This window comes from Oryzias latipes, chromosome 13 (genome assembly GCF_002234675.1).
Source record: "Oryzias latipes chromosome 13, ASM223467v1".
NCBI classification, from domain to species: Eukaryota; Metazoa; Chordata; class Actinopteri; order Beloniformes; family Adrianichthyidae; genus Oryzias; species Oryzias latipes.
In genome coordinates, this window is record NC_019871.2 from 18,345,748 (window position 1) to 18,489,926 (window position 144,179).

The window sequence follows — 144,179 nt, forward strand, 5'->3', positions numbered from 1 at the left end:
GTATGTGTGCACATATGCACCAGCGTCTCTCATTCTCCCTCCAGGCTGAAATACAAAATATGTAATGTCTTTCTCGCCTTCCTCCCGCTTCTGCATTCCTACAAACAGCTGAGATCAACATGGAAAATTCCCACTTTCCTTTCTGTCATGCTCACAAGTTTGAAACGGATGACGCCCCGTCGCAGTAAAAACATCTGACATGCAACAGATCTCCTTAATTGGCAGCTGCCTCATGTCTGTCGTCTTGTTTCAGTTTGTTCAGCAGGGAACATATGGGCCTTACTGGACTGAAGTAACACATCATTATCACTCTGGAGTTACGCTGACAAACACTAGGTGGGAGTAGTTTTTACCTTGCTGTAGTCAGCTTTGACATTGGATGTAGTGTATTTAGCAATATTAAAACTAACATCTGCTGTGCATCTCTGCTACGTATTTGTCTCATGGCTTTCAGATAATTTACATTGACTCTGTTGTGTCTCCACTTCCCCCCGGCTCACAGAGGAGTGGTTTGTCCTGCCACCCTTATGTCGAGTAGTTTGTCCTGTTCTCTTTGCTCATCCAAAACGTAAGCGATCAGGCCCCTATCCCCTCTCTTTCCACATTTTTTAATGTAATAGATGTTGCGTTTTTGTACTTTCAAAAGTAAACGGTGGTTGTCCATGGGGAAAATGGATGTCGGTGTTATCTGCTGAATCCAGATAACCAGAAAACATGCATCATCGCGTGGGAACGTAATCTTAGATGTAAAATAAGTGTCATTTTGAAGCACAGCGAAATTGTTTATTTTGAAACCTGGACCTGTTTCCAGTTTACCGACTTTTCCTGAAAAAACTGACATGCCAACAAACTGAAAATAGAACTCCTGCGTAAAGCTTGCGTAAAGCTTGCGGTGCAGCGGGACGGACGTGGAACGCAGACATAATGGAGGCAAATTAAAAATTCGGATCGATTGATGAACGTTCTATTTTTTTGTGTCAACGCAACGGAGGCGCACCCCAAACGGACCTGTGTAAATTTGTCTTATCAATGTAGCTGCTGTCTGTTCAAGCCACAAATTGAGCTCAAACCTTTTGACTGCTGTAGCAGTGAAATGCAGGTTCTGCAGAGGAGTAAAGAAGAGTATTAGACCATATTTTTCAACTGAGCAGCACTACCGGAAACACAGAGGAGCAAAACACCTGCAGGAAAGCTTTACTTTTATTTTGAAACTCCTGTTAAGAGCTGGTGCAGTACACACTGTTCAGCTGAAGTCCTCATTTCATAGTTCAGGGTTGTTCAACCCTGGTCCCCAAGAGCCACAACCCATGTTCTCTAGTTCTTCCTGACCGGCTTGCTGCTGATTAGTTAATTCAAGTGATTCCACATCCTGATTGACTGAACACACCTGATCTAGGTAGTCAGGTGAGAGTCCAAGGAGAGCTGGAAAGCAGGGTGATGGCTCTTGAGGAGAGGATTGGCCAGCCCTGTTGTTTATCAGAAAACAGCTCATTTGTGTTTGAATCAACACAGTTCCACCTTTAAAAGCAAGTAAATGTTAGTATTAACTTTTGCTTCTCAAATGTCAAGCTATTGCTTTAAAAACCCACTCTGATCATCTTTTGATCTATTTTAAAAAGCGTTCCCAGTGGTCATTTAATTTTTATTGTGCCGTTTTTAACCAAAATTGAAAAACTTTCGTTGTTTTCTAGGACATAGTTTCTGAAAATTCACCTCTGAGTTGTTGGCGTGGAACAACCCTTCCCCCCTTCTTCTTTTTGTTGACCTCGGAGCAGGGCTTGTGGCCCGCCCAGCATATTCTGTAAGTACAATTTTTCTTAAACGACACTTTTTCATCTGCTCCTGATTCACAACAATTAAAAATAAAGAAATACTGAATTTATAATCTTAATTTTTTTTAATATATGTCCTTCATTATTAGAAACATTCTACAAAAACATGCCAAGTGTGGGTATTTTTTTTTTGTTTCTTTTTTTGAAAAGGGGGGGTTCTTTGTTGTTGCTATGTAACCACATCACACAGACACACTAACCCACACAGACACATGCCCTCATTGGTGTCTCCACACGGCACATGGTTTGAATTGGTTCTGCTGCTGTTTTTTTTAATCCAGCAAGTCCATTGACTTCATTAGGCAGCCTGAGTCTACTCTTCCTCCCCCCGTCTGAACGGGCGGCTCTGTGCCTCCGTTGACCTGCTTCATTGTGAGGCCGTCACAGGCATGGGCTCCTGTCATGCCTCTTTGGGAAAAAGCGGGACACAAGATTCTTGATCCCTTTAGGCCGGGACTTCTCTCAATTCACTGTTTTCCTCTTACGACTCATTTTTCACCAATGAAGAGTGTAGGATTCAATCAAGTTCTGATATATACAGGACTTAAAACTATAACATTGCATTTAGTTTTTCTCATTCTGCCTTCATCAAGTCAGGAATGTTTCCAGGAATTCTGCTGAAATCAGGCTTGAGACCAAGACCAAGGATTTTTCAAATTGTCCCTTTTCATCAAGGTGGAGTCAAAATGTGGTTATGAATTAATTACAGCCTAATTTATTTACCAGTAAACTATTCCTTGGAACAAATACAGAAGTTCAAATTATTAACATTTGCTAACCATCTTTCGTAACAATTGAAAAAACAGTTGACTTTGACTTTACTGTTACAAGATAATCACACCTTCAGAAATGGAACTAAAAATATCACACGACAAAAAAACAACACTTAAAAACAAAAAACAAGCTGAATAGATCAACCCCTGTAGTTCCAAAATATACAAAAAGAGCAAAACTATAATTTTATTGACATTTAAACATTGGAATTTAGCTGCTCCTACATTTTACAAATATAAAAATGGCTAAAATGTAACCTTTTTTTTTACAGTGCTTTGCATCTTCTTTTACACAATCTATATGATAACTGAAGTAGGAATGAACAATTCTAATTTGTACATTACTGCAGGAAAAAAATCCGAACTTAATCTATGAATATTGTTTTCTTGTTTTCCTGTACAGTCTGTCAGTTCTGTTTTGTTTTTCCTTATTCTTGTGTCTCTCTGTAAGGCTTGGGTGTGGCCCTCCTGGAGGGCTCTGCCCTCTCTTTGGTGGCTCTCCATGGATCGGCACACAGCTAGCTGCACTTTAGGTTAATTTGTTTGAGCTGGATTTAAGTGGCATTGTGAAGCATCATGAAACACCTTGAAGCTTCCCGAAGCATTTTGAAGCATCATGAAGCATCATTAAGCAACCATCATGCAAGTGTAAAAACAGAAGGTGCAAATAAAAGAACCTGAAGGTTTGAAAAAAAAGAAAGAAAAAAAAAAACAGGTATAATAACACATCTTGAGGACATTAAGACAAGAACCCCTTGTCTAAAATCACAGGAGGTAAGGTCAACAAAGAGGTAGTGTGTGGGGTGTTTTGATGTGCTCCCCCTGGGTCTCCTTTCCTTTAGAGATCAAGTTTCAGCCATCACTAAGGTTAGCTAATTACTGTCACAACCTGCTAACTGTGTCGGCACTAATTCACTGAACACACACTCTGTGTTTTTGTCAGACCTGGACGCAACCTCTGTGTCAGCGCTAGGGGGGGGGGGGGGGGGGGCACGGGGGGCACACCCACACAGAGCTGACTCCAAACTCCTGTTATCACCTCTCATTTGTCACAATTAATGTTTTGCTTCTGCCTCTGACTTGTAAATTTTACCTTCATTGCATCACTTCTGTCCACAGTTTACTTCCCTTCTTCCAACATCTCATGCTGCATGTTCTTCAACCTATTCATTCCACTACACTTCAATACTCCGCCTCTTCCTTTCCTCTCTGTGGTCCAGCTCTCATCTCCTGTCTTTTTACTTTAGTGTCACTTTGTCCCATTTTTGTATTCTTCATTTTTTTTGCTTTTTCTGGGCTTCGTTATAACCTTCTTCTCCAAAGTACTCTCATGGCTTTAGTTACCTTTGGAAGATGATCGTCTGGATGAAGGGTGAACCGTGCAACTTCACGAAAGTGAGGAAATGAATAAATGCAAATTCATTTATAAACAAAAAAAAAGTAAAGAGATTTGAAGCTGAAGTTAAATTAGTTTACTTTCCTCAGTTTTATTAATGGGAAGAAGTTTAAAATCTGCCGCAGATCTTCTTTCTGGCATCATTGGTGAAGTTCTTCTTCCTGCTGGACAGGAAGACGACACTGACCCCCTCAAAGGTTCTAGTAGGAACAGCAAGGACTTTTATCAGTAAGCTCAAACTTTGTTCAGTGAAATTTAGTACTATATTATGAGCAAATCATTGAATAAGTATCTTTGCATTATTTTACATTACTGTTTCATTGATTATCTGTCCTTACACGTTTAAAATGTTTGTGCCAAACTTCTGCAGAACCTTTTTTACTCTTCCTGTTCTGTATCAAACATGTGTTCACAAACATTTGTTGCATGTTACCGGTAACTGCAAGTTCCATATTCCTCCTTTATTTAATCATCAAATTCATTCTGCAGGTTTACATGTCAGAAAAAGATCAAAAGCTATTAACATTTACTTCTGCAAGGCAGGAAGAGTGAATATTTCTCTTGTGTCAGGACTTGAAGTTCTCCAGAAGTTCAAAATGTTTCACACTCTCCGTGACTTTTGTTTTCCATTCTTCAACGTTCAGGAGTGTGTCTTCACATGGATTTTATTGAGACATCTGAAGACAAGTTTAATTTTTAAAGGCTTTTCGTAAAACTGAAACACATGATAATCTTTATTTCTATTAATTCTTGCCTCCTTTTCTTTTGAATGTAAAATTATTATTTATTTTTGTAATTTCAGGAATGATTGTCATGTTTTGCGGAAGCTTGAGAGTTTTTACTTTCAATCAGTAAAACTGTCTGAAACGAAAAGGAAAATGTGTGACTGAAAAACATCTGTTTTCTTAAAGTTTCTCTCTTCTGTGAGTCAGATAAGCTATCCGTATATGACTTTACCAGCTGCTGTTATCACACTATGTGATGACAGAAATTTGATTTTTTTTTTTTATTACATCTTGCCATTTCCTTTTAAAACTGATAAAAAAAAGAGTTTACATTGTTTTGGTGTGGCTGCCTTCTACCTCCCTTCAGAAAAGCGTTGTGCTTTTAACCCTTGTGCTATCTTAGATGACCCCACCCTTATATGTGTTCTCCCTACCAGGACAAAGGTGGATAGAGGGGGAAAGATTTCATGTAATCCATGGACACCAGTGAAGATCACAAATCATTGAAGAAAAAAGGTTCAGCGCGCTGTCTAGTGGGTCTAGATGACCCAACTCCCAATGTTAAAGTGCCTAGGATGGCACAAGGGTTAACTTGTTTCATCAAATACAGAAGATCAGCATCACTAAAGTCTGTTCCTCCTTAAAGCTCTTCTTTTACTAGCTGGTTGTACAACATGAGTGAACCAGTGACTTATCCTGTGTTGTTCTGTCATCATGTCTATGTTAATGTGTGTGTGTGCTCTCCTCACCCCTGATGATTGACTGTGTCCTCCCGTTTCCACCTGGCCCCTCCTCCTGCCCTTCCTTCCCTTATTGACCCTCCTGTCAGCAGCTTGTCGACTGGACCTCCTCGTGTCGTCAACAACACTTTATCTAGATGTAGATGGACGGCCGCACTTTTCTCATTCATCTCATAGTTTATCTGATGCACTGAAGCAGGCAGGAAGGGAAATATGTTGCTGCTTGTTTTTTTTATTTGTGTGTTTGTTTCTATCTGTGGAAAAGGAAAACAGGGGGGAAAAGGATTCATGTGACCCACTATGATTTTGCTTGTTTTGACTCAAGTTGTCATACATTTCAGAATGTATATAAAGTAGAATAAAGCATAAATGAGGACAAAAGTAAGTAAAAAAATCTTTGCGTGATAAAGGTTTAAGTAAAAGCTCAAATGTTCATTTCCTGTTGCCCTTGGGACTGTTATCATTGGTCTTGTGGTTCCTGTTTAGTTTTTCTTATCACTGATTCTAGGAGGTTCAGAGTTTGATTTCCGACCAACTCTCGTCCAATTCTCTCGTTCTAAGGGCAGGGTCTCAGTTATCTGCTGCTTCGGTACTTTCTTTGCTGAAAACGGAGTGATGAGAGAGATAAAGGTAAAGAATAACATGGGATAAAAAAAGAGGAATATGAGAAAGGTTAAGATGTATTACAAGGACAGAAGAGCAGAGGAGGTGAAGATGGATGGAGAGATGGAGGGAGACAGATGGGGCTAAAGGAGAGAGGGCTGCTGGGTTCAGCTCTGCGGCAGAGCAGAACATATGACAGCGAGTTGTATGTGTGTGCACGTGTGTGTGTGCACGTGTGCATTTAGTGATCCTGTTCCAGTTTGTGCATTGAGCTGTGTGCTAGACTGCCTGCGTCCTGGCTGAGTGGGTCTGTGTGTGTGCTGGTGGGTGTGCGTGCCTCGGCATGCTGCCACTGTTTACCTTTGCTGTGTACAGAGTGGCTGCAAAGACAGTTTCACACCTGTTATCTTTCATTCTTTTCCTCTTCTCTGCCTTGCTGCTGAACTCAAAGTGTGCTGAGAATGCACCACCATGATCCCATACAACACTGGACACCTGATTGAGGAACTGATCATTTCTACTTTGTAGAGACCAACTCTGAAAGGAAGCTTAATGGAAACTAGAGCTTAGAGATACCTAAAACACAAGTTCAGTATCATCTGGAATACGACTCTGACATAACTCTTTAGTAAGACTCTGAAGGGTTATCCCACAACAAATCCTCTGCGACACTCTGGAGTAACACTGAAGCCTTAGTCCCAATTACCCTTACGGTAGGATACGGGCTGTCTGCAGGTGAAAGATGGTCAAACCTGTGTGGATCATGCAGACATAATATCAAGGTTGTAGACCGCTCAGTGAACCCGTATAAAGAAAATGTTTTTCCACATTTTTCCTATGGGCATGCTGAGGGCGACAGGTTGTAATGAAGACCTATAAAACATGTAGGGGTAAATAAGGGTGAAGTAGAGATTTTTTTTATTTTTTCAATCCCCCGTGAAAAAAAGAAAAAAATCCTGTGAACTGTACAAGGACAGTGTGTGTACAGTTCACAGATAGTGCTGTTTACATGATAAGTGTGCACTCCTTGTGTACAGCCTGACTGTTAGAAATGAGGAAATTAGACAGTCAGAGTGTAGTTTGTGTGAGTATCCTATGGGCGTCCTACAAGCCCTAACATATCACATGCACACCACTTGCGTGTAGCATTTGCGGGCAGTCAGTAAGAAGCCAGTACTCGCACCTTACTAACAACTAAAGTGTGGCATCAGGACACTATACGATAGCATCAGCCATACATCATATGTGCCTGCAACTTCCATTATTCTAACAAATACTTCACAATACACTTGTCACACGGATGACAATGGTATGTTCCATTTTTTATGATGTCCCCTGAGGTGTCTGTGCGAGCCTCAAGGGAACTGAAAGACACACCAGTGCTTCCCTTAAAATATAGCCGCTCCTCTCTGACCCTCCATAGACTTGGAAAACCCAAAAACCTGCAGCACTAAGGCTTCAGAAAACACTCTCACAGTCAACAAAAAAGGTTGCTTGGTCTACTCTTTATACAGTCTGATGAGTTTCATTTTCTCATGTCTTGATCATAAATAACTTGGAAAAATCAGTTTTTTGTCACACGAGATTAAAAAAACTGAACATGAAAAAATTGCCAGAAATAAGACATTGAAAGTTTCCCCAAAAGCAGTTATTGTCTGTATTTGATGTTACTAATGATTACCTGCTTTGCCAAAAGAAAGAAGGAGAAATTGATGTTTTTTTAATGCTGCTTCGGCATCTTCATATTCAGACTTTTATGTTCTAACCTTGTAACATTAAGTGTCTCTGGATTCATTGGTGATTGGTTTTATTGGCCTGTTAGAGCTTCATCTCTTTGCTTGAGGTTGGATGAGCAGGAGAGGTTGCAGAGGTTTTAACCCACTGAGACCTTAGAGCTTGTTAAATTAGCCTCGTAAAACTTGGAAATTTCATGGAACACTAAAAAAACATGGAAACCTAAAACCTGTCATTACTCTGCCTGGGAAAAACTGAAAACCATTTGAATTGTGATTCTTAGAGTAAATGTGTTTTGTTTTTTCCAAGGACCTTTGGTAAAAAAGAAACAACAGTGATGCAATATTTGTGCTTCCATAAGTTTGAAAGTCAAAACTACACATAGTGTCCTTGAGATCATAACAGGTTCAAAGTGGATGCAGGTGGCTGGTGTTGAAGACCATGTCATGCAGAGAGACTGACTTTTGGCTTTCCTTCTACCTGGATCCTTCATTGTTTTCCGCAACAATAACCTGATCTCCAAAGTTGAGAGTATGCCTTTACACTCTGAGATAGATCACAGTGAATGTCCACAGAGAAATTCTCTGTGAAGGCCACCAGCGCATCAACAGGAACATGCTGGAAACAAGAGACTCAATGGCAGGAGATGATTGAATGTGAGATCCCAAAGGTGACGTTCATCGGTCAGAGGTTGTATTGGGTTAAAAAAGGGTCAGAGACCACAGCAGCTATGGGTGACATCAACATAAAACAGGAGATTAATTAATAAGACATTTGGAAGTTCTAGTGCCATCACCTGGTTCACATGGTCTCATTCATAACTGCACTTTCTACACCTGCTCCATGCTGTTCAGGGTCACAGGGAACAAGGACCTACCCTTAAAACATAATGCACCAAGTGCAATGCATTGTGGGGGCCTGTAAGGTTTTTTGCACAGACACTGTATTCTCCTGAGTAATGTAAAAAGAAGGACAATCTTATGATAGACGCGCTATATTAAAACCAAGAGAGTTTAAAACAGCCCTTCAGAACAGCTGTTATTGTCTGCTTTGTGTCATCTCTTGATGGGATTGTCACAGATTATAGAACTGCAAAGAAAATGTAATGAACTACAAAATTGGGAGGATGAAGAACTGTCCTTGTTTTTTTTATTTTTTACCAAAATACTTGTTTTTATGTGTTTAAATCACTTTAAATCTTTTTTCAAAGCAAAACCGACCAACCGTTTAACAACAACAAAACTCTTAACCATTTTAAATAAAGCACTTCATTACAACTAAAAACATCAAATCAGTTTTTATTTTTATTTTGTACATTTAATTAGTAATTTCTTCAATTTGCAGGAAGGACTTTTTTCATTCCACATTTCAGTGGCTGCATCTTCAGAACAAGAAACAATGTTAAGCATGCAGAAAATGCAGAACGACAAATAACAACATTAAATAAGCTGCACATGCCGCTGTGGAGAACCCAGGCTGTGAAATCACCAATGCACAACTTCAGTCTGAGTGTTTATAGGCTCCAGGACAGGAACTATGCTCTGGTTAGACTCACAGAGTTAACAGAAACAGAGTTGAATCCAGTTTCACATGTTTTTATTCTCTGAGATGTAACAAAAACCTCACAGAAGAATTGAAAAGGAGAAAGGTTAATGGGTTAAAAACTCCTGAACCACGTCATCTCCTCACCTCTCAGAGCAACGCTGTGTCAGCACCTTCCTCTGCATCTTCAGCTCTCACTGCACGGTGCCTCTTCACCCCCCAATTATTCCAGGAAGTCCTGCTGAGATAAAGGATGTCACTCTCCTGACGAATCCACTCACCTGTTCAGCTAGATTGCAATCAGTGGGGTAGATTGAAAGGCAAGGACACAAAAGGACAAAGACAAAAACACTTAGGCAGGCTATTAGGACTGGAATGAAATGCCCATTCCCAGGAATACAGTAGGAACTGATAATCTGCTGCTGATAAGAAGGAGGGGTGTTGGCGGCCTCGGGGAGATTGCAGGTGTGTGTGCTGGACTGCAACCGTGTGGCGCTGATCCACACGCAATACCACTTTATTTGGACGAAAACAGTTAAGATTAAGAAAAAAATATAAGTTAAAACCAAAACCCGAGTTGACACTAAAAAGAATTATTCTTGGAGGTCTTGTGGGTTTTGACACTGAGCTGTATGCAGATGATCATGCTGCTTCCGCTATATTTATTTTTTGTCATACCTGAAAAACGGTGCAGAGTTCAAATTAAACGCATCACAATATGTTTGGTTTCCTTTTGTTTTTGTTGCTGTTTTGGGGTGACAGGAGGACGATGTGAGGATGAAGAAGGCATCCAAATATATAATGATGTCTGGCATTCGCCTCTGCTGGGATTGATTTGTGTTAGTGGATGTGCCTTTTGTGAGAGGTTAAATCCACTGCTGTCTAATGATGCTTTCATGTTGTCTGTGGCTTCATTTCCCTCTCTGCCTCTCCATTCATCTGTTTCTCCTCTAATAAAGAGAATAAGGGAATATGCATCAGACATCAAACCAGATCAAAGCCTCCGTGCAGTTGATGTCCGATGCTTTCTCCCCTTCAAGCTTCTGCTCTCCTTTTTAGTGTTCTTTGCACACACATTACCTGTCTGCAGACACTGTTTGATGTGGAGTGTCAGCAAACGCTCTGTGTGTGTGTGTGTCACTGCACCTCAGAGTGTGTCTTTGTAATATAATCATGGGAGTCCTGAAAGGGTCATCAAAAGAAGGATAAAAACATGCTCCATTCAGTCAGCTGCTCATCTTAGTATAGATTTCAGGAGTGGGGTGTGTATGTGTGTGTGTGTGTGTGTGTGAGGGGAGTGCTGCTGCTTTTATTATGACTTTGCTTCCAGTCTAGGGTGTCATTTTCACCACCAAACATCCCGCATCTCCCTGTGGGTGAAGGGATGTCTGCTGCTGTTTGATGCTTAGCCATCTCCAAACCTGCGACATGCAGGAACCAGTTCTGCTCCAGGACAAAGGATTTTGAATCCGACACAAGGGGAGGAACTCACTTTCTAGTTTGCTTTAACTGTGTAAGTCAGTCACACAATTAAATGTGGCCTGAGGGCAGCCTGTGGGGGGGTGTAAACGAAACACAGCATCTGGATGCAATTTGTGCTTTAAAGTATGAGTCATATTAAAGACCATCAAATAAATGCAATAAAGTAAAACTTATTGACAATAAAAAAAATTGGAAAATGATATTATGAGCAAAGCCACAGGATTTCTAAAGTTATTTTAGTCTTAAAAATATTTAAAATGATTTCTAGAAAAACACCTGATCATGTTAACAACAGGAAGCAACAAAGACCAGACGGTTTGTTAGCTGCATACCACCTTAAATAAACTAAGTGAAACTCTTGTTCTCATCTCGCTTCTATGCATATTTGTGTAAAATGCTGGTTTGATACACCAATGAAGGCATTGTAGTTACAAGAGTAGTTTTCCATTTTAGACCAGGTTTAATTTCCTGTTATGAACCTCAGCTGACCGTTAGGAGCCTGAGGTGCTTCCATATTATATTTGTGGTAATGAGGCCCAATTAAGAATTTTCTTTGCTTATTTTTTGTGGTGGGTGCAGAGCAGGGAGGTGGGATATCTGTAGTTTATTGATTATCTTTGTGTGAATCTCTTTGAATCCTTTGATCACACAGCACAGCAGGATGCAGCAACAGACAAGTCATTCTCTACTTGTTTGAAATTGTATTTAAAAGCTGGTCTTACTTTGACAATAATTCAACTGTAAAATAAAAGAGATATGTTTAAAAAAAATGAACAACTTTGTAAAAGGCTCATCTTTGTTTTATGTTTCTTCTTTTATAATCTTTAAGTCCAGCAGGTTATCTCACTTTAACTATAAAGTGATTCCTCGTCAGAAACGCTGCTGCCAGCAGGAAGAGTCCAACCTCCAGTGAAACCTGCAGTTACAGTTCTGGACAGGTGCACATTATTCTACAGCACAGAAGGTCAACTGCAGTCCGGCACACAGCTATAAATCCAGAAATCCTCCTGCAAGTCCAAGAAACTCGGTCTCAGTCACGGAGCTCTGACATGGATGAGGGGTGACTCCGGGGTCAGCGAGCCAACAGAGATGTCTAAGTCCTGGCCTGAACATCCAATGAGTGATTATAGAGCTGTGGTTGAGGAGCACCAAGGCAGGAGTTGACAGGAACATGTGTGTGGGGGTGACTGTGATGAAATGAAGTTTCCTGCCCCCTTCCAAAGACCCATAACCCTAAGTTTTCATCGGTCGTTCTCACCTCCTCTACTTTGTGCTGCCATCCTCCTACTCCACACCTCTCAGGCTGCCTGATGTGTTTTTTGCATTTTTTCTCTACATTACATTTTAACTACAACCATGAGTTGTTTGCATGTTTGTGTCTGTATTCCTCTTCCTCGAATCTGTATTTCTTTTATCCCTGTCTCATGGTGCTTCCATGAAAATGGTTTTCATCACCAATTAAGTGTTGGTGGTGTTTGGTCCAAAAGGGAAGCGATTTTTGATGTAGTTTGATCAATGAGGATTTTTATAGCAGGTATGTTTCCCAAACAAGCATGGAGAAATCCTTTGACCCGGGTCTAAATCACGTCATGGACCTCAGATACATTTCCACTGACTTCCTCTCACAAAGAAGGGTCAGAAAATTATCACGTCATAAAAAACTATTCCTCTGCAGTGTGCCACACGTCTTTGCATGTGAGCAGTGGGCTGATTCATGACCAGGAGTTTTTGTGTCCCTGTTGAAAGTTGTTTTTTGTTTAACAAAGCACTGATATGCCCTATCCATGTTATATGATATGTTTGTTTAACTCACAGACACGTGTCCATTTTCAAGTTTAGGCTACAGCGGAGTTTGTTTAGTGCTTCCTTATCAGTATTGAAACTTTGAATAATTAAATCTAGTTTAAAGTTTGTCCAACTCCAAACTGTTGTGAATTCCAACGTTTGCTTTTTGTCCTCGCTTGTCTTCAGTCTCTTGACCTTCACACAAGCGGACTCTTGTCTGTGATGCAAAGCAAAACACAGATTAGTTTGCCCTAACCCCCCCAGCATGAGGCAACTACCGGGAATTAATAGAAAAGTTTCCTGCTGTGTTTTTCCTGCTTGCCTGGAACAAAGCATCATCAGGGGAGGAAGGAGAACTCCACTATAATGTTGGAAACAATACTAGAGCAAGAACCTGGGTCTCATTTATGTCCTTCTGAGAAGAACATGGCAAACTTCAGGGCGGAAAGACTTCTGAGAATTAAGAGACACAATCTAGTACAACCAGTTCAGTAGCCTAGTGAAGGAGTGTCTGCCCTCTGATTGGGATATATTGAGGCTTTGAGCCCATGGGTGGGTCACAACAAAAAATGGCAGTTTGCATAAACTAATCCATTTGACATTATGTTTAGTTTTATGACATTGATAAATACATTCCATGTGGCATCAAGACTGTATTTATTTGACCCCTTGACGCCTGAATTTATTTCCAGCTATGAAAAGACAATTTCACTGATGTTTTTGGTTTCATGTAGATGCTAAATTAAGGTCATTTTGGAGCCTGAGCAGTTTGATGCATATCTGCATCAAAAGGCATCAAGGGGTTAAACCAGTGAAAGGGGTAAACAAGTGAAACATGCTACTCATGTGTTCACCCACTGTTGATTGAGGAGCTTCCTATAGTTCAGTGCAGATGGACAGAAAACACATTATTGGCTAAAACTAACAAATATTATCACATCTATCCTAAAAACTATGACTTTTTATGTTTTCATTCCATCCATCCATCCATCCATCCATCCATCCATCCATCCATCCATCCATCCATCCATCCATCCATCCATCCATCCATCCCACCATCCATCCATCCATCCATCCATCCATCCATCCATCCATCCATCCATCCATCCATCCATCCATCCATCCATCCACCCATCCATCCATCCATCTTCTTCTTCTACTCATATCATTATTTTTCCATTCTAAAAATGTTCAGGGTGATCAGTTTAGTGAGATGTAACACCACAAATCAAAGTAGAAACTCAAATGGACAAATGTAACTAAAATAAATCCTTTGTAACTCATTAAAGATCTAAAGTAAATAGCTTATATCAGAAGTCTGGTTGATGTTTAGCTATAAAAAGTGTAAGAATCTAAAGGAAGGGCTGATGGAGGTAGGTTTTGATTAAACGTCACTAAACTAAATATATTCCTCAAAACTTTGGACAAAGTACTGATGCTGACTTTTTCAAATTTACCTTTTTTCACTTTCTCAGCACTGAGAAGCTGAAGTTGATCGATTTCTTCAAAAATAAAGGTGTTGCTTCCAAAACAAGTGGCAGGTGTCATTCTTTCCATCTCATCAGCACTCAACAGCATTTGCGCTGTTAAAATAAGCCTTTCTCAGGTTGCATATTGGGATGAGCCACGAACTATGTTAAGTAATGAGGTTTTTAATTTGCGTGCCTGATTGACCACACTGACCTCATAGAGATGTAGGTTTTCTGGTGAAAGGATCCTGAAGGGCACATGTAACCAACAGCTGCTTCTTATGTAATGAAATCTCTCTGGATTTCTTTCATCTACTTATTTCTTCTAAGACAGCAGTTTTTGTGATAAATTGGTGTCAATTCATTCTAAAAAAATGTTTTGTCCCCTATACTTGGGGATGATGATGCACTGAACATAGGTGTGGCCTAAAAGCCCAACAGCCAAAAGTTTGATTTGTGTCATCACTAAACTCTCATTTGGAGCTGTCTCCAGGCTCTGAGTTTAGTTTAAAAATACATGGAACCATCCCATTCACAACTTGCTGGGAAACCCAGAGTAAAAGTCCAGCTTAAGCTTTAATCACACGTATCCATATGAGGGGCTTGACCTGTACAGGGGTTGATCTGCATTGGGTTGGGTTAAGGACCATAGAGAGGAGCAGATTCATTTTAAGGGGAGCGCAGGTGTGTCTTAACGCCATGAAAATGGAACACGCTGTTGTCATGGGTGAGTCAGGTGAGTGTATTGTGAAATAGGGCAGCAGGTCAGCCAGTGATTGAAGGGTCGGTGGTTTGTTCCCTGCTCCTCCGCCGCAAGCTGGCATTGTGTCCTTGGGTAAGACATTTCATTCACGCCTTGTACAGGTTTGACTATTTTTCTTTTGCAGACACCCTGTATCCACCTGTAAAGGAAGTTGGGACAAAGGCTTTGAACACAAACACAGCACTTTCATTCATCTGCAAACCATAAGCCTAAACCTTCACAGCAGGCACAACCACATATTTTCATAAAATAAATAAAAAAATCCTTAGCGACTAGTCTCATGTAAATATGCTGGAGGACCTTCATCCACCTTCAGCGTCTTTCAGAGACTGCAGTTAAGGCTGAACCAGACATTAGACCTGGAATTGAAAACGGTCAGAGTAAACTTCAGCAGAAAGCTAAAATATAGATAAAGTCTACAATATTCTGGAACGAGATGGAGATGTCTGGAAAAGTCTATAACCTTTTTATAAATGGGTGTAAGAAGGCAATAACCAGATCAGTGCTGAGGTCTGCAGAGAGGATGTGTGTGTATGTGCTTACATGCATGAGTAAACAGCATCGTGTGTTCTGACCTCTACTGTCTGCTTAGAACCTGGATGACCCACATCTTCCTCCAACATTCAATAATGACACCTGAGATGAGAAACACCACTCACTCACCCAGAGCTATCAGGTGAATAAAACCTCTCATCACCTGTCAATCACTCTGCCAAAGCCCCCCCTTCCCCTGTCTTCCCTTTCTGAAACAGCAGCCGCTTTGTTTCTGCTCTCCACGTTCCCTGATTTCTGTTGTTTTTCAATTTCACTGCCATTTCTTCCCCATAATCAATTTGCTCAACATGCCTCTGGATTCTTTTGGATTTTAATAATTTCTGTTCTTTTCTTGATAATCAGGTCAGTGGAGTGTGTGGACGTGCGTTTGGTTATAGTCCAGTCAGCTGTGTCAGATACTCTTGTTGTTCTCTGGGGTCGTGTGTGTTTGTGCGACTGAGGTGGTAAAACTGTGCACAGCTTGAGGGCTGGAGACCCAAAAAGAGTTCAAATGCCTTCAGAGTGAAGCACAAATAGCTGAGAAAGAAGCAAAAGGGGGTTTCTGGTCTTTGTATTAGGAGCCAAACCTGTCAGAATAACAGTACATGTTGATGCTGAAATCTTCACTCATAGAAATAAGACTTTTTGGTGTGTTAGATTCTGACATAATGTGAACAAGTTTATTGCTAACAGCCTTGCCTCCTTTTTTTAACCTTTCTTTTTGTTTCTTGTTGCATCCTTGTCTTCATCCATTCTCTTCCTTTTTTCTCACATTTACCAGCTTAACTGACCTTTTCAGCCTCTTCCTTTTTCTTTTGTTCTTTGTCTTTGTGGTTCACTTCTGTGTCCCCTAATTGGAAATAGAAGATAATTTATAGAGCAATCTAGGTTAATGACAGCGGAGACTTGCCGCAGCAGTTTGGTGTGTGAGAGAATCCACTATACTGGGAGATATGACATCCTTAAGGTCTCATACTGTATGTGCTGATGAGCTCCATCTGCAGTTATCCTGACTTCACTTAGATGTCCATGGAACAAATTAATTCCAGTGTCCTATTTCCTCCTGAAAGTGAAAATGTGTTGAGAAACTGGGAATCAGTTTGGATTATTTGAACTACTCTCACTAAATAGTAAAAAAAGAAAAAACAAACACATTTTTTCCCCCCAAAAAATCTCAGATCGGCTGTTCCATCTGTGGACAGCATACAGGCAGACATTAGTCATAAGACTTAAAAATCCTTTGTCTAATTGTCTCATTAAGATGCTTGGTGCAGTTAAATATGTCTGTGGTTATGATAGTACAGGCAGCAGTCATGGTGTCTCCTGCTGAGCTGTGAAAGAATACTGTTTACCAACTACCCTCATTTTTTTTCTTTCCTGTGATTTTGCCACACAGGGGGGTAGGGGTGTAGCCCTATGGCAAACACAGAGAACCACTGATGGCTAATGATCAACTTCCAATAGAGAAACAAAAACAGTGCGAAAAATTATGAGATGATGTAGATGTGACACTTAGGGAAATCTTAATCCAAAACAAAGGGGGGTGGAATTATTAATTCCATGGCACCAAGACTCCCAGCGATATTAACAGAGATTTTAGTCATCTAGGAGTTTAGATTAGACTTGAAGGGAGACTTAGAATTAACATTATTCCAGTCAGCCAGGCTAAATCTATCAGGGCTTCATTCAGACAACAAACTGGGTCTGAGAGTAGGACAGGTCTGTGTTGGCAGAAGCTCTGTGGCTTCTTGATTCAGTTGTTGTTTAATTTCTAAGACTAAAAATTGAGGAAAAGTTGAAAATGTAATATTAAATCAAAACTGGTTATGGATTGTCTTTATGTCAATTGATGCAAATACGCATCAAATATCTTCCACTTTAAACATACCTTAATTTAGCAAAGACTTTTTTTTTTTCCATAATTGGATATAAATTTGAAGGGTTAAAATGAGAACCTGATGCTCCTGGAAGGTAAATTATGATTCATAATTAATATGGGAAGTTGAAATTGTTTGAAATTAGCAGCATAGAGTAATAAAAATCCTCTGTAATTCACAAATTGTTTCAGCCCAGGGAGTTTTACTGCTTTACCGTTTTAAATTTGACTGGAAAGGGTTTTTTATTTGTTTTCCTTGAGTTTGATTTACAGTTGAAAACTTTTGTCTGCCTAATACAGATTTCCTCCGGCAGGCTTTTCTTCATATTTAACATCTGTTTACATGGATATCTAGTGCAAATCCGGAACAAGTTTAAATGGAGTGGTGCATTTAAATGTCAATTTGTTCAAAAGCCATCTTGCCAGTAAAACTGTGCTATTGACTGGCTTTCTTTAATTTTTGTTCTTATCCAGATGATTACAAATGAAGAACCCTGCAATTCAGTGCCAGTTAATGTAAAGATATATAGTAATGTTTGTAATCCCAGAACCAGAAGTCCAGATGAATGAGGAGAAAACCCGCCCTGCTGCAAGCTACATAAAAATGACCAACATCAGCTTTGTCACAAGTTTTACTCATGTTCATGTAAAATATATGCCAGGCGATCAGAAAGAGTCAATCTCAAACACCTGACTGTGATGAAAGGCTGATTGACATTTTTCCAGCAGTACAGTGTCTATTCCAGCATCTATTCAAGTTATTGCCTGAGGCAGATTTTGAATCTTATTATCTGTTAAACAATTAGCAGGCAATCTGCTCATTATCAAGTCAATTATCCAGCACTAATAACATGCTTAATCAATCTCAGTTGATCAATTATTAAAGTTTGAGGAGGTGAGTGGCAGATAATGACGCTGTAATTTGAAGTCAGGAGGAGTTGGTGATAAAGGCTCAGTTGTTGAGACTGCTGAAGACTGCGAGGGCTGTGTGACTGAGTGCACACGTGCAACAGATTTCCCTTTGCATTCAAGCGGAGGTTTGTGTGCTCTTGTTGCACGTCCCGGGGAATGTGCATGCACTTTTCTACGCTTTTAAATGTCTGTGTTTGTGTGCAAGCATGTCTGTGTGAAGTTAAGCGTGTGGGAATGCTGCAGGGCTGGTGTGTGTGTGTGTGTGTGCTGATATGTGTGTGTTGCTGCAGCAGCTGCTCTGAGTGCGACATTGTCCTCCGGAGATAAGAAGACTGGGGCCACGGCCTCAACTGTAGGAGTTATCAAAAGGGCCCGTGGATCATTACACAGCTATTCTGAGAGCGCTGAACCCCTCCATCACACAAAAGTACAGCATGTGGACACATGCATCAAAGCCATGCAAACAAACAAAGTTTATGTGCATTCCTGGCACATATGGATCCCATGAACAGACACAAAGCTTTGCTAAGAACCAGAGCTTAAGAATGCACCCTGCTCTGTTCCAAACCACAGCCGTTCTGATCTGATCTCTCTGCTTCAAACGCTAATCTACACACTGTTTCTCCTCCACTGCCCATGGGTGCCCGTCTGGGATGCCCTGGGGGGGCACAGACCATAAGCTATCATTTTCAGAGGAGACTCGGTGGCCCATGTCTCCCTATGTGACAGCGTTTGTGTGTGAATGCCTTCTGTATGCTTATCAGGAGGGTGGGGCTGGGGGGCATTATTACCTCTGTGACTCTCCTGCTGCGGGACCCACAAGGGTTGCCCCCACCCAAAGGCTAATTATTAGAAAAAGACTTTTGTAACTCACTGCTGTCTGCCCCCATTCCAGGGAGGAAGGGAACCGTGTCATTCAGCGCTGCCGCTTGTGTGTCAGAGTTGAGTTCAAGTAGCCCACCATGTGACCCCCCAACCTCAGAAGACATGGAGAAGTTAACTGCAGATTTATTGTTTCCCACAATGCCCAGTTCTGTCAACCACCTGAGGTGGAGAGGGGGTGGATTAAGTAACACAGTCTTGCTGTGAGATCAGGTAAGGTAATATTTGGGAGGAAAGAAGTCTTTAAAAAAACAAATAATGACTTTCTGTCAGACGACTCTCTGTGTGAACAAAAACACATTTTTAGGAATATAATCTTTTATAATTTCAAGATACTTCTGTTTTCCTATAAAAAACATTCTCAGGACAGCAACACTCACTTAACAGGAAACTATGACTTTTAGTCTCTGATAATGAAACAATTTCTTTGTTAGCTTAAGCATATCTTCCTTTAGAGGTTTATGGAGCCTGATGGGACTCAAACTTTTAAAAAAACTAGTTATTGAAATGATAAAATCCCTCATCAAGTTACAAATTAGATCAAAGGAAGTGTTTGAATAACAATGTATAATGAGAATGTTTTAAACTGTGACTTAAATCTGGAAACGTATATTTACTGTAGATCTAAGAAAAATCTGCATTCTAATTCAAGTAATTCATTTATTATTGTTTTATAACAATGAATTGTATAAGAGAACTGGACTGAGTGAATGCAACATCATCGAATGGTTTAGTTCCAGCTCCAATCAAATAAAATCAATTCAGTCGCCATTTTTTCACAATACAGGCATCGCCTTGTTGGAGGCAGACGTTGTCAGTAATCAGTGATTTGTTTGAGCCTGTCTCAGTTATCATTATTATGGAAACCATTCTCACCAGTCAAGGGTGAGCTTGTTGATAGCCCACAACCCCACCACTTGAAAGCAGGCAACTTCAAAAACATTTCAACATCCTTGGGAGTTTGGCTGAATTTTTATTTTATTTTTTTAAATTGTGTTTTACCTTCATTTTGAAGGCAACTCTACTGGGCTACATCTTCATGACCCTTTTTATTTTGTTTTTTAATTTAAAGTAAAAAACGCACCAATTTTTGGGCATGGTTTTTTGATTAACAATTTGGGGTCAGAGCTTAAAAGAGGTCTTGGATGTTTCAACAACCACCAGGGGGGTATTCCAGAAAGCAGGTTATGCTAGTTACCACGGTAAGTTTGAGGCTAAGGAAGTGGATAACCTCAGTTTTCGGCTCCAAAAATGGAGGTATGTTTCAGGGTATGTCAAGTGGCCATAGCAACTCATGCTCTGAACATAACCTGGTCAGGAGCAGGTTTAGTTGAAGGTTAGTTTGTTTTCAGAGAGGTAAAGAAGCATGGTATTTCCATTTGAAGATGATTTAGTGGATGACGAAGCTCTGATAATACTTTTTCCACCATGAGAGGGTGATAAGACCACATATGGATGTTGGAAAGATACATTTTTTACATTGATCTAACTTCATTTTTTGCTTCAGTTAAGATAAATAATTTTTTGGAGTTCAGTCAGCTTAAAAATAACATGTAGTTATCAGACAAATATTTTACTTTCATTCAAATTAATTCGATTAAGTAGGTGTAACTGTGGTGCTGTTGTTAGATCGGCAGCGCAAGGAATTGTGGGATACCATTCCCTTTGCCTGTCTGGACGGATTTGGGTTTAAGTGTAGGATTTTGTCCAAAATGTGTGTAGTCTTTTAGCTGTTTTTTGTCTAGTTATTTGTCCTGTCATGTTTAATTCTCTCTGCACCATAAGTGAGAGGATAAGTTTATTTAACACCACGACTGCTGTTTAATGTTGGAAGTGAAGTTAAAGTCAGAGTCATGTTAAGTGAATCAGTGCATCATGTTGCAAATCCACATTGAATAATTCATTTAACTGTTACAAAAATGAGAATATCTGTGGCCCCAAGCTTAGACATATGATGAGAGTCCAAGAAGTAGAATAAATTACGATGGCAAAACATTTAATGGAATTGGAGTAGTATGACACTTAGTTAGATAAATATGTAAATTTCAGTTGTAAAAACAATTACTGAGTTGGAAAAACGTAAGAAATTAGGTTGAATAAATTTAACTCAACTACTTGTTACCAGTTGAAGTAATTCATTTAAGTTGGAGAAGTTACATATATATGCGTCACAATGAAAATGGAAATGAGATAGAAACACATACGTTTACTTTATCTGTTCTTTTTCTCCAAGCTCTCCAAGTTCTTTTGATGATGCAGCCGTATTACTTTTTTGATGGGCGTATAATCTTCATACACCGTCATTAAAATCTCCGACTCCGTCTCCGTTTCTGGAGTATAGCCCTCTCTTTTTTCACCGCGCGTTTCCATGGTGACTCCAGAAATCAGCGATCCATTGAGAATGCCTTTATGTGCTTGCCGTGCATGGGCATTAGCCCAGGGTTACCAAGTCGAGCCTAATTACGTCAACTCATATCCGGTCTTTTGGAACCGACATACCCAGGGTAAGCAAGTTCAGGTGGACTTCAGCCAGAGTTCAGGGTTAAAGTCAGGGTAGTTTAAATGTGCTTTCTGGAATATCCCTCAGGCTTGTTTCTTCTCCCTTTTTGCGTTTGTCAGTCCACCAAAAAATCAATGGCGGATTTCCCCAAACCCCCCAATCTTAAATACATACGGTCATATATACAGGCTCTAATAAAAATTAAAAATACACTTTCATGGCATAAAAAGAAACAAAAATGAGATGAGATACTGTTGCGTGCACATTTCTAATTATTATTTTTTATTTAGTGTTGTAATATTATTTGATATTCATCCAACAATTCATCATTAGACATCCTTTAAAATGGAACCAGATGCATGAACATGCAATTAAGGCATTAAATTAAACAAAACAAAACCACTGGAACATCAGTTATGAGACAAAAAAACATCTCAGTGACTGTAACCCAAAAAGACCTATAAACATACTCAATATTGCATACCGGACACAAGTTAAAACAGAAGAGATGTATTTGTTAATAAAAGACCGGAGCCTAAGAGACAAACACAAAAACACTCAGACACCTGTGAGAAGACAACAAACAAACTTGTGACTGAAACGACAACAAATACATTCTATCATCCAACCATGTCCATGAACAGCAGAAAAAGTAGAGTTTGAAGGTCTTGGGGGTGCCTCTTTGGGTCATCTCACCTGCCAGACAAAAAAAAAGATCAGATTAGCATTGTTACTGTTATGTCAACTGAAAGAGACTAAAGACTGTGCTTCTTTTGAAAGTTGATCAGTTTTTCATTTCGGCCCAGCCTCTTAAATTCACTTAGCAAAGGATTGCTAAACTCTGCACAGCCTCAGTGGGTATGCTGGGTCAGTGGGTCTGTGTAAGTACATTAACAAACCAAACTTGTTGGTCTCTGTAGTGAAAGTAAAATTCACAAGAGGCAATATTCATCAAGTGTCAGATGTGAAATCCTTCCAGATCTTGAAGGAAATGCAGGATCTGTCCTTTTTTTCCATTCTAATGCTGTCCAGTTTCTGCAGACTCTCATTCACACTTAAATTCAGCTCACATTCCTTGTGACGCCGTCGCTCTCTCCATCCCACCCCACTTAAGCCAGAGGTTTAGCATGCGTCACCATGGTTGCACCTGCACAGAGGGAGGGAGGAGCCTGTAGATTTTTCAATCAGCACAGGCTCCATGGGCTGCTCTTCTGTTTGAGATATTCGCTCTCTCCCCTTCCCCGCCATGATCGCATCTGTCTTACCCACAGCCTAACATTTAATGCAACCTCTGCATTGAAAAACCTACAAAGGGAAATGGTTTTCTGACACACGAGATTCTCTTTATTTGAGCCACCGTAATCACTTCAGCTAATGCATCTAGCAGGCTCCTTTAGATTCTTTTCCCAGTACATGCCTTCAATGCCTTCTGTCTTTGCTGGTCTCTTGATGATATGATGTTCTAACCATGTAGTGCAGATGGTCGATACATAAAAGCCAAGATACTTTCTGCTATTTATCTAACATTGTTTTTCGAAAATATTGATTTAAAGAATGGCACAGAGCAGACAAGATAAGGAAAGATTGCAGAAGAAAATGATGACCTTTTTGCAAAATTTATGAGTCAAACGTGAAAACAGGGTGAGAATGACTAATTCCTGAATATCTGCATTTGTCTCCAGATAGACCAGGGAGTGTCCTGGTAATCAGAAAACAGTTACGACTAAAAAAAAAAACATTTTTAATTATTTAACAAAGACCCATCAAATTTTAAAACTTCTCCTTAAAATAGTTGACGAGTGTAAACAGAGGTATTGTGACCTCTGTACTTTTATTGACTGTGAATATTTTAGAAAATCCTTCAGAGTTGAACAGCAGAAACACATTTTAACTGGATGGAGACGGGTTTTCTTTTGAAATGAGGCCGGCTGGCTGTCCTCGGCCTTTGCAGCGAGACTAACCGGCTAAAGCTGTCAAGCTAAGAGGTCACAACTCGTACACTTCCTGCCCAATCTAAAGATGTGCCACTGTTGCCATAGGAACAACCTGCCAAATCCTGTGAGTAAGACATATTTAAATGGAAATCTATCTGCAGCCCCCCCTCACCCTAACATTTCAGCCAGTCTGTCCTCGCTCTCGTCTCAGAGCATTTGGCTATGGCTGGTCGTGAAGCAGAGACGACAGCACAGTCCAGAGGTTTTCAAGCAGATTATTGAACTCGCAGAAGACTGTGGGGGGGTTGGGGCGAGTGTGCAGAAACTCGTAGATGCAGAGAGGGGAGCAGCAAAGCCTTGTGAGATCAGGCTTAATTCAGGTCTTCAAAATGCTGAGATAAACCAACTGTTTTAGACTTAATTATCTAACAATATAAGAGGAGGATGCCCATGATATTATATTTATATATACATTTATATGGTAAAATACCTGCCAAAATGAAACAAAACATTTTATGACAATTGTAGTTGTTCTCTTTGTTTTTCCTCTAGCCAAAAGAGTTTGAACTAAAATTCTTTAAATCATGAAAAGAAGACACCAGAATCTACATTTATTTGTGTTTACCTTTGACATTTAATTCACAGTTGTTTATTCTTCACTGACAGGACATCGTTGTAGATGAGAAACGGTTCTCAACTGAGCCACCTGGTAAAATAAATCTTAAATAAAAGAAAAAATACTTCTGGACATTGGACTGAATGTGTCCACAAACTGACATGTAATTTAACTGTTCTATTTTTTTACCCTCATCTGGAAGGGAATCCAATCCTTAATTTTACCCTAAATCCTGACGAGTGAGTTTATTTTTTCCTGAACCTGGTCTGAAGATTTGAACCGGTGCGTTTTAGCCTCCTATTATGATTCAGAATGTTGCTCTGTCTTGAAAATTGTCCGTGCTCTGTATCTGTGAAGTGTGCTCTGTATCTGTGAGGTGCATGCAGCTACTAAATGTGCTTTTATGAGATTTTTCTTGTGGTTTGTAAGCTTTATAAGCTCAGCGGGCAGAGGGAGCCTGGAGTAGACAGTGATAACTTGTCCTATTAGCCTTGACTAGGTTCCTCAGGGAGAGCCCAACATGTAGAATGATAGTTCTCGTTCTACCATGCCCACCCCCCCCACCCCCACCCCCACCCCTGAGCCCCCCCAGCCATACTCCTTGGTGTTTACCTATAATTTTCAGTCTGAAGGAAATGAATCACCAACTGTTTTCTCCATGCAAAGTGGGTGCTTGGGATTAATGACAGTTGGAGGAGGTTTTGCACGCCTCCAAGTGCAACTGCATCAGGGTTTACCTGATGATCAGAACACACACACACACACACCTACACACTCACCCAAACACACACAAATATAAATGCCTGTGGTACTGATTGATGAATCACTTAGCAAATACATCCACCTTCATCCATAAAAAACCACAGCCTATCAAACTTTCTAGTACACACTGTATTTTTTTCTTGTGTATATCCTGCAAATAAAGCAGCATGTGAGAACAGTGATCAAGTATGAATGAGGAGTGAATGAATAATGGACATGCATTGTAAGCGATTTGAGCGTCTTGAAAAGCGCAGAAACATCCAATCCGTTGTTGTTGTTGTTGTTGTTGTTGTTGTTGTTGTTGTTGTTGTTGTTGTTGTTGTTGTTGTTGTTGTTGTTGTTGTTGTTGTTGTTGTTGTTGTTGTTGTTGTTGCTGTTGCTGTTGCTGTTGCTGTTGCTGTTGCTGTTGCTGTTGCTGTTGCTGTTGTTGTTGTTGTTGTTGTTGTTGTTGTTGTTGCTGCTGTTGCTGTTGCTGTTGCTGTTGCTGTTGCTGTTGCTGTTGCTGTTGCTGTTGCTGTTGCTGTTGCTGTTGCTGTTGTTGTTGCTGTTGCTGTTGCTGTTGCTGTTGTTGTTGTTGTTGTTGTTGTTGTTGTTGTTGCTGTTGTTGCTGTTGCTGTTGCTGCTGTTGCTGCTGTTGCTGCTGTTGCTGCTGCTGCTGCTGCTGCTGCTGCTGCTGTTTCATCCCATGGTTTTAATGGTACCAGACCATGTCGAGAAGTGTGGTTCTTCTGTCAGGTTGTGAAGGCTGCAATCTGAGTGGAAGTAATCTGAAGTTTGTGTGTAAAGAATTTCTACTTTTCTCCACAAACATTTTCACTTTGCCTATTTATGACAGTTCAAACCATTAAAACTTTATCAAACACAATGCTGACAGACAAGCCAGTTTGGTTTGGAAAGTGAAAGATATTTTGGTGAGTTTTACAACAATAACTTTTCAGGGGTTCTCATCCTGAGCTGAACCCCTCTGAATGCAGTCAGGGACTGGCAAATGTGACTCGACCTACACCAGAGGCTTGTCTTCCCCTCTGTGATCGCAGCAACCACTCGTGCCAACTTGCCTACATCATAGAGCTGATGATTCCCTGGGAGGACTCCTTTGATGAATCTTATGAGCTCAAGAAACTACGCTATTCCAACTTAGCAGCAGAGGACAGAGGCTGGAATATCGGGGTGCGCCCAGTCGAGGTGGGATACAGGTGCTTTGTTGCCAGTACGACTACTAAGCTCCTCAGAGAGGTTGGAGTCAGAGGACGGGCACACAGACAGGCTATCAAAGAACTGACCAACACAGCTGAGAGGACGAGCCTCTGGCTGTGGCTGAGGAGAAGTGACATCACATGGAAATAAATGACTAATTAACAGCGAGACACACACACACTTGATCATCCTGTGGTGGGCCTACCTCAGCGGAGGGTGTATTGTGATAAATGGCCAAAACACCTTAAGATGTTGAGGTACACAACTGACGGTGTGTTTCGCAGGCGAAACCTAATGGAAGTCCAAGAACCTCAAGATTTTCTGAGGTTTAAGTGGTAAATGTTAGGGATTGTAACACCTAGTCCTTTCTACAACATTCAGCTACTTGTTACTCGATCTCCTTCTTAATCCAAGCAGGACCACACAGACGGCACCACCTGCTGAAGATGAAGATGAAGATGAGCTCTCCTGTCATGACTAAACACTTCAAGGTGGAAGCATGGATTTTAGTTTTCTTTTCTTCTTGTCTTGCTCAGTGGCTTCTTCAATAATATGAACGTATTTCTACTCCATACGTCCTGATTGATTATCTGGATCAGCTGCACTGAATAATTATTCGTTGATCACTAGTGTTCAGAAAATTAACGTTACATTTTCATAGTGACTCATTTTTTAATCTTTTAACCACAGCTTTTGCTCTGGTCCTTCCATCTTACTTCTCTCTGGTTCAACTGGTTTTCCTTAACTTTTGAGTTCATTTGCAGCAACACATAAACCTGTTGTTTTTTAATGCCTCCTCTGCAATGGAGTTTCCTGTTTGCCTGTTTTAGATGTCCACAAAAAGGAAATACTGAACACAGGACAGTTTGAGCTGGCAGCTGGCATCCTCTCTTATCTTGCATAACACAACTTTAAAATAAAAAAAGAGAATGACAATCTTAGAGCCATGGAAGCTCAGGGCAATCACTAGAGTGTCCTCTGAGTATCAGGAAGAGACGGTCCAGTGACAGTAGCAGCCCTTTGAACTGTACTTCTGTCAAGCAATCAGCTGAACACCCACCAAAAGACATTTCCAAAGAGATGTTTGGGCATTTACCAGGAAAAATAACAGTTTGTAACTGGCTACACTTCTTCACTTTGCAACAAGTGCGATGTGAGCCATTGTCTGTCAAAAAACAAGACCTACTTTTGGGATTACCATCATGAAAATGCAGTTTCGATGTGTTTTTACTAAAAACATATATATATAAGTTTTGTTCTTTATTGTCAAATAATATTTGTATGTATTTGTTTAGGCTATGTAATGCAGATAGATTTGCAATAAATGTGTAATAGAGCTTTAAATTCATACCAAGTTGTGACATGGTTAAAGAATCAGTGAAATGCTGTTACCCCTAAACTCCAGCGTTGCCATATGGCAACATTTCTATAAAAAGTCTCAAAAAACTAAAGATCTAAAAACACACAAATATATGCATCACTGACCTCCTACAAAGATGTTTCAAATGACTTTTTCTATATGTGGGTCTTTGGGGATTAACAACTGTTGTAATTGGGTTTATTGGGGACTCTATGGGATTGAAGTATTTAATCCTGCAGAACCAACAGTAAATTCAGATGTTCATTGTATGAATGGTTTGAAGTATTCACAATGACAACAGGACCTGCTGATCAGATTAATATCCTATTGGTTTACAGCAGTTATGAGCTTTCTGGAACTTTACTGTCTTTATCATTTCTTCCTTTCCAGAGTTTATATTATTTATTGGAAAGTTGTTGTTTGTTTCAGAAGCCTCCTGGCTGCTTCACAAAGTTTCTAACACTGAGACATCACTTCCTAAAGGTAACACGCAGTTTACATAAACCTTTTATTTAAACTATGGAATTACTTTTATCTGAAATTACTTGTATTGATTTGAAGTGTAGTTAAGCATTGTGCAGAGTACATTTGTTCCTTCAGATGAGATCCTAAAGGGTACATAACACCTGCCTCAAATGGAAAAGAGTATTCTTTTTTAATCTTTAACTTCCTTTCATTTTTATGTTGCTGGGATTTTAAAGTTTGTTTAGGATTATTGTGACACAAAAACGTGTTACTGCACTGATGAGAAGCAAATGCAGGAGACTGGCATTTGGGGCAGCGTCAGACCACTGCCATGCAACATACACCTAAATTCAATAGGAATGTAGCTTTCTTTGGAAGTTCTTTTCATTCAGCAATTAAGGTTCAGTGAGGTCTCTTTGTGTCCACCCCCATTCACTGGTTTGTGCAGACTCCCAAGGGGAGGAAAAAAATCCCTCCTCATGTGCCAACACAGAGCGTTATTTAGCTGTAAAACTGAAAGTGTAACCGGTGATTTCCATTAGTGAATCCTAAGGTGGTGTATAAAACATGAGGAGGAAAAACCTCAAAACTTTTTCTGGAAATGATGAACAATTAGGTTGTGGTTCTGTTTGTGGTTCAGACCTGCTTAATCCTGCAGACACACAGAAGCAAGAGCATCGTCTGCACATTAATGCCCTGAAAAACGGCGAGCAGCAGCTGCAACGTTTTTTAAAGAAGGGAGTAAGGCTACAGGTGTGGCATAACACCGGGGTGGCGTAACACAAGTGTGCCATAACACAAGTGTGGCATAACACAAGCGTGGCATAACACAAGCGTGGCATGACACAAGCGTGTCGTAACACAAGCGTGGCGTAACACAAGCGTGGCGTAACACAAGCGTGGCGTAACACAAGCGTGGAGTAACGCAAGTGTGCCATAACACAAGTGTGGCAAAACACAAGTGTGGCATAATACAAGTGTGGCGTAACACAGGTGTGATGTAATGCAGGTGCATAAAACTGGAATGGCAGGACACAGGGGAGATCAAACGCTGGTGTAGTGTAACACACATGAAGATTAACACAGGTGTGGCATAACGCAGGTGAGGTGTAACACTGCTGTAGTGTGACTCAGGTGAGATGTAACATACGTGAGCTGTAACACAGGTGTGATATAACACAGGTGAGGTGTAACACTGGTGTAGTGTAACACAGGTGGGATGTAACACAGGTGAGGTGTAACACTGGTGTGATATAACACAGTTGAGGTGTAACACTGCTGTAGTGTGACTCAGGTGAGATGTAACATACGTGAGCTTTAACACAGGTGTGATATAACACAGGTGAGGTGTAACACTGCTGTAGTGTGACTCAGGTGAGATGTAACATACGTGAGCTGTAACACAGGTGTGATATAACACAGGTGAGGTGTAACACTGCTGTAGTGTGACTCAGGTGAGATGTAACATACGTGAGCTGTAACACAGGTGTGATATAACACAGGTGAGGTGTAACACTGGTGTAGTGTAACACAGGTGGGATGTAACACAGGTGAGGTGTAACACTGGTGTGATATAACACAGGTGAGGTGTAACACTGCTGTAGTGTGACTCAGGTGAGATGTAACATACGTGAGCTTTAACACAGGTGTGATATAACACAGGTGAGGTGTAACACTGCTGTAGTGTGACTCAGGTGAGATGTAACATACGTGAGCTGTAACACAGGTGTGATATAACACAGGTGAGGTGTAACACTGCTGTAGTGTGACTCAGGTGAGATGTAACATACGTGAGCTGTAACACAGGTGTGATATAACACAGGTGAGGTGTAACACTGCTGTAGTGTAACACAGGTGGGATGTAACACAGGTGAGGTGTAACACTGGTGTAGTGTAACACAGGTGAGGTGTTCCACTGGTGGAGTGTAATACAGGTGTGGAGTAACACAGCTGAGGTGTAACACAGATGTATTGTTCTTCTGTCTTTGCCTTTCAGCATTCATGCACACTCTGTGCTGGTTTAGTGATCGTCCCTGGGTGCAGAAGACTCTTAAAGAAGCATAAAGAAATGTTTGATGCAATACCTAAGGACCACTTTTCCTATGTGTGTTTCTCCCCAGCGTTTCCTCCACAGCCCAGTTTCAAACTTTTCCACAGTCAGGGTCCTCTCCCTTCTTTTTTTGAAGAAGGGAGAGGACCCTGATTTTACATGTTCACCTGTAAAATTGACAATTGGTTGATTTTACAGATGAACATCAGAATGTCCTGCCTCACAGCCTACCTCCCATAATGAAGATAGTCTATGTTTAGGGTGTGGTGATTATTTTCAGTCCAAACGTTAAAGTCCTGTCTCTGTGTTGTGGTTTACACTTATACCCACAAAGTTTTACTGGACGTCCAAAGTAATACCATCAAGACATAGAACAAGAGTACAGACCCCCTGTGGAGCTTCTCTGCTGGCGTTTCAGGTTTCTGCTGCATCTTTGTATAATATTTCTATTCACTTATCTGAATAAACTCCCAGTTTGAGCACAGAAGTTATGAAACATGTACTGAACTTGCTGAACTGTGAGGTAGTTTGTGCCAGGGTCAGTCCTCTAAATAACACTAACTGTGAGTTGTGAGTGCAAAGTATTCATCACCACAGCATTTGATCTCAAATGCAAGTGGGAGGGTGTTTAAAGTCTGTGGGCGGTACCTAAAAGTCACGCTGAGTGCATCTGTCGCACAGTTTAGGTGGATCAAAGGGAGCACAAAGAGCCTCTTAAATCTTAAGACATTACTTTCATGAAAAATGAAAATGACGTGTGAAAATGGGACTAAAAGGAGTTTAAAGTTAAAAGATAGTTAAACTGTTTTCTTTGTGTTTTTTTCTCCAAATCTGTCTTGGTGAGTGTCTTTGGACTTTTGGATGTGTGAATGTGGTTTTTCAGAAGGTCAAAAGAAGCTATGGTTTTTATTGCTTTGCTCGGACAGCTTGGTTAGAAGCTGTCCTCCCTCTCTTACAGTAACACTTCTTTCTCCCTTGATTACCATGTCATGTTTGTTTGTTTGTTTGCAGATGGTATTTGTGTGCCCTCAGCTGAAGAAAAACCAGTGTTTGGCAGGAGAGTCATGGTGGCTGCGACGTTGTTTTCACAGGTTTCTGGGAGGGTTTTGTGGAAGACGTGTTGTTTCTGCTGGAACCACAGACATGCCCCTCTGCACTTCTCAGTTTCACATAATTCACTGCAGGAAAATATGAGGGAAAAGGCAGACAACTTAAGGTAAAGGAATTAGAGATAATTAATCTAAAAAAAAAGAAACTTTTCACACAGTCATGAAGTGAGTCACTGCATTTTGAATGAACCTGAGCTGGTAATTTCGTCTGCTTCGTCACACTAAATAATCCAGGTTTATCCCTGTTTTTTTGTTTTAGGGATCAGACAGAATAATTTTTAAGATTTACGATGTCAAGTTTGACTTTCCTTCAATGATGAGGATTAGACAGATGTATGGCTGTCTTATATGATTAAATCTTTACAGCAACTAATATGAAGTATGTTTTGCAGTCTTGCAATAAGACAAAAACTGTAGACAAACCTGTTAAGTGTGCGTTGCTCACAGTTATAGTGGAATATGTCATCTGCAGTCACACACGCCCTTAAGATGTTTGATCACCAACATAAATGACTTTATGATGGGATGGTGCTTTGATATCAGTCAGTCACATGACGGCTTTAACATCATCGGCCTTTCCCATTAACTTAGCCTCAGCTGTGGAGAATTTCCCGTAGATGAAAGGTTTAGAGGATATTTATACTCAGGCTCAAATAAAATAAAAACTCTGGTGCAGTTGTCTCTTATGTCCTGCTGTATATTTTATCCATTGCGCTCCATCAGACCTGACAAGTGAAGCTTCAATGCGGTTCATATATTGAGCTTAAATACATTTCTCCTTTTGTTTCTGCACATTGTCCATGAAAGTTACGTTTCACTTTCACTTCTCCATCCAAATGCTTCATTTGATTTTTCTAGTAAATGATGATTAAAAAAAATTAATTGCATCAGAGTGGTATATTGTACAGACGTGATGCATCTTTGAGGTTTCCTCCAAAGTTCACATCACTCAAGTCTTTTCTTCTGATTTCAGTGTGGAAGCCATTTAAAGCTGATGCTTTTTTCAACATCTTTGCTGTCCAAAGCGACTTAGCAAAATGTAAACAAAATGCATGACTGGATTGCAGCGCTTTTAGCTTCTGTCAGATTTGTGAAGAGTTTGGAAAACAATGGAGCAGAAGAGCATGAAGATGAGGGGGAAAGAGCTCAGCCTTCAGTAGTTGATGTCATTATTTGTTGTGTTCTTTCCAATGTTGAAGAAATTCACAAATTCAAACTATTATCCAGAATCGCACCAAAACCTTTTGTCTCAAGCCAGTGGAGAAAAAATTAAAGATACTGTGTTTTTTTATGCATATTCTAAAAACAATATGGAGCCCAAATCCTGTAATTGTTCTCCTTTGATGAGATTTCATTGAAGTACTAAGTTTTTATGTGTCAGAAGGGCTGGCCAGGTGAACCAGAAAGGTGGAATGGTTATAGTCCAGCTTTTTCCGTCTTCCAGACTGACGAGACAGAGCCATTGCCCACGTTAAAAAACAAGTGTGAGTCAACCAAGACTTTTTTTTTTAAATCCAAACACTTTAAGTTTTTTAAATTAGTGACCAAAATCAAACTTATTATGCAGCCAAACTATCATTTAAAACATGTCTTCATTTGTTTTCGGATCAATAACAGGACCATACACATGAGGATACGACACTTCAATAAAAAGCTACAAGAAGGACCCTAAACCATCTGTGCTAAATGATGCATGTGGAATTGGTTAAACATAGGTGGAGTAATTCTGCATGACAGAAACCGAAGGTTTTTAATTTTCATCCTGCTAAATTAAATGTGGCAAATCCTAACTTTTCTGGTTATTGTTTTAGTTCTCATTTAAAAAATGAATGAATGTCCCACAAGCTCTCAGTGGTCATTAATTAAAACGCAGGAATGGACTGGGAAATAAGAGCCAAACACAGCCAATACATTAACATTAACCAGCTCTATCGGTGGCAACTCTGTTTCTGTAGGTAAAATATGTTATCAGTCTTGAAACATGTCTTCATACTGAGTTATAACTGAGTTATATTGTTCTGCAGCTCTGCAAACTTGCTTTCTCTGCCTAACAATTCATAGGAAGGAAGCATCCTGTCAATAATTACAGTCGCAATAATAGTTTATATAATCTTACAGATTAGGACAGCTGCTGCTGGTTGTAGAGAGCACACAGGAATTATATTTGTAGATCATGTCTGTAGCATTCCTGTGGTTTGAATTTGAAAACACAGCCTGCAGAACCAGCTGGTGCCCAACATCTAAAAACCAAGAGCTTCACTCGAAACCTGTTTCATTCATTCTTTTAGGAACAATACTTCCACAGATGAATATCTTTACCTTAAAAAACTTTTAACCTTTGATGCATAAGATTCATAAACATTCCCTTAACTCTGCTCACAAACAAAGAAGATTCTAAAGGACTAATCTGAGTTTACAAATGAAAGAGTCCTTCACTTTTAACAGGATGTCATCTCTGTTTTAGACCTTCTGTTTCTGAGACTCTAAATTGATAAGGAGGTGGTGTTTCTGATAGCTACTGGTTAACATTTTGTTTGGCAAAGAATATTCTTTAGTTTGCCTTTAGTCCACAAAAAGGGGAAAGCTAAAATAGCCGATGTTGATGTTCCACATCCACACTGTCTTATATAACAAATGTGTGCGTGTTGATTGGTGGCGGGGTATATATGTTATTTTCAGGAAATTAATTTAATTCTTCTTTTTTTTGGATGAAAGCAGGTTTTCCTCCCTAGCAATAGTGAAAGATTATAAAAAAAACTCCCATGATTTACAGGGACTGTCAATCAGAACACTTTTTCATTGAGACTAGGAGTTTGGTATTTAGAGAAATACCAAATCTGCCGGTACTCACAACCTCATAAGTTATTCTAATTTAGCTTTTAATATTTTTAAACGTCAAGAAAGAAATTCAGATATTATCCAGACTCTGTGGTCCATGTGTATAGTAAGCCCGACTATAATATATCCTAGAAAAGCATTTAAAAAATAGTTTTAGTAAAATTAAATGAGTTTGTTTGGGTGTTTTTTTGTGTGGAAAAATACCTTTTTTTGTGTTTTTCATATGAAAAACCTGAAGATTCTGCTCCCGTGGACGGATGAACGTCTCAGTTTCAGTGGTGTTCTGTCCGGGTTTTTAATAAGAAGAGTCTCTTCACAAAGGAAGGATTCCTCCCCGCAGAAGAGGATCTCCCTCGCAGCTCGGGCTACACACACACCTGTTTGTCATCCTCTCTGATTAGTAATGCTTTCCAGCTGCGCCGCCGGCCACGATCACCCTTCCAGCCAATGAGGAACAGAGGCTGTGCGAGTCATCCTATAAGGGACGGGGCCTGTAAAAGTCGATTAGACATGAAAGAGGAACTAACGCCGGCCCTTCTGGGGAGGATTTTCCTTGAGAGGTCTCCCAGATCAGCTTGGATTTGTTCCAGAGGAGAAAGGTAGATGGAACAGATATGCGTTTTGGCAGATAGATGTTACTCAAAACAGAAAACACAGCTGATCCAATTTTCATAGTTCATGGCAGTTTTTTTTCTGTGAGATAAATGCTTCATCTCATACAGGCTTTAAACTAAACATGCATGACCAAAGGAACCCCCCAAATCCTGACCAATATAAGGGGGGCCGTCACAGAGCTCCAACTGCTGACAGGTTCATGACAAGCCCCTCCGCTCCCCCATAGCAGAAATAATCGCAGCAGAAACTTCATCATCCAGCTTCATCTGAGCTTCACCCACAGAGAGCGATACAGCACGCATTTCTTCTTTGATACAACTGAAGTTATCTGACTTTTTCTCTTCTACCCCCTTCCTCCCTCATTCCTCATCATCCCCCCAGGACAGGTTCAGGGTGAGGGCATCAGAAGAAGGGAGAGAAGAGAGGATGGGAGGAGGTATAGCAGCCCATGTGCACTAATGAGGAGCCGAGGTCCCCCCATAAAGCAGTAAAGAGAGATGTAGCCAAGGGACACATGCGCTCTATGTGTGTGGACGAGTACGCTGGACAAAGAGGCGGAGCCTAAATTAGCATTAGATTTCGATGTTTTAGAATAAGCTTTAATATTTCATTGTTGAGTTTTCTTCCTTACAAACTGACGGTGGAAACTTTTTTTGCTTTGAGTAGATGAGTCTGATTCATTTTCTGACATCAAACCAGCAGAGAGGTTCATGTTTGTTTGTTTTTTTGTAGCTTTTATCACCTCTTCTGGGCTTATCTCATCAACCTTGGTTGGATTTAAGTCCGGCTTAGAATCTCACACCAGATAGAATGGAAAATGATTCATGTTTTGGGCTGGAGGGGTTCAGAGGTTTGGGTTTGGCTGAATGAGAGTTCTCATCAGGAACGCTGGATGTTTTTTACATAATCTTCATCCACAACCCCTCCTGCTGGCTTCTATTCGCTCTCATCACGTTCAAGGTACATCTCAGCACCTGCATCCTGTTAGATCTCCTTCTGTGTCTGTGTGCCCACAGCAAACTGAAACCACTGTACAGCCTGAGCTTATTAACAAGAACATCCAGTACTCCTGTGAAGGTCAGGAGGCTGGTGGATGGCAGAGACAGAACCTGTGAAGATTTCATTACATAGAACAACCTTCAAACAGCTTTTTTTGTTTGTTTTTATGGCCCATTTTTCATTTTCACATTTTATGAGGCATTAGGAATCATTAGAGGCTATTTAATTCCAAATTAAGTTTATCGTTAATTTGATGACTTGAAAGTTTGTCATTTTTTAAACAAAATTCCCTTTTTATAGAGAAAAAACAAGGGGTTTTCCCTTTAGTTGATGGTTTTTCATAAATTAATCCTTGTTTAAGATGGAATTAAATAAAGGGAAAATCCCAAGGAAATACCTTTCATCTATAAAGATATGACAAACATTAGAAGCTTCTTTGTTTAAAAGAAAACTTTAGTGTCCGGTTTGTTCAATGCTCTGTACGAAACTATTCTTAACTTCTACTTTTTAGATACAGACCAAAGTTCTGTTTTCTTGGGAAAAAAAACATAATTTCGGTAGAAAATTAAAAAAAATGTATAACCTACTTTTTATTGTTGTATCACTTCATTACACCAGTGTGTGAAAATGAAGTCATGTCTCAAAAGCAAAACAGGTACTGAGTCAAACTGTCAGGGTACTTTTGAGCAGGACCTGGTTTTAGGAAAAAACGTCAAAGTAAGGACATTCACTTACCTCAGGACTACTAGTGTTTTTTTTCAAAAATGTGTTCTGTACAAATCCTGTTTCTAGAACAACTTTCTTCCAATATGTTTGAATGTTACAGACAAAGACACAGTCTCAGAATGACGAAAATAATCTGCATTTGTAATTCTGGGATTTTAATTTATTTTAACCAAACAGACCCACAGTTTTTCTGACAAGCTTCAAGCTGATACAACAAGCTGCAGGCAGAGTTTTTGAGAACTGATGGAGACCCTATTCCCCCAGATTCAGTTCTTCTTCTTGCCTTTTGAAAAAAATAAACGTTATTTTCCTTACTTTTAAAGCTCTGATCTTTATTGATAATCTTACATATTATTCTTTCATATTTTCCCAACAGACTGCTTCACTCTTAGCTATCAAAATTGCAGGTTGATCCAAGAATTTCAAAGTAGAAATGGAGCCTTCAGCTGTCAGGCTCCACTCTCGTGAAATCACCTCCTCGCCTGAGTGTAGGAGAAAGACTCCATCCTTTTCTGAAGACTTACTTGTTGATATAGTGTCTGGTTAAAGTTGAGCTAGGTGATTACGTTTTATTTGGCAGATTTCTGAAGATTGTTTCATATGATGCATTTTTGTAACTGTAATTTTTCACTGAGCTCTGCTTAATCTGCATGCATAGTTGCTGCTCTCTTTGCTGCAGCAGATGTTTCTCCTGCTGAAGCAGAAAGTTCTTATAGTCTGGTTCACTGAAACTGAGTCATTCGTTTCCATTGTTGCTCCGTCTGTCCTGGATAAACTGGATTGTTGTAAATGGTATTTTGCCATCAGGTTTTTGTTTTAATTCAGGTGAAATAAAAAGGTAATTAAACTTTATTTAGTTTTGGATGTTTCTCATTTGTCCTGGTATAGTAATTTGTGATGACCTCAGCTGTGAAATAAGTCAGTCTAAATTAGATTGTTGTTAACTTGAATGAACTGAACCAATCCAAACCTGCCAATGGAAGCAGCTGAACGCTTAACCACTGATCTCAGTGACGGTGAACAGATGCAGAGCCGAAGGCTCAAACTTTGCTGCTGTTCCTTTACTTTCAAACCAGTGGAAAAAACGAAATCGACCCTGACTTGGAACAACCTTGGGTGTCAAGTGGCCTACAGGAGAGCTTCATCATTTGATGGATGCGATAAAGGTCTATCTCTTTATGTGGAGCTGAGCTGAACACATTTATTTTCCCAGACCTCATCAGTTCAGAGGATAAGACAATGTCTCTATGTATAAAATGTATTAAAACTGCAGCACTAAATTGGATTTATTACTGGATGGATGTCAGCACGCAAGAAGAAAAGGTCAGTTTTTCATTGCTTCAAAAAAAACTTTCAGACTGTTCCAAGAAGCGGATTAATAAAACATTTCCTTGTTAGTTTTTACAGATAAATAGAACGGAGGATTGAGCTGGATCCCCCCCTCAGAAGGAGGAGAAAAACAGGCAGAAGGGAGGTGATGCAGACAAGAGAAAGTCTGAAACCGGCAGCAGATTTACAGCATTCTTTCCTTTTCTGTGAGCTCACATATTAGCAATTACCACTATGTGTTAGCATAAGCCCCCACCCCACACACACAAGAGACAGAGAGTTGTGTTTTATGTCTATTAATTCGTGATCCACAGAGGTCTCTATGAGGCAAACACCCCCCCCCCCACACACACACACACAGTTTTATTGTCCGGTCTGTTGTCCTTGAACATCACAGAGAACCGACAGGACGATCTGGCAGAAGACCATGCTGATAAATGCACAAACAATAAAGATAAATGAGCAAAAGTGTATGTGATCACATGATCATCTCCAGCTTAAATGTTCCTCACTTTGACAAACATCTGAGTTCTGAATGAAATCAAGCAAAGGGTCATGCAGTGATGTGTTATTGTGTGTGTGTGAGTGTGTTAATGTATAGTGTGTGTTGTTTGTGTGGGTGTGCATAGGTGCATGTGGGTGTTGTTGCGCGTTTAAGAGTTCAATCACTCCTGATTGAACTTCAGTCTGCTTTATGTCAGAAATTAATTACGTCTAATGACACATTCAGGTTTCAGGGTCAGTTAAACCCACACATGTACGTTGTTTTTAATATTAATACTTTCGTAACTCCTGGGGAGGGGGGCATCCAGAGTCAAAATGAAATAGGCTGCTGTGCAGAAAATGCGCACAAAAGTCATATATCTAAAACTTTGAGTGAACGGAGGAATGAAAAGAACAAGAAGGAGGTTTAAAAAAGAAAAAAAAACTTTTCATATTTAGCTTTTCTCGTATTTCACAGGTTTAATTTCCTTAAATGTTCATTTTCTTGACATCACTGATGAACTGTTGTCATTGTTACAATAGCAATTGGACTGTGAATCAACAAAACTGTTGATTACTGTTGGAGTCATCTAAAAGTAATAACCCCGAATCTCTCAAAAATGTGGTGTAATTTAAATTTGAAATTTACCTTATTAGAGCTAAAATTTGACAGTAAATGTCTCAGATTTCATTTTCATTCACATATTTTTGCTTTGGGCACAAAAACGTTAAGTTTCATTCAATTGATTTGGCCAATCCTCTGTCTTGCGTAATTTGTTTTGCTATTAAATGACATGAATAAAAAAATGAAGAGATCCTAGTTTGATTTCAGTTCTGTCTTTGTAAAATCCCTTCACCAGGGCTGTAGTCCTGTCATTTTACCGTCAAGGACCGCCACCGTTCCTGTTCTGTCCTGATTTCCTTCATCCTGCTGCTGCAGATTGACGAGCGTCACAGCGGGAGGTCATCGCTTTGTGCTCAGCCTTGATTTGGAAGTTTGTCAGGAGCCTCTGGGCTCAGATCAGGTCTGGTTTTGAACAGAAAGTGATGCAGATTAAAAAAAGAAAAATGTCTAGTGGCTTCCCTTGGTTGCTGGTAGGAACTTGAGTTTATTGACTGAGTTAATTTAAATGAAAATCAGTTTAAGTCCCACTCCAACTATATATTTTTTCTATTTGCAAAGCATTCCCAGTGGTCTTTTTTAAATATGATCAAGCCGTTTTTAGTGTTAAAAACACCAAAAACATGATTTTCATCAGAGTGGGTCTTTAACCCTTGTGCTATCTTAGCAAGAGAACAGGAGATGCTGAGAACCTTGATTGATTCTACTCCCAGCATTCTAAGCGTTCTTGTCTGCTGCCACTCACACACTCGTTTCATGCGCAAAGGCAAAGATAAAGGGTATGATCCTCCTTCTATTCTCACTTCATCATTAAGGATTTGATGATGAAAGACGGTTTCCAAGGCTTTTGACTGTTTGTTTCTGAGAGTCTTTTTCAATCTGGGTTTGAAAATTTTTGGATTAAGGCTTTAGAGTTTGAGAAAAAATTAGGACATCAATACTTCTCTGCATTACATGTTTAACTGAATGTTGAAGCTCACAGTAGGCTCTTCTATAAACACAATTTAAGCCCTTAATCGCAACTGCCCCGACGGGTGGATACGGGCTGTCTGAGCTTGAAAAATTGTCTAACCTGTGTGTGGGACACACCAAATATCAAGGTTGTAGACTTCTCAGTGAACTCACTGAGAGAATCCTATGGGCGTCTTACAGGTGCTTGCGTATCACGTATACTTGTCTACAGGAAAACCCACGTGTGATCAATGAGGAGCCAGTACTCACACCTAACTAACTACTAGAGTGTGGCATAAGGACAGCATCACTCTTATGTCATAAGTGCGTGTAACTTTCAATAATCATACCAACACTTCACGATGTACTTACCATACGCACAACAATGTTGCATTCCATTTTTCTGGTCTCTTGAGGTGGCCGCACGAGCCTCAAGAGAACTGAAAGACACACCTGTGCTCCCCTTACGATGCAGCCGCTTCTCTCTATGACCCTCTACGGGCCTGGACAACCAAAAAACCTGTTTGGATCAACGCCTGTACGGGTGAATGTGACTAAGGCTTTATCGATTAAAGCTTCTTTCCTGTGTCTTCAGCAGAAAGTTTTCTCAGTTTCTCCTGCACACTTTGACAGCTCTCTTGGCCTAAAAAAAACTTTCTCCTCTCCTGTGAATGGGAAATCCCCTGGGTGAGAGTTCCTTTTAATCTACAGCAGATACCCTTGGCCCAGTTCATCTGCTGTTCCTCACATGCACGTTGCCATGTAACTTAAACATCAGGGGCTGCATTGTTCTGGTTATATCTAAAAAAAAAACAGCTCACAAATCAGAAAAAAATCAAGCTTCATATATTTATTTGATAAAGTTCACAGCTGATGTTTGAGGAAAATGGAAGAACATAAGGAGGGCTTGAGTTGCTGTGTGTTAGTGTGCAGTCAGTGCTCCAGTGCAGTCTGCGGTTTGCAGCTCCGGTGACGGATGTCCAGTCCTTTCTGTCCGCCGTGTGGATTGATGAGGCCGACTGTGCCGCATTCAAGGCCAGCTCTGACACGCTTGAGCCCCTCCCCTGCATTAACTCAACCTGCCCCTCCCCAGCCTCAACTCTCCTCATTCGAACCCAACCATCTTTGGCGTGGCCCAACCCAACTCGACCCTGTGGAGGGGGGGCTGGACCTTGTGGCCAGCAGATATATGAGTCTTAACAGCTTTTTGATGAAGATGGCTGTCATTATGAAGAAGGCCTTTCTTCTACTGTGCTTTCCGTCTCCCTAATACCTTTGTGTTCAAGGGCATGCCAGTCGTTTACAGTTTTATTGTGGTGGTGGTGGGGGGGGGGACTTGTTCATGTTCTGTGTGGGAAAAAGTGCAGCCTTGGTTTGGGGAGGTAAGGTGGGGGAGAACAGAGCTGGTGGAGATAGCTGATGAAAGAGGGTTGGTGGGAGGTTATAACCTCAGATTTACTGGAGAGAGGAATCACGCTTGTTTGAGAAATGGGAAGGTGGTGATTTAAAGAGATCGTTCTCATGTTCCAGTGCAGCAGCAGGGGGGGTTGGGTTTTAAACAGTGTTTGGGGTTAAGTCACTCGCCAGTTGCAGGAACTCTGTTCTGCACTAACATGATTTATTCATCTGCTCTATTGGGCATAATGGTGGTTTTATGAAAACCACATATGTGGAAGACCAGCTGCACACATACAAAGATGACCACCTTCGTCTCCTGTCTGCCCTTCTAAATTCACCTTGCCCAACCCCCCCTGATGTCTCTGGCACGCCGCACAGCTATGCATTTTTACCTTTTTCTGTACAAAGCTGTAACTCAGCGGCCCTTTACCCCCAGAGACTGAAAAGGCAAAGGAGGGAAAGGTGGTTTATGGAGGGGGGGGGGGGGGTAACAGCAGAAACAGCTGGAGTGAAGAAGGCCACAAATACCATGTTTCAAACTTCAAACAAGAAAATTTCGTTTTTTTTTTTTTTTTTTACATTATATTGAACACCAGATACTAATTCCAACCTCTCCTCCTCTCCATCCCTTCTTTTCCTCTCCTTGTGGCTAACTTGCACAGAGAGCAGAGTGTATTTATGGTTCTGTCACAGGTTCTGTATGAATTATACATGAGGTCTCATTGTGGCGCAGCGGCTCCGGATGTAAATCGATAGGTGTTCACTTGGGCTGACACGAACCATATCTCCCATGAGCAGCTCTGGGGCCCAACGTCATTCTCTTTCTGCATCGCTCTGCCATTTCCAGCTCGCCACGGTGATGCTAATGCAACAACACTCGCACTTACAGAAACACGTGTGAGCAAAAGGCAGGATTAGAGTCTGATGAATGCATTCATATATTCTCTCAAACGAACACACAAGCACACAAAGCTTTTCCAGAAAGGAAAGCCCAAACTTCAGCTTTTTCTCCCTGTCCTTCCTCTTAAAGAAGAAAACCTTAAGTAATGTATTGGAAAACCATCATTTCTGAGGAAAGGCTCGGCATTGTGGGAACCCATCACACACACTTTTGAATCTATACTTTTTATTGTAGTCTTTTGGATTTTGAAGGAAAATTATGCAGTTTTAAGAATAAAAATGTTACACATGTATTACTCCACCATTAAATACAATATTTTAATAATTCTCTCTGCTGCATCTAAATAACTTTAACTTTATTGTTGTGGAATTTTTTAAGGTCATTTTTATTCGAAGAGTTACTCTTGTCTCAAGTTGCCTAGCAACAGTGCTCATTTTTGGTATTTTCCTGTCAGAGCTGTTATTGTGAATAGGTTATAGTTTAAGGCAGACCATTCTATGTGTTGTTGATCCTGACAAACAGATTTCTATAAAAAAAAGTCTGTTAATTTATTTGCTAGATCTTATTTCTCTTTTTTCCTCAGACGTTTTTGTTTCCTCAGCAGACTAAACCAGGGGGATGTTTGTAAGTTGACGGTGTCAGAACTTTTCTCTGATATCTTGAAGACAGAGGACTTTAGAGGCGAGTGAATAAAACCCCAGAAATATGGATTCAATTCTGCTAAAGAAAACTGAACTACACTACTGACATTACAGCCTGATAAGATCACTTTATTGTTATATTTATTCCTGAGAGTTATAGATAGAAACTGAACTGATTTCTTTGCCCAGTTTTCCTTCTGTAATGGAAACTTCTTTTTCACTGGCTGACATCCTGTCTTTGCTCTAAACAGAAATACATTTGTTTAAGTGGAAACAGAAACTTTGTGAGAAAGACGCCATCTTTCCATAGTAATGTCATTATCACAACTGTCAGCTCAAAGATGGATGTGTACAGAGGCATTCCAGTTTATATGCTTTTTTAAATGCCCATCATCCTGGAAACACGCTAACGCCCGAGCCTGATTTCCACTCCCTGTTTGTGTCATCAAAGGCTGCAAACACACCCAGTCAGAGCAATTTGCAGTTTGTGTTTGCACAGCAGCTAAACAGACCCAACAATTACAGTTTCCCCACCAGTCAAATCTATGAGTGCAGAGAAAAAGTATTTTTGCTTTGATGAAAACAGAGAAAAAAAATCCTGAATGAAAAGAACTGATGTAAACTCATCAGACACAACACAGTGTTTAAAAAACAGACAAAAATGGGTTTTATTAGCTTCTTTTGGAAATAACTAATAGAATTCAAAGCCTTTTATGCTTTAGATCATATGTAATCAGTGCAGGGGTCTGTGCAGTAAAGGATGTTAGAGTTTGCATACTAAATCTGAACTGTAACACAGGGTGTGATAGTATATTCAAACAAATTCTAAAGGCGTTTTTTTAAACTTGTAAGCTTGAAATGCTGCCGAAGTTCAAGCTAAATGGTCTAAAAGATGCTGAAACATATTTTTTTCTGGAGTCACATATGAAAAACCAGACATCCTACAGAAAACACTAAAAATGTAACACATTTATTTCTTGTCATTATGTGATGATCTAATGTAGTTTATTGAGTCTTAAAAAACATATTTTATATTAAAATGATTAAAAACAGGAAGATGCAATGTGCTTCTTTCATGTGTTTTATATGTAGAGGTCAGAGGGCTGGTGCCAGCAAAGAAAAAAGCAATGAAAAGGTTTACCTTCATGGTTAGAAATGCAAGCATTCTATTTTAATTTATACATTGAAGCATGTTCAGTGTTCGGTTTCTGTTCAAGATTCTTTTAACTATTTATTTTAAAAGTCTGTTTATGTTTTTCTTACACACACAGACCCTCTGCTGCTCACTTCCAGCCGCTCTCACAGAGGCGACTTGTCCTAATCCACCTGGATTTGGATCTCAACTTCCAGAACGCAGCTCTGACTGCTGGTCATAACTAACCACTAGCACACACATGCACTCACATATGTGCATACACACAGAAAAAGTAAAGTTTAGAGTAGAAACGTATCACAACTTGATCATTTCATGATTAATTTAAAATCCATTTATGCCAACTTGGACTTCTGGTTGTTTTTCTGTCCTGGATTTCCTACTTAAAACTTTACTACTTAGCACATACTGGCTTCTCTATGAGACCTGTTTGTTTTCATTTGTCATTTTCAACGCACAAAATTGCATTTAAGTATTGAACAGCAACAGGGGTTTTGAAACCAGCCACCTTTTGAGCCTCTAAACTAAACCTGCAGGAAAAAGTCTGGTTCTATTTTTAAATGCGCTGAATTCCACACAGAGCAGACTTTCTGAGCTCACTGCTGTCCCCCACGGATACGTTCATCTCCTCTGATTCAGGGGTGGAGCTGCCCCAGCACAACCTTTATTTAGACTAGAGGGAAAATGAGGAAAAACAGAAGAACTGATGAGAGAATGTCATACAGGGACAAACATGGAAGGGAAACAAACTATTTCTAATTAATCAAGTTTGAATCAACCCGTTTGCTAGTAGAACCAAGGTTTCCAAAAATCTCCCTTTCATTTTATTTCATTTACTGTAGATAGTTTGTCCAATGATGATTTTCAAAGGTTAGAAGCTGAAAATCGTCTTGACCCATAAATGAAAGGTGTAAAGTTTCAGATGAAGTAAAGTCAGCAGAAGTGTGGTTGCTGTTTTTTTTTTAACTTCCTGCCCGACTGCTTTCCGGACATCCCCTCATACTGTAATTGAGTTGGGAAATTTAAACCTACCGGTACATATTTAACTATGTGGGTAACACTACAAAAGGCTATATGTTTCCTGACCCACCAGAAGCATAAGGGCTGGCAGCATGGCTGTTAAGATTACAACGTTTGTGTCAGAATCAAACCAACATACTTTCACACCTTCAGTGTCCTCATCGTGGCACGTAGACAGAATGTAAATCTTTAGTGTTATATAGATTATTAGCATTGAAACAACAAAGCAGTATGCTGTTAACTACAAATGTCCTTCTTTTCTTGAGTTCTGTTCATGTGTGTACCATATCTAGATTTCTTTGGGGTCCAGCAGAACTCATGACGGAGGTGACTTTCTCCAGGGATGTTGGTTGAGGCTGACCTGTAAAATGCTGTTGATTTTTTTTCCCTACAAAGTTGTTCTTGAGTTTCATAATTACTGGGATGTTTGTTTTTTAAATGGTGGAAATGAAAAAGCAGCTCTCATCAACCTTAATGATGTATTCTACTTCAGTGGGGGTTTAGATTTGACCAATTCTTCAAATACAGACTTGAATTTAAACTCTAGTGCAGAGCTCCAGCTGATGCTTTTCAGCATAGACTAATATCACCTAAACCCACGAGATCGGGCGTAGAAGGGTTTGGGTTGGTGGACATGAGTGATTTGCTAAGGAAGGTTTCTTGACCCAGTTTAATCACCAATTAATGAAAGAGGACTGGTTTCCATGGTGATAGTTTTGCTGAAGGTTCCCTGGATGGCTCTATTGACCCGCAGTAATGATAGTAAAGATATACTAGTTATCATTTAAATAGTTTTTTAAAAAATGGGTTGAAGATAAAAGTCTCAGAAACTGTCAGTCAGTGATGCTTTGAGTTACCGTATATTTAAAATGAGAAACGTGTTTCTCTCTTTTGTTCATGTTGTATCCATGTCTGTCACTGCCGGTCTTTATAGCTTTGGAATGGACTGTCCCATCAGTGTCATGGGTTCAAAAAAGCTCAGAGGCTAACTGGTGAAGCAAAACATCAACTGCTTTATTCAATTATCTCAGCTGTAATCTTATTAAAACAAAAGACTGTCTCCATGAGATTACAGTGTGCTCTCACTGCATCAAAGCCAAAAGGCTAGAGCTATAACGGGCAAATGAAAGAAATGCCCCCTTTAGGGGGCAAATAGAAAACCTTAAAAACGGCTTTGTGTTTATTCCTGCACAAACTTTACTATAAAACATGAAAAAGGTTTTTCTATTTTAAAGTTTTTCAAGCCACACACATATTTCCTCAAAAACAAATTCAACTAAATTCCACCTAGCCCATGTGGATTATCTCCTAGACTGGTTGAACATATAAAAACACACAAAAACAACAAAACTGCTGGACCAGCATCTCTTTTAGGAGTTTTGTTGGTAAAAAAAATGGGATCAATCATTGGTGGAGAGCCACTCAGTTACAGGAACCTGTAGGTGAAGAGGTCCCTTTCGTCCTAACACCCAGCAACACCACTCTGAGGGAGGCTGCATGAAGCGAGACATCCAGGCCTGGGACCAAACAGTAAATAGTACAGGCAGAAAAATATTTCATTTAAATATTTCAATATCTTTGAACTGAAATTATGTAATTTGGTAATTAAATGTTCTACTATTAATCTATTTTTTTCTGGTTTTTATCAATTTTAACACTTTTTAAAAATCTATCGTGGTTTTTTAATGACTCATGAGCAATTAATCTAGCAACAATTTCATAATAATTTCCTGTGTTGAGCAAATGATGTACGTTTTACATATTTTATGTGTTTTTTAAGTAAAAAACATAATTATACAAACAAATGTAAGTTAAAGAGTCTAAAATAAAACTTCTAAAAAACTCTCAGCAATGTTCATAAAAGCTATAACGTGACAAAACCAGTCCTAACCTGAACAGCCAAACATGGATGTTCCTAATCCTGCAGCCAATGTGGAACACAAAAAATGTTCCCTCATAGAAAAAGTCTTGCATAAATCTGCAGGCATTGCTGCTTGCAATTGAAGAAGAAAATGATGAAGAGGAGCTGGAAAAGGACATGCATGCAGAAAGCAGATAAATCCCATCCTAAATTCTTTCTGGAAAATAAAGCTTCTTGCAGCATTTTTTGTGACTCTAAAAGTATCAATACAAACTTAAAATCCTTTATAACGACAAAAAAGAAAGTTCAGTCAATATCATATTGTGATTCAGATTGTTTTTATTTTTTAATAACGTTTAAAAAATTAATGCATCAATAGAGTTTATTCTAATTTATTAATAAATCCCATTTTGAAGGGTAAGCTTGTTTCCAAAATCATGGCAGAAAAAAACACGACCAAACCTGAAAGTGTTTCGACTCTTTAGATTTAAATGTTTAATTAACATCGAAATAGTTTGACCTTATTAAGACGTAAAACATGAGAAAAGGAGGACAAGGCAGAAGTCAGTGTGGTTCCTGTGGTCACATCTACAGACTGATTGAAACCAAAACTCTTATGTTTTTCTGTTTAAGAGCATGAATGGAGAAACAGTGATCCACTTGTGATGTGAAAGACCATAACGTTATCTCTCATCACATAAACACACCCATCCCTGTTACCCAAACAGGGACATATGTGTGTGAAAGCTTTCTTTTGTGATCTTATCACAGAACGTTGTAGTAAAATCCTGTTTTTAATCCCAATGATGAAAACAAAGGATTATGCCTGAATAAATCCAGTGTGGGTGTCTCTCTGTGTTGCATATACTGTTGCCCAAATTTGACCAATGATGGGAATCTGTTTGCTGTCATCAGTCCACAGGCCAAAGCTGATGAACAGAAAGAATTCCTGACATTTCAGATTACTTTGTCTCAAACCAATGGATGATGGATGGCTTTCTGTCACAAGTCCCATCTAATATACTTGCTGTCTGAGTTTTACCTGACAATTTTCATGTTTGACTTTTTTCTTCAAACTTTTTACATCAAATAAGGTCATAGAAGTTGTGTTTGAATTGAATCACCCAACTGTCACCAAAGTTCGGCCTTCATCTACTGGTTTCTCTTTTTCAATTTTCTTTTTTTGTATTTCTATACACGGAGCTGTCTGTTCATGTCAGTCTATCAAATACTAATCAAGGTGAAGTCTAAACATTACTTTCTCTGAGATGACCAGTTTTCTGCTGAACCTTCAGAAGACACGGGTTGGGGGGTAGGGTGACACTGATGGAAGCAGGGGTTTGATTATCCTTTTTGATGTTAGGAGAGATGGAAAAGAAACCCTCATTCCACCTCATTCGCTCAGATTCTCAGCTTTAACACTGAAGATGAAGGAGTAAGTCATGATGGACGAAGGAAATACTTCTGCGCTGTCATGTTTGTGGTTGTGTTGAGTGTGTGAGCATATGTGTGTGTGTGTCAAAAAGGTGGTGGGTCATCATATCAGGTGAGGCCAGTTATTCTGGATAAGCAGTGATCAAAAAAGCAACCATGACCTCCCTCTGTCTTCATTTTGGAAGCAGGCCACCAGGCAGCCTTCAGACCAGAACATAAATCCCTGTGGTTGATCTGATGAAGCTTTGCATTCTCGCAACAATGTGCTGAGATGGTTTCCCACAAACAAGAAGGCCATAGCAGCAAAATCTATCGGTGACTGCAGCTTTGAGAGAACACACAGCTTTGAGGGTTTTCTGCAGTACTGATTTTATAAATCGGCTGTCATAGTTAAGTGTTCTCTTTTATAGTCCACCAATATTTCTAGTTCCCCCAACCTCACTGCAGATGTTCCACGATGTGCTGTACAAAGACCTCATTAGGGGTTTTATGTTTTTTCATCCAGTTCCCTTCAAAGTTCCCATGTTCTTAACATTGAAGTTCCAAGAATTTTAGGAACTTAACAGCAAAAGTGAAAGCAGGAGAAGATAATCCAAGTGAAGGTCCAACAAGACCAACCAGCAGAATAGCTGCTGGTCCCTCCGGCTGTATCCCACTGAGCTGTTTCTGCAGCATTGATTAAGCTGCATTCATAAAGGAGTTTCCCGTAACTCTCAAAGTGGGGGCTTGCCTTTTTGTGGCTGTTTCAAAGGGCTGCCATCATTGACTGTATATAGAGAACTGGACAGTGACCCCCCCCCCACCACCACCACCACCACCACCACCACCACCACCACCACCACCACGTTCCAAATAGGATGTACCCACTGGCTCCAAGAAGCCTTCTATAGAGAAATAAACTATTGTCACTCAGTCATTATATTTGTCAGCATATATAAATTTAAGATAACTTTTTCTTAAATTTCTTTAAAATTTTCTTAAATTCCCATTTTCTTGCTAATCCTATTTTTTTTCCATATTTTTTTCTTTATTGCAAGTTATTCAAGTTATAAACTGACCAATCAGTTGCCTTAGTAAAAGCACGGTGTGCCAGCTGGCCCCCACCTCAAAAGTTTGATTGACAGATTCTTGCAGTGGAAGGGTGTGGAATTCCAGCAAGCTTTCTCATGATTGATGACAGTGGTTGACTCAGACAGTGGTCGACTCAGACTGGCTCGCTGTTGACTGGCTCCAATTAGCAGTGTCCATATCTTTGAAAAATGGGGACTGAATTGGCTTAATTTCCCTGGAGCAAGAAGTAAGGCTTTTATTGTCTGACATCACACCCAGCTGTGTCCTTCTCTATTTACATTCAATGGCTGCAATAAACTGAATATTTGACAATGTTCATCAAATGTTGAAAGTATTTCTTGTCACAGGTTCTTGTGCTTTCAACTGCTCTCAGTGTTGTGAGACCAGTTCAACCAATTCCATTTGGTTCCATTGTTTGACCAGGATTTATCATTTAAGGCTCACTAATCTCAGCCTGCCTTTTTTCACCTGCGGAATATCACTAAGATGAGAAATATACTTTCTAAGAGTGATGCTGAAAAACTCATCCAAGCATTTGTTACGTCGAGGCTGGATTACTGTAACTCTTTGTTAGCAGCGTGTCCTAAGAGTTCCTTAAGAAGTCTCCAGCTTGTTCAGAACGCAGCAGCTAGATTGTTAGCTGGAACTAGCAGAAGGGATCACATCACTCCTGTGTTGGTTTCACTTCCCTGGTTACCAGTTGATTCTAGAATCCAGTTCAAGATCTTCCTGTTAACCTACAAGGCCTTACATGGTATTGCCCCATCCTTTATTAAAGACCTCATAGTCCCTTACCACCCAAATAGAACACTTCGCTCCCAAAATGCAGGACTGCTTGTGGTTCCTAGAATTAGTAAAAGTACGGTTGGAGGTAGAGCGTTTAGCCACCAAGCCCCTGTTTTATGGAATAAGCTCCCAGCTCATGTAAGAGAGGCCGACACAGTTTCTACATTCAAAGTTAGACTGAAAACATTCCTCTTTGGACAGGCTTATTGTCAGACTAGCTAGTATTCTGAGATTACTTAATTTAATGTTAATGTGTTTAAATTAAACTTAATAACAATAACAATAAATTTGTCACTATAGGCTGCTAGTAATTTTGAAGCTAGGGTAGCTATTGTGCACTGTGATTCTGTCCTCTTTTCTCATATACTTCTCCCCTCCTTCTCTTCTCTATTCTTGATTATTATTCATCATTTAGTTCTCCATGCCTCTGTTTGGTGCAGTGCAATTCATGTACTCTCCCTCTTTCCCACTCCCCTCCTGAGGGAGTGGGAAAGAGGGAGGAGCTTTGGATCCAGCCTCTGGCTCGTCTCTGCTCTGTACCTGGCCGTGAACCTCGTCTCTGCTCCTACTCCTACACCTGGCAGTGGATCTTGTCTCCGACTCGACTCGCGCCCCCAACTTCTCTATGAGTTCTGGTAAATCGCCTGTCCCACCTGGGAGAGGATCCCTCCTTCATGTGGGCACCCCTGAGGTTTTTTCTGGAATCCGTTTTTTTTAGGAGTTTTTCCTTACCGCAAAGGAGGGTCTAAGGGCAGGAATGCCAGTTTAGTTCAGTCAGTTTGTTAGTTCAATTTAGTATTTTCCAACTGAAATCTATGTATTCACCATCCTTTTGATTTTATGTTTTACTTTTTCAATTACCGATACGAAGCCCATCGAGACGGTTGTTGTTGTTAATTTTGACTATACAAATAAAATTGATTTGAATTAAATTGTGAGGTTTTTGTTTAAGTTTTCTCTAAGACCTGTCGCCCACAGCATGCCTATAGAAAAAATGTGCATAGAAATTTTGTCTCTTTGGATTCACTGATCAGTCTATGAGCTTGATACGCAGGTTTGCCTATTTTTGACCTGTAGACAGGATGTATCTAACTGCAAGGACAGAGTAGACTAAGGCTGGACACAGTGAAAACTGGTACCATTCAGCAAATATCTCAGAGTTTTTTCAAAGGCTTTTGCTTTCCAGAGGGATATAATTCCTAGGACCTGATAGCAACCTTCTGTGCTTTATCCTATTATGTACATTTTGTCATCTTCAAAAAAAAGGTCAATGAGTACAATACTTTAATTTACAATTGTAAAAAACTTGTCAAGCTGAGTGTTTTGACAAACTCAAATCACACACAGTAAATCTTGTTCTATGACACAGGGAAGTTGCTGTTAAGTCGTAGTTCAAGATCATGTATGTATCAAAGATAAAGGAATTGCTTAAATCTGATGGGGATTCTCTTACTGAACATGTTATGAATGAATTAAAAAACAAACTTGATGTTGCAGCACAGCTAAAGGTCAGAAATAAAGCTGTTCTATATTGAACTTCTAAAGAATGTTTAAAGGAATTAATAACAATTTTATAACAAGCAAAAATTTTAGATTTTTGTTTTTTATTTCATGTTTTCATAGCTAAAACTTGATTTATAGACAGCTGATGTATTCCAGCTGTCTTTGAAGGCTCTTACTTATATTTTTGTTTGTGTTTGCTCTGAGCAATTTTAAGAGATTGATTGTTGTTTGTTGGCAGTTGCTTGTTAAATTTCTATCTTCTTGTGGAACTTTGCATGGGAGCTGCTTCATCGGTCTCTTCCCATCTCCCTGCCTCCATTGCTTTCTAAACTTTGCTGGGCTGAGTCAGAGCTCTGCTTCCTCCTTTGTTTCTCTCTGGAACATCAGCACAGGTTGCCTTCAGGCAGGACTAAATTGAGAAAATGTGAGTCTTCTCTAGTTGGACATTTGCCTCTCAGTTGAACCAAGACCTCGTCTGACGCTGTGAACTAAGATGTTTTGAACCAGCTAAATTGAGACGCACTCTGTCATTCTGCCAGCGTTTCCTTCCAAACGGCTCTTTCTTCAGGCTCCTTGTCCATCAAAAAGCCCTCAGAGGTACCATGCAGTCTGTACACAAGGTCGTCTCTGTGTTAGAAGCTTTCAGATCGATGCGCTCAGACGTTTCAGAACCTCAGCTTAGATGTTTGTTCTTGTTTCCGACTACTAGTTTTGAAATGTTCACTCTTTGTTAGAGTCTTCTCTGGGTGCTGCACAAAATAAAAATGCTTTCTGATCTTTGAGGACATTGAAGAATCTCATCTGGAGATAAACACTGAAGAGTTTAAGATTACGGACTATAACTCAGGAGGCTCTCCATAATCACAACACAATAGACAGAATAAGGACTTATGGGAGGACTCGTGTCCAACTGTGAGGATCTTAAAGATTAAGAGAGGTATTATCTAAAAGCAGGAAATTGAATGATGAAGGTGAGCAAGCTGGAGAAAAGCTCTGCAGCAACAGTGAGGAGCAGCAGGAGTTAAGCCTGTTTTAAAGGCAAACGCTTCACCTTCAGGTTTCTTAATTAAATTGGTTTACTGCAGCACTGAAGCTCCTGGCATTGGGTCTGTGTGTGTGTCTGCGTGTGTCTGAAGTGGAAGGCTTGAGGATTGTTATCTCTTGACTCGGTGACCATTTAAACCGCCTTTGTAAAGCTATAGGCCTTCGTGTGTGGGGGGTACTTCTTTCAAGCAGGCTTGAGATACAACAGCTGTGGTTGGGTTTCAGATGATCCTGTTCAAATAAACCATGTTGTAAGCCTTGGATGTCAGTCTTTAATCATTCTGTTTTACATTCAAGTAACTCACGTGATGTGCTTGCCATGATATTAGTGCAAAATGACAAATGGTGTATACCTTTATCCTCCTGACAATCAGAGTTGCATGTGTTTCTTCTGTAGAGAGGATTTCTAAATATCTCGCAACCGGTGCATCCTACTGAATGAACTCAATTTGGTATCTACAGAGGACATTTAGGGATTTTCAGTGATACCAAATGTGAAGGGGTGGGGCTCTGGGAATTATAGTTTTTGGTGAATTAAAAAAATGTGGCTGGACAGCATATTTTTTCTGTGGTGGTTTACAGCAATTTACTGCCTTGCATTAAGGCCCAAGACGCTTTACATTCACAGTCCCATTCACACACACATTCACACACTGATGGCAGCTTTACTGCTTAAAACTGGCGCCAACCTAAAACCATCAGGAACAGCATGAAGTTCAATGTCTTGCCCAAGGACACTTCTTCGACACATGATTCGGTTCCAAGGCAGGAACCGAATCTGAGACCCGCAGTCAAAGGTTAATCGCTCAATCTCTGCACCATGACCGCCCCAGTTCATATTCTTCAAGAAAAAGAAAAGGTTTTGGCCAAAGTCTGGTCTTTAGTATAGCATAAATCAAAGGATACAGTGACATCTCTGTATCAGAAGCAAGGATTTATTCAGCATTAAACTGAACATCTGCTTTGCATTTCAGTTCATAAAAAGGATCTGATGTCAGAGTACCTGGAGACTTCTCTGAGTTCTGCTAAAAAAGTAAGATTAAAATGTTTTTTTCTGACAGAGGTTGTGTTGCAGAATTTGTAGAAGGGCATCTCTCCAGCTGAACTGAAGTCCCATGCTAAAATTTCAGCTGTTTTGTTTTTGCCAGATTGAGCAGAAGACCTTCTCTCTGCACTCTCAGGCTCTCCATGTCTGCTCCCGCTCTTCTCATGCTTCCAGTTTTTTTATCCATCTGGTTCATTAAGCAACACACCCTCTTGTTTTCACCTTGGCCACTGCATCATCCAAGACACAAAAAAAAGAAAAAATGATAAGCAGGATTTTATGAAGAAGAGGAGACTTCATAATAAGGACCTGTTGAGTTGGTTTTTGTGTTTAGGATAGTGTTGTTCTATGAAGTCTTTCTATTGACGTTAACCCAATAAATATTAGACATAATATGGACATGAAGATCCAGTCTACATTGCTTTTGTCTGTCAAAAAAAAAATTCTAGATGTATACCAAGTCCACTGTTTAAACGTCTAATGATGACCTTATTTTTACATCAATTCCAGTTCAACATTTGAACGTCAGATTGGCATTTTAATTAGACAGCATGGGAACATCAAATTATTTGAACTTTGCTTTTAGTTAACACTTTCCCTTTGCTGATTATTTTATTTTCTTATAACATTTCCATTTAGTTAGTAATGAGACAAATGAAACTATAGAAAATGAACTGGAGCATTAGGGAGCCTATAAAATGACCTGTGCAGCGCAGTATAAAAATGACATCTAAAATAAGTTCAAATTTTACGTAGAATAAATCTCTTCAAAGTCACATTTGGACAGCAAGAAGCCCTTATAAAAACGTCTTTTGGGACGTTCATACAAGACATTAGCCACACATTAAAAAATTACTTTGCTTAGTGTGTTACATTCTGCACCCTCAGGGGACTGACACTCCACGTAGAATACGACAGCCAAAATTGAATACTATATCAATCAAAATGAGCATTTTCCATATATGACATTTAAAGATGAATTAATCTGGAAGATTCATTATTTTGAATTAAAGATGAAAATTGTTTTTATCAAATTAAAAAAATGGTTTTAGAGTAAAATAAAAAATAAATAACTGATAGAAATTGAATCAACTATTAAATCTGGATTTGGCAGATATGCTAATGTTGGAGTTTTCTCTAGTTTCTAGACAGAACTAATACTGAGTAGTCATAATGAAAAGCCGGTAAGATGACAAATGCAGCGATGCTGATCTTTTAGCCTGTAAACAGTTGCTGACAGTCACCAAAGGGGGCGCACTTTCCAAGGCTTGAATGTAGAACATCATTTGGCTGCCAATGTTCCAAGAAAAATATAACGCCCCCCCCATCAGTCCTTCCCCAAGCCCTTATCAAAGGCCCGGGACAATCAGCGGGTTTATCGCAGCTGGAAGTGGTAGCAGGAAGCAAATGTTTTTCTGATTAAATACACACACACACACATTGTAAGTTGTGCTACCTGCTGCCTAAAGGCCTGAGAAGAGTCGTGGGCCAAGTCTTCAAAGCCAGAGTTGTGTTATCAGCTGAGCATGTACAGCGGAACCATCAGGTCATCACCACAAACTGATTTTTGTCAGGTCTGCTTAACTTTAACTTATGTAACCCTTGTGCTATCCTAGGCACTTTAACATTGGGAGTTGGGTCATATAGACCCACTAGACAGTGCGCTGAACCTTTCGGTCGAATCATTCGGTCAGGCAGCTCCTCTCTGCAGGAATAAAGAATGTGTGAGCATAAAGAAGATCCACAAAAGTCATCGTACTTTCTACTTTGATAAGAATGCACCTTTGGCACCCCTTTATTTTTTTCACTTTAGGCTATTATTTTACAAACTAGATATAAAAGGACATAAATAAATGACATAAGTTACATGTACCTAGAGCTCCTTGACCAAAACAAAAACAAGAAAACAAAAGCATGATCATGTCAAAAGGAAATACAAAACGAGAATGTTAGATCTACGTGGCTGGATCATATGGCATCAAAAGGCATACAAAGACAAATATTAACTCTTGCGTTTTGTTACTTTTTTTTTTCCATTTAATTTTTTTCAACTTATTGAACATTTATTTAAAGGAAAAAAGTATTTTACAGTACATTCTAGTTTCCTTCTCCTTCCCAACACATCTTGCATATATCCAAACAGGTCCTTTTTCAAAAAATAAATCCCCGGAAAACAAGGCATGGCCGACAACAGGAGCGAGCTGCGGAGTTGTATTAAGGACGGAGGTGTTTCTGTATCCAATGAGATCAAAAACATTCGCATGAGTAGAGCTTCAAGAGTGAAAGAAACAGAGAAAATAGTCCCATTGGGTAAACCCTGTAGCTGTATGATGTGCTGTGGAAGAACAAAATCAACACTGTCTCTTTTTCAATTCCGTTTTCCGCAGACTCTTCTGATCCTTTGCTGTGTGCTGGTCTGTCTTTTTCCAGGATCACTCCTCCTCCACCTGAACTGAGCTCGGAGGGTCCAAACTCTGCTTCTGTTCAGGAAACTTCAGCCACAGATAGCTGTTCATTTGCAAGCAACTATTTCTGCTGAAGCAGAAATGGGTTCCAATCCAGAAAGATGTTTGATAAAAGCTGTTGCTAAGTTTGCACAAAGTGAGCGTCAAGTCTTAAATTCTCCTTCTTTTTTAAGTTTGTTTTAAGACGACAGTAAAAGTCCCAGCTTCTTCTTCTTTTTCATATCAAAAACTATACATCTGTTATCGTCTCCTCCTGCACAGTGGCATGAAGACACACACAACAGGATTTCATCACTCAGCGCTACACACACAAACACCTCATTCACACAAGTCAAGTCAACATGCAAACAGAAGAATAAAGAAAAAATCCACAAAAAAATGAAACTTTTCTAAGTAAAAGACTTTCATTGATGTTACATTCTTCTTCTCTTCCTGAAACTCCTCCATCAGTCTAGTTTCGATGCTGGTTGGCAGGGCTGTCAGAGGCTGTGCTGTGACGCCGGACGTCCCAGGCGCTTTTTTTTGGGGGGGGGGGGGGGGGGGGGGTGTCATGTTGTTGTTGTAGGAGGCCCTCCAAGATGAGAACGGGGGGCAGGAGAAGAACAACATAGAGGAAGAAATTTGGAGAAGGCAAGCGAGGCTGAGATCCTGCGTATGATCGATGACAGCAGCTGTGGGGGCAAAAACAGGGAGAAGGCGGAGGGGGGGTCAGTAATGTTGTTTTTGGATGTAATTTCTTTCTGCGTGGTGTTCAGTTTAGGCCAAGAGTGTAGCTCTGTAGCCTGAGCTGAAAGAAACTTTCAGATCATCGACTGGACAAAACTGAAGCCAAAGAAACCAGAAACTACAGATTTGTAGAGGAAATGTGAATTTAGGGACAAAAGTGTTTTGTATAAACACTTGTGCACCATGTGACGACTGTAAGACATAAAACATGTTCTTGATCTATAGGTTTCCACCCAAGAGGGCATTTAATGTTTTCAATAAGCACCGTATGAACTAAACTAACTTGTTGATTCATTATAGGCTTCTCCCTACATAAAGCAGGTTAAAATTCAGCCATCAGGTTTGTCGTCACTCTGAAATGAATCGACATACAGGAATTTAATAATTTATATTTTTTTGTACTAAAATTTCAGCTCTTCCAGTTTAGGAACTGGAGACAAAATTTGCACCAGAGAGTCTGACTAGAATAATATTTATCTGTAGCTTCATTTGGTGGCATCACAAACTCAATATTCTGAAAGTGTAATAAAAATATTAAAGACCCACTCCAATGAAAATGATGTTTTTGGTGTTTTTAACATGTTTGTGTGGCATTTTTCTGAAAATGGAGGATGTAAATCGGAGTATTTCTCTATTCAAATTGTTGTGAATCAGCAGCAGACAAAAAAATATTGTTTGTAAAAGCTTCTAAGTGTGACGGAAAGGTTACTACAGCAGACCACAAGCTCTCTGCTCTGCTCCATTCTGATACATTCACTTGTAGATGACTAGATCCATGTACGTCTTTGTTTTCCTCGTCTGTGCTGAAATCTGGCTTAAAACTGTACGGCTGATTAGCTCCAATATCGCTCGCCATTTTTGTTGCACTGCTAATGTTAGGTGTGAAGGGCTGTAAGCTAGCAGGAGAGCACATTACCAGCATCCCTGCCCTCACTAGCTGAGCGCTTCCCCCTCAGCCTTTGCTACCCTGGTTAGAGCTGCACAAGACAAATTCCTAAAAAAAAACACTTTTTCCCACAATGTCCAAGATTCATATTTCAACGAGTACTAGTTGTGTATAAATTCTGGAAAATTCTGGTCTTTTAGTCCACGACTGTTGAATTAAAGGATTCATCAGAATTAATTCTGCTGTTCCATACCTGCATGTGCAGCTCAGCTAAGGTTCTATTTGTACATCTATGTTTTACTGTCCTGTCAGGCTGTGTTAATAATGTGCATAAATTACCATCTTTAACATGGTAAAGTGTAGCCAAGAGTTGTCCAGAAAAGGAGACGCTGTGAAGATGTAGATATTTGGCCAAAATGAATCAAGCAGCTACTTTTTATTCTGGTAGCTCCTCTGTTTGGCCGAGCGGGGTCACATACAAATTCATTCTGCTGGTTAATCTGCCTAAAGCTTCCAGAATGACCGACCAGCTGCAGCTGACGTGATCTGAACACGGAGATGCTGCAACCTGCTTATTCTACACAGCTCCTAATACACAGACACATTCTGTCCATATTAAATCCAGGAGCAGACTGCTGTCATGAATAAACTCCAGATTTTCTGTTGACTTTTACACATAGGACAAAAATCAAAGCAAATTTCAATGTTCAAATATTTAATTATCCCTTCTCTTTAAATTAATTTTGCAAACACTTTAACAAATGTATTTGTCTGTGTGTCTTTCAGTCTAAAGGTCTAGTTTTTTTTACTTAACCTGAAAAAACTCTTAATTTCCCAGGACTTTCTAAATGTGACAGATTTTCTCCCTCCTTCAGGTGAGTTATCAATTTTCTTTTTGAAACAGTTCAGATGAGAAGCTAATAACTTGCATTATTGTAAACATAATTAGAGTTAAATCTGCAGATTTTTAGACAAATTGGATTGGAAAAAAAACGCCTTTGCATTTTTATCATGGCCTCTCATCCTAATTCCAGGAAAACCAGGAGTTCAGATAAAACTATGTCGATCCTCACCTTGATGGAAAATTCTTCTGTTATTTTCTTGAAGGCTCATAGTTAAAATCCAAGTCCATGTTGAGCAAATTAATGTAGCAAAGACAAGAAAAGATCCTTCAGTTGCTCTTGACAGGTAACAGGTCCTGACAAATGAGTCCATCCGCCTGAGATGAAGTTTAAGTCCAGCAGGAGTAGTGAGAGTTTTGGTTACGATGGGAGATCAATGGAAGAATCCAGTTGTATTTTATTGAAGGTTCAGGAGGGCATTTTTTGGGAAGACAGGGGAGTGGGAAGGCTCCTCTGGAAGATCAAAGACATTCTCTGTAATGTCCTGAGGGCAACAAATCTGCTGTTTTTGGAGAACAACAAGCTGAAAACAGAGAATACGCGCTGAGTGAAAAACTGAAAAACAGCCTTCCGTGCACCAATTTCTTCCCCCAGAATGCAACTCTCCCCCTCTCTGGAGTTTCCCCCTGTTCGTGTGATGTTAGGACCCATCATCTGCATCTGAGAGGAGGTGTCACACAAATCCAGCGGAGCAGATAAACTATGTTTGCTGCAGAGAGTCCAGCAGAAACAGTTCATATACAGCAAAAAACCACAGTAAATAAAGTTAAAAAAAAAAATCTGCTTTTTGGGATATTCCAGAAGTAAAGTTCCAAAACATTTTGTTCAGAGGAGGGAAGAAAGGTGTGATCCTTCTCACTTTTCCTTCCGGACCATTAAAGGCACTCCAGATTGGCCTTTCGGAAGCACTTTTCCAGCCGTATCTCCGTCCATCCATAAATGCTGTAGACAGAAGTGTCCCATTGCCGAGGACAACACAAAGGGCAGGGGAAAGGTCAGATTTATTTAAAAAAAAGGTGCCGCTTCAGTTTTTTCTTCATCGGCATCTTCTATTTTTAAGATCCAAATTAAAGTGCATGGATGAGGTAAACTAATTTTTGTCTGTTTTTTTTTTTTAATTCTTTTTTGTTAATTATTCATTTTCTTAGAAGAAACAAGGTCCGTTCGCTTCTTTTGTCTTTTTTTGGTTCTCTCAGACAGGAACCATTCTGCCTTGCATTTGTTGCATTTGAGAGAGCATTCCTTGGACGCTGGTCAAGATCTTGTTCTGATGTGCTGCTGAAGAGATGCCTATGCGGGTCATGTCCCTGAAAGATAATAACAAAGAAAAAAAAAACTTGAATATAAACGTTCACAAGATCTACAAAATAAGGAATTTCAAAACTCACAAAACAAGCTCAACATAAACTTGAAAGGGAAAGCCAGAAAGTTACTTTGACTAAAACAGTGACTTATGGCTGCTAATGGCTCACAATCACAATCATGCCTTTGCCTTTGGAAAAATGGATGATTGTCTCCTGCATTTCTGACAGTTTACAGGGCATCCTCCACCCTGTTCTCCTCCTGCAGTGATGCTTTGGAATAGTCTGACCTCTAACCACCATCAGAGTATGGACTTTGGAGTTTATTCACCTATACTCTGAGTTCATCGCAAAGCATTGCCCCAGATCATAACTGCCATCGACTGGTTTCTTGCACGTTTTGCTGTAAAATAAATAAATCTCTACTCACATGCCTGAGACCACTCCTCATTGAAATAACAATAACGAATGCTTATGGGGGGTTTCTCCTGCAGACCTAAGTCTTACTGTTCACTGAATTTTGTGATGTCCAGTAAAATCTTACCTAAAAAGATTTGACTTTCTTTACGTTAGAGATAGAGATGCTCTACCTAAAACCTCTTCCTATAGAAAGGAACTTTTATTTTTATTTTATTTGTCAAAATAATTTTCCATGGAATTAAAAATGTTATTAAAGGTAATATTTATAGACTAAATGAATTCACCAAGCGTTTATTTATTTTTTTACCATTACTCCGCCCAACTAATAGTTTTGGATGATATTTTTAACATCTACTGCTGTATTCATTAACTTAATTCATTTAATGGTTTAATTTATATGCAATTAACAGAACCAACGATAGGTGGGATCCGTATAGTCTTGATTAAGCCTTCTATTTCCTTGGCAACACACATCATTTGCTTGGCTTTTATTCTCCTCCCTTTATCAGGCATTTCTACTCACTCTTGCGTCATGTGGACTACAGCTTCTGGACTTGTGTATCCTGCTGCAGTGAAGTTATCATTGTATCTCTCCATGCCGATGGCCTGCAGCCAGTCTTCCACCGTGTTCACAGCTGAGGACACTTCAGGGCTCCCTGGCTCCAACAGAGTTGTGGTGCTGGGCCTGATTCAAGAACAAAAGATTCATCCATGTTTACGTTGTGCTCTTTAAAAATAATCTCCACTTTTGTCTTTCATACTAAGGATCTGATGCTTCTTAGCTTGGCTCATGAACCAGACCAATGATGTGTGCAGAAACTTGCGAACTGACAGTTAAACTTCCCGTCTGTTAAAGGGTTTTTTCATCAGAGCAACATGATTCTATGTGGTCTGGAAAATGTCTAATCCTAGAGAAGAACTAAGTTAACAGCGGTGTGACAGGAATGTTCTTCTCAACTCAACTGCAGCATTTCAACAGCTCCAGAGCCAGCTTCCACCATGCTTCATTTCCCTCTAAAGTTTCCTCTTTGATGGAATCGGCATGTTTTTCAGGTTCATCCATGTTTCTGTTCCTGTTTTTACCAAACGAAACAGGTGTGTCTCACCGGTCAGGCTGTGGACCTGCTGAGAGACTCATTCATGCTGTAAAACTCACCACACAGTCACCAACAGCTCCTGTTCTCATAGAATCTGGGGATCCTGTGAACCATCAGTATCTCCATGTATTATCTATTACATTTTCTCGAATAAAATGTGAAAATTTGAGGACAGATTTCAGACTCCTCAGTCAGTCATCGCCATTAGTTACATGGAAAAGGTTACAAATGTATTTTTGCTCTTCAGCTGGAGAGTATTTTCCCTTCTGTAAAAGCAGCATTTACAGGAACCAGCTCTGCTAATTACTCCACAAGGACTCCTTTCTCTGTCTGGTGCGACATGCTCTCGTGCACACTTGTTAAACTGAAACAGGCTCCCACTGCTCCGCTTTGAGTGTGTAAAGTCTGCAGGTCATTCTTCACACGTTGAGCTGCTGGAGAGTAATGTGCTGGAGATGTAAGGTCGTGTTTGTTTTTAACTGGGCATTACATCGTAACTCTGCTCTGCTCCACGCCATAGCGGCCGTTTTCCTGAGTCTACTCCACCATTAAAGCTAGTTTGCAGAAATCCATTAGGGAGGGTATTAGAGTGGAAAAGAGCCGCATGCCGCTGGTGGATAATGTTTAATGGTGAATGTAAATAGGGAGAATAGAATGCAGTGTGTTGGTGTCGAATGCTAAGTACATAATACATCCTGGTGCACTTTGTGAGTGTGGATGTGATTAATTAACATATTTAAAGGTTGCTTCGGTGAACTTTAGCAAACAGCAATGTGGCCATTAAAGGGGTTTTTGTATTATTTTTGGCCAAGTATGCAATAAAGTCAAGTAAAAAAAATGTTTTTGCAATATTTAGCACGTTAGGTTTTTGAAAAAGTAATATGCCTATGTAATGTAAGCCTTCTCTAAATTGAAAAATTCTCCCCATTTGTGGTACAAATTAGTTGTAATCAAAATGAGACAATAGTTTGTCACATCCAGAGTGGTACTGTTCTTAAAGATCGGAACCATTTAATTATGGATTATGGATGAATGGATGGAGACAGACAGACAGACAGACAGACAGACAGACAGACAGACAGACAGACAGACAGACAGACAGACAGACAGACAGACAGACAGACAGACAGACAGATAAATAAATCTTCCTCCTTTGGACTGAACATCTCACCTGACAGTGGCCTCTCCCCCGGTCCTCTTCAGGGTGCTGGGGTTGCGGATCAGCTTGTCCAACATGTTGACAATCTGTCCAAACTTTGGCCGATCTGCCCTCTCTCGCTGCCAGCAGTCCAGCATGAGCTGGTGTAGGGCGACCGGGCAATCCATGGGCGGAGGCAGCCGATAGCCCTCATCAATGGCCTTAATCACCTGAGAGATCGAGGAACTCTATGAAACTCTGGTACAAACTGATTCACTTAAGATAAAGTTAATTAGGTTACATTAAATTAACCCCAAAATCTTTCAACACACATCTTTGATGATTTGTTTTTATGTAAATTTGAAGCACACAGGAGGGGTTTCTTCCCACTTGACTGAATTTAAATATGTAACTAAGTTAAAATGATGAAGCTTTTTTTTAAATAATCTGACAGTACACATATTTCCTTCTAATTCAAGCTGTCTGCTACTTTATTATTATCAGCTTCTTATTAGATTTCACCAGACTTACGTCTTGGTTGCTCATGTCCCAGTATGGGCGCTCGCCATATGACATCACCTCCCACATGACAATGCCGTAGCTCCACACATCACTTGCGGAGGTGAACTTCCTGTAAGCGATGGCCTCTGGGGCTGTCCATCGAATGGGGATCTTGCCTCCCTGTAATTGAAAGTTGAGCTGATTAATGAAAACTGACAGATAAGGTGACAGGCAGACTGTTGCTGCTTGGCACACATTATCGCAGCAGGCTGAGCACTCACTCTGGTGGTGTAAGCAGCCTCCGGGTCGTCTTCCAGCACTCGGGACATGCCAAAGTCAGAAACCTTGCACACAAGATTGCTGTTGACTAAAATATTGCGAGCAGCCAGGTCGCGGTGAACGTAGCTCATGTCTGACAGATACTTCATGCCTGAGGCAATGCCACGCAGGATGCCAACCAGCTGGATGACTGTGAAACGACCATCATTCTTCTGTGGAAAGAAGACCATTTTTACATACAAACTAAATAAAGGGTTGTGTGTGCCAGAAACATGCAAATATTAGTGGATTATGTTGCCTTTTTAGCACTGGAAGCCATGAGTTTATAAAGAAAGACAATTCATGTTTTAAAAACATGGTGCACATACATCACATTCCAATTATATTTGGCCAGCTGACAACTCAGTGTATTCAAGTAGATTAGAAGTCAAAATATTTGAGATTTTACAATCATATCTCTTCGTTTGGACCTGCCTAAATCTCTAAATACGTCAGTTAGCGCGGTGGTTAGATTTCCCGACCGCTATGATGTCACAGATGAAGCAAATCTAATCCCACCGAAGCCCAAGTATCCAGATCCCTGTTCTTTATTACTTACAATTTCACAACGTTTCTCTGTGTTTGTGAACGCACTAAACACACATGCAAATAAAGTCTCACTCTAACTACATTTTTATCTGTTGTGAAATCCTTCCCAGTGGTCTTATGCTGTTTTTGGACCAAACCAAAAAGCCTATGTTGTTTTATTGAGACTTAATTTCTGCAGCGCAGCACTTCCTCAGCACTTCATCAGTGAACTTCATCAGAAATTCCCCTCCCATCATCCCTTTGTTTACACTTTGTCTCACTAGTTTACAGCCCCTCACAATCCCAACCTAACATTAGCGATGCAACAAAAACGGCGAGTAATGTCAGTAATATTAGCTGTACATTTCTGAGCCAGATGCCAACTCATACGAGGAAAATGAAAATGTTAATGGATCTATTAGTCAGCAACTGAATGCATCAGATTGGAGCGGAACCGTGAGACTTTGGCACGCCGATTTCAGTTGTTGCTAAATCTTTGACTGTATATGGGAATTAGACTGGAATGGTCTTCCAAACAGGAAGTGCCCACAGAAGGTTTTGCCCAAGAAGCCAAAACTCCAGACTTCTGTAAGGAAATAATCAGCTATTACTCAGTCATTATATCTTTAGAATAACTATTCTTGCTCAGATACCTTTTTTAAACATCTTCACGTTTCTTTTTCATGATTTTGTTTGTTTGTTATTGTTTAAGTTTTTCAAGTTATGAATGGACCAAATCAGATGCCTCAATAAACGTAGGTGGAGCCTGCTGGCCTTCACATCCAACATTCAAAACGTTTGATTGATTTCGTGTAATCCGGTTTCAAGTGGTAGGGGTGTGGCCTCCTGATTGGTGAAAGTGGTTGCCATAGAAATGTTGACTGAGAGCGATCCAGACCAATCTCACAATACTACTGTCGTATGGTTTCAACATGGCAGTGTCCGTATTGCGAAAAAATGGTGATAGAATTTACTTTATTTGGTGTTGGAAGCAAACAATTTTCTAAGGGGGATTTCACATTCACTCAATCCAGTTCTCACATACAGTCAATGGGCTAAATTTACATTTTCACAAACACTAAGAGAAATAGCATCGTGTTGGTCCACACACTTGTTTGTTTTTTTATAGTTGTTTTAACCAATTTTATCGATTCTCTGTTTAGATGAGTTTCTGTAAACTCTGGATTCAGTGAATCTGTACTAAATCTAAGAAAAAGCAGTGACAAACTGCCTGTCAGTAAAACCAAGGAACTGATCAAGTTAGATCAAGATAAACTAACAACTGTGATATCTGTTGACATTGCAAAGATAAGATCTTAGTATGCCCAAACAGGCACGTGTACAGAGACAGAAACGCATGACTGACCCTCAAAAAAGCATCCAGTGATCCATTTTCCATGTACTCTGTGATAATCATCACAGGCTTACCTACAGAGAGAGAGGAGAGAAAACGAAAGGCAGATGATTATGAAGGTAAATGATGCACGTTACGCCCTGACACAGCAGGCGGGATCCTCAGGGAATATGTGCATGTTTGGAAGTGCGTGTGCGTGCACAGGAGAGTTCCCATCCATCTCTGTCCCATGATGATTTAATTAGATCTGTGCTACCCTGACGTTTCCTGTCTTTCCTGCACATTCAAAGGCATCTCTATAATGAGTGCAGAAACACACACAGACTTGTGTATATGCAAATATCAGTGACACTGGCCTCACATTAAAAAGCCTGACGATAGTCGCCCACCAAGACGCCCCACTCCCTGTCCCTTTGGCCCCTTCTCTGTTACATTTGACCACATCTGTCACTGCTTCTCTCTTCTCGAGCTTCTCTGTCTTTTTCCCATTTTCCCTTCCTGTCGCTGTCTGCCGCCCCACATCTGAACATTGTCCCTCCCCTCTGGCCTTTTTCACCCCAGCTCTCTGCCATCCCCTTTCAGTCTCTCCTGGGGAAGTGTCTGAGTCTTTATCTGAGCTTGGGCAGGCAGCAGGGAGGGTGGATGGTCCCTGGTGGGTCCCTGTTGGTCTTTGTCTCCAAGTACGAGGTGGACTAGTAGCCATGAGCCGAAGGACCAAAGAGAAAGACGGACAGACGGTTGTTTTTGTTTTTTTAAACAACTCCAAGCTGGTGTCTAACCAGCCATGCTCATAACATATGTGCTGAAACAAAAAGGAGCACCCATCATCTGTGTGTTAAAAAGGTTTTTGTAGAATTAGCAGAGTGGAGCTGCTATAGGACATGGCAAATAAGACCTGATTTTTGGTCAGAGCTGGAATCAAAAGTCTAGGAGTTGGGTGAAGTTCCTCCACTCCACAGGTCTCAGTTTACCCACTGTGTGAGTGGCACTCCATTAATTATAGGGGATGGGGGGATGCCCCGAAAAGAGGAAGTGAAGCTAAAGTTGGGGGAGAGCATGGGGTCCTCTTTGTCAGCCATCTTTGTTCCTTTTGTGGAGCACCTCTGTGCTGGGCAGCTTATGATTGACAGCTTTGCAATCAAGTCTGAGCAGAGTTTGACCTGCGACCTTAAACTCTCGCCTTCGCAGCTCCGCCCTCTTCCATGCAACCCATTTGCATGCTAATTCCTTGTTTACTGAATACGCCCTGCTGCCTTTGGCAATGAACTCTGGGCAATGGCTGCTTCAGCAAGCCCATTATCACCTGCCAACAAAACCATGGAGGGAGGCGAAAGTGCCACAGACGGGCTGCAACACCCAGAAAATCTCAGATTAAACTTATATTTCATGATTTTTAAAGTCTTCTGAAGTAAAAAAAAAAGATCTGAGTGTAAAAACTGTTATGCTGTCAATTTTTTTAACTGTTATATGGAAGCACTAAACATGGAAGTGCTCTGTGATGGAGCTACAAGCTGTCTTCAGTCTCTTAATGCAGTCAGTTTGGAGTTCCTTTGTTAATAATAAGTCTCCGGTTCTGTGAGACATGCCAGCAAAGTAAAGCCAAACTGAGCATTTCTTTTGACTTGACTGTAATGGAGAGCAGACTGTAATTCAAATAATGGATTTTTAATAGATTCTACTGACACTGAAGTGTGAAGGACTCATTTGCCCAGATCTCATATCAAACTCTCCAGAGGAGAAGTTGGGTTGTTGGGAGTTGGGATAGGATGCCCTTCGTGCTTTGGCTCAACGTCCTCTGTTGTCAGCTTCTGTCTCTGCTGTATAAGTCATTTTCTTCGGCTGAATGTCCCTCTGCCTTTAACTTCCACTTCCCGTATTCTCTCCCAACTGTCAGCTCCTAAATGCCTCTCCTACTCCTCCTCCTCTCATTGGGACCATACCCTGGATACAGCTTTGTCTCCTGTTTCTTTCCTTCTCCCTCCTGTCCATCTGTCTGCCATTTCTCCTTCTTTCTTGTATTATCTGTGTGAGGTGTAGGGGGTCACTCGGAGTGTTGGGAGGTGTGATAGCTTATAAGTAATTCTGCCTGCAGCTCTGCCAGGACTAAGAATGTGTGTCAGCCTATCAGTGAAGTCCGTGTGAACAACAGAGATAGAGACGGTGTAGCTCACACAAATAGGGACAAACTTTTGTGTCACGACACATACGGACTGTTCATTCATCTGCGCAATCTGCCATCAGAGGTGGTGACAGTGGTGGACTACAGCCTAACAAATAACAGCAGGGGAAGGTGTAAAGGGGGAAGAGAAACAGGGCCAGAGGCTAAGGTGGCGGTGGTGGGGGGCAGCCAGTGTTCTGTGACCATGCAGAAGCAGATAGAGGAGGGATAGGGTATCACTCCCTAACCCCAAACACATTTACAGCTGACACCATGATTAATGACTATGGAGTCATGCTACAAGGCCCGTTCCTCGACCCATTAGACCCCCCCTCAACCTCTAGCTTCACCTCCCCCTGTCCACCAAAGCTGGACCTTCTCCATCTGGACAAACCCCCACTTGGGGACGCCCTGAATAGAACGTAAAGAAGCATGCACAAATTAGACTTCAGTAAATGCATCCTTCATGTCAAATCTCCTTCAACCATACTGTTCTGGCCAGTAGCTAATTCCGTTTAAGGTGAAGATGGTTTTCGTCCCCCTGTTCGCCTTCACTACATTCACAATGTTTTTAATACATTATTTTTCTGAATTCATCTTTTAAGGAAATGGTGTGTGAATGACTAATGTGTGAGACAATTAGCTTAACCACCATCTAAATAACACACTCTTTGCTCAGTAGTAACTCCTCAATCGTTTACCCGATCAACATCAATCAGCTGAGTCTGACACGGACAAAAGCAGCCTTGGATATTGGGTTTGCACAAATATGCAATACAAAGTGTTTGCCTATCAACGCAAAGCTGTTTTTTTCCGCTTCAGAATCTGCTGGATTTTTTGAATGTAAACACTGGAAACAGAGCTCCGGTGTTTAATGGCTAAAAAAGTTTTTAAGCTGTTTGCTTAAAAGATCCAGACGTACATTTGGTGACCACGCCCTCCAGGTGAATGATGTTGGGGTGATCAAACTGGCCCATGATGCTGGCCTCAGACAGGAAATCCCTCCTTTGCTTGTCCGTATAGCCCGCCTTCAGCGTCTTGATGGCCACGCAGATCTCTCTCTTGCCCGGCATCTTCAGGCGGCCACTGCACACCTCGCCAAACTCCCCTAAGAAGAAATCCACTGCATTAAAAATGCAGAATCTCCCAGAAACCCAGAATCTCTAATCCCTACTGCCCTCCCTTTATCCACTGAAGCAGAAAAGTAGAGGAAATGGATATTGATTCTTTTGCTCTATTTTGTTGTCATTGGATGACTTTCTGTGGCCACAGGAACAGCAGGGACGCATTTGGACTCCAGATGTTTCATTCTTTAACGTCTTTGAGAGGAAAAACGATGGTGGAGCACACGTAAGGAAACGTAGTCAAAGTCATTGTGACCATCTCAAAGACGATAAAGATTCATTCACATTTAAACTGACAAAGACTGGCAGCTTATTTTTTACCAAACAGACAACACAAGCACTGATTTAATAGATATGTTTGTATTGTAGGTTAGCAGACACAATTTCACTACAATTACAAAATCTGATTAAAAATATCTGAAAATCGTTTCTACAAGTTGCCTGATCCCTTACCGATGCCAATGACTTTCTCTATCTTGATGCAGGACGCATCGATCTCCTTGGCAAACTCGCGGACAGCTTGATTTGGATCTTCGTAGGTGAAAGGATCAACGTAAATCCTCACTCCTGATGAAAGAAACAATGGATGTAGAATGGGAATACAAAAGAAGAGGAAGAAGTGTGTGTTTGATGTGCGAGCTGTGAAGACTGGGTCTTGTGTCTTATGTCTTGTGTCTCTGTGATTGGTGGATCTTTTTATCATTTCAGAGAGACAACAGTAAGCTCAGTGTCTAGCGTTGTGATTAACCCTAAATTGACTAAACTTTTCCAGTTTAGTTCCATTATTATTAATATTGTCTGATCCAGGCCTCTGTCTGCAAGGCAGTCACTTATAAAACGCTGAGATTGGACTGAATTGTTTGTCGCTGCAGCTTTTGAACAAGGTGTTTGTGACTTGAGCCCTCAGAAATGTTGAAACATTAAAACTCCAACGCTTTCCAGCAATAATCCTCCCTCTGTTCTTTTTTGCCGTCAGACCCTTCATCGTCTCTGACAGCCCTTTTCTTTCTTTCCATACCTCACTTTACTCTTTAACTCCATTGCTTTTAATATCACGGACTCCATGGAAGATGTAGCTCATTTGCTTGAAATCCTCGTGGCATGCAAATAACTGTGGTGATGACTTGATAATGAGGTGTTTGAAACATTTAGTTAAACATAGTTTGCTTTTGCTTCCCATTTTAAGGGCTAGGTTTGTGGTTTAGAGTGCTTGCACGGAGTAACTGACAGCACTAATGTTTTTCAATCACGGAGTGTGTAGGTGGAGTGTTAACCATGAATTACCTTGATGTAAGTGCTTCTCTTCATCAGAGTCCTGCTTGGCTTTGCTGTATTTACTCCTTCTGGGGGCAAAAACAGCAGGACGTTCACTTAAAAGCTCATATCAAGGTTTATACTTCAGGGCGTCAGAGCTCAAAAAATGATATTTAAATAATGAAAATTTCTTATATAAATAACTATTTTTTCATATGAAAATGTAAAAGACCTTAACTCAAAAATAGTTGTTGTAATAAATGTAGTTGAACTATATTAAATTAATAACATGTACAAAATACATCTCTTATAATATTATAATAATAAAAAACATTTTTTTCTTAACTGTTTTGGTGCATACAAATCGAGACATTTGACCACAATTATAGCAATTTTGATTTGCTCGAAATTTCTTTAAATTAAAAATAAAAAAATACTATAAACGCTGCAGTTTTTTAGTGTAACTTTCAACTTCTAACTTCAAAACATAAAATACAGCATTGCTGTGTTAAAAAAAGTGTTGGTTTTTTTGCCAGAAGCAGCCTGAAAGTTAAGACTTAAAAATGGTGAAAATTGGGTTTACTTATTTTTTTTCTTTCCTTAAATGTTGCTGTTTTTTGCATCTTTTTGCATCATTTTTTTGTGGGTAAATTAAATACCTACACAATGGTTTAAAAAGATGTGTCGACTTCAAAATCTAAATTGCAATGAAAGCTGTATTTCATTCCAACAAAACTTCTTCCCAGAACTGTTGGTTTTTGAAGTGTGAAAACATGGACAGGAGTGGTCAGTCAGGAAGGAAAGATTCCGTTCTCGCAGAAATGCTTCTAAATCCCTCTGACAGCCTGGCTCTTGTGCTTGTACACGGAGTTGCTCCGTGGTCTTAAAAACCAGATGTGTGGAACCCTTCCCTCCCCTATGGTTGAGCAGTGATGGTAAACGGCTATGTGATTGCGGCCCCTCCCTGTAATCCCAGCATGGCTGCAGCACCACAATGACAGCGGTCATCACATGCATATAAAAGAGGCTGAATGAAGCACCTGCTTGTCTGGAGGGAGAGGCGAGTGCACAAACAAGAAGAATACACAAACACACACATCCTCACACAGATGATTTCCACGTGAAGAGACCCACAAACAGCAGCAAACACTACCCTCCAAATACAGCGGAGCAGAGTGGTTAACACCCCGAGATGAGGCAGCCCCATCTGCATGTAATCCCATCTGTGTGACGGCGCTTTGTCCTGCTGGCTGGTTAACACCCTGAGATTGGGTCACTGCAAATCCACCTGATGCCTCTCCACCACCCACCCCCCGCGTGCCGTCTCCTCCTCCTCAATACTCGCTTATCTCATTGTACCTCCTGTTGCTCTTTTTTTTCACATCCTTTCCCTCTCTCATTCTTTTCACGATGAAGAGTGAGGGACAGCGGGAGAAAATAACCAGTAGCCAGGATTACCGCCATTAGCTCAGGAAATGGAGGGAAGAGTTCGGAGAGGAGCGGCTTCAGATGCGGAGGCTGCTGATTGCATCTCTTCAGCTGTCTGTCCTGTCAATCAAGTCTCTGGTGTGGCAAGTCATCACTCATCTGATGTATGTGTGTGTCCGTGAGCATGTGTGTGTTCATGTGGACTCTCTTGACTGCTCTCTGAGGAAGATGTCTCATCTGGGAGGCAAGGGGCTGAGACAACAAGCAAAAATTTTAAAAAGGGAGAGATGACGCTAACCTTCGGCTGATGACAAAAGCACTGATGAGGATGATGAGGAGCACCACGCTGCCAACCACCGATACCAGCAACACGGTGGAGTTGGCTCCATCTCCAATAATTGGAGCTGGCACTGCAGCAGAGGGGAGGGGGAGAAAAGAGGGAAGAAGAGGTGGAACATTGGTTAGAAACAAAGAGCAAAGTCAATCTTGTTCTGCTGGATGGAGTCAGTGAGCATGAAAGAGCCTCCTGCTTCCTCTATATTGGTGGTTTTCTCTCCATGCTACGGCCCCCGTCTCCCCTTTTTACAGGTCTCCTTCTTCACATACTTCATTTAGACAACGATGGCCCATTAGGATGTGTGTTTGACCGTGTTATTATCATGAGCCTGCATCCATCTACATTACAAAGGGGACACCTGGGCCTCCAGTGAACTTCTCATTAGCATTAGTTAGGCTTTTTACCACACTAATAGGAAATTTAACAAAATGCAGATGGTTGTTTGATCATACAATAGAACTTCAAAGCTGTGAAGACTTCCACATAAAAACAGAAATGTAGAAGGACATGGATCATGGAAAGATGACCTGTGATGTTTCAAGAACAGGAACACAAACTCCTCGATTTGTGGGGGGAAAAACAACAATATTGTTTTAACATTTCAGACCTAAAAGAAACTGAAACATGTTTGGTTACAGATCTTTTAAGACCTTTCACTCTATTTTGGATACATTAGCAGAACAACCAGTAGACCAGACTATTCCTGCACCTTCATACATTTCAATTTGAAAGGGGGCAGGATGTGGTTCTGCATGTTCCTGGTATAAAGAAATTAAAAGATAATTATACATATAATGACACATATGAAAAAATATTACACGAAGGATGAAGTTTTAAGCTATTTAATAAAATACCATTAAAAAGAAAAGATATATAAAAAAGGTTACTTAAAAATCACGTAACTTTTTAAACTTTTTAAAAGTATTAATCAAGTAAGACCTGATAAATACTTTTAAAACGTTCAGTTAAAAAGAAAAAAGAAGATTATAAAAATAAGAAAAGGGTGACACAAACAAAATGGTTCTTTAAGAGGCAAAGAAATGTTTTAAAATTAGGAGATATCACATGAAATATTCAAAATATAACCGATGAAATAGTTGAAAATATGTAAAAGATTTTCTTTATTTTTCTTTTGAGTTTAACTTTTTCATTTCTTTTTCAATTCTGTGGTAAATATATTTTAGAACAGTTTGAGTCTTGAAAAAGTGTAAATCTAACTCTTCAATATATTTTTTAGTTTCTGGCTGAACTAATAAAAACCCACTAGATCATTTAAAAAATCAAATCTCCACTGTGATATGGGTGTTAATTAACAGGATAACTGCACAATCCACTGAAACTGCTGACAGCTAAAACCAACAATAAAAAGGTTGTTCATATGCTGACAATGTCATTAAAGTTTATTCCTTAAAGAAGAGATGTCTAAATCACAAAACATGCTCTCTTTTCAGGGGTTTACACCAGGTGTGCTGGAAATGCTTCAATGTGTTAAGGTCAAATCTGAACAGAAACGGTGATGTTTAGACTCACCAGAGTTGGTCATGAACTCGAAGGGCCCGCTGAATTCCCCGTAGCCAGCTGCAGTTCTGGCTCGCACGTGGAAGACGTAGGAGGTAAGGGGGGTAAGACCTTTTATTTCTGTGTTTCTGGACGATGTTTTAATGATGCGGTAACTTCTTTCATTCTGGTCCTGAGGAGCATAGAGATGGTCAGAGTGTAGGAACACCCTATTTTAAGGCAATGCCTTAAAGTACACACAACACGACTCCCTCACCTTCTCATAGTATTTGACCTCATACTCGAGGATGACTCCATTTGCCCTCTCTGGAGGCTGCCAGGCCAGTGAAATGGTGTGTCTGGTGATATCCTTGGCCTGGATGGAGGACACTGGAGACGGAGCTGATCAAAAAAAAGAAAAGAGAGGAAAAATGCTTAAGCCTGTGACTTTGTCCCATTCCCCCATGTTGTTTCCCACCTTGGAGACATCCAGTCTGTTTTGGCCTGCTCTCCATAATCCCCCTCTCTTTGCTCCCACTGAGAAAGTCAAACAGCTGGGCCGGGCCACGAGGCAATCACTTCCATTTGTCTTTGAACTTGGCGACCGTTCAAGATCTGATGCGTTACAGAGCTGCACAGCCCAACTGCCGAAGCTAAGCGCACGACAATGATCTGTTTCTGATCTGATGGCTGGTAACAATGAAACTGATGCAAGCTGACACAAGCACTTACAGCAGTTTACCCGACTTCATTAGGTCACCCTCACTAAAAAGTGCACTCTCAAACTGAATGACACAGATCAACATCTTTGTTTATTCTTTTCTTTTAACGAGACAAATCAATCGTTTTTTTCTCATGGAAGCTTCAGTGTGTGATTTTATCTTGAGCTCTTTCTGCTGCAGCTGATAATGAGGCCATATTTTAAGTAGCTGTGCTGTCTGTGTTCAGACGCCTTCAACATGTGAAGGTTAAAGCACAGATAATGGCCGACATTTGTTGCCTCCCCACAGTGAGCCACCGCAGCACAAATCAAACCTTTATCTTTAGGGACTTTGACAACAGGAAAATTGGGTCATTCTCTCAAAGAAAAGTAGCTAACACACACACACACACACACACACACCAAACACACATAGTCTACCACATATATCTGCATTCACATATGCATCCACACACATGCACTTATGCAATTGCACACACACACATATGCACACACACACATAAGCACACTTAGACTCTTTGACCAAACCGCAGGTTTTTGATCATACTTGCTACTTATAGACATCAGAACAGGGAGGCTTGTTTATTAAATGTTATTTTTTCCTTCATTGTTTAAACTGATAGCTTCTCAATTAAATGTCAAAATTTCTCCCTTTTCTGAGAAATGCTTGAATGGTTCGGTATCTTAGTAGGATTATTGTAGTGATATAATTTCACTTTTTTTCTACTTAATAAAAAGTTATTTGTTGTCACAATTTGAGGTTTTGGCAAACAAGAAAAAAAAATCAACAAGTCAGTTTTTGCAACATCTGTCATTAAAGACAAACAGAACATATCCTGCATCATGGGGGTTCCTTGGATTGCTAACATGTCTGCTGAAGGTTGAAGCTGTCCTCACACTCATTTGTTCTTTGCTGTTCAAGAGCAAAAACATTTCCACAAACAGTCCGGTCATTTCTTTTGCTTCTTATCTTGGAAATGCAAAAACCCCGACTCTTTGACCTTTGCTCCTCCGTGATCACTGTAACCTTACTCGTTCCAGACCATCTGCCTTTTAAAAAATTACAGTGGGAAGATTAATGAGGGCTTCAGCAGGTCCACCACTTGTGATTGGATTATCCGTGACATTATATACATTCTCATCACTTTGACTGTGGGCTCCAGGGAGCTGAATTTCAAGCTATTGCTACAAACCCCTGCTTTTAGCCGGGGATTGAGTTCAAACAGGCCTGGAATTCAAGCAAAAGTCATGGATTGAGTTTCAGGGGCTGAAGAAGCAGCAGGAGGGAGGAGCTGGGGGGTGGGGGTCCTGGTGGAGAGTGAGATGGAGAGATGGGATTGCAGACATATCATGGTAAATGGATTAACCCGAGGTTGTGTCATCCTCTTGGCCTAATGTGTTGCGTCTCTGTTAAACAATTACATGGCGGCCATTTGTAACCCTCCGATCAATCTTCCCGGGCAGCAAGAGCCAATTTAAAGGCCCTCATGGGGCCGACTGAAGACGCTCAGATTCAGGAAGGAAACACCTGAGGGGTTGGGAGCCCTCATTCCCTAAAGATAATCCACGCATCAATCTTTCCTCTAAAGATGACAGATATGGCGATGTAATCGTGTTCGGCTCTGCTCTTGTGGCACTTTTTATTTTTCCCTGGACTGATGTGAGGATAAAGATGAGGGATTTTCTGAGTGGTTTTTCTCAGCTTCATTACACTACAAAGTATTTTACTCACAGCAAAAGCAATCGATCTGGGTAAACTTCTACAACACGCTAAGGTCAATTTAAAAGCTACATACCAATGTGATTCAAAGGCAGATTGAAGCTATTGTTTATTTTCACAAAGTTCAACTCAAATAGAGACTTCAAATGCAGTAGGATTTGGGCAGGCTTTACACAAATGCAAGTTTAGACAAGGTCTCCATTTTCCCTCTGCTTTATAGTAAAAAAAAAAAAAAAAGCTAAACACACTGGTGTCAAATTCAGAGAATATTCAGATGTCATTTCCAAATAATGGAAAACAAGGAACCAAACCATTAACAGCAGAGGAGCAAAACCGACAGGAAGAAAAATTCACAGTGAAAAATATATTTTGCTGGTGCCATTATCTCCCACAGACAGAAAAAGACTCAATTAGGGCACCCTGGCATGAATAATAATGAGGAGCTCAGCGTTCAGGTCTGCTTTGTAAATGCTGCTGCTGTTTTCCGCAGTAAAGTTTTATCTCTGTGGGCTTGTTGAGTGAGCAAGTTTGTCTTTGGGACTGTATTCATCACAAAGAATTTAGGCCGCGTGGAGCGTCTGTGGTTGGCGGGAGCATTTGCACGAATATGCAGTCGATTACAGTTCAACATTTAAAGACACAGGGGTCCGGGTGAACATGTGGTTGCCAGATTGGAGACTGTTCGCCAGATTTGAGTAACTTTGCTGCCGTCAAGGAAAAAATTTTTTCGAGAAGGGAGCCATTTTTCTGAGCTGAACTTCACCTCTGTGAGTCCAACGCCTGCTTCCCCCTCCCAGAACACATTTCCTCATGTACGCCTGTCCCATGTGCCAGAGATGAAAACCTGCCCACACACGCATACACACACAAGCACACACAGACCCAGTGTCCCCCATTCACTAATTCACTTTTATTCATCAAAGCTGGCCAAGTATTCTGTATCAAGACGTAAACATGTCTTTCTCTAAATCATTTCCTCCCCTCTTCTCACACATACACACATATGTAATGTGCTGGTTCCCACCAAGGGGCAGAAAACAACCGTTTACGGCCAGGGGTCACTTCTAAGCACGGACACACCACGCTCTCCTTCCACTCCCAGCTTAGCTGATTTACGACGACAGGTTTTTTTTTCAAAGCAACACATAGAATTTGAGCTGCTCATGCACACAAAAACAGGCTTAGTCATACGCTAACATTTTCAGATTCAGTTTGGGGGATCTCTGATCTCTGATGCATTTTCTTCAACTTTCTTTAAATTACACTTTCACACTGTCATGTCCAGGAAAGAAATCATGAATAGGAAATAATTCTACAGCTGTATACACACATACACAACAAGTAATGTACACATGCATGCATATGCACAAAAAAGGTACAGAGATACAGAAAAATACACACACAACGAAGGTACACTCAGAGATGCAGCTTCAAGAACATACTTAAGTACACACAAGGACATTTACACACTAAAAAGGGACATAAAAAGGTACTTTAACAGACACACTCACACAAGACTGTGCATGCAACAACACATATACACACAAGAAGTTACACAAAGAAAAGCATACAGACACAAGACGTTATGCAGGAAAACATTTACACACATGATTGTGGACAGATATACTCACATACACAAGGTACACAAGCACAAAGACATGTACCCACACAAGAGGCCACACAAACAGACATGTACAAACAAGAAAGTATACACACAGGTATATACTCATAAGGTACACACACATATGTATAACATAAAAAAAGATACCAAAACACACACACATACATATAAACACACAGGAAGATACACACTAACAAGAAGATATATACACACAAAGACTAATAAAAAGGTTAACACAGATACACACGCATACATCTGTGTTCAAGCACAGATATGCAAACACACACACACAGATGAAGCAACACAAAGGTACACACACAAACAAATAAACAGATAAAAATGTTTACACACACAAGAAGCTACACACATTGATACATTTACAAACAAAATAGGTACACACAAAAGACGACACATACACACAACAAGGCACCACATGGGTGAGAAAGTAAACACAAACAAGAAGGTATACACACGCAAGAAGATGCACAAATAACATTTACACATACACACCAAGGTTCGTGCACAAACATATACAGACTAGAAAGTGCACACAAAGACATATACACACATTAAGATGCAAACATACACACCCACAGACACACACAAGCGTCCAAGTCGTCTTCTCAGAACTGATCTAGAACAACAGTTGTGCAACATGCAGCAGTATTGTGCCAAAATCAACACAATTCCACAACTACAAGTCAGCAGATCAGCCAAAATCTATTAAACAGAGATGTTACTGAGTGAGTCTCTGGGTCTGTGTTGAAACCCGTGGATGATAGTCCTTACACTGGAGTCTTAACCACATAAACCAGGGTTGGATCTGAGAAACCATGATGGGATCTGGACCATACAGACATATACAGCAAATGTATTGGACTGCCTGTGGGACAGTGATCATCTTTAGACTTGAGACTGGGTTTACCATGAGCTTTTGGTTTTGGTCAGTCTCTAGAACAAAGCATTGGATGATACATTTATTTTCTTTTCTTAAAAAGCTGGAAATACTTCTATTAGGTAGATATCTAACATCTGTTGTGTCTAAAGACACAACAGTTTCTACCTTATTTTCATGTACAAAGAGGTTCAAATTAATTCAGAAAGTGGTGATAAGGATAACGCACGTGATATTTGGAATGAACAAAAACCTAATGGAGACTTGAGTTAGTTCAGACATGCACCGCAGGACAGACCAGCCTAACCCAGAATTTAAACAAGACCTTTCTTACTTTGAGACAACAATGAAAATTAGCACACCCCTGTATGTGTATTTTGTGTAAATCTTCAATGGTGCTGTTTACCAACCTTTTGTTTGAGTTTGTGAGAGTACTTAAAGATCAAATAGCAGTAAAATCATTAGGGAGACATTTCAGGCTGGTTATATGTATTTTTTTAACATTTATATGTACATCCTGTCCAGGGTTTACTCTTAACCGACTGGGTAGTTCCAGCATCCCTGGGACCCCAACTGGGACTAAAGCAGGTTTAGAAAAAGGATGGATGGATGAATAGCTCCATCTTTAATTTATGCTTTAAGTAAATAAGTTATTATGGACTTTTAACAGTTATTTTAAGTTATAGAATACACAGATTTTTTTCAAACATTTTTGTCATCAAAACATTTTTCCTTTTTTTATTTTAGAGCAAGTTTTTCTCCATTTTTATTAATTCTATTTTTCAATCAGTGTTTATGATGTTGATTAAATCACCATTTGGTTAATAATGAATTAGCAACAGTAATTTAAAAATGTATCATGTTTTGTATCGTAAATAGTAAAGAAAATCCAAACAGGATGGTTTTGCTGGACCTGGATGAAGCCCATGGGACCCATCTCTAGTGCTGACATGCAATAATGCATCCTTGGGTTGCACCCTCGGTCATGCTCCATTACAGCTCCCACACATGCCTGCTCAGCAAGACCTGCAGTTCTCCCACAGGCAGCACATCCATTCACCTCCATCGCTTCGCCCCTGGCTGATAAATCAAGTCACTGTGTCCTGAAGCACCAGTCCAAATTCAATTCAAGATAACTGCTTTCCCAGGGATGGAAATCAGTAATAAAAGAACACAAAGACACTGAGCTTACCACCCAAGAGCAAGGCACTAAAAGAGGCCGAAGGGACAGCTACAAGTGAACAAGGGAGCAGAGACAAAGAAAAGGGACCAGACTCATAAAATCCATTTGCACAACAACGGGTTACAAAATGGCTAAATGATAAAACAACAGGAGATTTTGATTGCATCCCTGGACACATTTTCAGTTTTGAAGCAGGAGCTGCATTCATGTGTGAGTTCCAGAGGACTGATTACACCCAAATACACAAATACAGACAATCCTGCTGCCTTCATGGTGAAGGGAAGATCAATATAATTCATCCAATTCATTAGCTTGGCAGCTAAATATAGCCTGCAGCCAGTGTCTTCAGCCCAGGCCTCTAATGGATAATTATGCAAAACTCCAGTGGAATATTGGAGAAAATCCTTTGTAACTGCTGAGAGTCTATCATCCATTAAAAACGATTCAGACCCTCCAGCCCCGTGCACACCTATCATAAATATATATATCAAACTACAGACTGTCAGCAATTAACATGACCTTTACTAAAAAACAAACAAAAAATTCTTTATAAATCGTTTAGCAGACTCTTTTTCAAAGCAATTTAAAAAATGAAAAGAAGAAAATTATAACTGACAGGCTTGGAACTTGAACCCCCAACAGACCGTTGTGCTCTGACAGTGTTCAAAACCAGGCCAAAAACCTGTAATATGTTGTCCCTCTGGTTTATTTTTGGAAGAGAAGATAATGACAGGAATATATGTTTTTTTCTTGTTTTTTTTGTATTGGGAGAAAATATTAATATATTGTAAAATCTAAACTAGATAATATGAATAACATGCAATTGTTAATTCAATCAAAAATTGTTTATTTAATAGAAAGTAACTTTCACACAAGCTCTTTTCTTATGTAAAATATCTGTCAATTTGATTTTCCAAAAACACCTTAAGTGAGTCTTAAACAGCTGTTTGTAAAATGCAGTCTCTGGGTTTGTTAGGAATACTAGAGAAACTGCACCTTTGCACAAATTCAAATCATTACATGTATTTAATGTTTTCTCAGTTTTTTTATGTTTGTTGGTCTGACTGTGAGGTCAGAAAATGGTAGTGCAGTAGGGTTGATATTCAAACATTACACATTCAAATCTGACAAGATTCTGTAATTTGTCTGTAATTCTATTTTAAAGGTCATTAGGAATGAAAAAAATAACCAAAAACATTTCCTCTGTTGCTACATGAGTAAAAATCGGATCAGATCAGAGTAGCATTAAACCGTCTTCAACTTTATCGATAAAACACTTGGTCCAGTTATTGCACTTTAATTAAAACGCCTTTAAAAGACAGTAAAACTTTCACATATTGAAATCCTTAGTCTGATTCACTCATCCACTCTCACGTCACAGGCGCTGGGTTACCTCCTTTGACTGTATGTGAGAACTGTACTGAGTGTGATGTCACCCATATAAGATAGTTTACTTCCAGCTCCAACCAAATGAAGTCAATGCTTTCTTTGGTCGCCATGTTAGAGCCAGACGTCATGACTAAGCAGTGACTGGTACAAGTCAATGTTTCTATGGCAACCTGTCTCACTAATCAGGAGTGAGATTGTTGGGAGGACACACCCCTATCACTTGAAAGCTGGCTACATCAAATCTGTCAATTAAATTAATTTGAACGTTGGATGTGGGGGCCGTCAGGCTCCACCTATTTCTATTGAGGCACCTGATTGCTCAGTTTATAACTTGAACCAGTTGAACTATAGAAAAACTATGGAAAAAAAAAGATTGATAACATATTTAAAAAGGTATCAGAGCAAGAATGGTTATTCTGACAGATAGAATGACTGAACAATAGCTTTTTATTTCTCTACAGTAATTTACTAAGTAATTTTGGCTTCTTGGAGCCAGCAGGTACTCCTGCCAGGAAGGAGGGGGGCACTCAGTCCAGTTCTCATATATACACTCAGTGGTTACCTCAAACACTCTCTGCTGCTCTTACCAGCCTGGTTGGTGGTGACGGTGACGGACACGGCCTGCTCCGGGCCTGGGCTCTGAGAGGACACGCCGTTCACTGCCCACACTTCAAAGGTGTAGTTGGTGTGGGCCTGCAGTTCGTTTATGGACACCCTGGTTCCCTTCAGGCTCAGCTGCTGTGGGCTGAAGTGGATGCCGTTACCGCAGGGCTGACAGCGGCGCCCATCAGGTCCACAGCGTTTACACACAACGTTGTACGTCAAATCCTGACGCCCGCCTGTGCTTCGTGGAGGACTCCACTCCAAGTTCACAGAGGTCTCATTCACATTGGAGATGAGGTGAACAGGTGCCGACGGAGGACCTGTGGAAAAGGGGTAAAGACCAAAGAATAGGTTAAAGGTCAAAAATCTAAGTGAATAAATTAAAATCACTGAAATATTTGTCTGTCCTAAAACAAAGCTGATAGAGCAACTGTAAAAGGTTTAGTTAAATGCTTTGAACACAAACTCCCTCATGATTTACAACTGACCCCTTTCTCAGTTTTTACAATTAGTAAAGATGTAAATGTCTAATTGGATGGGTCGTCCCTCTAATGGAGACTGAAGGCTTTCGGATTCCCTCTTAATATCCTCTGCTTTACTGCTTGGGAGGATCCAGTTTCAGCTCAATTAATTCAGACTGTTCACTGAAATCCAATATGGCAGCAGAGTTCTTTAGACCTAACAGTCTGAAGGTGGTGGAAAGGCAGAGCCTCACTGTATGAGTTTTGACTAAGTTTGCTTTGCACCGATATTGAGTTTCTGCTTTTATGTAGAACCAAAGGCGTCCGTGTTGGTGTGCGACACCAACTCCGTAGCACATCACTTCTCATTTGCATGTCATGTCAGATGTAAATAATGTTTTTTTGCAAAGCTATCAAACAGCGGTAATTGACTTAACTCTCCCTTACTCTATCTTTTACTCTGTGACTAATGAAGCGCACGCGAGCGCGCTGCGGGATCGATGCAGGGTGAAAAATGAAAGCTCGTCTGTCCACCAACGAGTCATTTCACAACGGAAATTAATTATGAGCGTTATTTTTAGCGGAGCGGTGTGGCAGTGAATGATTTCACAGATTTCACTGGGAGCAGCAGAAAGGAGGACTGTTTGGAGCCAAAGGGAGGAAGTGTACAGTGTCACACTCACACAATAAATGCAGGCAGACTGGGCCAATGTTTGGCTTCAGCCAATGAGCAACTGCAGAGGCAATTAGGTAGTGTTGGGTAAATTACTTCTAATATTACTTTACTAAGTAACTGGATCAAATTGTAATTAAATTACTTTACTCATAACCTTTTTGAAAAAGTAATCACTTCTCTTACTTTAGTTTACTTTTTTGCGCTCATAGACAAATTCTCAAGGGAAAAACAGCAAAAACAGATGGTCTTATTTTTCATTTAACTTTATTTTTAAAGCAATGACCTCGTGCAAAGTATGAATCTGGGTCAAGACATGGCCTGGCTTTATTAGAATTCAAAAAACTGTATGAAAAATTACACAAAATTAACTACCCACCACCCACCCCACCCCCTCTGCGGAGCGCATTGGGCGCTATCTCATTTTGACCAGAGGCGCAGTCACGTGCAGCTTAGACAGAAAAATAAAGTAAGATAGAGTGAAATATTATAAAAGACTCCTAGGAAAGAGCCAGCTCTTGTCTTTCACACCAAAGCGCAGACTTTAAAGTTGTTTCACTCACAACCAACACATCAATACACAGGTCGGGTCTCTGCTCTGCCGTTCGCCTGCTGCTCCTCGGTGATGAGAAGACTCCTTGCAGTATCTCTTTTCATCTCATCTTAGAGCCAGTTTGGAAAGCAATATGACTGAAGCAATGAAGGCATGCCTTTACCTTGACCAATCCCAAACTTCGCCACTATTTTGAGAAAAAAGTTTGTTTGTTTTTTGTCAGTTGTTATGGCTAGTTCTGACCAGGGTTGCATAGGCAGAGGATGAGAGTGAGGGATGTTAAACAGCTGCTCAGCTTATGAGGGCAGATTAAAAGTGGACGGCCAGGGCTGTAGGGCATACAACGCCGCTCGCAGCTTTATTTCCATTGAAAGCTGCAGTAGAGACCTGCTGCCATCCTGGCCTTCCTCTCTTCTATTTTTCTTTAATTTTTTCAAGCAAAAGTGTGTGACACTTTTGTATATCAAAGCATCAGTACCAACATTTACTGTTAAGTTTTTTAGACCTCTTAAGACATGTGTGCACGATGTGCAATGGCCTCACAAAGTCTGTTTCCTTTGTTGTAACGACAAACGCAGCACTACACAGCAGTCTAAATCTTAAATGCATTTCACTGTGCCTTGACTGAGTTTGGCATGCACACACATTGCACACAAACCACCTTGGCTGTACCTGTCGCTCTTCCCAGAATGCACCACTGGGAGCGTGGGAGAGCCGTCGGCCGTGACTGACACCCGGTAATTAATCCTGGGGGAATATGACGGCTGGAGACAGGAGCATAGTGCTCACACAACCTTCATACAACATTAGCTCAACACTGCCTAAAACTTCAGTCTCCTTAAGGGAAAATTGCAGCAGGAGACTTCTGGAAAGTTTCTCTGTTCTTGTTCATTTATGGCCCAAATGTTCGCTCATGTTCCCCTAATGATTCTTTCCTGTCCATTTACTTCCATCAGTGACTCGCTTTAATCTGCATTTGTCATTTATTTTTAACCTCCTCCCACTCCTACTTCCTCTTTTTCTTTCACCTCCCTGTTTATCAATAAATGTGAGCCATGTGATTAGCTGGGTTGTCTAAATTGGCTATAGCATCGACTCTGCTATTACCATCCGGCTGGGGTTCGTTCAATGCCCCCCTTGAGTCCTCACTCTGCCCCTCCCTCTTCCTCCACAAAACCGCTGCTAAGAAAACTGAGGAAAAATCTGAGAAACACATCAAGGTCCAAGAAAAAACCCAAAACGAAGAGAACCTCCTCCTAACCTGAATGCAGCAGTAAAAACTGCCCCCGCAGTAAATAGAAGCACAAACATCAGACATGCAAAAGAGAGATGAAGACAGCCTTAGGGCAGCAGGATGGTTAAGGCGGCAAAAATAGTATTACAAATACATAGTTAAATCCCTAAAGTTTGGAGAAAAACGGAAGGGAGAAACTGTTCAGAGAAGGTCTCTACATGAAATCTACATCCACTAAAACTGCAGGATGACTGATCCAAAAAGTGGGATGGACATTAAAGGAGAAGTGTTTTAATCACAGTCACACTCTGCCAATCAGAGGAGCAACTAGAGGGGGTATCAACAGGGAGCTGACAGGAACAGGACAGCAGGAGATGTGCTGAAAAGATGGAGGAGCAACATCAACTTTTAATCACGGCCCTCCCCAGACTGCCAGCTACGACCAGGGAAAAGAGTTTTCAATTACCTTCACTCATGCATGCACACACACGCAGCCATGTTCCCCAATTACCAGGAACGCTGGCTCATTCCCAGCCTGACCTTCAGCACAGCAAACGGGGAGATTTAGGGGGGATTTTCCCTCATCTGCTGGTGACTCTGAGCGCCATTTCAGAGAAACAGGAAGAGGATGGAAAAAATAGTACTGGATGTTGTATAAATCCAAGAGCAACTCTGATGTGTGAGTGAGAAGTAAAAGAAGCAGCGCTGGACAAACAGGGGGGAGGATTCAAAGATCAAGTGTTGACTGCTGATGGGCTTATAGCGCCGTTTCTAACCGCAGAGTCAGGAATGCCGCAGAGGTGAAGAAGCCGGGTCTGGTTAAAGCAGCTGGGACAGCTGTCGCTCGAAGAAGTTGTGAAATTCCAGACTCACTAACAAGACGATGAGGATAACCCCCCAGTTTGTGCATAGGAGAGGAGGAGGGACCTGATGATGAACTCTGACAGGAAGAGGCCTTTTAATTATGTGGAGTTTTTAAAATTTGGTAAGAAGACATCACATTTTTATTTTTATTTTACAGAACTTAATTTAAATTTTTAAAAAGCCAAACGTTTTTAAATTTAGTTTTTTAGTTTTGTATTTTTGAATTGTTCAGCAAAAAGATGACAAATGAAAACTTACACAAAGTCATATGGAAGCATAATGACAGATCTGGGAAATGAAAATATTTGACAAAACGATGAAGAGCTGCTGAAAAGTTTCTCTGTTCAATACTAAAAATAGTAAATGAGAAAACATCGACACTAGAACAGAATACCTACAAATTGAAGTGATTATTTATTTCACCTGTATTCATTCAATGTCTTCAGTCTTAAAGCAGCTGACTTGTAAACAACGAATGAGCTCCATAAAGGGTGTTCTGGAAACCTTTATAGTTATTTTTACAGAAACAAAATTTCCCATTTTCTGTTATTATTTCAATAGAATAGTCGGTTTGCAGGTGATTATTTAATCTCTTGTGAAATAATCTTCTCTTGATTGAAGCGTAAAGATTGTTCCTGACCTTTTATAGACATAAACTCCAGTGGAATATGAGTTTAGTGGTTCTACATTGTTTTGCTGAGTGATGAGTCCCCAGAAACCTGCCAGAACTGCAAGCCAACTATGACCTCAGCAGCCTGACAGGTTGCGGTTGTTAAAGTTGATTTCAGACGTTTAATCACCAACACTCAAGTGTCTGTCATATTTAAGGACACAGCTTTTTGTTTTCCTGGGTAACAACAAAAACATTCTTGGTTTTTATACTCCAATCAGTCCAGATGTTCTGAGAAAACTGTTTCACTGTTTCCAAAAAGGAATAACATCATTTATGGAAGGTCTTGCTTCCATAAATCCACTCAGTGGCCTAGTAGTAGAGTGTCCACCCACAAACTGGTAGGTTGTGAGTTCAAATCCCCGGTTACGTCATACCAAAAATGGGACCCGATGCCTCTATTCTTGACATGCAGCAATAAAGGATTAAATTGGGGGTTAAACCACCAAATGGTTCCTGAGTGTGGCTGTCTGCGGCTCATTGCTCCCCCAGATGATGGGAACTAACCTCACACATCCAGGTGTGTGACAACTAATGAGACTTACTTTAACATCAAAAGGTGAGAACTTCATGCAAATGCACTACACACCAAACTTCTAGAGAAAGCCTCCATCATCGAGAAATTTGAGTGATTTTATCATCTTTTGTTTCTTAGCCTTATTCCTGCTTTTCCAGGTTCTGCAACTTCCAAAAATGTTTCTGCTATTTAGTCTTCATGGAATCACTTGAAGTCATTTAAAGCTTTGGAAATTTGTTTACTGTCAACAGCTAGAGTTGAGCTGCTCCTCAAGACGGTTGTTTGGATGCACAAGCATTTCAAGAGTTTCTAAATGTTAGCAGTGATGCATTGTGGGAACCAAAAGAACAGCATAGACCGTGTTTACATTGGGCTAAGATGACACTTGCACAAAACTGGATGTGACAAGCCTTTCATTCAATGCTGAAAACATCATTGTTTGATCGTGGTTAAATGGTGTGTAGAGACTGGAGGAATGACCATTCCTGGAAATGTTTGTCACCACAAGTTTGACATAACTGCTGTATCTGTGTGTACACATGGCCAGAGGGACCAAAAGGTTCTCCTTTGAAGGAGTTTGTTGTGCCACTCTTGGCAGCTCAACTGCCAACACGCACATCCCAAAATAACCTTAGCTTTCATAAACAATTACATAAATACAGACAAGGTTCAGAAGATGCTCGTGTTGCTAGAGAGCTCATCAATTAGTGGATTGAGATGAAGAAATTTGGTGTGATTGGGGGAAAATGACGTTGACAGCCAGAAGATGAAGGGAAGATAGCTGAGGAACTCAACACCCAACTAAAATCCTGTAATAAATACACTTTACGCTCTTCTTGACAACCTAATCTCCTCTTTTACCAACTGCCGATCTTCTGAACACCTTTTTCTTTATATTTTTCTTTTCACCAATAAGAAATTATCAGCATTTAAATTTGGCAGTTTCAACACTGGTGTTTTCTTTTTAGAAAACTGTTGCTGGATGAATACTTTGCACGAGCATGCTAACTGAGCTGTCACAGCTTCCAGGGAATGTGTGTTAAAAGTAGAAGTACTCACGGCTGCAGGGCATGGATGCCGGATCTGTTTCAGAACGGAAATATCCCTTGTCGCAGGCGCAGGAGGTGGAGCCTTCCCTGACGGAGTAACTGTGCTGTGGGCACTTGGAACAGAGGCCATCGGTGGCGAGGGCGCGGTAGTAACCAATCTTACAAGCTGAAAAGTAAAAAAAAGGGAGGTGAATATTGTTGGAAACAATCAACAAGAAAAAACATCACAAAATCTTCTTTAACCAACAGTTTCAAGTTCTTTGGATGAAACCCAAGCAACAAATATAGAAACACAAAATAACTAAAGCTGCTGCAGCAACTTAACAAAAAACGTACGACTTTTTGATTCAACTCTAGGGTTAAAGCAGTGAATGAAATATAAGTTTAGTGATTAAAAAAGGCAGATATTTAAAGAGTCTATATCATGAGAAATCAACGTTTTGAGCTTTTAAGTGTATTCTAATATTCATTCCTCTAAAAACCTGTTCTCCGTGCACCAACCCCTCTCAATCCACAAAATCGTGAAGGAGATAACTGAGAACAGCCCCTTCCAGGTAAAGTTTGTGCACCGCCCCCAGGCTAACAAACACACACAGCTTCTCAGCGTAGCTTAACGGCAAAACGCTTTCCTTTTATATGCACACTATTCATATCTATCTTTGCAAAGGTTTGGATGTTGTTTGTCTTGTGGGTAAAACGCAGAGGAGTGAAAGGCGGTGCCTCTGAGATTGAGTTGTCTCACTGGGTTGCAAAATGAACTGTGCATATAATTGATATTTAATTCAAGAAAAATGTGTTCTTTAGTGTGCCAAAGGTAATATATTAATATATATGTGGATATAGTTTACTCTAAAAGGCGTAAGAAAAGAAAGATACAGACCCCTTTAATAACCGTAGTGAAAATATATGTTCTCAATATTTAGTATTATAGAAAGAACTGCCCAGACATGGAAGCAGCAAGTAAGAGACATTTACCAAATAAAATCCATCAAATACAACACACAGGAGAGCTATGTCAGGAGACTGATATCACTTTTATTGAACCAAATGCATACACACACCTCATTTTGAAAGTGTAACCAAGGTCACATTTTTACTTTTACTGGCTGTTCTTTGGATTGACTGTTATTTGATTGGAGCACTCGTCTTTCACTAAGTTTCTTCTCGGTTTATCGGTTTTTGTAATGCCTGAGGAAGCCCGACAGGCTAAGGTTTCAGCCCTGAGCACTGAACCAGAAGGCTGGGACAAAAGAAGAATTCTGTGGGAAGTGCAGGACAGACAGTCGCAGCGCTGATTAGGCCCAGTAAGCTGACAGCCATTTAGGCCGCTGTGCGCTCGGCGGTGGGGCGGTGAATGAAATAGAAGTCCAAGGATCTGCAGCTTGGGTTTTATTGGAGTACACATTCCTGTCTTTGTATTTTTTTTTATTCAAAAAGACTCAATAAATAGAATAGTGTGCAATTGTCTAACTCAGAATAAGTTAGACAGTTGTGCATGTGTAAACAAACACAAATGGCCTTCAAAGGCGTGGATGTTGGATTTTCATTTGGAGGGTACATGTGGTTTTCAGTGTAAAAGTCATAAACACTTCAAGGGATTCCCACATGTGTTGACCATACTTGCAGACAAATCACCAAGTTGAAAGTGACTCTTTGGTAAAAACTAAAAACTAAAAAAACACTTTCCACTAGCAGGGCTTGCGTACACACACACAACCTGTCAAGAAAATCTACAACCTCTTTAGAATAGTGGAAAATCCCTCTATTGGAGATGGAACGAAGTCAGGCTCTTTGCCCTGCAGATTTCAGAGCAGCCGGATTAGCGTAGCATGATATTAACCAAGCCAAACAGAAGCTACCTGCAGAGCTATTCTTCACTCGTTCCTTTCTTCGTAGTTTTGAAAACCAGAGGCAGATTATCTGGGAGGGGCGCTATCTCTTAATCTTTAAAGCAATCATTCAACACTCATTCTCATCACAGGAGACAGGAGGACACTGGGGTTTATCTACAATGTTTTGAGAGGTTGTGACCGGCTCGAATGACAAAATACAACGTTTCTGTCAGCGGGATTTTGTGAGTGCTGGCCAGCGGCATCAACCAGCTGTTTGCGATGCAACGGATACAGTAAGTGAGTAATTCCAGCTTTTAGGTCTCAACACAACAGCAAGACAACTCAAATGAGGCACTGCTGATGACATCCTTCACACTCATTCACCTGTCCTAAAATGGTCTTACAGTTTTCCCAGGCCATCACATAGTTCATTCTGTCTTCCCTTCACATGTTTAAAAATGCGAGAATGTATGAAGACTTGTTTACAGCAGCAACTGCCCTGCAGAAAAGACCAGCCATGGAAAAAAGGGGCTAATAACCAAGTAAAGCTGGGGAATTTGTTTCCTATTTAGAGCTAGAATGAGTGTGTGAGGAGGGAAGAGACCACAGTGGTGGGTGGTCCAAAAGACCTTGGCTTCAGAGAGGAATCTCCCTTAAGACTCACTGGATTTATCACTGTCCGGGCCAGCCGTGGCAAACCCTCACACAACCACAAATACTGACACACTTGAGCATGTGTGTTTAGTTTTTATGGGATCTGAGCTGAGAGGCTCTCATCGTATCCTTTTATACAGCATTCAAAGGTCTAACCCAATTTTTCCACTCCCTCTTTTTCACACTGTTTCCCCCTGTCACCCTCCAGCTCCGCTTTATTATTTTCTTTTGACTCTGCCCTCTGTCTCCCGGTCTCTCCTTGGCTTTCTCTCGGCAGGCCTCCTTTAAGACAGAGATGGTTTGTCAGGTGCCAAATCCCCGAGCTGAGAGATCAAAGGCAGACAAAAAGACTGGGGACTTACTGTTCTATTCTGGAGAAGCCAAAAAATGGAATCCCTCATAGATCGGGACATCACATTCTTCCCTTATTTCCCCTTATTTAATCCCCCAATATGGCTTTTATTTCCCCTCTTGTCTCATCCCTGTTGTCTCTAGGATGGACCACGTTTGAAAGAAATGCGGGGGGGAAGCAAAAGTTTTATTAGATTAAACTTCTGTCCAGCAAATACAGAAGGAAGCAGCAATCTGAAAAAATTAGAAAGCTAATGATGGAAACCCACATTCATGAATACGAAAAACAAAAAAAAAATTCCTCAGCAACCCACGCACCAGGCTTTCAAAGTGCTTGGACAGTCCTTGTTTGCATTATAAACTGCATCTGCCCACACAGCCACCCACTCCAGCCCACCTCGCGTGCCCCCCATGCAAAGCCTGATAGGTAAGCCATCCTGCAGCCTACACAACAAAGTATCCAATGCACTGGGGGCTGAGGGTATGAGAGCAGACTCGTACCACAAAAGCCTCCTGAAAAGCTTGGGAATGTAATACCAGGTTCCTGGCACACAATAGTAAGGCCTGCCCAGACAGGGGACCTGCTTCACTTGAAATCAGAAAAAGGAAAACTAAGTTCAAACTATGGTTTCCCCCCTCCCTCCCTTCTAACGTCCACTTTATCTTCTTTAAGTGATGAAAACTCTGCTCTTCTTTTTTTGTCAAAACAGATACTGAGTCCTTTTCAGAAAGAGAGTCCTCACAAAGCAGCACATTCAAAACAAAATAAGAGTTCAGCTTTCAACAAGCCCTGAGGGTAAGGAGGGGCCTCTCCTTCCTTCACAGTCTGTATTCACTCTGCTTCTGTAGGTCTTCATATTCTACTGAGGAAGATGCTCAGGTGAGGCTACCGCTGGAGAGGACAGCCACTGAATCCTTCCTTTGTTCACCCCACAGCACCAGTCACAGGCTGTAACCGTTTCTCCTTTAGAGTCATGAATACGGATAATAGGACGCATTATTACACCTGAGCTGCTGGCATGGAGGAGTGGCATAACTAGCTGCTGACCGTTAGCATCTGTCGCCGGGACAGCAGGAGAGTGGAGCAGGTTAACTCATTAATTCCATCAGTCTGAGTTATTAATTACCTCCGGCCCTGACAGCACGGTGGAGCCACACGGCCGGCGGAACACATCAGCATGATGGATGAGGGACACACGGCCACCGAAACCGATCACCGTGATTGATGACACTCACTCCATACACATCTTGACCTTGACCTGGCTGAGGGGAAAGGTCCTACAATAGTTGTAACATCTTTTAACATGCTAATTTGAAAGTCGGGTGGTCACATCTGGGCTGACATGATCGCTGGTGTTAATGACGGATTTAATGGAAAGTCAGCTAGGCCAGGGATCTTCAGGAAAACGCCATGGCAATCATCCCAGCTTTGCTCGTGGTGGAGGGAAAGAGCATGCAGCAGTTTGTCTGTCAAATGTCAGACAGATGATTAATAACTGTATAGAGGCACCAACATCATCATTCAGGAGCCACCCTAAGTGCTGCTGCCTTCATTACAATGTCTGCATGTCTGCATCTAATTCGTATCTTAAGATCCAGATGACTGAAACCAATTTTCAGTCTTAAAGCTGTAACAGTATAAAAATACTCACCAGGCTTAAAACCCCTTAAAAAGCAATAAAATGTTCTTTTGTATTTACCCCCATCACCATCCAGGGGTAACAAAATATTTCGTACGTGCTCTGTGGAACCACCTTTGTTGTTCCTGTTTGGACTTGAAAGAGTGAAAAAGTAGAAATATTGTTCTGAAGGCTTCCTGTGGACTTAGTAACACGGTGTTCTTAGTAACACGTAGGCCTCAACTTCCCCCTCGTTTCCTGCATCTTGAACTGAAAAAAGTAATATTAGTACAATGGCTATATCTTCAAAATCTTAAGCACTCCGCAAAGCCACGTCAGAATGCGCAGGACCACTCCTTAAAAATAAGAGGCAATGTTCTAAAGGTGAATGAAAGGAAACCAATAAAACGCTGAAGAAAGCTGCCCTAATAAATAATAAGAGTGAGCAGAACAGCTTTGTGCTTTCCTACAGAAGAGTTTGATTCCACTTTTACATCCAAACCATGGTGACTCCAGCCAACCCTGGGCTTCTCGCCAACCAACTGAGGACCTTTTGTGACCTGGGATCCATGCAGCAGGTGGGTAATTGACCATGATTTGAAGCAAACAAGGCATAAATATGCTCTATGCACAACCAAAGGCTTACGAACCACTGCACACCTGCACACACTCAGGTATGAATACAAAGTCCTTCAAAAGCCCTCAAAAGCTGGATGCAAATTCCCTCTCAGATGGACACAAACACACATCAGTTAAACAGGCGTTTAAAGGGTTTGGTGAGGAAGGGGACGGCAGCACAGCAGAGATGATGGGAGGTAAACAAACTCAGTCATGGTATTGTCTTGGGACAATTTCCTGACGGTCTCCAGGGACTGAAGCACCATCTTGGACGCGTGTCCCTCCATCTGTGTGTATTTAGCATGATTTCCTGACATTGTCTGCAGTAAAAAAAAAGGCCTTCGATTTGATTCCAGGAGAAATTTATGGGAAAAATGGGCAGATGTGTGGGAGGTAAAGGAGTATGCTAATGTTGTTGTGTGAGGGGACACACAAGGCCATGCACTGCTGAACAATTAGAAGCATAAAGCTTTTCTCCTCGTTCTGAATCAAAGAGAATGAAGCAGGAAAAAGGGGGATGTGTGAGGAGAACACAAACTAAGAATAGGTGAGGAGGAAGCCAGCTTCATTGTGATTTTATAACCAGTTTAGTAAACAAGTGCACTGAAAAGTGTAATTGAAAAGCTTCACAATGCAGCACTCTCAATGGGTAGTTTGTTGTTTTATTGGGTTCTGATTGCTTCTGCATGTGTGGCCAACATTCAGAAAAAACGTATTTTAAAACCATTACAGTGGTTCCTTCTTTATCAAAATGGCCTACAATGAACTAAATCTGTGAATTATGCAAACTATTTTTTAATAATTACTACAGACTAGATGTCTCAAGGCAGTAAAACTCCTCACTACACACGTTATACACTTTTCTCAGACAGACATGAACATTATTACACTTTTCTTTCTTTAAACTCTCAAAGTTCAAAGCTTCATGGAAAAATAAATCCAGGATTTTAGAATGAAAACACAGATCTGATCGTGATGAAGATTTATGTAAATGTGGCGAGCTGGACGCATTCTTAATAGGAGGCACCATAGAGGGTGTTGACTGACAATGGTCTACAGCTAATCAGAACGCAGAACACAATGTGCTACAATAACAAAAAATTAAAATACCTTGCAAAAAGGAATGATCTCCTGTAGTGGCTGGTGTGACAGTGAAGCGGCCTTAGCCTTGGAAAATATGATCCGCTGAGTATAGGATTGAGAGGATACTCAGGATTATCCATGATGGATACGAGTTTATTCAAAGTCCTCTTCTCTATCAAAGCTTCGAAGAACATTCTACTGCACACATTGAAGGGCCATAGTTTCCTCAGGAAAATACAGGGGGGTAAATACAGGAGGAGTCAACTGCAGGTCTTCTTGTACACAGTAGTGCTGTTGGTCTTCTAGCTCAGCCTGTTGTCAATGGTTACTCCCAGGTACTTGTATTCCTCTACCTCTGCCACATCCCTGCCCAAGATGCTAAGAGGCTGGGAAGCTGGTCGTTTCTTTCCGAAGTCAATCACCATCTCTTCACCAGAATACTGTTACGGCATGATGTCATTGGAACAGCCCCCCGAGGCAAAAATACACACCTAAAAATGTGAAGATGTATATGTACTGCAATTTGAGAGTAAAATGAGCCCTTCTGGCTGCCAAGAATAACTTAGAGGAATTGAAAAAGCTGGTGGCTTGTTTGAGTTTCAGCTTCTGTGAGAACAAAAAAAGTTCTGCCTGCAATCTTTAATGACTGACAAAAATGTTAACCCTTGGATGAAAAAATAACAAACCCCTTGTGGCAAATCAGATTACAAACACACCTCACATGTGACCTACAGTATGTGACACACATCTGCCATTGCTTAAGCTCACAGAAACACCCATGCAAACCTTAATTACTTAGTCACTTGTGGTCTCAGGGGCAAGCTTGACTTCAGCCTCCATGATTTCTTTGGGAGCAGTTTGAAGGAACGTGAGGAGGGGTTGGAAAGGGTCGGCTGGAGGGTGAAAAGGAGAGTATTTTTAGCTTGTTTGTTTAGGTAATCTACGTGCAGCTCCCAGACGACAGCCAGTCTGGGGCCTCAAAACACCTTCTATTGTGCACATGTGTGCACGTGAGGGTGTGTGTGTCTGCAGCATTGTGTGTGTGCGTGCTCAGTGCATTTACATGACCTGTGTGTGTGTCTGTTTGCACTCATAGTACATAAACCCCTCCTCGGGTCAGTGGCTCTTCAACAGCTCATGTCACCTCAATGATGGCCTCAGTGTAGATGTCACTGCTGTGCCCTTTGACCTTTCCCGGACCACTTTCTCCCTTTCCTATAATGGAGGTGATCTGATCCAAACCCAGTCGCCACGTGTTAGCGCAGCATTGCTGGGCTTGATGTCTGTGTACATTCCTGGGCTAGTATATCTCTCATGTGGGTACACAAACTTTACTGCTGTATGCAGCACTCTCCATAGCCTCCAGGCTGGTTGAACCTGGCCTTGCAGGGGGGGCTGTGCGGGTAACAGGAGCCAGGGGTTAATGGCTGCTGCTTAGACAGGGTTTGTGTGCTAATGGGTTTTAGCCTTTTAGCTCTGAAGTGCAGACAGGTGAGCTGGCGAAACCTTAATGAGGGAACCCCAAAAGAACCGCGAAGCTGAAGCTGCCACTGGGATGCACTGAAGTGTGTTTTTGCTTCTTTCTCTCCACCTGAAACCTTTCTTTCTGCCATCTTTCCTCAGGTTCGTCATTTTCTTTCAACACATAAAGTGATGCTCCACTGTTCGACAACAATTTAGGAGCAAAAGCTCGCAAAGATGTAAAAATAATGCGCCTTCCTCCACACTCCCACAGATGAAATTTCACACCTTTTTTTTAGCTGTAGCATTTCCCCCTCTTCTGCTGCCACAGCCTCCATCTTAATGCTCTGCTTAAAGGCTGAGTTGAAATGTGATTACCTGCAGCCTCAAAGGAATCAGGCCAAAGCCAGTGGAGCAGCTCAACAACACCTGCAGGTCATAATGATTGTAACATCAGTCATGGCGGCCACAGTCCGACGCACGACCACACCGGCTTGTACAGAAAGCCTTCTACGTCTCTACCCACAACCCCCTACTTCACCTTTCACATATCCTGCCATTTATCTGGCCTGTGAGACAGCAATCAGTTCACCTTCCATCTGCTTCGCCCCGCCAGACAGTGTTACTGCAGCACCCACACACACACATAAGTGGGATTTGAACCTCCACCTTTTCTTCGCCTACAGCATCTTTCACTCCTTCTCTTCTTCCTCTCCTATCAGACCTTCATGTGGTGAAAACTTCACACAGATGCAACTCTTTTTTCTTTTCCCTCCTCACAGTGTTTGACAACTGGGTTTGAATCATGAAGGATCAAGGTTTGTAATCCCAAAAAATGAATCCTGGCAGGAACACACCTCTGCCTCTGGCTGGAGATCAGCGGCCTTGAGCCTCCCGACACTGTGGGACTTCCGCATCTCCAAATTACAGTTCAGCTCTCCTGCAGAGGTTGAACCAAACAGACCAAACCCCAGGATGTGTTTGATACACATCTTTGAGCTGAGACTGAAAATGGTATGTGTGCTGGAAATGAAGTCAAATAGCAGCAGAGGTCTGATGTGGACGGAAATATCGCACAGTGTTCAGATCCAGAGCTCTCTTGGGTTTATGGTTCTGCATTAGGCTTGTTAGTGTTGTCCAGTAAACCTGGGCTGATTGGGTGAGGAAAGACAAAAAAATGCCAGACATTAAGTGTGTTAAGCTTGCTTTTACATAGCACTTATAAGAGCAGACCAAACGGTTAGGGCAGAAGCAGTAAACACTGACAGCTTCTTGTTTAATGATGGACCAGAACAATAACGACCGATGAAAGAAACCATGGGGAAAAAATTACTGACACCACTGCAATGATAAATTATCAGTTAACACTTTCACTTGTTCCCAATTACCATTTGCCAACAACGCTTCTTTTAGTAGGATCCATTGTCTCTTTTGAGTTTGCAGGAATGTCTGTCTGCATTCATATACAGGTGACTGGATTTCAGGTTTTCAGGGCAGACCAGTGTTCGCATGTTTGACCTAAACCCCAGTTCAAATGAACCGTAATCTCTGATGCCACGTATACACCAGGCATGTACTACACATTCGAGAATGCGAGTTTAGCATACAGTGTTCACACTGGACTATCGCTACAGTCACCCTCTTCCAACTGCAAGCACATGCGCAGTTGGAAAAGACATGATGTGAAATGTCAAAGCTGGCCAAATCCGGTTAATCTTGCTTCAGGTTTTATCTTTCACAGTTCTATTCGGATACATGATAGCCTTGGTGTCATAGAATTCTCACAGGGCTCAAAACGTAATTATTAATTTCTCCATCATGATCAGTTTTCAAATGGTTGGCACTTCTGTAAAGTAAAAAGAAGACCATCCATATGTCAATACCAAATCAGAGCCCCTGATTGGTTCAAGTTCAAATGATATAACTTTCTACGCAAAGTCAATGGCTGCACATTTTGTACATTGAGCATGAAAATGATCATATATGGTTGCGGAACGAAAGAAGTCTAAACGCGGAAGCCCAAAATGTGCATTTCGATTTTTCGTTGGAAGTGGTCACTTAGATGAGCGTTGCAGAGGGCAATGTGAACGTAACTTAAGAGGAGAATCTGTTTTAAGTTCCAGAATAAGACTAAAATAATAATTCATTCTTTGCCCTACTGGATTTTCAATCAAACCATTGTTTAATCTGTACTAAATACATGTGAACAAACGCAATGTTTTAAAATATAATTGTTCTGGAAGAGTAACTGTGGCTCTGACATAAATTTTGTTAATGTTTTTTAAACCTATGAGCAAAAAAGGTGTTTCTGCTCTGCTGTTCTGGGTTATTGACCTGAGCAGACATTAGCAGTAATGTTTGCATCATCAGCTCTAAAAAACAATATGGTTTGCAGTTTTTGGTGGAGATATTAAAAAGCAAACCAAACATTAATGCTCAACAAAAATGTCACATAAAAGAGGTTCTGTTTGGCTGGGCTGCATTAGGCTCTGTGCAGAAAACATTTTTACATCTGATTACAAGTGTCAGAATACTCTGAAAATGATATTTTAATGATACAATATGAATACTATTAAAAGGCTGCAGCTTGTTCAAAACACGGCTGCACGTGTTAGGAAGGAGAACATCACACCAATTTAGAAATCTCTGCACCAGCTCCCAGCCAGCTTCAGAATGGATTTGCGGATTTTTGATATAGTTTATAAAACCTTTAATGGATATGGACCTTCTTTTTTTATCAGAATAGCTTTTAGTTTATGATCCTCCCAGAACTTTCAGGTCCTCAGGTATAGGTTTGCTGGTGGTCCCCAAGGTCTCAGCAAAAACCCACTGCGAGGCCTCATTCCAGAACTTTAGAGATTGCCTGAGGGCGTGAGGGCGTCATCTTTTGTGGAAGATTTTAAGAAAAGACTTCAAACTTATATTTTTAGCTTCACTCTTAACATTTACTTCTGTTTTAACTGATTTCATGGACTGTTTCTGTTTGTTTTTATATAATGTGTGTGTGCTACAGGCCTTTATTATGATTATTATCTTTACTGTTATTCTTATTATCATTTATTTAGATATTTTACGTAATGCACTTTAAAGGTCTGTAACGGGGAAAATGCTCTATGAATAAAATTGAACTTGAATTTTGAAATTTAACCTTAAGAGATTCCATAGAGATTTTTTTCTTGCGAACTTACACTTCATCTCTTTCGAGGCTTATGATGCGGCAGCGACCAACCCCGTCAAACCGGTAAAACGCGGCTTTATTGTTGCATTTAGGAGGAAGAGTCTGGCGCCACGCCTGCAGAATACGTTCAGAACGGACGGGAAAAAAAAACCCAACAAACTGCAGTTTAGCAGCCTGAGAAATGCTGTTTGTAGAGCATTCACTGAACGTGAAGTAAAGACTCACATTAGAGTAGAAATATAAGTCTTGATTTATACATGGCTATGAAACTGGATTTCACATTTTTTGGTAAAACTTTCTATAAAACTTCTTCCCACATGAAGAAGTTTTTGTGTTGATAGGCTGAAATCGTACCTTTTGAGTGAGTCCAGAGAGAATACACCAGTGTTCCATTTCCTGATTAGAAAAGGGGATCTGAGCTCATTAAAATGGGCATTGCGTCCAGTCTCAGGTCCCATCAGATTACATCAGGACCCTTTATTGCAAGGCTTTTTGTCATAACCCTTAACTGATTGCTACGGAGCAGCCTTTGATTTGGACACTGAACTCTGTGCCCCCAGAGAAAAGGAGGACGGAGAATGAGAAGAAAAGACCACCTACAATTGGCCCGGCGGGATCGAGAAAGCTTAAGATAGAAATCAGCAGAAGAAAGACACTGAGAGATAAAACATCTCAAGGTGTTTGCAATCAGTTTCCCATTGTCAAATCCTGAGGGAGAGCTGGCAACCTGACGGTTCAGCTGTGGGGCGACTTTGTCTCAACACGCAGATCGCGCTACAGATTTCAACCTTAATGGAAGTGTATGATAAAGAATATGATACGCTGGTTGAGACAGATGCACACAATAAATACATAACAGATACTGCTTTAGGCACACACAACCACTTGACAAACACACACACTGACTGTGTGCTTGCAATCAGCGGCACACTGCTCCGCCTCAAAAGGGTTTTTGTTGAACTGATGGATGAAGTGCAGAAAAACCACAGATTGGAAGTCTTTCCGTTTTACTTCCTCCTGTGTTCTTTTGTCTTTTTTTCTCTGCAGCTTCCTCCTTTCCTCCTCATCTCCATCTCTTCTTCTCCTCTTGGAGAAGGTCAGTGGTGCCTCTCTCCAAGTACAAAGGAGGTGGCAGGGCCCCTCTTTCTCTTTCATGACTCCCCCCTTCAAAACAGTCCACCCATGCTCACTTGTTGGCTGTCCACTTCTACCCCCCACACGTCTCCCTCTGCCATCCATCCATCCATCCATCTCTCCTTAACCCCCCCCGTCTCTCATCTCCAAACGTCTGCCAGATGAAGAAGTGTGTGTGTATGTGGGGGTGGCTAGAGGGACTCAAAGATGAGGAGAAAGAGAGCAGCAAAGGAGCAGGAGAGCTGCAGAAAATGGAAGGAGAAGAGCCGAGTCGAGACGGAGAAAGGCAGGAATGGTTGGAGAGATGGTGAGGGGGGAATGCAGGGTTGTGTTGCTAGAGAGCTGGGGTATTGATTCAGAGCCTTTTGACATGCTAATTTGCTTGCTGACTGCTTTAATCGCTCCCTCCTTCCATGGCAGGCTTCAAAGAGAGGAAGCCTTTCAGAGGAGAGGAGAGGAGAGGAGAGGAGAGGAGAGGAGAGGAGAGGAGAGGAGAGGAGAGGAGAGGAGAGGAGAGGAGAGGAGAGGAGAGGAGAGGAGAGGAGAGGAGAGGAGAGGAGAGGAGAGGAGAGGAGAGGAGAGGAGAGACTTTTTTTTGGTAAAACGTAAACAGAATAAAATATGTAATTTGTCTAATGGGAAAGTTAACCAGTCCAACTGAAGGAAGTCATGAAAAAAACAGTCTAATTGAAACTTTCTGATAATTCTAAACTAATCTGAAAAATTTAGATCTTTAGCAGAAAATTTAAAAAAAAAATCGACATTCATGAAGTTTCAGCTGTTACCCACTTCAATGAAAAATGTGTTTTTAACATTTTTAACATGTTCTTGTGGCATTTGTCTCATAATGGGAGGCATATGAAGAAAATAAAGCTCCAAATTGCCTTTCTGAGTATTTCTTTATTCAAATTGTTTTGAATCAGGAGCATACAAAAAAATGTGGTTTGAAAAACCCCTTATATGTAACGCTGGTGCAGACCACAAGCTCCCCACTCCGCTCTATTCTGATGCATCACTTGTAGACGACTAGATCCATGTATGTTAGGGTTGTGCCGATGGACGATATCATCGTCCATCGTGATGGGTGACTGACATCCCGATGGAGAGACCACCATCGTGATGCCACGCCCCCGCCACGTTGCGCGTCGACACCATAAGCCGCGGTTACATGTACAAAATATCTTGATGGGATCAATGGTCAGATTAGAATCCAACCGTGTACATGGGCCCAGAAAAATGTTTTCAGAATATAAAAACGTTCACTAAGGTCACACTTTCCGTCGGAATAAATCATTCGCACATGCGCAGTAGGGTTTGAAAAACGGAAGGATATAAACTCCGCCGAGCGGCTTTTTTTTTTTTCAAACTTTATTGTATGTAACAATTCAATACAAAACATTGTTAAACAGCGCCGAGCGGCTATATATATTGACATGTCAGCTCGGTAAAATACGAGATGATCTTCTAAACGTGCTTTTAATAATGTTACGGTTATTATGAAACACCTGTTCGCTCATCATTTAAATTTTAATCCGTGTGGTCAGTGCTTTTTCTGAACGAAGCCAGGATTAGCAGTATGCTAACACGGGCTAACAACATTAGCTTTGGGTGGCGCTGCACGTAAACGTGTAAGAATAACATCAGCCTTTATTTAGTCGGGACACGACTGGAAACACAAATCCGCGTGATTGTTTGAATGTTTTCTAAGGACTGAGCGACATTTCTGCTTTGAAGCTCAAACTGCTGTGTGTGCTGACGATACGAGCTGTGCTCAGACACACGTTTAGACCCGGTTCTGAGTTCGGTAGGTAGTACCCCTAGAGCTGCGGGACGGATCGCAGTCTTAAATCTCCCACACATAGCGCTCATGTAGCAAAGCACCCCCCCCCCCCCCCCCTTCCCCTCAAACACAAAGCTGTAAGTCCACGCTCCGCCGGTCCACTTCACTAGTGAAGTGCGGGAGCGGACTACTTCTTTTCTATTTTGTTTGTTACTTTTTTTGTTAAAGTCACTTCCCTCAGTTTATACTGGATCATCGTGGATTAGTCATTAGTTGGGAAATAAAATGAAAAAAGCAAAAAAACGAATAGCAGTTATATAAGAACGAAAAATGTAAAAATAACCCCCCCCCCCACCCCCCCCCCCGACGATGTCATCGTCCATCCCGATGGTTGACAGCAAACATCGTCAACGGCCAATTTAAGGGACATCGCCCAACCCTAATGTATGTCTTCATTTTCCTTTTCTGATCTGACTCAAAACTGTACAGGTGAATAGTTTCGAAACTGTTTGCCATTTTTGTTCCACCCGTAATGTTATATTACATTTCTAAAGAACTCCTGCCGCTCTGCAGATACTATGTCCTAAAAAATGACACAAGTTTTCTGATTTTGGATAAAAACCGAATAATGATGATTAAAAGACCACTGGGAACGCTAAATCAAAAAATGATCGGATTGGTACTGTCATAGAAACATATTTTGGAAGTTTTTAAAAGTGCAAATGTACACATGAGTTTTTATCTTTCTTATTCATTTTGAGCTAAAAAAGTTCCACATTTGAGAAGTTAACCTTTGTGTTAAAGACAATCATCATAGCCTACAGAAACTCAGCACAGACTCATGGTACAATAATCAACAGGCAACTAAGAGTCATGAAAACCAAGCAATGAAACAAAATGATTCCTCCATATAATAGATTTCTCAACCAAATAGTAATAAAGAGAAATTAATTGGATTTTTTCTGACTAATCTATGTAATCCAAGAATCTGCAAATGAGACATAATCAGATAATCTGTCAGAAAAATGAACAATGATTAAAGCTTTTAAATCCTAATTAAAGCATCTTTTTTTCCCTATTTCCTTTAGATTAAACCGCATTTATCTGCTCATTGACTCTGTGTTGGCAATCACTTTTTAAAACTTCCAATTTAAACAGTTTAAAGGAATGTCATTAAAATTGAATTCTGCAGTTATATTGTGCAGACATTCACACCACAGTGCTGACAGCAGAAACAGAGACCAGCATTAAATCAATAAAAAACGGTGGCTGGCACATTATTTGAAGACCAACAGAGAGTGTGGCGCTGGGGGTGAGAGCTGCAGCCATCCACCCAGGTCATGCAGGTTGACAGGCGGCTTCCTGCCCTGAAGAGGGGGGTGATGAGTGGCAAGGACTGCAAAGGGAACAAACAGCGTGGCAGGACGGCTGCCCGAACAGGAAAAACTTTTCAGCACCTCTGCTAATGATGGCGGAATTACTACCAGCAGCCCCTCCCCCAAACAGTGGGGATTTTTCTGCTCCATCTTCTGAGGGACAGAGCATTAGGAGATGCTTTAAAGCCTGATTTCAGAGGGAACAGGACGGAAGCACAGGATTTCCCATCAGACATCACGTCCTCCTTTGTTGTACCTGATGTTCTCTGCTAGCAGATCCTTGTCTCCGTGCAGGAGCAGAAGATGAGCTGCTCTTGAGGCAGACGGATGATTATCCTCCCTTCTCGCCTTTTGCTGGGTTTGGCTCTGACTGTGGAACAACTGTGTGTGCATCTGCTGCACATATGTGTGCACTCTGCTGCATGATGGGTGATTTTTTACAGGTTTTTGGGGTTTGCTTGAATAAGCAGTGGAAGTGAGGCTCAGTGAGCACATGAATGCTGTGATGACATCCTGCTGTAAAAACTCTGTCGCTGCTTGTGCTTAGATGTCTGTAATTGGAGTTAAGAATTGCTGTTTACTGCGCTGACACTCACAGAACCCCCCCCCCCCCCCCCCCCACCGCCCCCTCCATCAGTGAAGGTATAATCTCATTATTCAGTGCACTTCCTGCTGCTGTCACCAGGGACAGGCTGACAGAAACTCCAACTACCTCAGAGGCCGGAGCCAGATTCGCAAAAGAACTCAAGTGGAGCAGAAAACAAGAGAGCAGCTTGGTTACAAAGAATACGATGAAAAGATGGATTTAAAAAAAGATGAGCATGAACATAAAAAAATGTAAAAAGTTATTTTATGTTCTTGCAGAATGACATGACAGGAGGAATTTTTTTAAAAAGGGATGGGGGTGGTTCTGTGTTTTGGAAGTTAGCAAAGACTTGCAGACTAATCTTTTCCTATTGGCTTTTCCCCTTTAGGGGTCACCACAGCGAATCTGCTTCCTCCACATTATACTAGGTCTCATTCGCATATTCGGTTTGGGAAAAATTTGCTGTCAGATGCCCATCCTGACACAAATCTCTGTATATATTCGGGTTTGGGACCGGCACATAGGTGACCCTGGCTTGGGCCCTCTCATGGCTAAATATAGGGAACTTGCAGACTAAAACTGAAGTTGAACTTGAGTTTAGAAAGACGCTCCAAAGCGCAGATTAAACACTGACAACAGGGATGGAGAGAATTAGGACCCAGATTAACACACACATGGAAATTTTATTCCTCAAACCTCTCGATCTAACACCAACCAGATTTTTCCGCTCAGCGAAGACTGCTGGGAATAATGAGTCAAAAACGAAGGGCTCAGGTGAGCTCCAAGTGAGTTCTTCCACTCACTCATGCAAGAAAGTTTTTACACATGAATTAGGTTTCAAAAATAGATATTCAGATTCAACTATTAAATTACAAAATGTCATATCTACTATATTTAATCATTTAGTATTACTTTTGTCATGTCTGATGAACAGGAGAATTTCCAGATATTGAATTATGAGCAAAACATTTTATCTTGTTAGGAATAACAAAAACAAAGGTTCATCATGTAGAACTTTACCTATTTAAGTTAATGGTTTGTAAAAAATAATTGATCCTTTTTTTAAATTAAAGAAGATTAGGATTAAACCTTCAATAGTGCATCATTCAAAATATACACTGCAAATTCAGGCCCCTTATAAAAGTCAAAAATTCTTACCCTATTGGCAGATTTTGTTCAAATTTACAAATAAATCTCTCAATGGGACAAAAAGCAATCATCTTACAAAAAAACATATTATAAGAAAAAAAGGTGGTTTTTCATGTTTTTTCAAACTTAAATGGTTTTCCTTTTAAATAACTTTCTTAATTAGATTATTTTCTAGCAAAACATAAATTAAAAAAAATTCTTTGAAACAAAAGGCTTTTTGCTTTCTTGAGATTTTGTTTAAAGTACTTTATTAACACATCTGAACACAGAAGGTTTTGTTCTATCTTTGACATAACTCCAATCCAGGTCAGACTTTTTCCACAGAGTTGTCCTCATGATACATAAATGATCCCAAATGTTTTTGGACTCATCAGAAACTAAACTCCTGCAGGAGTTTTATCCGTGGTCGGGATCGAATCTCAACGTTTTTGACAAATGACTGATGAGAGGAATCCGGTTAAATGATGAGTAGTGTGGAGAGAAACTGTTTGGTTAATGAGATTTCCCACAAAAAATTAAGATCTGTTTGTGAGGAGACCAAAAAATATTATAAAAATAAATGTCAAAAGATGAGCTACACCAGAATTTTCCTGAAGCCAACAGAGTTCTGGTCTCACTGCCTTCCAAGGCAGTGAGACCATCCACAGAGCAGCAGCAGAGACCCCTTCAGCAGATAAGGAGCGGGAGTATGACCTCCACCAACCCCTCAGAGTACGTGGGGGGAGCCAGTTAACAGGGAAAGGGATCCCAAACACAAACAGAGACCCCTCTCTTTAAGTCAGGGGGGCCCCTCAGACTCAGTACCCTAGTCGTCCGCCTTGTCTCGGTTCTGGGAGCAAACCCGACTGACCCCTGGTCTACAGCGGGCACAAACACACTACACGGCTACAGCTGTCAAAACTCTGACATCTTAATCAATCCTGGATTCCCGACCTTGTCAGATGCAGCAGTAAGATGGATGCAGAATAGGATGACCCCTGACCCCTGCAAGGGGTGGAGAAAACAAGTCCTGTGCCCCCCAGTAGCTCCCCCTGTCCCCCTTTCTCCTAAAACATCCCCATCCGCAGACGGCTCTGCCGTCGCCCCAAACAATGATGGAGGAGAACCCATTCATCCTGGGCTGGGAACCAAGGGACACACTGCCCTCATCCACACACACCCCCACCATCATTACCACCACCCATGCGCACACACAAGGCAAGCACGGACATGCTGACATGCAAAGAACAGTCGCTAAACTGAGTCCAAGAAAACCTTCAGAAAAACAGAGTCAGAGTGAGTCCTAATGAGTTGTGGTATTATAACCTATTAATAACATGTTATATGACAGTCATGCAGATGACACTCAACTCTACGTAGTCACCAAACCACAACGGTCCATTGGACTCTCTGCTACCCCTACATACAGCAGATAAATTCCAACAGTCTCATTTCTTAAATTCAACCAAGAAAAGACAGATTTCATACAAAAATTGGCCAAATAGGCCTACGATTACCATAGTTTATGAATTATATATATTTTTTGAGAAGCACAAAGACAGAAAAATCACTCAGACTGGAGTTTCAGCTATGGTACTACCACCATCACAAGATCCGTCTGTTTGGCAAGCTGAGGATCTTTCAGAGTGCTGCAGCTTGAGTTTGAATCGGAACCATCAAAACACTATCTCCAAGTTAGAATCCAAGGTCAAACTTTTCTCTTATCATCCTGGCCATGCCATAACCTGCATTGGTGCATTTTTGATTTCTTCTTTGTATTTATTTAGTGTTGTCACTCTGTCACAGTTAAACCATGTTTGTCTATCAAACATTAAACACATATAAAGCTTAGATAACCCTTATTAAATGATTTACTCTATCATAAAACACACAACTTTGTCCCAAAAAAAAAGTGCTGCTGCTTTGGATTGAGCCCCCTCAAACTGTCTGTCTTTGGTGCTTAGTCAACATTTCAAGAGAGAGTGAGCCCCTCCCTCCACTACAGATCATCGCCCTTGGGAATATTAACCAGCTCATGATGGCACTTGAACAGCCACAGCGGTCAGCACCTTTTAACCCTCAAGTCAGTGATGCAGATCAGCATTGATGTCTTTGCTCAATCCAAACACACTATCCCTCTTCAAATGCATGAAATTAAGAAGAAAGTGAAAAGACAAACTCAGAGACACCCAAACTCTCCTCCAACCATTGACTGAAGATGAAAACTGGACAGAGAGGGTTAGGGTTCCAACAAGCTCACTCATGATTGATGGGACTAGTTGCCATAGAAACATAGACTCAGACCGACTCTGACCAATCACTGCTTACTGACGACGTCTGCCTCCAAAATGGTGGCATCTGTATGGTAAAAAAAATGTAAACCATTTTCTATTAGGTGGGGTCCCCACACTCTCACTCCAGTTCACAGATACAGACAATGGTTGAAATTGAGGATTACACCTTTGCACAGACATCTGTCCTCATCAAGATCTCTGAACACACAGGAAACTTTCACAGAGGTCAGCAGTTGAGGATCTGGTGGTTTGTGATTGGCAGCTTAAGTGCCACAACTATCAAATGACTGACTGAATCAGTCATCCTTCTATTTGAGAGACCTTCAAAAAACAGATTTCCCTCCACGATTGTCACAGATATAAATATTTTCTAATGCAACATGGATGCAAAAATCACAGAAATCAAGTTTAACTTATTAACAACGGCCATTTTGGTAGATTATATCTAAGAGTGATGTTTGCTTACAAGTACAGGAAAAGGAACAAACAAAAGGAACAAAGAGACAGAAACTCTGCTAGAACTTTCTGAAGCCAACAACAGAAAAGCAGACTCTGACATCTGGGACTACTTGAACCCCTTTTTGCATTCCCACCGCCCAAGCAGCCCGTGGTACCCCTAAATCACCAAACCTGTTTGTCATGTAATTAGTCCCCCAAGATAAAGCCTCCTCGTAAATGCAGAGAGGTGTAGCAGTTCGTCCCCCTGTTAATCACCCGCGCCCAGCCTCTGACCTCCTACTGTCGCTGCTGTTCATGTGTGATGGTGATGGGCGGTGGGTGGGAGGCACCGACTGAACATCTTGCCAAAACTGGCATCTGCTGTCATGGAGAGGCTGCGACTGAGCCTCAGTCCAACTAGACACTGAATGTAATCCATGATAATAACAGTTAGATGAATTTAACTGAACTTTTTCAGGATAAACTGTAGTAACAAAGCATTTTATTAAAAAAGGGACTTGTTTTTCATTTACGGAAGTTGAAAAGAAATGAGCAAATGTCAAAATATCTTATATAATGTTTCAATATCTTTAAAAAAAAAATCTATATAATGTGTCAAATTTGAAAAAATCTTGAAGAGCAGAATCTCTTCCTTGACCTTTAATCTTAATAAAAAGACAGGTGTTGAACTACAGGAAGCAAAGATCAAAATAGTTGTGGAGGAAAAGCAGTGGCATTCATCCGAACATCATTTCAATCTCTCAGCAGCATATTTACACTCTTCTGATACCTGCCCGGAATTACAAACCAGATCTCTCTGCTTTCCCTCACTGAAGGCTCTACTGGGAACCAGAAGGAGAATGGACTGGATAAGGACCACAACAGCGGTCCAAACCGCTCTACTGGCCTCCCCTAGTTCTACCATTTCTCCAGGGATTCATCTCTTTGCACAGCACCTCCCAGAGGGCTCGCTAATTACTTCATTTACATTCATAACTACCTACATCACATAGAAAGACAGCAGGGAGAAAACTGGAGGGAAGGGAAAAAAAACATCTAACAGGGTGCTGGATGGCTGAATGGAGGGAATGAGTGGGAAGGACAAAGAGAACAAATACGTTCTTGAAGACAAAAACACCATAAACGTACGGTTTACAAAAACTCGTTTGTCAAAAGGATCCCCAGAAATTTGATGTCAGTCATAAAAGATGAGAGGAAACAGAGAGTTTTTACCTTGACATTCTGAGTTGCGTTCCTCATATCCTGGGTTGCAGAGGCAGTTTCCTATGGGCACTAACCACTCTCCATCAGCTCCACAATACATTTTGGGCACCTCTTTCTCCTCTGAATTATCCACACATGAACCTCGGACTTCCACCAGGGAGGAGGTGTCAGCTCCAGTTATTGTGTCGGGAAACTGTGCCAAGTTCCGTACAGATAATGGACATTTCTTGTAGAAGACCCTGACGGAGACCAGAGCAATGCAGGCTCCAACATCCTGGAAGGCCAAATAAAAACCCTTTCGGCTCAAGGCGCCCACATCCCGAATCTCCGTGTTTAGCTTCATGATCCGATCGCCAATGTCCACCTGAGTGAAGCTTTCATCTGCAGCTACAGTATCAATTTTAGCAAACTGGTTCTCACGGATGTACCGCTCTTTGTCATTGTTGGACTCGTAGTAGTAAAGATTGAAGGTTTCCTTGCAGGTTCCCATGACCCCCGGTAGACTGTTGCAGTCTCGCAGGGTGAACTTGATCTCGATGTATACACGCTGAGCGCCTCCACGGGGGATCCAGTCGGTGCGGAGCCAGTTGTTCTGATTTGGCTCCATGACGTTACACACCTGGTACGTTCGAATGGGGATGTTCTTTTCATCCATAATACTCACTTCCTCCCACTGAGGAAAGAAGACATTAAAAATGTTACCAGAAAATCTGGATCAAACTGAAATCTTCAAACCAAAGTTGATGAAACTGTAAGAGGAGTCACTGCAGCAGAGTTGCTAAATTCTACTAACATCTGAAAAGTATTAGAAATAAACGCTCTCATAAATAATGTGGGCTGTGTACAAAACTAAATGACAGTCAAGGAGTTTATGGTTTGTTCAGTCATAGTTGACGTATGAACTTAATGAATGTTTTATGAGTCATTTCTAATTAATTGACTAGTTCAGCCTCGAGGTTGAAACTACAATCCATTAATATGAGGAACTTTCTTTGAACTAGGAGCACGTAATGAGTTCCATATAAGCCATCTTCAGGTCTGTCTCTGGGGGAGTTTTGAACAAAACCCAAATCCCAATCAAACCCAATGATAGACCAGAAGGGTTCAGGGTTAAAAATGCTCATGTCTCATAAAACGGGGGGACACACTAACATGAGGCTCATGGATTTTTTCATCCAGGCTTATTTTCGCTGAGAGGAAATGTTTGTTTAACTTATGATACATTTCCCCTCTAGACAGAGTGCTGTTGAGCAAACACGAGCCTGTCTTAAGAGGCTCACAGCAGCGTGCTCCCTCAAGTTTTTCCTTGTCTTTGAGCTGGATTCCAAACAAGAGCAGCAAAGCCTTTGGCCGCTGTCCTTTTAACCATTAAAAATCAAACTGCACAACATAAACATTTGTGGATGGTGAGAGATCCGGGTTATCCTGCCAGATTTGACTTGATGTCTTATCATAAACAATCTGGATTAAAGCCTTATTTCCCAGGAGTGGGGAGGGATAATGCAAAATACAGCTGCAGCTGTATGATTTAGGAAAATGCCCATCAATCAATGCAGTTTCATTCCACTTTGCACCCCCTCCCCCCAACCCCCCTTTTGTTGTGGTAATCGAGCTGTATTGAGATAAGGCTGCACCTTTCCCTGATAGCAGGAAAGAGGAAGAATAAGACCAATTGGTAGTAATGAGAGGGCGAATGCACGTTTTCAGGGGCTGCCAGGACCCTGTCAATCACTCGTTTGAGATAAAAATTGGCCTGGGGGGGGGGGGGGGGGGCTCGGATGAAGCACTGGTTCATTTAAAAAGCTTACAGCTACAGCCAGCCTGCACCAACAGCACAAGGTGGGCTCCTACTGGGTTTGGTTTATTCTCTGACATGATTGTAGATCATTTATAATAATTTTCAGCAACATTAAAAGGCCTGCCTGTGCTTGTCATCTCATTTGTTTAAGTAGGACAGATTCAGGAGAAATTGCTGTTATTTTGGTTAATTTAGGCAATTATTCATCCACTCCAATAAATGTGGCTTGTCTGTGATCTAAATTACTCCTTATGTGCTGAACCCTTTCCCTCCCGTTATAAAATGTTTTCAGCCTGGAATCGTCCACCTGACCGAGTCACAGATACCCCAGCTACGCAGCAGGACGGCGCCTTGACTGGATGGTCTTTAATGTTGGTTTATAGCTTGTCATAATGCTGCTACAGCTGAAGCCCACAGCACTTTCCCCCCCATTCATCCATTCCAGGAGACTCTTTCTCAGCTGCCAGGTTCCTTTCTCTTTGCTCAGCTGAATAGGGGAAAGGGATATAAAGTTTCTTCACAAAGACCGATTCAATCCGCCGTCTATTCAGGAAACCTGACGCTCGCTGCAGTATCTGCCCCTGCAGTATCTGCCCCTGCATCTGACCATTACAGGAGGGTTGGAGAGAAGGGAGGCAAAGGGAGTGGGTAGCAGGGGCTGAGAGTGAAGGGGTGCCTGGTTTCTCAAACTGGATTCCTGGACCCCATGAGGCCCTGGGGGTGTTCCAGGGAGCCTCTGGGTTTAGTTAAAATAGAAACGGTCTAATTATCCATATTTCTATCCAACATAACAAAAGGATCTCACCTAGGCCTTACATTTTACAATAAAGGCAGTTACATAACGAAATGATTAACAAAGATATTATTGTGAGAGGCTCATCTTCATTTGGCAAAGTGCTCCACAGCTTTAGCCAATAATGGATATCATCTTTCTATTTTTGCTCAATAGGACACCAGGCGTCCAACCAGGATGCGTCTCCTCAGTACCTACCCCTCCTTCTGTCGGGCTGGCCACCCATCCCAGCTCCCCCTGCACAGCTCTTGAGTCGAGCAACGTGACTGAAAAAAAGAAGAAAAGGGAGACATAAACGGGCAGCTTCTGCGTCCACTCTGCCTGGGTTTCTATAGGTCAACCCGGTCGGTCCAACGAGGAGCAAGGAAGGAGAAAAGTGACAGGCCTTTACATTAAATAAGAAATGGTCAGAAGATGAGGGTCAGTCAGTCCGATGTGCGTTTTGTACGCACCCCATTATTTGCACCCATTTTCGTTCAGAAAATAATTAACAGCAGTTAAAAAAAAAACAATTTTCCAGTTGTGCTTTTTCCCTCAAACTGCAGTGGGAATGTGGCAGGCAGAAGAGGATGGTTTGAACACGCGCCAGTGCGTCAGGGCCGCTAAAAATCACAACAGGACGTTTCTGGACCTTCTTTCCATGATCTGAAAGCGCGCAGAGACTCGGTCCGCCTCAAAATAAATAAATAAATGAAATGTAAAAAAAAAAAAATCAGTCCCCGCGCTTAACAAAATGATTTGACGTATGAAAATCTAAGCAGCATCAATTTTAATGACGAACGTCTTTCCGTTCTTTAAAATTCTCGTGCTTGTCAGACAGAGCCGCAGCTTTCCCGAGGGGAGTCAGATCGGGGAGTAGAACTAATGGTGGTTATCAAAGTTTTATTTGTCTTTTAAACTACAATTTACTGCGCACTGCAGATCATCTCCTCCGAGCAGAAAGAAACCCGTTTTCACAAAAATATTGGCAGCTTTGAGTTCTGCACAAAATAATAAACTAATAATCATTTTATCTTTAATAAAAATTAATATTGTTCGTGTTTTTGTGTCTTGAATTATTTGTGATGTTACGAGCAGCGCACTTCAACTTTTGGAAATGTTTCCGAAAGATTCAAGAATCAAAGCGCGGAGCGTCCGCAGCAAACCGGAGGATGTTCCAATCCCAGTGAGTCTGACGGCGTCGGTCGGTGTCTCGCGTATTCAGTGAATTGAGTCCACTTTATTTCTCCTTTAAAGATGCGTCAAAGTATGCGGAAAAACTTGCGCAATTGTGCCTGTGTTTTTCAGCCACACACTCATCTCTTGACTCTTCCACTGAAAATGCTTCTTGGAGCCACAAGTTCGCGCTCAGCTTGCGCTCCCAGGCTGTCGGCGGCTGAGTGAGAAACCCTGCTGCTGCTCAGAGACCCGAGCGCACGAAACGCACCGCTCTTTATTTCCGTAAAAGCAAACAAGTCCGTTGGGTAAATGAGAACGAGGCAGCGTTTCGTTACCCAACGCTCCTCTGCGGCGCAAGAACTCGGGGCCACGGACCGACACGGAGCGACGGGGGAACGAGGTCTCCAGCACTGCAGGCATGCTTACCTTCATTTGGGGGGTATATCCTTGCAGAAGAACCGAGAGCAAAAATCCCAGAAATGAGAAAGATGAGTGTGAAGACAATCCCTGCCATGAGTGCCATTATTTGCGTCGTTGCTCTATCTGTTCACGTCCTCTCGGTTTCCCTCGTTCTCCGGTTGGGTCCTTCTCGCTCCTCTCGCCCTCCCTCTCCTTCCCAGCGGAATTTGGGTTTGAGGCGGACAGCGGCAAAGCACCAAGCGCTCCACGGGCAGGAGGCGGGTCCGCGCGCTCTGACGCGCACCCGTCAATCCCCACGGAGATGGGGCAGAGGGGGTGCAGATGATAGTGCCCTGCCGCGCACCCCCACTCTCTCACACACCAGAGGTGACAGCGCACTGACTCACACGACGGGATGATGATTCTCTGATATGGCGTTTTTTCCTGCAAGACATTTACACGACAAGTCTTAAGTCACGCAACCTCCACGCACCTGCTGAGATTTCTTAACAAACTGGAGAAGGCGGCGTTTGGGCGCGCAGAGCAGAAAGAAAAAGCAGAAATCAGATCAACATGAACAAATATGAAGAATCAAAGCTGCACACAGTGAGTGAAAAACAAAGCATCAGTTTCTGTCCTGCAGCTCGCAGTCCCGCGCAGACGATCCCGCGTCTGGCTCCGCACGAGCTGCACCGGGCAAAGGTTGCCACCTAGCGGAGGCACTGGCTCATCTTGTTCTGCCTCAAAAATCGGATTAGAGAACAAGCATGACTCCCACTAACGTTATGATGGTGCACTTTGCGGAATTGACAGAAGCTGTTTCAGGGTCTGCAGCAAAGCTTGTATTGGATTATTGTCACATGCTGAGATCCTGATATGATGAGGGCTTTATGGGTGTTTATGATGAGCTGTGCACAGACCCATCCATCAGGGGTGGAGAGCTCACTTCAAAGGCAAAATGATGTTGAGGCACTGCTGTTTCTCCTGCAGCTTTTCTTCAGACAAAGCCTGTATTGTTCGTGCTGGTGAACAGCCAGTTTAGATGCTTCTCACCAGGCGCTCCCACTCTTTCAGATGCTCCCACACAGGTCCTCCGTTTCTCCCACTGGATGCACCGCTGCTGCTGCTGCACTTGTCAGCAGGCTTTGAATGGTCAGCAGAAGACATTGTCACTGCAGGCGTGGGCTGATTGTGGGGTTGTGCATCAGCACTTGTTGCTGCAGGTTTGTGCAGCCGCATTCTTCACAGCAGCCTTTCACAGTCACATCAGAGAACGATTGCAGTATTGTGCTAGGAAGTCTCTTGAAAACAGCTGCATGCATTTCAAACTCACTTGGACTCAGGCTTCATACCAATCATTCAAGTGTTGGCTGGAAAAGGTTTTCTTCACACTCACTTTCGAGACCATTTTCCTTGGACGTTAGTGGCATATTAATATGGATTTTCTTAAATAACCATGATGAACTTGTCTGGATTTGTTTCATAGCAAAGAAAACAAAGAGAACATGTTTTGTTAAAGACCTGACAGCTAAACTGTCGCTTTTCTGAGTTATGAATTCATCTGTAAACAAGTGTCGTCCTGATTCATTAAGCATATTCAGAAAACCAAACAGTGATTGATCAAAAAAGCAGGAGCATCACACCTCCTGAAAGTCAGAAAGACACATATGACAGCCTGAAAGGAACGGATCAGACTCAAGAGCGACACTCATCTTCAGTCAGTGCTGAAATCCTCTAAAACAGTGATGATGATGATGATGATGATGATGATGATGATGATGATGATGATGATGATGATGATGATGATGATGATGAACATGATGGTCGAGTCAGAGAGCCAGTAGTCTGGTGGTGGGGGGCCACTCGTCTGTTTGTTTGAGTGAGTTTATTTAATTACACCCCATCGTTTCCTTTGTGCCACTGTCAAACCAGTTGCTTTTTTGCTTTTTTTGTGTGCGGGTGGGGAACCCTCCAACCAATACTTTCCTTCCGTTTCATCCCACTCTGCTTTCTCCACACAGCATCTGCTGCCCACACATCTGTATTGTGTGCCAATCATACACACTTCAAAGCATTCGTCTGTGTGAGCTCGCAGGATCTCTGCTTAGATTTAACACTATGACCAGAAAACGTGAGTTACCTATGTCTTACTCAGGAAATGTCACTTTCAGGGTATGTTCAAAACTAACTAGGTACCTTTTGGAAAATTCTCAATAATTTCTAAAAAAGAGAAATTCTTGACAGTTATTTAAAAATACTCACAGCATTATTAGTGAGTGTTTTCTCTGCGACATACAGTCTGACTTTGGAATTCTTTATAAAAGAAGATTCAAAAGTATGAGTACTTTTGGGGTGTATTTTTTTAAATATATTATATATTATTTTAAAATATATATGCTTTGAAATAAATGCTTTGCGAAATCTCATCTTAAATATACATACATATCCACTTTGATGTCAAAATATATTATATGAAAACAGTGACTGTTTTTCACTTTTTTATTTTAGCTTTTAGGGAGAGAATCTCCTAGTTTTGAAAGTGTAAAGATTTTTTTTGTTTTTAGGATGTGAAGCAAGAAACACTTGTTACATTTTCTCCTAAAGAGTGGGGGGTTTACATGGACTACTCGGGATTATACAATCTGAAGAACTTTTAATTTGAAATGTCAGAATCTGATTGTATTAAATCTGACCTAAAAGAAACCAAGTTATTGTTTTAACAAAACAATAAGCAACTTATGGTAGAAAAAGAGTTTCTACTTAGTGACTGCTACAGGTTCAGGTCTTGTTCTTCCACTGTTGTGCTTAACTGTTGGTAAGATTCTTATTTTGCTCAAATGCTGTGCCAGGTTTTCAGAAAACCAAATCAAACCAGGGGCCAAAAAGCCTCATTTGGGGACACTTGTTCTTCAGGCATCATTCCAGGGGTCTTCTTACTTCAAACGGAGAGCTTCATTTTACCCCCTTGGAGGCATTAGGATCCATTCTCACTGTTAAGAACTCCAACATTCAACACAGCAAATCAAGCCTGAGAGGTCTCAGACACAACAAACTTTTAAGACTTCTGCTTCTGTTTTCCTACAGATCAGACCCCCCCCCCCCCCCTCCCAACACACACACACGCACACACACAAATTCACATCACAGCTCAAAGAAAGGAAACCCTTCCGGATCACTGACAGTTTCTTTGGAACAATTTTTTCCCACCTACAAAAACTGCTTTATGCACCGTTGTTCCAATCAAGACCCTTTTAGTCCCTCCTCCTGCCGTTCAGTGACCCCACCCCCTCCAGACTGCCTCCACGCAAAGGTTCAGAGACCATTCAATCATTCAGACAGTCAGTGGGAGTCAGAAGAACCAAAAAGTGAGAATGGGGGACATGAAAGGAGCAGCTCTGTTCCAGGGTGTCAGTAAGGAGACTAAAACCTCTGGAGTTGTTGCTCACCGTGATGTCAGTCTGTATGGCCTTTAAACTCCTTTTATGAGGTATTCATGAAATCCCACTTGTTTCAATTTTAGTTTATCATCACTCAAATTATAGGCTGTCACATGAGATAAATCTCTGTCCTGTTAAATTCTCTCCAACAATCCATTTTTAAAATCTAAACTTGCGATAAAGACAAAAGGTTCCATTGGTATTTATTTCTTGTTTATAACATTTAAGAATCTTAATTAAATTGGATAATTTCATGGTTTGTCATTTTAGAGCTGAAAAAAAACTAAGCATATAAAGGAAAACAGAGGGTTTTTGGATGATGCACTTATGTATCAAAGCTTTTTTAAATCATGCATTACTGGCAGAAACATCTGTGTGGTGTTGATGTTCAGGTCGCACACTCAGCTCTGAAGCTCCTCCTACAGACACATCTTCATTTCTACCATGAATCACCATTCAGGAGGATGAACAGCTTTACAACAGTTTAAAACTTTCTGCTGAAACATTTTGCAACAATCATCCACCAAACACAAACGTGTTCTTCTGCCTTTTTCTGCATCATGCACCAACATGCTTTGCACTCACATTTACATCTTATGATTGTTGCTATTAACCCTTGTGCTATCCTAGGCGCTTTAAAATTGGGAGTTGGGTCATCTAGACCCAGTAGACAGTGCGCTGAACCTATTTTCTTCAATGATTTGTGATCTTCACTGTAATCCATGGATTACATGAAATCTTTCCACCTTTATTCACCTTTTTCATGGTAGGGATAACACGTCAATGTAAGGGTGGGGTCATCTAAGATAGCACAAGGGTTAAGAGTTGTGACATTTCTATTTTCCTATTAATTTCACCGCATTTCATTTAATACTGCCACACAGACATTTCAATGTCAGTACACTGTGCTGGTGTTTCCAGATACCTTCAACTCAGCTGTGAGCAGGTTCTAAATATTGATGGGAATTTAGAAAGCTGTCAGTTTGCACTGCATGGGAGTAACTGGAAATACAGACAGATTCCTGACAGTGAATCAAATCAGGAAACAGATCCTCTCCTCTGACAGAAAGGAATTTTCTGCAGAGCCACTAAAACTCTGAAAGCTTTCCACAAACATTTCAGCGTGCAGCATCCTCCATGAGCCCCACGCAGTGATGCTGACCTATTCTCTGCCCTCCACTGCCAGGCAGCACCAATCGATGGCTCACGGCAGGCTCCGTAGACTAGCTCAGCGGGTTCAAGCTCTCTCTGTGGATGTAGAAAAGTAAGCAAGCTGCAGGACATCCTTTGTGGTGTTTCAGGTTCACCTGTGGTTTTTGAATGTTTCCTGTTGTTGAGTCTACCTTGTTATTTACCTCCCTTTGTGTTCCAGTCGCAGTCGTGTTTCAGGAAATGCCACAGGTTTGAGACTTGGCAGCAGGAGGCGTGTACTCACACTGAGCGTCTCCGTGAAATAACTCCTCTGATCAAGACACATGAAGGTGGCGCGCCATTCCCAGGTGAGGCTGAAGCAAACACAGACCAAACCACAGAGAACCTTTTGCTGAGAAAGAGGCACCACATGATTTCCAATATGCTGTTTTCAGAGACGTATGGCAGCTGAAGTCACCAATGAGTCTTTTTAGAACCATAACAAATTAAATACTGTTTAGTTTGTTGCAGAGGGTGAATCTTTGTTCAAGGGAAATGTAACAATTCAGCAAAATCCCCATGATGGATGTCAGACTAAGCTGCTGCTGTGAGACACATTTAGATATCTGTGACAAAGATACTAATCAGCTCCAGACTTGTGCAGCTTTGGAATTTTAAGTGACAGATTACACAAAAAATACATTACAAGTATAAAGAAACATTCTTAGGGAGGGGAGGCAGAGTGTTTGATTACTGGATGGTTTTGTGTCAGAGAAGGACGAGGCATTGAAGCAAACATCTCACGTTTTTAGATTATATCAGAGCAAGAATGCTCACATTCAGAGATGTAGGTCTACAGCACTTTATAAAAGCTTCCTAACAGGCTCATCCATGCTGGTAAACGACACACACTCTCTGTCAGTCTGAGGCGGTGTTGAGGTTGTTTGAAACTCGGCTCACAGATCCCGACTCTCTGATAAATCAGAGAAGCTGATGTCATGACCTGGTGGTGATGTTATAGATGATCACCTCCTGACCTTAAAGCAGCTGTAGTAAGTTGTCAAATTTTAAACTTAAATCCAACTGCCCTTACAAGTGGATACGGGCTGTCTGCGGGTGAAAAATGGTCAAATCTGAATGGAGCCCACAGGTGACCCACACTAAACATCAAATACTGGTGAACCCATATGGAGAAAAGGTTGATGCACATTTTTTTCTATGGGCATGCTGCGGGCAACACGTCCCCGTGAACACTTATACAACATGTAAGGGTAAGTAAAGGTATTGTACAGATTTGTCTTTTTTTCAACTCTCACTGAACCCTGCGCATTGCTCAAAGAGCCTGTTAGTGTTGTTCATGTGATAAGTGCGCACTCCTTCCATGCAGCTTGACTGTTACAAATGAGGAAATTAGACAACCAGAGTGCAGTTTCTAGAGTAGAGTGCTATGGGCACTTACGTATTACGTGCACATCAAATGCGTGCAGATTCGTGAACATTCAAAAAGCAGGCAGTACTTGCACCTTACCGTTAGCTATAGTGTGGTGTAAGAACACCACAGCATCACCAGTACGTCACAAGTACGCGTAGTTTCCTTTAGTCTTACGAATAATTCACAAGACACTTACCACATGCACGAACGACAATGGTACGTTCCATTTTCATGACTTAAGATGCGGCCGCTAATCTCTATGACCTTCAATGGACCCGGACAACCCCAAATCTGCACAACCCATACTGGGGGTTCTTGGGTGATACTGATTCTTGGGACTAAGGCTTTATTGTACCTAAAAGAGTTTTGGCCTTTTACCTGATCCTGTTCATTATTCCAACATAAATGTATAATTGTTCACTGTCCTTCGTTAACCCTTTCAACAGCATTTCTCCTTCTGGTGAAACATTTTGGAGCCAAAAGCGGCTCTCTGCCTCAACAAACAACAGGTGAGACAGACAACAGAACAGATCCTGATCATTTATGGGGGTCATACGGTGCTGTCATCAATTCAGATGAAGGCATAACTTCTTTTCCGCCTTTTGATACTCAACTCTGTTCTGTTTAAAGGTTTGTCTCCTGTTGGTTCAGAAATTTGTGCTCAAGATTAGCTGTGACATTTATCAGGTCAAAGTTAGTGTGGTTAATAGCTCCGTCAGCACAGTCAATAATAAGAATCACTCTTTTTATGTAGAGATGGGTTAGAAAGACTCATTTTTTGTTATTCCTGGACGAGGGCTGGGTTACAGTTCATTAGATATTCCATATTTCTGTTCTACATGATCTGTATTAGCATTTCTTATGTTTCTTCATTTAGTTTTTTTCTCAGTCTTGCAGGAATTGCTCATAAAGAACTGCCTAGCTGTATTTTTTTATACATTTGAAAACAAGGAAAAGACAGATGCTCACGGTCTTATCATTCTTGTGGAATCAAATCATCATAAGCAGGTTTTTGTCAAAGCACATTTTATTTTTCTTATAATGTGATGTTCCGAGAGAAATTATGACCGGCATCAAGAAAAATGCCCATTTACAACCACATCACCATTTCCAACTACAGTGATAAGGTGTCTGTGTTTGTGTGGATCTAACAGCATTTTTCTGTCCAATTCCTGCTCCTACCATTTTGATCATGCCCCCACATTTTCTGTTGGTGTCATTTCCAGTAGTACAGATGCTTTTCCGGGATTTCATTTTATCCAGAGGCTGTGTTGGAAAAGAAAGTCTCTTATCACAGAAACTGTCTCAGTCAAGTTGCCATCTCCTCTGATGCTTAACTTTGCCAACAGATAAAAACTGTCCAGACCCTAAAATTCGAACATGAACAAACAGTTTATGAAGGGTCATAAAGTCATTAATGTTTTCATAGTTTTTATTTTTATTTTTTGAATAAAGTGTGAACTTTTTGTTGTCTCTCCCCATTTTTCTGAATTAGTAACGTTTAATCAGCAACCATTGTGCATTTTCTTGCCACATCCTTCCTGGTGAGGCAACAATGTAAATTTATACTAAGTCTGAACAAAAAACATGTTGTGAAAATAAGAGTTTACTGGCTGAACCTGAGGTAGAGCTGCAGCCAGCAGAACAGAAAACATCCTATTGTTACTGGATAGAATCTGTAAAAACACCAGAGAACATCTGTAATCACTCAATGCGTCAAAAAGTGCTGATGATTTCAGGAAAGTATCTCAGTAAACCATTTCAAAATCTGTATGAATTTCACTTATAAGTGTAAATATTTTCAATAATGAGCCCAAAATCTGTATTAAGGAGCTGCACTTATTAAGAGGCACACGAACCATACATTTACCTGGAGTGGCTGTGGAGCAGAGCATTTGACCTCTGATCAGGGAGTCGCAAGTCATACTATTCATGAGGAAGACAAATAATGCTCCTGTGATTATAGGTTGGCTCCATGTGTGGTATTGGAGCTCTCATCAGTGTGTGAATGTGTTTGTGCACAGGCGAATGGGACTAGGGCTGAAATTGTATTAGGCCTTAACCCTTTAACATCATAGATGTCGCCGGTGACACCTACATAACACATGGTCTACCATAACTCTTTGATAGTTCATCCGACCAACAGGAATCAGCTGATTCTGACATGGAGAAAAGCAGCTTTGCACCGATATCCAACACATTACTAATGTAAAGGGTTACATAATGGCGCCATTAGAGTATTTATTAAATGTTATTGAACAAACCTAAAGATAACAGTATTTTTATCTTAAATTAAAAACCTTAAAATGCACTCTTCCACATTATTACACACAACAGTATTCCGCAACATTTTAGAGATTCTAAAGAATTGAAAATGGTTATATGTTGAATTTGCTGCATTAGGAGGTTATATTTTCTGAAATCAAAAGTTATTCCAATCAAAAACATCTTAATAGGTCAAGTTACATTTGAACAAAGGATCCCCTTATTTTATAGCTGTTTCGCAATTCTTGCATCCGTTGAACCTGTGACTTTTTGGAGAGTTTCTACTTGAATTTCTTCGCAGGAGGTCAGAATAACCTGTTTGAATGTGAACTGTCTCCACCCTCATAGATATTTTACTTGAGGATGCTCCAAAGGTTCTCAATCAGGCTGAGGTCAGGGGAGGATGGTTGCCACACCATCCGTTTATCTCCTATTATGTCCATAGCAGCCAATGATACAGAGGTATTCCTTGCAGTATGAGATGGTGCACTGTCATGCATGAAGATGATTTTGTTACGGAGAGCAGGGTTCTTCTTTTTGTATCAAAGAAGAAGGTGGTCAGTACGAAACCAAATACTTTTCAGAGGTCATTTTCACATCTACAGGAACCTTAAGGGATCCAGCTCTCTCCCCATGATTCTGGCCCAAAACACGACTCCGCCACCTCCTTGCTGATGTGGCAGCCTTGTTGGGACATGGTTGGCATCCACCAACCACCCACCACTTCATGCATTTGGACCATCCAGGGTTGTACGACACTCATCAGTGAACAAGACTTTTTGAAAATGAGTCTTCATTTATGTCTGAAACCACTGTAGCTGTTTCTGCTTGTGAGTGTTGTTAAGGGGTGGCAAAATAGAAGGTTTACAGATATCTGCAAGTCCTTAAAGGATCCTACACCTTGATATTTGTGGGACTCCACACTGCAAAAAAACACTCTTAATTCTAGAAAAAAGTATTTGTTTTTAAATAAGTCAAATTATCTGCCAGTGCAGCTAGTAAATTTTACTTACAGTTTTTCTCAGTCGCTTTAGTACAATTCTCAGATCAGTATGAAATTCCCAAAACTATTTGTTCAATCCTCACATCATGATGTGACTTGTGCACATCAAATAAGCAGTTTCTCACTTCTTTGAACAAGTTGCAATTGCTTTGGTACATCCATGCAAATGATTATGTACAATTCTCTGCTCTTTGCTACATTATCAATTGTTTATGCCATGTTGATCAAAATGTATTATATAGTTCACTGTGCAATAGTCTTACTTCTCAAAACACCTAGTCATTAGTTCATCGTATAAGTCATTAACTGCAAAATGGTTGACCAAGTTGTCATAATGTGCCAAAGATATTTCGCTGCATTGCAAGAGAGGATATTCGGTGTGATGTGGATGAGAATTTGTGGCCTAACATACAGGAACGACAAGAGGTGTAGGAGGACCACACCAATTCCTACTGCACTGCCTGTACTGTTGGACAGAATATTGTCCTATCTTTTTTTTTCCCTTTGTGTTACTGTTTGCAGTGGGTTTTTTCTATGTTGGTATGACATGGTCTGTCAACAAATTACAATATGAACAATAAAAGTGTAAATGTGAATCTTGTCCAGTCTCTTGCAATCAAACAAAAAAGGTGTAACTTACATTTTACAGTAATTGTCATCAAAACTTTAGCCATAGTTTACATCAGAACCTCCCTCTAAAGTACACAGTTATATTGACAACATGACTAAGTAATTTGACTGTCTTGTTCGTAGACAATGACACAAGGACTTGACATTCTGATGGCACTGACATGTTCAATGACATAAAGACTTAGATTTGAGAGATGAACTTAAGATTTTGAGCAAGTTAAAGGCTTTTGCAAGAAATCCATAGTGTTTTGCCGTTTGTACAAATTGTTTTGAGAAATGCACACATTTATTTGCAAACTTCAATTCTGATCTAAGAATTGTACTAAAGCGACTTAGAAAAACTGTAACAAGATGTCTTGATTTAGGAAAACAAAAATCTAACCCTTAGTAAATAGGTTAAATCTTGAAATTAGGCAAAAACACTTATTTTGAGCTGTAATTTAAGACAAAAAAAACTAAAAACTAGGATATAGGAGCTTCATTCAGATTTCTTGTATACTAAAATTCAGAAAATAAACCTTGGAAGAAGCTGTTGTAAGAGTTTTTTTTCTCATTTCAATACTAAAAAGAATGAACACAAATTCACTTGTCAATTCTTTTAGTAAACTTACAAATTGAGATTTATGTTACAAATTTACCGAAAGGCACTTGGAATGCAACTGTTTCTTCAACAACAAAAGTAGAATATTCATCAAAACAACAGACATACACATCAAACTACAAGAGCACTTTTTTCCAAACAATTCTTTACTTTAATGCTCTTTTATGTGGTGGTGGTGTCCCGCTCGTGAATTGTATCCTGAAGGAATCCGTGTGGTCAGTGCTTTTTTTTTGTGGAAGAACGGAGCTGGAAGAAGCCAGGGTTATGAGAAGGCTAACACAGGCTAACAACATTAGCCTTGTTTGATGAACACAAAATCCAAGCGGGAAATGCCGCAACCTGCAATGCGGGAATAACATCAGCCTTTATTTAGTCAGGACATGACTAGAAACACAAATCCACGTGATTGTTTGAACAGTTTCTAGGACTGAGCGGCATTCCTGCTTTGAAAAGCTCACACACCGCCCCAAAGCCGCTGTGTGAGCTGGAAGTCCGAGCTCTGCTCAGACACACGGTTCTCCAGAGTCCGGCAGCCGCTAACCCAGAGTGGCGGGACGGGTCGCAGTCCGAAATCTCCACACATAACAAAACAACATAACGCACATGTAACAAAGCATCCTCCCCTCCCCTCAAACACAAAGTTATAAATCCGGCTGCTCTGCTCAGAGACACAGTTCGCTCGGTCCACGGGCACCCGAGCCCGGACCGCGCAGGGTCCAGACGTCACGGGGCACAAAGCGCTCCTCCCCCGCACCCGCCTCGTGAGGGGCGTAAGAGAGGGGAGAGGCGAAGAGCCCGCGGGGCGAGGGCTGAGTGGCGCTTCGCACTGGTCGTCTACAGAGAAGCCGGTCGGTCCTGTTTGAGCTCCAAAGCTTTCTCTGGAGATAAAACACCGTCCATGCATGACGTTAAACCAGAGCAGTAGTGACACACGATCGTAATGAACCGTTTACATGAACAATGATCGGATCAACATTCGACATTACCCACTTATCTCGATCGGAAATAAATTTTGATTCGAACGAGGCTGATCGGGGCAGAGTATTCCGAACGGCGTGTTTACATGATACATTTTTCTTACGGTCAGGCGTTCTTTCCGATTACTTTTGTCCATGTTAAAGCAACTAGTGATCATGTGATTTTGACTCTTAAGCCCAGCAGACACTAAGGTTCTTCATTGGGATGTGTTTCTGATCTCACAAATTTAACTGAAAGTCACATCTCCATGTGACAACTTTATTTGAAAATCAACAGGAGTTCCTGTAGGAACCTATTTCTTTTTGCCTTTTTCCTCCCTGCTCTGTCCCATCAATCTGAAATGACATGACTCAGCATCATGCCTGACTTTTGTGCTGCAACTGAGAATTACTTCTCAACTGACTGACATGGTGGATCAAGTTTACTTAATAAGGAGAGATATTAAGGGTGTGGGAATGGATTTTTTTTGTGATACAGAAAAATGTGGATGAAATAAGTCCATATTTTTTGGCGGTTAGGCTCTGGGCCGATAATGTCTTGCATGCAGGGGGATAAACTTATACCATGGACAAACAAGCCCCAGAACCTAAAGCAGGGGTGGGCAAACTAAAGTCATGTCCAAAGCATCGCTCCTAGTGGAGAACCGGGTGGAGGAGACCTAGCAAAACCACCTAGGATGCAGAGAGAGGTAACCATCCATGAATGTACATGCAAATATGTGATTGTGAATGAATGAGAAGACAGGCAGGCTAGTTAGTATTTGGTTCACCTTCACCTTTAATGGTGACTGGGATAGCCCTTAACAACCCCATAAACTTGAAAGGGCAAATTCTGAGGATGAATGGATGGATGGATGGATGGATGGATGGATGGATGGATGGATGGATGGATGGATGGATGGATGGAATGATGATGGATGGATGGATGGATGGATGGGCATACAAAGAAAAAACCTTCAGCAACCACCTATGTTGCTACCTTAAGTTTCCTCGGGTTTTATGAGGAAATCGTGCTATTTTATAAGCATAAACTTCTTCACTGTTGAAGAAACAACAACAACAAAACTTTGATTTTTCTTTCTATCTTCCTATGTTCTTTGAGTTTTGGTTCCTTTTTTGTTTGCAATTACTTTGTAAAAATCACAACATTTTAATCAGGCTGCACAACAACCACAATTGTTGTCATATACAGGTGTTAATAGCAGGGTTTTTAACTCAAGTTTCTTGTTTAATTCCAACATTTTGGTCATTACCTGAAGTCACGTCACTGTTCATATCCGCATCTTCCAGGACAGTTTGGTTAAAAATGTCAATTTTCAAATGATGTTCTCTTCAGTTGACAAGAATGACTCAATTTTACCATGGTCTGTGCAGGATCTCTGTCAGACGTAGGAGCTCTGTCTCCCCCTCTGGTCAGCGGCAGGGACTGTCTCCAGAGTTCTAACCACACTACAGCTCCCAGCCCCCCCAGCACACACTTCCTAGATGCTGCACACCTGACTCTCATTCATTCATCAACCACAGTCTACTGAAGCACTGCACTGAGTTAAGCTCAGTGTGAAGTATTGTTTGTGCCACTCTGCCTTCCTTAATGAGCATTATAGTTGGAGCTGAGTTTCTGTCTCCTGACCGTGTTTCTGGCTCTGTTTGCCTGTCGCCTGCACCGGCTCTCTTCTGGATCCTGACTGCCCTGACTCTTCTCTGATGATCTTATGCCTGTTATTGTCCCCTGCTTGCCTGACCCTGATTTAGCTTTGTGGACTTTTAGTTGTGCTAATAAACCTGCTGCATTTGGATGCAGCCATCTGCATTCATGTGACAACCTCCGTTAAACACCCCCATCTGGGGTTAAAGACAGAGCAGGTGAATGACGTCCACAGCAGCCATACAAGTCACTTTAAATAAAGACTTCTATCAGATTGATGATTGATCAATAGAATTATTTAAGAGTCTGATCTGACAAACATATAAATGTTTGTGTTAAAATTATTATTTTCTTCCACTTATTTATCCAACAACAACAAAAATAGATGTTTCTTGCAGGGGAAGTCTATTATCTGGTCTTGGCTGACAGCAAAGAAGGTACCAGCTCATTCAGCAGAATTTTACATTGTGTCTGTAATTTATTCAGAGAAAATCAAGCCAATGCCAAGTAGCATTCCATGTAATGAGCTGGGTCAGCTTCCAACCTTTGATGGATGATTCAGAAAAAGATTTATCACAAAGGATGCACACAAACTGCTACTGATCAGTCTGCTGCATTTGTGTGAGAACATTTCTTCAGTCTTTCAGGTTTCAAAAAAATAGCCAATGTTATTTTTGATCATATGATACTTTTACAGGTGTAAACGTGCAGTTAAAGAGTCAAGTGTTTTTGATAACAAGGTTTAATTCATTTGTAGTATGAATATTTAGTTAAAATAAAGTAAAGATACTTTTACCAACCTTACAATTAAAAGCCAGAAAACAAACTAAGACCTTGATCCTTCACCAGATCCAATTATGTTCTATTGGCAGCACTATCTTCTTCAACCACAACATTTCACTCTCATTATCATTTACCCTGGTTAGGACTTAGATTACTGGCTCACATTTAAAGCTCTTATCCCACACCTCAGTTTCTGTTTTTACAAACATTTTCAGACCTAAAGACCCACTCCAAATGAAAATTGTGTTTTTGGTGTTTTTAACTTGATGTAGGACAAATATAAAGGGAGTTAAGATTAAAACTGCATTTCTATTCAAATCATTGTGAATCAGGAGCAGACGAAAAAGGCCTTTTGAAAAAGCTTGTAGCTTATACGAAGAAACTACAAACAGAGGGCCATAAACTCCCTGCTCTGCCCCATCCTGATGCATCCAGTTATAGAAGACTAGATCCATGTACATCTTCGTTTTCCTCATCTAAACTGACATCTGACTAAAAGTGTACGACTGGATGGTGCAAATATTGCTCGCCATCCAATGTTAGGCTGCCATTTTGAGGGCCTGTAAGCTAGCGGGAGTGTCTGTAGACAAAAGGATGACTGGGAATTGGGACCGAGCTTAATTTGCGGCAATTCAGACAATTCAGAGGCGAATTTCTGACACTGCTCTGCAGAATCTATGTCCTAAAACAAACAACACTGTATTTGTTTGGTGTTTTGGCTAAAAATGGCATAACCATAATCAAAAGACCACTGTGAATGTTTTCCAATAGATCAAAAGATGACCGGGATGGGATTTTAAGCCTACCCTAAGCTGAAAAGCTGGTCCTCTTTTTTTGTCTCCTCCAGACTGGGGTACTGCTATGCCCTCTACATAAACATTCCAGACAACAACCTCCAGAGATGACATAAATTTTATGCAATGCTTTAGCACCTACATGAGGAGCAGCAGCCATGGTTCCATCATGTTACTGACTTTTTGTTTCTGCTGCCCAAATGAATACAAGGTTTTCTTCCCCAGTAACTATAGTATTTATGGAAAAAGGTTCCACATACTTCAAAAAACTCCTCATCTGAGAAACCACTCTGTGATCACATCACTCTATAGCTACCCATATTTACCCCACAACTAAACTCCCAAGGGTGATGACACCTTTCATTCAATAGCTTTTTGTTTTTGGCACCAGATTACACGAGAAAACCACAGCCCACCACAAAGTTCAAATACTTTTTAATTATTACTCTAAATTGACCAGATGTTTTTACTTCTCTTATTTATATAAAGATGCTGTACATTTGATGGTAATTTTTTTTTTTTTTTGCCTTATATATACTTTGATCTGCAGCACTTTAGGATGAATTTAAAAGAAAATTACAATGAAAGTAAAATCTAACATTGTTTTCATAAACAGCTTTCATCTCAATAGTGTTGATGTGCAAGAACATGTTTATAGAAGATCATACACAAAAACCACCACACAATCTCTGGTCAAAAACAAAGATACAAGAATTAAAGTCATCACAGAGAGAGTCATTCACAGCAACTGGAAGCTGCACACGCTTGTTTAGAGCAAATCCAAACACAAACATGATAAACAAAAGAGAGAAGCAGCAACATCCAATTGCACCAACCATCTACACCCTTAAGGCATGAGCCACTATGAGTAAAAGACAAACTACATCTTCCAGCTGCAGATATCCTGCTGAAAAGCTGAGGGCGACACAGACAGCTGGACATGAGCTTAGGTGGAGACATGACAAAGAGCTTTCCTCGGAGAGAGACAAACACATAAAAACTCTAAGACACAAACAGAACCACACAGATAGACAGACACACACACAAAGAACCACACACATAATATTAGATAGAACCACACAATATTACACACTCAGACACACACAAATTTTTACACACAAACTTGCATATAAACACACAGACAAACGCATATACATGCAAAAACACACACAGAAGCACACAAAGACAGACACAGATTGAAACATACACAGACACACATGCACACATACACAGACACACATATACAAAGACGCACATACACTAGCATAGCTACACAAACAGACATGCAGAAACACACATTCATAAACAATCACACATATATTCACAACACACACACACAAATACACAAACAAACTTACCCAGGCACACATATTTTTGTACACACCCACTCACTCAGATACAAAAACAAATACACTCACACACATATACACAAGACAAGAAGACAAAGATGAGATGAGATGAGATGAGATGCGATAAGATAAGATAAGATGAGATGAGATGAGATAAGATAAGATAAGATAAGATAAGATAAGATAAGATAAGATAAGATAAGATAAGATAAGATAAGATAAGATAAGATAAGATAAGATAAGATAAGATAAGATAAGATAAGATAAGATAAACTTTATTTGTCCATTTTTAAAAATGTCCAATGCTTCTTTGGTATTCAGTAGGATGCGATTTTTAAACCCTGCAAAGTTAGATATCCATAACCATCAAAGTAAAACAGAGTGAGTTAGAAAAAAGCGTTATCTTCCATTGAGATGACAATAGATGCTGAGCATTATTATATTTCTGCCAACTCCAGAAAATGGTGTGCAAGTCTGACAGAGTTTTTGTTTTCAACATGCATGTGTGCATGCACACTCCTTCAAAGTGCAACAGCGTAAGCCCTGCATTAAGCCACTTGAAAAACACTGAACCCACTCATGGCTAAAAGCAGCTGGGTCTCCATCCATCCTACCACCAAATTTACAGATATACCTTTGGAGTAAAGTCCCCTGTGTCCCCCTCACAACCTCATCTGTGTAAAAAACACCCTCTTCTATCCTTCTCTCTAGTTCCCCCTTAAAGGTTGCAGGTAAGTGGGGTAATCTCCTGCCCCATCGTCCCCTTTCCCTGGATGGATGAAACTTTAGCCCCCACCCTCCATCGTAACATTTAGACCCCCACTCAGTCCTCCACCAACAAGGCCCACCTACCCCCCCCCCCCCCCCCCTCCTATCTAATCTCAGTCCATTAGCTGCCCCATTAAAATTCTTTTGTCCAATTTGGGAGGAATGCTCCCCTCATGGAAAAACAGAATGAAGCCACAATAGACCCTTTTGAAAACTGCGCTCGACTTTTATTACTGAAAGTCACTGAGGAGTGCCATCCGCCTCCCAGCAGCACTGCCTCCTTCTGTCAGCTCAATATCTGCTGTGTGTGACTGTGTCTATACAGGTTAACACATGCAAGTTCCTGTAGAATGAGTCTGTACATTAATTCACAAGGGATAGAATTATATTTTTTACATAGCACATGGTAATTTGTGAGCATAAAATGCATAACTTTCATATATGTAACTTTATAAAAAATTGAATGCTCTGTTGTTTATATTGAAAAAAAAACAGATCTACACTATTCTTTACATTTTCAGTGCTCTAACTTTTCTTCATCTTTTAATAAAAGCTGTTCTGTAAAATTTAATTTTTTTCTGGTTATGGGTCTTTATTATTAAAAAATATAAAAAGAATTTTCAATAGAACTAAAAAGTGTTTGACTGTATTCCCTACAGCAGTTTAAAAAAAATGATATCTAACAAGATAGATAGATAGATAGATAGATAGATAGATAGATAGATAGATAGATAGATAGATAGATAGATAGATAGATAGATAGATAATAGATAGATAGATAGATAGATAGATAGATAGATAGATAGATAGATAGATAGATAGATAGATAGATAGATAGATAGATAGATAGATAGATAGATAGATAGATAGATGGATGGATGGATGGATGGATGGATGGATGGATGGATGGATGGATGGATGGATGGATGGATGGATGGATGGATGGATGGATGGATGGATGGATGGATGGATGGATGGATGGATGGATGGATGGATGGATGGATGGATGGATAGATAGATAGATAGATAGATAGATAGATAGATAGATAGATAGATAGATAGATAGATAGATAGATAGATAGATAGATAGATAGATAGATAGATAGATAGATAGATAGATAGATAGATAGATAGATAGATAGATAGATAGATAGATAGATAGATAGATAGATTTTTTAGGAGAATTCTATATTCGAAATGCTGTATATTCAAATTAGCAGCTTGAATCACATCTGGGCGACATCAGAAACAATATGAAATGGAAAAAGACAGACATGAGTTTTGATTAGCCAGATCACATCATAGCCCTGCTTAGATGCTCTGAAATCAAATCATTTGCCGTCAAAAAACAAAAATGCAGTGATCTCTTCGTCAAAGAAGACAAAGTGACAACTTCTAGTTATTGTCTTCTTAATAAAAAGAAAAATGCTGTAATTCTGGTGTGACAAGATAGAATGAAAGAACATCAAATTTACATGGTACATCCTTGTTTCCAGAACCTCTTTATTAACAATAAACAGGGAATAGAAATGTAGTTTGTGACAATAAATTCCACAGAGAAGAATATTCTACAAGTTTGCTTTTCAAAATCGGCATCCAAAAGTTTATTAAGCAGAAATCCAATCAGATCAATCCACTAAAGTCTAATAGAAGTAACTGCCTGAGTTAATCTACCTTATTTCATGCTTGGCTGTGCCATCAAACACTGATTCAAACTGAAGTCTTTTGCAGCTTCCATGGGTTATCTTCCAGTAGGTCTTGTTAAAAAGTATTTGGCCATCCTTGTAACCATGTGACATCAACAAAGGTCTTGTCATCTTGACTTTGCAGTGCAGTCATCCAGATTAGAAATTGTAGGACCAAAATTAACCCAGGAGTACATGGGAACTCCTGGGTAGTGGATGATTGCAAGAAGTGCACATACTAGACGCTTTACTGATTTGTCCCTTTCCAGTGAACTCCTGCATATATCCACATATCGGTGGAATGCTGGGACACAGGCTGCAGATGACAGGCAGCTATGACAGGTCAAGACATGGTGAAAACAGATAGGACTATCCGTGTGGCAGATGTGAGTGTATGTGTCTGTTATTGACTGAATAGCTTTAACAAAAATCGCAGGAAAGAAAGTTAACGGTGCTACTTTCAGCACCAGGGGAATATTGTGTCTAAATGTGCTTGTATACACGAGAGCTGCTTGATTGTGTCTGTGTGTGTGTCTGGATCCATGTTATTGTAAGTAGCTCGAGGGGTTAGGCTACCATTACACCTTCCACTCAGTAATTACTAAAATGAGGCCAGCACATAGCAGGAGCTTTCCATCAGAGTGTGTGCAAGTGAGTGTGTGTTTGGGTGTGTTTCTGTGTGACCATGGTGTGTTTTAAGTTGCTAATGCTCTGTGCTTAGAGCTTAGGCGGTTGTCCATTAACAACACTTACAAACAGATAAGAGCAAGTACATATTAAGTGGAGTATGAAATAGCTTAGGTGTCATTGTGCATCTGTGTGCATGCATGTGGGCATAATGCATTGGTTTCAATAACCCCTTTGTGAACAAGAGTGGGTGGGAAAGGTGAAAACACTGGAGGAAGTCTTGACATTTAAATGTGTATAAGGCTTCTATGTACTTAAGTCTTGATGTAATCCAGAGCAGGAAGCAACACAGAGAGTTACAGTAGGTGTTAAGGCTCCACTGCTTCTATGAAATAGGACTGTTGAATGTTTCTCTCCCTGCTTGATAGTTGAAGCCACTATTGGTTTTCAGAGTCTGGCCGTCAGAGCATTTCCAATCTCTAAAATAACCAACTCAAACACAGACTCAAGGTTGCTCTACTGAGCTGCCATCCATCCATGGATCTATTTTATTCTGCTTGTACGAAGGCAAGTCATGAAGGGCACCATTCTAAGCAAAGATGACATGCATTCCTCTCCCCTGGCACTTGCTCCAGGTCCTCTGAGAGAATCCCAAGGAGTTCCCGGGCCAGCCAAGAGTTGGCATTGTCTTACCTGGTGATGTATACAGTACCTGGAACACTTCTTCAGGGAGGAATCCAGGAGCTGCCTCAGCTTGTTTCTCTCACTGTGGAGAAGCAGCGGCTATATTCCAAGCTCCTCAACCCATTCTAAGGAAACATGTAGCCACTTCCTGCAAAAGAAAACAAATGTTGGCCATTTGTATCAAAGACCATGCTCTTTCTGTCATGACCCAGCAAAGATCTATCGATAAATTGAGAGGTGTGCTTTCTGACTGAGCTTCCTTCTCACTTCAAAGGCACAGTACGACAGTTAGATGCTGCACCAATACATCTGTGGATCTCTTGCTCCAATCTTCCCTCACTTCTGAACATACCCCAATATATTTAACCCTCTAACACAGTGTTTTTCAACCAGTGTGCCGCGGCACACTAGTGTGCCGTGGGATATGGTCAAGTGTGCCGTGGAAAATTGCCCTCATTAACTGATCTAAAAACATTAACCATCTCCAGGAAATCAGCTCTTTGTTCATCCAAACAGGTCCTGATAAAACACTGAGTAGTTAGGAATATAAACGATCATAAAATACTTTTTTCGTTGTGTTTATTTGATTCTATTAAAGACATTTTGATAAGAATGACGGTAACGCGAAATAGCTGCAGCTATAACTGTGTAAGGAAAAGTCCCGCAGCTTTTACTGTCTCCACGACTCCACCAATCACTCTTGAAGGCTTAATCACATGTCATCAGTCTGACCAATCAGAAGTGGTTAAAGTCTCCACTTCCTTGTTCCAATTTAGCTCATAACTCAGTCAGTTCCGACAAAAACACCAGCTAAAGCTCGTCTTTAGCGGTGTAACTTTCCACAGAATCCGGTATCAGACCGTGGAACAAGTGAACAAAACCATGAAGCTCAGAGACGCGAGTCTTTCTGCCGTTTTCTCGCAGTTTTCACACTACATCTCCCATGATGCATTGGCTTAAAGGGACAGCGTCTTGAAAACACAACGAACATACAGTTTGTATGTTACTTAACTTTTATTACATCTTTTAGAAAAACATCTGCAACTTCCTGCTTTTTCTGCCACAATTATCACAAAAATGCACGTCAGATTGCCGGGGGGGGGGGGGGGGGGGCTGTAGATCAAAACAGACTATGAGTTTCTGCTTTTTTTTTTTTTTTTTTGGGATGCTGGTGTGCCGCGGGATTTTTGTCAAGGTTAAAGTGTGCCGTGGCTCAAAAAAGGTTGAAAAACACTGCTCTAACACCTGAGATGTCATATTAGTTGACTCCTTAATAACACAGGCACTTTGACATATCGTAACTCCCTGACGTTTTACATGATCAACGTGTATCAGCTGATCTGACGTGGAGAAAAGTGTTATTGTTCTGAAAGTGTTGCATATCAGTGCAAAGCTGCAACTAAATAGACTGTGTAAGTGGATGAAGAGTTACGGTAGTCGAAAGAATGTAAAAAGTGTTAAGGGGTTTAACTCCTCCAATCTAAGGCAGGAGCTTTTCACCCACCCAGAGGGTCCAGGACAATGGCATCAGACTTGGGTGTCCTAATTCTTATCCCAGCCTGTTCACAATCAGCTGTTAACCACAATGGAAGCTGAGTCTCCTCAATGAAGCCAGCAGGACAACATCATCTGTATAAAGCAGAGGTGAAATCCTGGATGCTGCAAGAGCTTCTTGCATAAAAATGAACAGAACTGGTGATAGAGGGCAGCCCTGCTGACGTCCAATGTGCACCGGGAACAGGTACGACTTGCTGCCTGCTGTGCAAAACAATCTCCTGCCCCAGTTATACATGGACTGGTTAACCCTCAGTACGGCTCCCTGTGCCCCATAAACACAGAGCACCCTCCACAGATCAGCATGAGGGATGCAGACCAACACGTTTCCCAAATCCATAGCAGAGATATATCCCATGAGCAAACTTAAGTGTCGAGCTGGTCCACTGTTCCAAAACTAGGACTGAATCACACTGTTGTGGCTGAATCTGAGGATCAACTATCAGTCAAACGTTTATCTCCAGTCCTCTGGAATAAATCATTGTTTTGCTCACAGTCACTGTCAATATTCAGTGTTCCCATTGTTGCAGAAACTTCAGATTTAACAAAAAATCTTAAACTTGTGAAGTAGATCAACTTCCAACTGATTTTGTTACATAAACTGCCTCCTCCTGGGCTCCTAATTATTCGTTTAAATCACTCTTCCCTTACTACTGCTGCATCCCTCTACCTCCTCCTTCATCCACATCTTGGATTCACAAGATATATTAGTTTATTTCTCACACTGGGAGCTGAAACCCAGTTGTCCCTTCAAAGAGCGAGATACGTCAACACCACTTCACTGCCAGTCCCACCACAAGCAGACTGGGCCATTGGGCTACAACCTGTCAACATGATGTCAGAAGTTTATCACCCTCTCCTCCTTTTCCCAGACCACCCCCTCTTCGTTTGCAGATAACATATTTGTGTTGTTGAACAGAGGAGACTCCAAATTTACAAACTCATCTCTGACATTATTGCCTTGACTGCAGCCATTTGGTGACTGGATCTTGTGGACATTTAATTTAATCAAATTTGTAGATTACCTGAAATGTTTCAGTGCCCTCATTAAGTTTAAACAAGTCTTCAAGGAATGTCAATTTTTCTAATGTTTAATATAATGTAACATGTCAGCCCTTATATTTTCTCAAATAGTTCTATCAGTTGAGTCAATACACTTTTTGCATTTTTTTTCTTGCTTCATGTTTTTAGCGTATGTAGTTCCTGCATGGTTTATTTTAATATGAATGCAGTTCTCAGAAAGTCTGACCAGCCCTCAACAGTTCTACATTCATCCTGTATCATACTTTCTCTTTCTAAAATTAAAATAGCCTATCTGAAATCCTAAATTGGATAAACATGCCAATGCCTGACTTAGTTTAAGTTTTTAAATCAAACTGCCAAAGTCTTGCTTTGAGTCAGACCACCAGTAGCTGTCAGAAGGGTGTTTATTGGAGAATGAATGGAGCCCTAGAAGAGTCACAGGATTCAATTAGGACTAACAGCTTGATAACGAGCTGCAAACTCCGAATTGGAAAAAGTGTGAAAGTAGAAAGGGGGGGTCATAGTGTTTCTTGGGACACTAAAAGAACAGACTACTGATGGGGTGAAGGTCACCTGCTGTGAGCCTCTTCCTGCCTGGGAAATCCTATGGTCAACCAGAGACAATACTACGGTTGGAATCAACACTCATATCTTCTTTCTCTTTTGGCTTTTCCCATCAGGGGTCGCCACAGCGAAACAACCTCTCTTTCGAGGATGAGTTGCATGGTTAACTTGGCAATGTTTTACGCCAGATGCCCTTCCTAACGCAACCCTCTCAATGTAGCCGGTTGATTTTCAAGATGTTAAAGAGAAATGCATCTCATCTATTTTGAATAGATTTAAGAACTTCAGAAAATACATCAGCCTGGATTAGGAAGAAGACAAGCCATTGACCTGCTCTCTAGATAAAGTTGCACTTTATCTAGATATCATCTAATCAAAATATCTAGTGTAAACAAAAGCCTTTGATGACACTTTTTTCTTACACCTTTGTCTTTCATTGCCCCACTCTTTACCCCTGTCTGTCAGTTTGCAGCTGAGTTTGAAAATTGCTCTCATGTTAGTGTTGATACAGCCAACTAAATGGGAGATGGCAGGAGGAGGTCCATCACGTACAAACACTAAAATACACAAACAGGCGTGTGGTTGCCTGGAAATCTCTGTCCCTTGTCATCCTCATTTGACTGTCTGGCCTCAAGTAAAAGCCTATGCAAATGCTAAAGATATGCATGAAACATGAGCTCTCTTTGTTTGGTTTGTGCCTGAACATGACACATAGCTTTAAATATGCAGAAACCTACTGCACTAAAAAAAAAGACAAAACCATAGGGCTGCTGCTGCTTTACCTAAAATGTCATATTTAAAGTCAAATTGAAGCAACTTCAGAAGTTTATTCAGAAAATAATTTCAAGTTTTCATTCATTTTTTTTTTAGTTTTACAAAACTGAAAGATACTCGTGAGATTCTAATGCAGCTAAAAGGCATCAGGTCACAAACCTAACCAAGAAATACACAATCAACACAACTATGTTACTTCTCTGTAATATCTCTCAGACAATTTCTTTCCTCAGAGAAAATGTTAATAATTAAAGCTGAGCAGATCTTCTGGAATGGAAAGAACTAGCTAGTTATAATCAATGAAGATCCTGACAGGGACAAAGAGATTAAAGGTAGAAAGAGATTTATTTCCAGAAGCAACAATTGCAGACATTCCGGTCAGTTACAAGTACCATGGTATACCACAGGTGTAGGTGCCAAAATGAATACAACTGATTTCTTGTTTACACTGGTGTGGTGTAAACAGTAGATAGCAGTGATTATAAATGGTAAATGGTGTATCCTTGTATAGTGCTTTTATACCTTCCTTGAAGGCCCAAAGCGCTTTACAGTCACAGTCCCATTCGCCCATTCACGCACTGCTGGCAGCTCCACTCCCGAACACTGGCACCAACCTTCCACTAGAAGCAAGGTAGGGTTTGTTGTCTTGCCCAAGGACACTCTGACACATGGACGGGCAAGGCAGGAATTGAACCTGCAATTTTTCAATCAGAGTTCGACCGCCCTACCACTGCACTATGGCAGCCCGATTATAAGTGGAATTCACCCGTCTTGTAGTCGGCGCTATATCAGGCAAATAAATGGCTACCTATACAGGCAACAAGGAAAGCAGTGACGGCAAGTACCTACAACAAGTAAGATAAGTAAGAAAAATAACTGAAAACATATACAAAGGTAAATTTTAATCCAAGTATTTTCTTTTTTTAATCTAAAACGATGAGACAGAGTTGGCCTGCACAGGCAGACTTCCTCAGTCTTGAGCTGCCTTACCCCAACAATCCTGCCCACTTTGAGACTGGATTCCTTGGTAATTAAATTCTAACCCTAGCCAAGGCATTTCCAGCAATCAGCGGTGTGCATTGACACCAAATAATAGAATGACACTCATTGTGTTTGTAGAATTTCTCAGTTAACTGGTGTTAGTAATAGGACCTCACTCCTTTGTTTCTGACAGTTTGAAAATTTGGGGGTAAAATTCAAAGAAGAAACTTTATCCATGAATCACAAGTGTCAATGCAGTTTAATTTATCCCAAACTTTTAATCATAATTGATAGATATCTCAGTTCATTTTGTTCTCAGTGAAAATAGTTTCTAAAATGCGTATTTTCATGGATTTACATTACTCCCCCTTTTTTCAGGCTGTTTCAGCTGAAAAGGACATAAACATAGTTGTCACCTTTATAAAAACAGTCCATCACTTGTTTAAGTAACACTTTTCCTGCTTGCATGCAGGCAGGATGTACTGAGAATTTGCATTATTTCATTTATGATGGGGCAGTGACAAAGGGTGACTCTTCATTTTTCTGTCTTTTGTTTTATTTTAGTATGTTCCTTGAATATACTGTTGTACAGCAATAAAAACATGAAGGAATCAGGAGTCTCACTGTTCAAACTTTAAAAGCAGCTGCCAAAACAGTCTCACCTCTACCATCAGTTTGGTAGTTTCTTACAGATTATTTTTGGTCAACATAAATGCTGAAAAATGTGCCAAAATTTTGAAAACAATCTAATATGCAGAAACCATTTACTTTGAAAAAATAATACTTTTTAATTTGAACAGGCCAGAATTTCTGTCATTTGGGTGCAAGGATGTTTTATGGTTTTTCACTAAGACCTGCTACACAAATCTTTTTAACAAATAAACCCTCCAAAATGAAGTGAAGCAAGGATTATTTTCTCTGTGTAGCAACGAGAATGTTTAATTTCCTCATATTTATATGGTGTGTGTTTACGTTCTCAGCCAGGCACTAGAGGCATTTCCAAGGCATGGCTTTCTGGCACATCGGGCTACATATGAGCCATGAACCATGGCCTCAGGCAGCGGATTTTCAAATCAGCCTTTGTTATTGCAAGAGGCCAGGAAGGAGAGCAGATGCTTCGCTCATTCAATCATGCATGTCACGCGCTGCACCGCTCTGCGGCTACAGGGCTCAGCCGCACTATTGCCACAACTTCAGGACATGCTCGCTCTTCCGCCGTCTGTGTTGATCTTTCCTCAATGTGTGTGTGTGTCCAGAAAAGATACCTCAGTGCTAATTTAAGCCAGGTGGTGTCATGGATGTGACAACAAACTGCCGGCAGCCTCACACCTCACAGTGACCCCACAATGAGGAGGAAGTGCATGTGTTTATCCTGTTGGTATGCCGAGAAAACCAGAGCTTTGGTCCATTTTCATTTGACTGAGTGTCTCAAAACGAGAAACTTAAAGCAGCAAAGCAATGTAGTGAGCTGTTGTCAGTGTTGACCCTCTTTCAGTGGATAGGATATTTAAGTGGAAATCTGTGATTCCCATTTCCACAGAAGCCCACCCATAACTCTGCACACTGGGGGAGATGTTGCTTGGGTGTCAGGGGATTGTTTACCTACCATGATGGATAGGAGCGGGGTCATTGGCGAGCCAAGTGTTTCATCCAACGCCACCTTTGACTTGTAGAACACAAAGTACAATAAACACAGTAACACTCAGACTGTAGCGTCTCCTCAGGGTTTCCACTAACTGAAAACAAGCTCAGTTTATTTCATCTCACTGCCATAATTCTTCTTTTCTGACTTTATAAGCACATAATAAAATCATATGGAGGTTAAACAGGACAAGCCAAACAGTGGAACAGGACTACATGGAAGCTGGCACACAAAAGAATGTGAGACAGGATTTTGTTTGTTTTTTTACATTCACAATGTATATACTAAAGAAGGCAGTTAGCAACTAAATTTGATGGAAACAACAGCAATGGCTTTTGGGTGGAAAAAAATTAATTAATTACAATTCAATTTTATTCAGTTTTATTTATTTAGCGCATTAAGTATAATAGGTAATTGCTAAACTAAACTAAACAGACTTATCTAAACTGGGCATCCCTGCTCTTAGACCCTCCTCCTCAGGGCTAAGGGTCTGATTTTTATGTGATTTCATCTAAAACACAATGTTATTCATTCATGTCATTCAACAATGAGTACTGTACCAGTTGTTGGGCCATAATTGGATTTGCCTCTAAAAACCTTGAAATATTTTGTTAATTTAAATTTAGTTTTTGTGTTTGTTCCTCATCCCTATGATCACTATCAATCCTTTGTTAATATTGATTGCAAGAAATGACCTAACAGACCTGCAACCTGAGGCTCTGGAGCCACATGTGGCTCTTTTCTTCCTCCATTGTGGCCCTTTGGCGTTGTAGAAAATGTTAATGATTTGAATAAATAGCAGGTTTGTAAGTTGTTTTGTCATTTAGCTTTAGAGGCATTGTGAGCTTTACCACTCCACCGAAATGCTCACGTCAGATGACTAAACAAAATGATGATAAAAGCTTGATTTGAAATTTGATTTGAAATGGTTGATTTCAAGCAATCAAAGCAAGAATAATGCACAAAACAAAACAATCAGCAGTTATACATTCGTCCAGTGGCGTATCAAACTTAGGATAATTAGACATTAAATCAAAGATTGCTCAAAAGGGAGTGCAAGTCATGCGCTTATATAATTCCACCCCTGTTCTACCGTATCACTTTCAGTACAAGGTTTATCATTATTCGGTTCATAACTTTTAGCAGACAGAATTAAGAATCTTTGGGTATCAATAAGTCACACGACAAAGATGAATTATTTAAGGAGGAGTTGCATGGGTAACTTGGCAATGTTTTACGCCGGATGCCCTTCCTGACGAGATGAATTACTTAATCATTATGTAAAAATAGACATTACTATTTTAGAAATCAACGTAGCACATGCTGATCAGTTATCTAAAATATGTGCAAATGATTTCATTAGAAAAATCCTGACTATGATTAAAAATAACACTATATCAGAAAAATAGACATAACACTGTTTCAGCAATCTTAATAGCATATGGACATCAAGTATCAAAAATATGTGCAGATTATTATTTTATTAGAACAGTCTTGAATATAATTAGATATAACACTATTTCTAAAATCATCGTAGCATATGCAGATCAAGTATCAAAAGTTACAAATATGTGCAGATTAATTTTCATTAGAAAAATCATGGCAAGTGAAGTGAAATAATTAGAGATCAATCTTCAATAACTGATCAAGCTATTTTATTATTACAATTATAAGGTAATACTGTAAAATAGAATGTTTGGTTTATTATCAGAGTGTTTTATTATTAAAATAAGTTAAACTCTTTTTTTAATTTAATGTTGTGTTGTATGTGTTGCTGTTCAGAGGCAAAGTTTTTAAAGTGTAACTGCAAATCTAATGCAGCGAGATCTTAATTGACACAGGATGTATTTTATTTTGAAAGAACCTTGTATGTGCTGCTTTCAAAAGTAATATAAAAAATAAAGCAATGTTATTATTAAATTGTTGTAAACATTTAAAAGCTGAACTTTATGAATAAATGGTTTGATGGCCACAAAAGCATAAATAGTTTTGTTTTTTTCCAAAATGTTTTATTTGATTTGATCTAAATATCAAAGTGGAACAGCTCTAGTAGGGTTTTAGTCTGAAAGAAATTGGACCAAATGGTCCTCTTTGAGTCTCTAAACAGCCTGCCAAAAGGATTTTTTATGATTAACTTTAGCTCACGTCTGTGAAAACAGCAAACTCCCTGTCTAATATGTTTGTGTCCGTTTTCATTATACCGTATATTTGCGATGACTACAGCCACATCTTTTCCACGTATGTGATTTTAGCATGGTTTTTTATCCTCAATTTGCTACAACATGATGATGATGCTGAAGGTGTCCAGAAGAAAACCTACAGGAGTATGATCCAGACTTTCAACATGCACAAACGATAAATATGTAAATATTAGCTGATTACTCTAAATGGCCGATTATGTCCTACAGTTTTACACCTGAAGTGAATCATGGTGTAATACAGATAAAAAATAAAGCTGTTTGGCAACCTGGACAAACGATTGTTTGGGTCCCTTTACCCAGTCCCATTTACCCAGTCCCTGATCAGCATGCTGCTGAGGATTAACTCACATGCTGTCAGACTAATTTAGCCCAGGCCTTTTCTGCTCACCTTCTCAGCTGGATTCTGGGGGGGCTGAAGCTCAGAGGTGAAAGGCTCCCTGAGCATCTGGACTTTGAGACAATGGAGTAATTAAAAAAGATGAGAAGAAAGACTGACCTTTGACCCGATCATCTGCAGACGCCCACATTTACCATCACCTCACAGAAGAGCAGCCTTCAGTGAATTACATTTTTGAAGACATGAAATAAAACTCGCCATGTTGTTTCCTTTCTTTGAAGTTACAAAGCTGTTGAATGTCAGGGCTATTTACTAGTAGCTATAAGGACTTGTTTTTTAGCAATAAAAATAAATCGTATGAGTGTCCTCAGGCTCAGAAGCATTAAATGAAGAGTTTGTGGCTAATTAGTTAGATATCTCCATGGATACTGTATAATGCATTAAACCTTTAACCACTTCATTGACCACTAAAGTGCTCAAGAGGAGCTTCAGCCTGCAGAGTTTTTTCTAGCATAAAAAGAAGGTCATTCCAAACAACGCTGCTGAGTTTTTGCTTTAGGAATCTGCAGTATGAGCACATCTTCAGGGTAATGTTCTGTGAGCAACAACACTGTTGTGTTCAGGCCTTAAAGGGAAACATGAAGGGAAAACAATTCATAACTTTCTGCAGCTGCCTGCCTGCTTATCTTTTAGGAAGTAGTGAATGAATGAAATGGAGATTGAATATTGCATAAGTCAACGGCCCTTATCCTGTTTCATTTCCAGCCGAAGAAAAAAAAAAGGTTTCGCTGGCTTATCACCGTCAAATGTGGGGGTTCCTCTACCCCGCCGTCAGCAATGGTTTCCAAGTAAAACTTGTGAAGGTCATTTCAGTACAGTTCCTCAGTTCCTCTGGCATGGGGGGCAGTGAAAGCAAAGAAAGTTCAAAAAATGGTTCTTCCTGCTGATATTCTCATAGTACAAATACTCATTGCTGTTTTGACTAGCAGAAATATCACGTGGGTAGAAAATGTTTTCACATTTGTTGCATTTATATAATAAAAAAAGAATATGGCTGTTTTGGGGGTCATTGGGTGTTTATCACCAACTCTTATTCATGACAGCAAACTAATATGACTTGGGTCTCCTTGTTCTGTGTGGATTTGTTTTCTCTAAAGCACAAATAGCAGCCTCACACTAGCATTGTTTAGTCATTGAATATTGTGGGACTGTTCAGAGAAAAGAACACCATTTTATTAAAAAAAAAAAAAAAGCCACAATGTTTGTTACTTTTTTGCGATAAATGTTTGAGAATCTGTAAAGTTTACAAAAGAATGTTGTTTAAAAAGTAGCCAAAGCTTTGCCAATCCATCGTAGAATGAGGAAAATCTGCGAGTGTAGGCAGGAGGCAGAGAAAGTTCAAATGGAAACTGTGGTGCAGCAGCCAGAACAGCTGAGAAGACTAAAATGAAATGTTAAAAATCCATATTTTGGGGTGTTACTGAGTTGAAGAGTTAATTGCACAATTTTTACCAGCTGCAGTGTGACTCTAGCAGGTTGCAGCACTGTGGCCACAACCAACAGTTTGTGTTTGCATTTCCTCTGACTAGAAGCCACTGATAACAGGAGCAGCTGCTAATCAATAACCTCAATGCAATCTCACGTAAATACTTTTGAGATATTTTTATCAACCATGTAAGTGCAAAAACACATAAAAATGGCAGACACGGAGAAACAAAGGTTATCTCTAGATAATCCTTATCAGAAGGAATCCATCACTTTATGTGCGGTGGAACCATCAACCCCCATCTGCTAATAAGAGCCCAACAGAAATGACAGCCTCTTTGTGTCTCTGAACGGCCTCCCAAACAAATACCACCAACTCCCCATCAAATCCCTTCATGCAACTAATAATGTAATTGTGTCGTATGACATGTATGAAATCAGCAACAATGCAGCGCTTCCTCCGCCTATTCACAAAGTAAAAAACTGACTTGCTGATGGAGGAAGCAGACAGACAGATGGGAGTGAATGGACAGAAAAGGAGGACGGTGGAGATCTGGGTGGAAAATAGGTAGGATGGATGGAAGATGGAAGGGAAGGGTACTAATGCCTCTTTGGTCCAGCACATTAATATTAATATGTTTACTAAAAGAAAATGTCAAAAAAATAGTCCCAAATATGATGAAAATGGACATTTAGGCCTGCAAATACATGTGAAAGGATGCCAGTTTTTATATGCAGCTGTGTATCTGTGGGGCTTTTTATTTTTGAACCAATTATCATTATAGATTGCTAAACAAATAAACAGATATCCGGTTTGAACTTTTTACCATTTTGCTTGATGAGGGTGGAGTTAGGCTTCTGTAAAAATCTTCGGACCCTGATCCTGTTAAAGCTCTGACAAAAAAACGTAAACTGAAATTCTAGTTTGTGCTTTTAATTGATCCATTCTATTACTTTAGACCCTAATCTTGCTCATTACTGCAGAAATTGAACTGTCAAACAATTTCTCAGCTCTTTGCCCTCTCCATATTGTTAGACTGACAACTCAGTCTTAGTGAAAGTTCTTCTCAACTTATGAAAGTGATCTTGCACACCTGCAATCTTCTGCAAGGTAATATCATGTTTCTCACATATTTGTTTCAAATATTATCACATTCAGGGCTAGTCTGGCTGTAATTATGTGTTTCTTGACAAAGTCTATTCAGGATATTGACAAAACCATCACGTCCATATCAGTATCAGGAAAAATGTTTGTCGTGTTCAGGAAATTTTAGAAAAATGGAGCCTGACAGAAAAAAAGATGACTTTGTTTTTATTTAAAAGTTGTCCCATGGTGTTGTCCCTGCAGGTCCTACTGCTGTTTTTGCACTGCTGAGTCCATGTGTCTTGTGCTGTAGAAGGGGTGGGTGAGTCAACAAGGAGGGTCCAATGAGGAGCGCATAGGATTTCCACCTTTCTCTTATTTGTGAAAGTCAAAGTGTAACCAGAACAAACTGCAGCTTTGCTTAATCATAAAAAAAATTAAAACCAAATGCAATTGCATTTAGAACAAGACCTGTGAGATTTAGAACAGATCTCAAAAATAATTCTTATCATCACATATATATTTTAATAGTTTTCTCAAGGAGTGGGAGGCTTTTTTGTATAAAATCGTGTAAAAATGTTTTTTGTGTCTTCACAGACAATCATTTTACACACAGGAAGTTTTGAGGACAGAAAAGACCCCAAGCAAGCAGCTGGTTACCAAACCTAGCATCTCTGGAAAGACTCAAGGTCAAAACTCAGGCTCTCACGTCCTTGTCACACTGAGTTGCAGGTTGGAGCTCTGAAGACAGTGAAACAGTGCTGTGCCGCC

General features: G+C 40.6%; 1 protein-coding gene across 2 annotated transcripts; it reads right to left on the bottom strand.

Annotated features, from left to right (window-relative positions):
• Nucleotides 1–55,217: 55,217 nt before the first annotated feature.
• Nucleotides 55,218–112,601, bottom strand: epha4 (EPH receptor A4). 2 transcript variants are annotated; one of them, XM_020708322.2, is made up of 18 exons: nucleotides 111,980–112,601; nucleotides 110,594–110,661; nucleotides 107,814–108,477; nucleotides 87,059–87,214; nucleotides 81,012–81,347; nucleotides 73,173–73,297; nucleotides 72,929–73,088; nucleotides 71,360–71,471; nucleotides 69,664–69,719; nucleotides 68,833–68,946; nucleotides 68,178–68,363; nucleotides 65,110–65,171; nucleotides 63,179–63,388; nucleotides 62,928–63,077; nucleotides 62,430–62,626; nucleotides 60,685–60,846; nucleotides 58,612–59,747; nucleotides 55,218–56,597 (listed from the first exon to the last, which is right to left on the bottom strand). In XM_020708322.2, the coding sequence occupies exons 1-17, from the start codon at nucleotides 112,074–112,076 to the stop codon at nucleotides 59,633–59,635; spliced, it is 2,970 nt and encodes a 989-aa protein (XP_020563981.1). In that variant the 5' UTR covers nucleotides 112,077–112,601; the 3' UTR covers nucleotides 55,218–56,597; nucleotides 58,612–59,632. The 2 variants fall into 2 exon arrangements, with proteins under 2 accessions (XP_020563981.1, XP_011480950.1); XM_011482648.3 differs by having other exon boundaries at nucleotides 69,664–69,722; nucleotides 111,980–112,600.
• Nucleotides 112,602–144,179: the final 31,578 nt, after the last annotated feature.

Bases quoted from the DNA above. Each gene is read 5' to 3' on its own strand.
- epha4 (XM_011482648.3), bottom strand. From the start codon at position 112,076: ATGGCACTCATGGCAGGGATTGTCTTCACACTCATCTTTCTCATTTCT. The intron at 73,089-73,172 runs GTGAGGGAGTCG...TATGCTCCTCAG, and splicing joins AGGTCAAATACTATGAGAAG to GACCAGAATGAAAGAAGTTA. The intron at 60,847-62,429 runs GTGAGATGTTCA...TTCTTGAATCAG, and splicing joins GGGGGAGAGGCCACTGTCAG to GCCCAGCACCACAACTCTGT.